At 54.1% G+C, this 141,247-nt stretch overlaps 1 protein-coding gene across 2 annotated transcripts; it reads left to right on the top strand.

Moving 5' to 3' along the window:
* RUNX3 (runt related transcription factor 3) lies at positions 62,870–126,711 on the top strand. Of its 2 annotated transcripts, XM_021095591.1 has the most exons (7): positions 62,870–63,054; positions 63,343–63,431; positions 97,373–97,656; positions 99,542–99,698; positions 107,621–107,725; positions 118,857–119,015; positions 123,642–126,711. In XM_021095591.1, exons 1-7 carry the CDS (start codon positions 62,978–62,980, stop codon positions 124,190–124,192), a joined length of 1,422 nt encoding a protein of 473 aa, XP_020951250.1. In that variant the 5' UTR covers positions 62,870–62,977; the 3' UTR covers positions 124,193–126,711. The 2 variants fall into 2 exon arrangements, with proteins under 2 accessions (XP_020951250.1, XP_020951251.1); XM_021095592.1 differs by having other exon boundaries at positions 62,870–63,431.

Here is a 141,247-nt window from a genome sequence, read left to right as displayed (position 1 = left end):
CCCATGCTCACTGGGAAGTGAGGTTTGCAAGACGCAGCTGGGAGGGTAGAGGGATGAGTCGTCCTGTCTTTACCTCCTCCCCTCCCGGAACCTCAGATTCCTCACCTTGGCAAGAGGGTTAGACCCTATTCCCCTCTAGCTGGCTCCTAACTGGGTGCCAGAGCTTTGCCCAAAGGCCACTGGGGCCTGGAAGAAAAGACCAATGACCAAGAGCTGCCAGTGTCTGAGCACCTATGCTCCAGGGACTGGCAGATCGTCTGTACACAGGTCTGATTTAGTCCTCATGGCACCCCCAGAGCCCCGTTTTGCAGGTGAAGAAGTTGAGGCTCACAGAGGCTGTGACTTGCCCCAGGGGGTACCCTGAACTAAAGGGGGATCTGGGCCCCCTCCTTGCCCACCAAAACTACTATGTCTCCCCCACCTACCTGCACCCAAAGATGCTCACACTTGGCAGGCCAGCCGCTGGTCCTTGTGTGTTCAGCCAAATGGCTACTTCCCCAGGGAGCCTGCTGGCCATTTGTGGCCATCCTAGACCAGCCCTCCCCGAGGCCCAGGTCTGTTGGACAGCAGGCGTCCGGTTTCCCTTTCGATGTTTTTCTTATCTTTCAACTTCTTTTTTTTTCTTTTTTTTTCTTTTTGCCTTTTCTAGGGCTGATCCCATGGCATATGGAGATTCTCAGGCGAGGGGTCTAATCGGAGCCGTAGCCACCAGCCTACACCAGAGCCACAGCAACGTGGGATCCGAGCGGCGTCTTCAGCCGACACCACAGCTCACGGCAATGCCGGATCCTTAACCCACTGAGCAAGGCCAGGGATTGAACCACAACCTCATGGTTTCTAGTCGGGTTCGTTAACCACTGAGCCACGATGGGAACTCCATCTTTCAAGTTCTTGAAGCAGATTTGGAGAATAGACACACATGCAGAAAAGAAAAAGGAAATTCATTCTTTATCCTCTTCACTAGAATATTAACATTCGGGAGCATTTTATTCCAGTATCTGTTCTATGCACATGCGCCCACAGTTTTGTTTTTATGAAAACAGGATCGTTGGTCAATAGACATTTCTTGAGTCCTCATTGAGGGTGGGGGCTGTGTGGTCTTCCTGGCCCGCGGGCTCCTCTTCTTGGCTCACCCCCAGGTCCTGCCAGGCCCTGCTATGCTCCCGAGTCATTGCAGGTGTGGGAGAAAGTGGGCACCAGGAACACGGGACTCCGCGGCCCAGTGGTTCAGAGTTTGGGCTTTGGAGGGGGCAGATCTGGGTAACTGGCTGTGTGGCTCTTGCTGGGTCACTTGCCATCCCCGAGCCTTGGCTTCGACATCTATAAAGTAATACTCAGAGCATCTGCCACGGGACAGGTTTGAGAACCAAATGGGCAAGTGCTGGGCACACAGTCGGTGCTTGACGAATATTCTATTGAGTTCTCTGCAGGTGGCGGGGCCTCTGTGCTGGGGGTGTTTCTCTTCCTGATGTTCTTAGGTTGCAAAGCTGGATCCAGGTCATGGGAGACAGCTTATGACAGTTCAGTGATTAAAATCTTGCCTATTCGGCTTGAGGTCAGGGCCTGGAAAAGCTTTCACCACCCTGTGGTGTTTCCAGAAAACACAGAATCTGGCCCCAATCATCTTCCTTCCCACAGGTTGTGAATGTGGGTGTGATTCTCAACCGAAAAACCAAAGCCGACTTCACAGCTGAAGACCACCAGCCAGCCTCCCTCCTGGTGACAACCGCGACCCCTCTGAGTTTCGCCCCAGCTCCCCCCACCCCCAGGGCTCAGGTGGGACGAGCTCAGATGGGTGACAGGCTGGGGGCTCACAGGTGCACATGGCAGCTGGCAGGTGCTCAATAAGTAAGCAAACCAGCCAGCCGAGGGGGTGGGTAGTGGGAAGACGGGGGGGGGAAACAAATCTTCATCTTTTCTGCCCACATTTAACCCCCCAGCGCTCAGCCCAGAGCCTAGGGGTGCCTGAAGGACCCAGCAGGCTGGTGAGGGGCAAACCACCTTGTCTGTCCTCAGACCCACCCCCTGCCCCGTGACCCCTCTCCAGGCTCAGATCGCTTCATTCCCCACGGGGCACTCATTTGCTCTCAAGCGTCCCAGTCTCTCCCTTTCCTGGGGGAATTTACCAGGGCACCCCTGGATGTGCTTTGACCCCAGAGGCTGGCTGGCTGGTGATGGACTTGCAGGCACTGAGGGAAGATAGTCTAGAGAAATCTCTTGCAGGTAACCCACAGATAAGCCCACCTCTGAGAAATGCCAAAGCTGCTGGTCTGTTCAGCTGACCCTGGTGCCCCAGTGTCCCAAGGTAGCTGACATGGGAAACGCAGTAATAAAGGGGTTTGGGGGTTCGGCGTGCTGAGAGCTGCTGTGTGGTCCTGGGCAGACCCTCCCAGGGCCACTGATGGGGACACAGCCATGAGGGCTGGGGGACAGAGAGGCCAGAGGGAGCTTCCCAGGTCAAGGGCAGGTGGGCACTCCACAGGGAAGCAGTTGGAGGTCACGCGAACCAGGAAGTGGCATCGGCATTAACCAGGGAAGGGGGAGCAAGATGAACAACAGTAATAATAACATGATGATAATTTCCATGAGTTAAGGATAACAAGCGAGGAATTTTGCTCAGATGGTCTCATCTAACCTTCCCCGTGACCCTCTTGTATGGCAGACATTAAAAACCATGGCATCTGGGGTCAGATCATTGGGGTTCAGAACCTGACCCACCAAGCCTTGATCCCTCATCGCCCACAAGACGTAACCAGAGCCCCTTTCCCCAGGGGGTGGGTGGGCAGTGAATGTGAACGATCACTAGGCACAGTGGTAGAGAAGCAAGGCTCAAATCATGTGATTATCAGTATTATGGATGCAGAGATGGAGGCTCAGAGAGACCAAGTCACCTGCCCAAGGCCACACAGTGAGTACGTGGCGGAGTCAGAATGTGATCTCAGATCTCTGGGACTCCAACCCCACTCCTTCCCAACAGCCCCTGCCTCTCTGATGTCTCTTCTGTGCCTTCAGGAAAGTACAGTATCCAAAACCACAGGCACCTTAAAACGACATTCATCTTAGAGGCCCAGAGAGGAGAGGAATTTTCTGGAAGTCACGCAGGGAGTCTGCTGCCTGGCCAGGACTAGACCATCAGGTGGGGGAACTCTCACACCAGCCCTCTCACCCATTCTCTGCAGGACCTGGGGATGGGTCCCCCCCTTTCTGGACCCCTGCCCCGCCGTGCCCTCATCTCCCTTGGGGCACAGGAAATGATGGCTACGATCCATTCCAAACCACAGGGGAAATTTTTTGTCTGGGCTGGACTAGAATCCGGCCAGAGCCCCAAGTTAGAGGTTCCCAGTCATATGCTAAATGCGAAGGGCAGGGGCTGTGTGAGCAGGGTTGGGGAGGGGGGGCACATTTCATTCCCACAGCCATCTGGCCTCGGGGTTTCCCTCGCCTGATGCGGGTAGCTCTGAACCAGGCGAGCTTCCGAGCTGGGGACAGAGGATCACGGACTCACCTGCGCAGGCCATCCTGGGGTCAGGCACGAGGCGGGCCTCGGGTCAGCTTAGCTCCAGCCTCGGATCGGAGCCAGTGCTGGGTTGGGCACAGCAGATGGACCTCCCCTGACCCCAAACTGGAGGAGTCTCTTGTCCCTACAGACCCCCAGCTCCCCACTGTCTCAAAATCTTTCCTAAATGTCCCTTCAGGGATTCACAGGGAACTTTCCTACAAGGATTTCTGCCTCTAAAAGACCCCAGCCTCCAGAATCCAGCACCAAAGAGAAGAGCCGAGGTTAACTGACTTTTTTTTAGGGCCACACCCGTAGCATATGGAAGTTCCCAGGCTAGTGGGTGAATCAGATCTGCAGCTGCCGGCCTACACCACAGCCACAGCAACACAGGATCCCAGCCGTGTCTGCAACCTACACTGCAGCTCACGGCAACGCTGGGTCCTTTAACCCATTGAGAGAGGCTGGGGATCGAACCCGCGTTCTCATAGATGCTAGTTGGATTTGTTACCGCTGAGCCACAATGGGAACTCGAAATTGTGACTTTTTAGCTGAGGAGATGCCTCTGGCTTCTCATCTGTTCACTCTGTGGGTTGGCGTGAGGCGATGAGCTCTCAGAGGAGAAATTCTGGCTCTACAAACTGTAAAGGGCAGGGAAAGAACTACAGTTTCTCCTTAGATTGATCCAGACGGCAGCTCCTGGCCCTGCCAAGGCCTAACACAGCCCTGGTGCTCAGCTCTGGCCTGGCCTCTCCAGGGCTTTCCTGGAGGCTGCCAGGGTGGTAGTGGGCAGCGCCCGGAGCCCCCAGGACTGGCAAGGTTGAACCCTAAGGTGAGGGTGGGGTTGAAGCAGGAATCAAATCTGGCCGAGCACAGACCTGAGCCCCAGACAGACCAGAGCTAATTTCTGGGGCCCTCGAGAAAGGCCTTTGTTCCGGTAGCAATTGGGGGACACCAGGGCAGGGAACCACAAGTTAGGACACATGGATTCTGGTCCCTGCTCTGGCATGGCCTCTGGGGGAAGCAGATGGACAAGTCCTTTGTCCTTGCTGGGCCTCAGCCTTCTTCTCTGCACAATGAGGATGCACCTATCATTCTGAAGCCAGGCCAGGGAATTGGGTATGGTCCAAGCAGAGGCTGGAGTTTTCAGTGAATCTGTGTTTTTCTGCAGGAGGTAGGCGGCTGTGGCCTCTGTGAAAATGGCTCTTCCGGTGTCCGAGCACTTCAGCAAGACAGGCTGAGGGTAGAGGGACTCAATTGTCTAGTCTTCTGTCCGTCTCCATGGTGCCTGGGGCTCTAGCACTTGACCTCCAATCAAGTCAAGTTCCCCTCTACTCACCCTCCTGAGTTGCTGGGTGACCTTGGCTCAGTCACTCCACCTCTCTGGCCTCCACTTGGGGTAATGGAGCTGCAAAGGCCTCAACGAGGAGCAGCTTGCGCTGGCCACCCACTCCCCCCTTTTGGCCATATGCCACTCCTCCTGTGAGAGCCACCAACTAGGAGAGCCCTGGGGGATGGTGGAAGCCAAGTGCCTGGTTTCAGATGCAGGAAACTCAGACCCCGAGAGGGAGAAGTCGGCCACCCCCATTCCTCATGCCCTGTCTTGCTCCCCATACGCCCTTCCTCCCTCGCCCTCTAAAAGCATCTGCGTGATGGGGTAGATTTCACCCAAGTGAAGAGGTCCGCAATGGGGGCTCAGGTCCCAGCACCCCAGCTTTCAAGTTCCCAGACTCCCATGAGGCCCCATGTTCTCAGCTGTGCTCTGGGCAGGGGAAGGGCTGGAGGGGGAGGGCTGACACCCACGTTCCCCAAGGCCGGCCTGCCAGGCAGCCTGAAGAGCCCTGGGAAGGAGGTGGCTGAGGCGGCCAGTGGGCACTCAAGCCCAAGCGTCCGCAGGGGTACCGAGAGCTTTTGATGACAAAGGGAACATGAGCGTCTGTGGTCAGTTGCATCGTTCTTGCTGGTGCGGCCCCTCCTGTCTGCTCAACGATTCCTACTTTGTGGGTGGCTGGCTTGGCCTCGTCCATGGTCATCTGTTCTTTCTTCCCCTGCTCCTTTCTGGTCACTGGTGTGGCTGTGGTGGCGATGGCTCCTTCCATGAGCAGAAGGAGGGCCCCTGTGCTGGCCCAGCTACTCCCACGGTCCATAAGCGGCCCCTCACCTCTGCTGGCATGGCTGCTGGATCCAGATCTGAGGCCACAATGTCCTGAGTTCCTGGCAGTTCTCATGGCAGCCCCCTTCAGCCAGGGCCCGTCCAGCCTCCATCACCCAGGGGGGCCCAGCCCCCCACCCACTCCCTGGAGACTCGAGACTGTGCGCTCACGTCTTCCTTGGAACCTCTCTCTGACCCCCACGCCACCTGTGATGAGCCTCACCCACCTTGGCCCTGGCGACCTCTGGACCCCCAAGGACAGAGTGGCGTGCTCCTACCTCACGGGACCTCAGCCACTGCCAGAGGGACAGGGAGTGGGGACACAGGACACACTCCCCCACCAGCTCCCTCCCATGATATTCCAGGACCATAAGCAAATAGCTAGGGGGTCCCGCATCCGTGAAAGGGTGGCAAACCTGCCGTCCTGGGAAAGTGGTCCTCTCCATGGCCTCTCTGGGACCCTTCTGTCACTCCCAACTGAGCAGCAGGTCCCAGGGCCTGCCTTTCCCAGAGGTTACCGAAGGGGAGAAGAGAAGTTCCCGGAAACCTGTCCCAGGTAACTACTGCTCCACGCTTCTCCCAGTCTCCGGCTGCCTTGGTGGTATGAATTCAGTCCACAGCCTTGGGAACCTACTGTGTGCCAGGTACTGCACGCCCCCTGGGGATGCAGCAAGGAGGGGCCAGATCCATCCCTCATCTGGGGATGCTCACAGTCTGGGTGGGGACCCAGGCAGAAAACTGCGCAAATCATGATTTAAGTGCGATTATAAGGAGCATGCAGAGAGGGGCTGTGGGCTGTGAGGGCCCATACCACAGCCAGTCCTGGAAGGTTCCAGGAGGAAGTGACCTTCAGGCTGAGGTCTCAGGCTCGAGGAGGATATGGTCAGGCAATCGGGGGAGAAGCTGATGCTCAGGCAGAGGAAATACCATGTACAAAGGCTCTAAAGCTCTTTAAAGCTCCTGGAGTCCAAGTCGTTATCTGCCACCATTTGCCAGGCTCCTGGGACATGAGATAATGAGGAAGTAATTTGACTCCCTCTGCCTTAGTTTCCTCATCTGTAAAGTGGGGGTAATACTAGTCAGCACTTCCTGGAGGTGTCGGCAAAATTAAATGGGATCATTCATGTAAAATGCTTAGCCTAAAATAAACACTCAGTAAATATTAGCAACTCATTAATCATAAACCCCATCTGTGGAGCACCTGCTGTGTGTCAGACACCCCGCTACACATTCTGCAGATAATCTTCACACAGATCTGCCAGCTTGGACTTGCTGGCCCATTTCAGAGATGAGAACACTGAGGGCAGAGGACCGAGTCACTAAGGTGGAGATTGACTGAGGTTTTGGAGGACTCACCCGTGGCTTCTTGGAGGAGGTGGTGGCTGGGACGGGTTTTGAAGATGGGCAGCCTGGCCGCCCCAACCCCCTCCAGAACGTTGCAGCCCTAGGGGCTTCCTGGGTCTGGTGACGGGACAAAGGGGTACTCCGGCACTTCCAAGGCCTTCCTGGAGTCCCAGCAAGGGAAGGTCCCATCGGGCCAGGCTCTCAGACCACAGAGCCTCCAGCGAGCGCCAAACAACAAAAAGGCTTTTCTCACTCTGGATGAGTCACCAGACCGAGAGAGCAGACCCAGTGCCTGTGCTGAAGAAGCTGAAACCACACATCTGAAGAAGTTTCCCACGGCCACCACTTGCTTTAAATAGCTGCAGAGAAGTGGGGGCGGGATGGAGTGGGGGTCGGGGGCAGGGTTCTCTCCCGCAATCCCTGGCTGGGGTCTCCTCCCCAGCCCCTGCACGACCTTGACCTGAAGCCCCCTGGAGGCTGGTCCTTGCCGGGAACTCAGACTTCACGGGCACCAGGGGAACAAGCCAAGGTCCGGAGCCCTTGGTGGGATGAGGGGACAGTGGACAGACAGCTGGAGAGACATCCCGCCAGCCTGTGGGCCCGGGGAGGGGGGGGGTACAAGCCCCGGGGAAGGGGGAAGTTGACCTCACCCTGCACCCCGGTGCAGCCTCCCGGCCCCCAGCCAAGCTTCCTCGCAGGTCACCTGACTCCCCCTCGGCGCTCTGGCTGCCTGCCCCCCCCCTGCCTGCCCGGGTTCGTGACTGAGCCCTGGGCGGCGTTTCCGGAGGCAGGCCGGGAGCCGGGGCTGCTGACGCACTTGCCGCCCCCCCAGCAGGGCCGGGTGAGAAGAGCGAGCCCCCCATCCCCCCTTCCCGTAAATGAGCTCACCCACCCGGGCCTCGCAGGGATTCTAAGAAGTGGAAGCCTCTGCACCTGTTCCTCGCCCACCACCTCGCGCGTCCTCGCGATGGGGGGAGGGGCTGGGGTCCTCACTTCCCCCCAGCTCAACCCGAGGCCAGGCTGGAGTTTGGGGGGGCTGGCAAAGTTTTCTCCCCTGAGGTGCACAAGAACCCTGAGATCAGAGCAGCTCTGGGTGTCCCCAAGGCTTGGACCCGTTTTTCGGAGGGTAAGCGGGGGAAATCCAGAGATGCCTAGGAGATGAGTCTGGCTCCCTCCCAGTCCGGGAGTAACATCTCCTGCCCCTGGGGTTCAGGCAGCCCTTGGGGTCCAGCAGTGGCTCACAAAGTACCAGCCCTTGGAGAACATTGGAACTAAGGCCCAGAGAGGGCAGTGTCTTGCCCAAGGTCACACAGGACAGTGGAGCTCCAGCTGCACCCTTTGCGGGCCCAAACTCTGGCCAGCCCACAGGTATCACCACCACACATTTATCGAGCATCCTTTGGAGGGACCCAGGAGGAAATAAGACGGCATTGGTTACAGTCTGAAACAACTAGCTGTCAGTCACCAGGGCCCAAGGCCAGGGTTCTCAGCCCTGGCTTCTCTATCAGAGCCCCAAGCTTTGCAAAATAGCAATGCTAGGACTCCAGCCCCGAGACTGAGTTTCGGCAGATTGGGAGCGGGCCCAGGAATCTGCATTTTATAAGATTCCTCCAGTTGCTCAGATGACTGAAGGGCTTCAGGACAGGCAGTGAGTGGCTCCTGGGCAGGAGCTGCCCCCTTGAGAGGGTGATTTCCAAGGGCTTCTCATGGGAGGCTCCTGGTGCAGCCGTCCTCTCCACACCAACCTTTGCCTGCACTCAGGGCCCAGTTCAAAGGGGCCCCAGACATGCTGTCTCACTGAATGACAGTGGCGCCCACAGGCCCCTGCCGCAGGGAAAGGTGGGGGCTGGGGCCTGAGCCCCAAGGGTCTGTGCGTTCTTGCCCAGGTACTCAAGGGGCTTGGTTTTCTCAGGCCTGGTTGTGCTTCATGGCATCTCTCTAGGTGATATGGGAAATGACAAGAAGCTCACGAGCTGGGCTGCCTGATGGTTAGGGGCAGGCCAGCACCCTGGAGCAGGCCGAGGTCTGCACTCTTCCACCCGTGCACCCAGCACTATGTCCAGCCAGGGTCGGGGGGACTCCTTGACCTACCGGGTGGTCTGGGGCGCCTGAGCCCTAGGGTGAACAGGAAGTGCTCCCATCTGTCTCTGGTCCTGTGGCCAAGAGGGCCTTGTCCTGCCCACAGTGCCCAGCTTGGCCACCTCCTAAGGCCCCCTGTCCTCTCAGAGACTCTGTGTCCTCTTCTGCAAAATGGGCAGAAGAGTTTCTTGTAGCAGGTGCTACCGGAGGGGGAAGAGAGTGGCAGGTGCAGCGCCTCAGTGGGGCTGCCAGCAGCTGCCAGGCCCCTCTGCCAGCCCAGAGGGCCCTCCAGGCGGGGTGTGTCCTCAGAGCCTCTCTGAGCAGGTCTGTGTGGAGGTCACTGCAAGGAAGCAGAGGCCCTGCCCCTACCTTCCTCGTGAGGCTGCTGCTCGCCAGCTCTGGGACCTCAGACAGGTCCCGCCCTCCAGCTCCCCCCCCCCCCCCCGTTTCCTCATTTGTCAGGCAGATACCCCAACTCCAGGAGGTCCCTGTGAAGATTCAATGAACAGAGTCATGTGACTGTGTGAAGAACAGCCATTCCTACCACCAGCACGCTTGGTTTTTTTTCTCCCTAACCTATGAGGTCCAGGAGTGGGGACTGTGTCTTTGTGTCCAGGGAGCCTGTGCTGCTGAGGGCCTCCTCAGCTCTTGTTCAGCACAAGTGTGTCTGCACACGCATGTGAACGCATGTGTGTGTGTGCATGCCTGCACACTCCTGTACGTGGCGTGAGCCGGCGTGGAAATGTGTGTCTGGGCCCGGGGCCTGTCCGCGTCTGCGTTTTGCATATGGGTCTAGCGTGTGTGTATTTGCATGTGCGTCTTAGTCTGTGTGCCTGGACGCATGGGCCTGCTCGACCCGCAGGTGTCCAGGCCTTATGTGGTTAAGGCTTGGTGTGTAGGGGAGGGGTGGGAGGGTGCCCCTTGTTCTCTGACCTCGCCCTTCCCCAGGGACTCCAAGTGATGGGCCCACCTGGGAGAGCCAGACTATGCAAAACGGAGGCCAGACCTGGGGAAGCCCCTGGAGAGTGGCCTCTGGGGATAGGCTGGGCCTCCTCGCTTCTCCCAGCATCCTCCCCCCAGGCCCCTCCCTACCCCCCTGCACTCACAAGAGAGCAGCCTGCCCCTCCAGTGTCCTATGACCCCTCCACTCCAGGGCCTCCACACCGTCAGAGCCAGGTGCCTAGATTTCCCTGCCTCCCTGGCCCTGCCCCTCCTGCTCTCTGCCTCCTCCCCTGAGATGCCTTCGCCCCTCCCTCCTTCCTCTCTGAGGCTCCCTTTCACTTCTGCACAGTCCTGAGCTGCTTCTGCGAGCTGCATCGTGCAGCAGGTACTTGGCACTTTACCAAGAGAGGGGTCTGGCCCGAGCCCCATTTTACCCATGAGGAAACCAAAGCTCAGAGGAGTTAAGGAACTTGTCCAGGGTCACACAGCAAGTGACGAAGGGTCAGACACGGACCAGACACCACCTCCAGATATCTTACCCACCAGGCCACACTGCTGTCATGCTTCAAGTCCCTCAAATGACCAAGCCTTGCTGGGCTGACCTCATGAACCTCCCCGCCTCCAAAATGGGCCTCAGAGGCCCGGGCATCATCCCATAGGCCCACAGTTGGGAGAAGGAGACCCCAGACTCAGGAAAGGATGCTTGCCCTCTCAATGGCGGACCTCTGGCCCATCCCCGGCTCTTGGTCTGAGCCATGTTTGGGCCTAGAAACGTCCGAGCCCACCCCAGTCAGGCCAACTCGCAGCCCCCCAAGTCTTCCCATTGCCTGGTGGTCCCCACGGAGAGATCAGAATCCCCTTCAACAGGGTCGTTATTGTTTCCCCAGAACACGCTCCCATTTGGCAAAGGGGTGGGTGTCGGGGGAACCATGTGGCTTTGATTTAAATTTCACCCTGGAAAAACCATGGTTTGGATTAAGGGAAGAAACAGTTGGTGAAAAGTCATGAAAAGGAAGGAGGGGAGAAGGGGGGGAGGCTTGTAGCAAAAATGAGCCCCAAACTTTCAAACCCACATTCCAGAGGTTTCTCAAGGCCTGCCATCCAGCCGTAACCCCCCACCCCGGCACGCTTCTGTCCGCTTCAGTAGCTGGGCGGGCGAAGCAGTGGGAGCTGGAGGGGGAGTCCCACTGCTTCCCCACCCCTCCTCTTACAGGGGAGGAAACTGAGGCTCAGACCAGGTGATGATGGATTCTGGAGCCTTCCCTGAGTACAGAAGAAAAGCAGGAGGGAGCCCATGAGGCTCTGCTGCCTCCACTCTCTTGGCAAGGGGCTTGTCCCCTCCAGGCCTCTGTTTCCCCTGAGAAAGGGCAGAAGATGGTGTTACAGCATCTTATCACCCCTGGAGCTGAGTCAAGCCCAGGCAGCCCAGGCAAGGCTGGTCTGTTTGGCCTTGACCTATTACCCTCTCCTCAGGCCAGGCTCTGCACCTGAAGCTTCCTTCACATCCTCCGCACAAGTCTTTCCAACACTCGAAATCCCTATTGCACAGATGAGCAGACTGAGGCTCTGAGAAGCCCAGACCTTGGCTGAGGTTCCCCCGGCTAGGATGTGGTGATTGGGTCTTGAGGCCAAGTCTGCGGGGTCCCCAGGGCTGTTTGTAACCACTGTGCTGTGAGACGGAGGCCGGGAGGGCAGAGTGGAGGGGATTCAGACTAGGGAAGTGAGAGCGGGGAAGAGTCTGGAAATGTGCCCGCGATAGCCCTTCGTGTCTCCCGAATCACCGACTCTCAGAGTTGGGGAGCCCTTGCAAGGTTATCATTCCTCCCTCGTCGGGCAGAAGGGAAACTGAGGCCAAGGAGGGCCGGATGGGTTCTGGCTCACATAGGGGTCGTGACGGTGCCAGGCCCAGTCACAGCCACATCTCCGAGGGCCAGCTGGGGACTTTGTGGTAGGTGGCCGAGTTGTCCGGAGTCGTGTGAATGGCCTTCACCTTCAGATGACACCCCTGGCCCAGAAGGCCGGCCTCAGGGAGTCAGCAGGCTGAGCTCTTCCAGAACCCACATCTCTGCCTCTGACATGGCTCCTTGGGGTTAGGATGCTGCGGCTGTGGTTATGGGTCCCTCTGAGACCAGGGTCAGGGCTTGGTCTGTGGCTGGGGTCAAGGCCGAGGCGGTCAAGGCAATGAATTGACTGCAGATGGACAAATGGACTCCAAGCCCCAAAGACCAGGGTTGCTGATGGCAGAGTCACAGGGGCTGTGATGGGTTGGCACGGAGGCGGGAAGCTGGCTTCTGCAGTCTCTGGGGGCAGCCGATGGGGGCTCTCGTCCCCTTCACTCCCACCTCTGCCTGGCCTCGGGTGTGTGTGGATGGCGGTGAGAACACATCCCTGCCCCCCCTGGGAGGATGGGGGCTACCCCACCCCCATCTCCTAGGAAAACCCCCACCCCTTTGCTCTGGGGAGAAGCAGCAGGCAGTCAGGCCCTTCCCCTCCCCTGACTTGCCTCCTGTTTGACCAGAAGAGCCAATGCCCCTCAGTTCTGGGGTCACCTGCCCTCAGGGCCCAATCTCACCCCACATGCTGGGAGAAGAACCATCTGTAGGCCAGAAGGGCAGTTCCTCAGGGTTGGGCGTGGGGATGCTGAGCAATAGACTCTCGAGGGCATCATTCAGGGCATTCGTTCCTCTGATCCCTAAACCCACTCCTGTCGCTGAACTATGCCCATTCCTGGGCACTTGCCACCCAGCCAAGCCACGTGAAGTTGAGGCAGATACCCCCATTTTATGGGAGGGGAAATGGACGCTCAGACACGTGCCTTCCCTCAGTCAAGGTCACCAGCCAGCTGGGATGGGGCCGAGTTCCCCAGGCCTGCCAGCTCAGGGACGGGGCCACACCCCCTCCTCACACAGCCTCCTCTGGCTCCTGGGCCCATCCTGGGCCCTGGGGGAGTGGCCACGGGCTGAACGGTCAGCGCAAGGCCAGAGCACCCAGCCATGGAGATGCCAGACCTGCCTTCTTGGAATCGCAGGAGAAACAGTTGCCCCTGGCAGAGGGGGCAAAGCTGGGCTGCCGTAGGATCTGCTCATCTACCCGCCTGGGGTTTCTGCCCAGTGTCCTCGCCTAATGCGATGATGATGATAACAGCGAGCACGTCTGAAGTGCTCCGTAAGTACCAGGTACTGTTCAGAGTCATTTGCATTCACTCATTTTATCCTTCCAACTACCCCATGGGGTAGGAACTATTATTAATCCTATTTTAAAAAATAAGCTTTAGTTTTTAGAACAGTTTCAGATTTACAGAAAAATTGAGAAGCTAGTGCAGAGTTCCCATGTGCCCCGCAGCCCTACCCCCTTCCCTGTTATTAACGTCTGACCTTAGTCTAGTGCCTTTGTTACAACTAATGAATGAAATTATTAACTAATGTCCATACTTTATGCAGATTCCCACCATTTTTACCCGATGTCCTCTTCTGTTGCAGGACCCCACCTGGGACACCATGCTATATTTAGTGGTCACGTCTCTTTAGGCTCCTTTTGGTTCTGACAGATTCTCAGACCTTCCTTCCTTCCTTTCCTTCTTTCTTTCTTTTTTCTTTGATGATCTTGACAGTTTCAGGAAGTGCTGGTCAGGTATTTTGCAGGATGCCCTTCTATGGGAATTTCTCTGACTTGTTTTCTCTTGATTAGACAGGAGTTACGGGGTTTGGGAGAAGGCCATCACATCTCATCAAGGGCTCATACCTTTATATGACCTATCACTGTTGCTGTTGACCTTGACCACGAGCTGAGCTAGTGTTTTTCAGGTTTCTCTGCCATGAAGCGACTCTTCATCACTCTCAAACCTCTCCTGTTCTCCTTGGAAGGGAGTCATTAGCCCATTTTACAGGTGCAAAAACTGAGGCCCAGCAAGGTGAAGTAACTGGCCCCAGGGCACACAGCAAAGGGTAGAGCCAGGATTTGAACCCTGGCAGGTCTGAGCCCATGGTTCCAACCAATTGCCATAAACTTCCAGGAGCCTAGTGAGGCACTTGTAAAAAGTAGCATTCAGACTGTTTTGGCAAAGTAGAGCAGTGTGGGGCAAAGTGCAGGCACTCAGGGCCATGTGAGTGTCAGGCTTGATCCTGTCATTGAGACTTTAAGTCACCTCATATCACGGGGCCCGACACATGGTAGGTGCTCAGCAAACGGGAGCCTCAGACCCTCAGCACGAGGCTCCAGGCCAGGGAGATACGGCATGGCTGGGGCAGTAGAAGCCAGCCTGAGCCTCCAAGCTGTGTCCCCAGGGAAATGCCTCCTCCGGCCTGTCCTGCATGGGGACAGTCGGCAGCTCCTGCCTTGGCTTCCCCGAAAGGATCAGGGTCAGATTCCAGGAGCTGGTCTTGCCCTTGCCTGCTCGTGACTACCCCGCTGTCTGAAGATGGTGATAAAATAATCCCCAGGAACTGGCTAGGATGGGACTCTAGAAATCACTGTCTTCCCATTTTATAGACAGAAAATTGAGGGTTCGGGTCAGGAAGGGACTTGGCCAGGGTCACACATGCCTGGCCCGGAGAGGTGCCTGGTGATAACAACAGGGGCTGTGCTTGCCTGCAGGAGGCCCCCTGAAACCATACGACCACTACCACTGGTGACCACTGGCCCCCTCTTCTTGGGAGGTGTCCACAGGGGAGGGCAGTTTAAGGCTACCTTCACTCGACTAGCAAATAAGAGAGGTGAGATCTGAGCCTGCCTGCTAGGCATCAAGCTGTGTGTCCCCACTATGCCACCAGCGTCGCTCCCAGCAGCCCAGGCCAGGGGGCCCCAAGGGTGTGGCAGCCTCGTGCCTAGCCCCCCTCGCCCCAGCATCTTTGCACAAGTGGGGCCCCTCTTTGTTCCCCAAGGAACACTGGTCTCTTTATTACCCTCCAGCCTGTCTCGCAAGAGGTAAGAGAAAGACAAACCCACACACACAGGCGAAGCAACATCACACCTGCCACCGTTTCCCCTGGTGGATTTCTTTCTCTTCCTCTGAATTCAGAGGAGATCCTGATCTGAAGAAGAAATTAGGCTGGGGGCAAGGCAGTTGTGGTCATGGGGGGTGGGGAGATAACGGTGGGCAGCCCCTTGACCAACCAAATGTGATTAGTTCATTTGGCATCCACTTTGATGTGTCACCATCCTGCTGGGTTGGGCGACACCAAGACCCGTTTCTAGCGCCATTGATTTGCTGTGTGATCTTGGACAAGTGGCTTGGCCTCTCTGAGCCTTTGTTGCACCACCAATAAAATGAGGGACTTCATCAGCGATGTTCAACCCTGGCTGCCCTGGTATCTTTTCAAAACACACTTAATTAAGGTTCTGGGGTGGGCACCATTTAAGCCTACCCCCCACCCCAAGTAATTCAACTGAACAGCCAGGGTGGAGGGCCCCTGGCCAGATCATGTGTGAAGGGTCCCTGGCTCTGACATTTCACCTGAGCAGAGGGGTTGGTGTCCAGCTCTGCCGCTCACTTCTGGGTGTGCTTGGGCGTGCCTCGTTGCTGCTCTGTGCCTCGGTTTCCCCACCAGGGGCTCTTCAGAGCCTTCTCTGCACATAGTTGTTGGAGGATTGGATAACCTGCGTATATAAAGTTCTGCCACATCCAGAGAGAGGACTGGAGAAGCCAGTGTGGGAACAGTAGGATGGCAGTTCTGGGAAGTGGGTCTCAGCTGGTCGCATATTCCTGGGTCCAAGGGGAGGATTTCCTGGAACGGATGCATTTCCAGCAGCCTGCCTGAGCCCCTGCAGCCATGCTTGTGTGAGATCCCAGGAGCCGGTGCTGCTCTGAGGTGCAGTGGGGACCTCGGGAGGCAGCAGGCTCCCTGTTAGTGTGTGTACAAGGGGGGGCTGGAGGCCCCTGGGGCTGACAGGGTGCAGGCTGGTTCAGGTCTTTTCAAAGAGAGTTGGACAGAGATAGGTGCCTGACCACCTCAAGAATGTCTGCTGCTCAGAGTTCCCGTTGGGGCTCAGCAGGTTAAGAACCTGACTAGTATCCATGAGGATGCAAGTTCAATCCCTGGCCTCGTTCAGTGGGCTAAGGATATGGTGTTGCCATGAGCTGTGATGTAGGTTGCAGATGTGGCTTGGATCTCATGTTGCTGTGGCTGTGGTGTCGGCCAGCAGCTACAGCTCCGATTGGCCCCTTAGCCTGGGAACTTCCATATGCCACAGGTGTGGCCCTAAAAATAAATAAATAAATAAAAAGAATGCTTCTCTGGTTCTAAGATCTAGGGAGTCGAGAACCCCTTTGGCCCGATGTGGCCTCTCCCTCTTGCAGCTACAGCCTCCAGTTCCCCCTCCCCTCCCCACTGCCCCCAGTGTCACCGTGGGCTGGGGTGTGACAGCCGAGGCAGGAGATGCCTGAGATCAGGGGAGGATGGAGGCTGGAGGTGGGGCCTGTCCCGGGTGTGGGGGAGGCTGTGGGCTTCTGTGGGGCTGGGGGCGGCCACCTCAGAGCCATGAGGCCTGGGTTCCTGCTGGAGCTCATCGCATGCCAGAAATACGGCTTTGGAAAAATCACTGCATTCGGTAAGCCTCAGTTTCCTCACCTGTAAACTGTGGCTGATAAGTCCTCACTTGTGAAGCTGTGGCGAGGAGAATATGAGCCTGTGCTCACAGCTGACGGCTCGTAGAGCACAAGGCAGGCGTGGGGCCCAGCTTGGGGAGCGTCATCTCTGTTCATCCTCAGCCCCGTCCGCAGATGAGAAGCGAGACCTGTTTCTTTCACTGCGGGCCTGCTCTAGACGTGCCCCCACCCTCAAGGTTCAGGATGGTGACGCCTGGATTTGAGCTCAGAACCATCAGCCCCCGCCCTGCTCTGAACCAGTGGATTGAAATGGGCAGAAAGGCCCTAGCGAGGCTCCTGGCTGAGGTGGGAGCCACGCACTGGCTGCTGTCATAGTGCCACGTGGTACCACCTGCTAGAATCTAGAAAGACTGGGCCCAGGCCTGGGCTGCCAGGACAGAGAAGGAGATGGGTCGTCGCTGTCTGTGCTGGACCAAGGTTTGTTGCAGGAGAGCCGGAAGTGTGTGACCCTGTGGCCAGAGAGCATCTCAGGCCTGGTGTGGGTGACCGGGTGACATGGCCCGAGCACCTACTGCATGCCAAGCTCTCTCCAAGCACTTCCTTCCCACTCACTCACAACCATCTGAAAAGTAGAGCAACCATGGCCCATATTTTACAGAGAAGCAGTTGAGGCACAGAGAGGTTAAGCTGCCCAAGGTCGCAGAGGTAGGAAGGAATAAAGTCGAGGTTCAGGTTCAGACTCTCTACATGAACAGCTGTGCCTTAAGACCTCAGTGCAGACACCTATATAAAATCCAGAGGTCTCTGAATCAAGCACCCAGACCCCAGCCTGGCATCAAATCCCAGCTCTGCCACTTACTGGCTGTGTGACCTTGAACAACTTACTCAACCTCTCTGTGTGTTTCAGTTTCCCCATCAAGGAAATGAGACTGGAAACCAAGAACCCACCATGCGGGGCTCTTGTGGCACTTACTAGACAAAGTAGCCTGGCGCAGAGTCAGCCCCAGGGAAGTGTCAGCTGTGACCATTGTGAGGACTTTACCCGCGTCGACGGCAGGCCCTTAGCTGTCAGCAGTGGTTACTTCTGGGAGTGGAGCTGCAGGAGGATTTCCACTTTGTACTCACCACACTTCAGTAATGTTTTACTTTTTTTTTCAATGAGCATTTAACCTCCATTGTGATATGCATAGTTTTTAAAATAAAGAAAACCTCGGGCTGAGCTGAGGTGTGAGTAGGCGTCAAGAGGTCTCTTGTGGCTGGTAAGCTGCTCTCTTTAGAGAAAAAAAAAAAAAAAAGGAGCATTTAATTGTACTTCATAGAACCTGAGTCATGGCTCGTGGGTGTGCGGGAGGCCAAGGCATTTCCACTAGGTTTAACAAGAAACAATTTCACCCCCACGGTACACTCGGGGCTGCGGGAGGAGCACTGGACGGCGAGTCCAGGGACTTAGCGTTCACCTCCCCTTCTGCCACCTCTTGTGATGAAACCTTTACTTACTTGCTCGGCAAATTCTCCCTGATGCCTCCTCGGTGCCAGGCACTGGGCTCCATGGGCTCTGAGGGTGCACTGTTCATTTGTCCCGGCATGAGTGCGGGGGGACAAATGGTTGGCATTTCTGGCTTAGGGTCTCTCCCGAGGTGGCAGTCCTTTGTCAGTCTGGGCTGCGTTGACCTGAAGGCTTGATCGGAGCTGGAGGACCCCCTCCCACGGAGACTCGCTCACATGACTGGCAAGTTGGTGTGAGCTGTTGTGGGGTCTTTCCACCATTGCTTGGGTATCCTCACAATGGGGTGGCCAGCTTCTCTGAGTTCTCCCAGAGAGTAAGGCAGAAGCAGCAAGGTCCTTCATGACCTAGGCTGCTGGATATACAAGTCAGCCTTGCCCGGCATGGGCAGGGACTTCACCCGGGGGTGAATACCAGAAGGGAAGGATTATTGGGGCCACCTGGGAAACTGGCTCCACAACTGGACACCTCTAGGCTCCTTTCAGCCAGAGGTTGTGGTGGGGGCAGGTGGCAAGCAGAAGTTGCCTTCGGCTGTCCCACTGCCCAGGACTGTTCCTACTCAGCTCCTTAAAGCTGCTACCCAGCAATGTCTGTCATGGGGCAATGGCTCTGCATCAAAGTCTGTTCCTGTAACACCTGATTTTGTCTTCAGAGCAGAAGCCGCTCTTCCCACCCCAGAATCTCAGCCCAGAACCAAGCCTCTCTCAGGGAGAGCTAGGCTGGTTGGTCAGACACACTTGAGTATGAATTAGTAGAAATAGAAAAGGAATAAAATTGGGGGTAGGGGCTGGTGAGAAGCAGAGTCAAGGCTATAGGGAAGATGGGCCAAGCAGAGCTCTTGGAGGAACTCCCCAGTGGGGAGAAGCCTTTCTGCAGAGGACCCGGGGGGACGGCCCTGAGGGGAGAATTAAAAGGGGAACATCTCAGGCAACACATGGGTGGGGCCCTCGAAGGGGGGGCAGTGGGGGGAGGTCCTGGGGGAAAGACTTGGGATGGAGCTAGTGTCCACGGCTCAGGGTCATCAGAGGATCACTAAGTGCCCAAGTGAGGGCATCAGGAGAGGGCAAAGGGCATGCAAGGAGCAAGGGCACAGTAAAGAGAAACTTCTGGCCCTGGTCTTTGGACCCTGGCTGGCAGTTAGGGTGTGGTTGGCTGGTTGCCTGCCAGCGTATCTAAGGTCCACAGCTCACCAGTGACCAGCAGACAGGCACTGTAGCTGGGCCACCCCAAGCCCCTCAGAAAGCTCCCTTGGGGAAGTGGAGCTGGAAGGAGAGTCCATACTTTGCCCAATGGGCTGGTAATCCAGAGTGGAGGGTGACCAACCAAGAGGCTGCATTCCCAGGAGGCCTTGTAGGCATCAGGCCCAACAGTAGAGGCCCACCCAAAGCTTGCAGGGGAGACGGCTGGGACGAGGAGTCTGGGTCCCAGGATCCAGTCTTGGCTCTGCCCTCTGCTGCATCCTGCTGGGACCTAAGGCAGACTCCTTCCGCTCTCTGGTACTCAGTTCCCTTCTGAGGGAACAGCCATGGCACCACGATGGTGGAGCCAGCTGGGGCGGTTGGCCTCTGCCTCGCCCAGGCCTGGGGGACAGCCAGACCCCCTCCTCCTTCCTCTCCTCCCAGGCCAGTCCTCACTGGCCTCACAGATGAGGTGGGCAACCAGGAGGGTGGGCAGCGCCCCCCGTGGGCCCCACGCCCAGCTGGTGCCCAGGGTCTGATCTGGGGTGGGCCGCTTCTGGGGGAGGTGAGGGGCGAATCCGGCTGTGATTTGAGGTCTCCGAAACCGTCCTAGAGGCGTTTATTCATGGAAGAGGGGGGAAGCAGTCTGCCAGTTGAGGGGGTAATTATTTTGCAAAACTTTACGAAGTTTCGGAAAATCTTGTTTCCCCCTTCATTGAAACCATTGTTTTTCAAGGGAAATTGAATTAGAAGGTGGTGGCTGCTGCAGGGGGCTGGAGAGGGAAGAGTAAAGCCACATGTTTTTCTAACTAACTGGGCGTCTGTCCTGTGCCAGCAATTCCGGAAGCTCCTCGCACTCTTGTCTAGGACCACCGGGGCTGCGGCCAGGGCTGGGGACAGTGGCAGGGCTGGAGGTGTCCCCTAAATCAGCCTCCTTCATCTGGGCTGGCAGGGACCGTGAGATTTAACTAAGATATGGGGTCAAGCCCTTCCTGCTGGGCTGTAAGCCTGGGAGAAGCGGCGCAGAAAGCTGAGGGGCCTTGTACCAGCCTCCCTGTCTCTCTGCTGCCACTGATAGTGACCAGAAGGTGTGATGGGACAAAAGGTCTTCCGTAAGGCAAAAAGTGCTGCTGTCCTCATTGCAATTAGCATCACCATCGTCACCTTGTCGAGACATGGGCCACCAGCACCAGCCTTTCGGCCAATTCCATGTGATCACAGCTCAGCTGAAACTAAGCTCAACAAGAGAACGTGCAGGGATCGACTAGAGATGCCTGTTCCAGATGCAAATGGGGGAGTCCTGAGAGGTGGGTCAGGTATTTGCCGTCTCTCATCCAGTCCAGCTCCCTCCACCTCCTGATGAAGATGCTGAGCTCTGAGAAGTAAAGGGGCATTTCAAAGGGTGACTCTTCCTGCTGCACGGGCTTAGGCCCACGTCCTCACCCAAAAACCTTCAATGGCTCCTGCCGCCTAAAGTCCCAGATCTCTAGCTGGTCATTCAAGACCCACTCTGCCCTGCTTCCAAGCACACTTGCCAAATGTCATTTCCCTCCCTAGGACCATGTTCCAGCTGAGCCAGACCACGCACGACCTTCCCACGTCTCACCTGATCGGCTTTCCCTCCCAGCCCGACCTCCACAGCCCTTCCTCTCTATTTTCCCTCTTGGTCCTGGTCAACCTTTATATTTTAACAACACTCCCATAGGTTCTCTTCTCTGCTGAGTTGTGAGCTGTTGGAACTGAGCAGGTCGGCTCAGTTTCTGCCCCCCCCCTCCCCTTTCCCAGCACAGGGCCAGGCACACGGATCCTCAGCAAATACTCGCCGAGTAAATGAAATGAATGTCTAAGCTTTATGGCAGGAGACAGTGGCCTCCTCACCTTGGACCTGGGGCCTGATGCCTTGGCTGGTGCTCCTCGGAGCCTCGAATGTCCCTCTGAAAGTCTGACTCTCCTGCATCAACTCTCTCTCGTGGCTTCCCCAGGCCAGATAAGCACCCTCTTTCTCCCGGCTCCTGTCCACCCATCCCCCTCAGGGGCATCAGGGGGACCTCATTCAAGGCTGACCCGATCTGGGCCATTGTCTGGTGGTATGACCCCCCCCCCCATCCCTGCCAAATGAAGAAAGCCTGGAGGCCCAGCCTGAAACCCCACCAGGACCTCCCCAGCCCCTGGGCTGAGCCCACGTCTCTCTCCTCACATGTAGTCCTTCTGGTGGGATAGAGCTCCATGGGGACCCTCGGAGCTCTGATGATCCTTTATCCCTAAGCATGAATGAGCCCAGGGCAGAGAGAGCCCTGGATAGGAGGGTCGAATTCATACTTCCAGTGGCGTGAACTTGCACAAGTCCCTTACCCTCCCCGGGCCTCACCTGCACTGGAAATCAAAGGCCCTTCCAGCAGAGCGGGGAACTTGGGACTGGGGGCCTGGAGAAAGAACCCCAAGATGCCCTGTCCTGAGAGCCTGGCCTCCAGGCCCCAGGGCTTGAGCCCCTCCTCTTGGGCCGTGTCTTGGGCTGCCAGGGAGGCTGTGGACCACAAGCCCGACCGTCACAGAGGCCTTCCTGGGCCAAAGTGATCATGAGCTAGAAAGGAGAAGACAGCTCCCGCTTCTGTATGCATTTGGCAAACTGAAATACCCCCCTTGGCAGGGTGGGCGTAGCATTGATTAAAGACATTTACTGTTTTTTTTACAGTTTTTATATATATAGTACTCATTTACATTGAAAAAATACATTTCTGCAAGAAAGGAAGGCTCCAGGGGAGAGAGAGAGGGAGAAAGGGAAAGAGGGGCGGAGAGAGAGAGAGAAAGGGGAGTGGGGGAGGGGAGAGAAGCACCAGACTGGACATTGGGCAGCTCCATAAACATCACAGCCGCATGCAGGCTCCTGAGCGGGCATTCAGGCCCTGCTCCACTTCCCGCTCCTCCTCTTCCCCTTCCCCAGGCTCCAGGAAGCAGATTCCAGCCTCCAAAGCTTTGCTCCCACAGTTTCCCCCTCCTGGAGCGTCCTCTCTGTTGGCTCAGCCTGCTCTTTCTTGGGAAGGCAGGACCCAGGGGGGGGGGGGGGGGGGGGGGCTTTGGGCTTTGGGCTTGGAAAAGCCTGGGTTCCAGCCCTTCCTCTGTCACCTTCCTGCAAGGTACCTCATCTCCTTGCGCCTCAGTTCCTGATTCGAAAAGAGAGGGGACAGTAATAGCATCCGCTGACTTTGAGAGGCAAGTGCTCTCAAATATTTCAAATGGTGTCTGGTATCTATTAATTGCTTAAGTGTAAGTCGTTAGCTATTAGATAATGTAAGGTCCGTATATGCTCCCCGACAGCCCGCCTTTGCAGCAGGTACTCAGCAAAGGTCCATCCTGGCAAGGCTGTGGCTGGAGAGGGCGGTGGAGAGGCTGTGCCGCATCTCATCAAAGCCCAGCCTCTGGGAAGGCCTCAGCCACAGCTGATCCCAGACAATCTTGTACTTTTTGATTTTCGAACCACATGAATGTGTCACTAATTATTCCCATTGCTACCGCTGCATAACAGATTACTCTAAAACTCAACAGCTTGAAATAATTTTCTTTTGCTCATGATGCTGTGGTCAGGAAGTCCTGGGCAGGGCATCTCTTACTTGAGGTCGCTGATGCAGCTGTAGTCAGATGCTGTCTGGGGCTGCATTCATCTGAGAGCTTGACTGGGATGGGCGTCTAAGCGGGCTCCCTCCCACTACTGGCCACCGATGCTGGCTGTCCAACTGAAAGCTCAGCTGTACTGGTGACTGGAGCACCTAGGCACGGCCTCCTCAGCATGGTGGCCTCAGGGCAGTCAGACGTCTTCCACCAAAGCTGGCTTGTCAAGCACCAGGGTCCAAGAGAACCAGACAGAAGCTGCATGGCCTTTTATGACCTAATACTAAAATCATATCTCGTCATTTTCACCATATTCTGTTGCTGGAAGCAGACAGAGGCCCACCCAGATTCAAGGGGAGGGGACATAAAGCCCCCTCTTGATGATGTGAGTGGTAAAGCATTTGAGCTACTTTTTAATCTGCCACGCTGATTTTTTAAATGGAATTAATTGAATTTTTAAAAAATTTCAGAAAAACAGATCGCCACAGTAAATAGAAAATCAAGGAGTTTCCATTGCGGCTCAGCAGTAATGAACCCGACTAGTATCCATAAGGCTGGGTTCGATCCCCGGCCTCGCTTAGGGGATTAAGGATTGCTACGATCTGTGGTGTAGGTTGCAGACAAGGCTCAAACCCCATGTGGCTGTGGCTGTGGTGTAGGCCAGCAGCTGCAGCTCCGAGTCAACCACTAGCCTGGGAACTTTCACATGCTGCAGATGTGGCCCTAAAAAAAGAAAATCAACATTTCTAGTGACTAGAAATAAAAAAAGAGAGACAATAAGAAAAGCCAAAACACCGTATTAATTTCCTATTGCTCTTTAACAAATGTATCATCAGCTTAATTCAACTGAAATGTATTATCTCACAGTTCCCATAGGTCAGGAGTCCAGGGCACAGGCTGCCGAGGTCCTCTACTCGAGGTGCCAGGATCCCAGTGGGGCCCAAACACACCGGTGCTGTAGCAGCGGACTGTCTGCTTTCTTGCTAGCTCTCAGTCAGGGACAGCCCTTTGCTCCTAGAGGCTGCCCGCAGTTCCTTGCCACGTGGACTCCCACGTGCATTTCAAAAGTGGCTATCTGCTGCCTCCCAAGCCAGCAGGAGTCACCTCTTGGCCCTTCACCTTCTTTGAAGGGTTCTTCCGATTAGGTCAGGCCCACCCAAGATAAACGTCCTTTGATTAACACACATTCACAGGTTCTGCTCACACTCAAGGGGACAGGATGATACAGGGCATGTATGGAAATCTTGGGAGCATCTTAAAACACTGCCCGCTCAAAGCCTCTGAAACTCCAGCTAGATACTAGGGTCTACTGAAGCCTCTGACTCTGTGACTCTGTCCACATGGAAGGCGAGCATGAACTTGAGAGGCATAAACAAGCATAGAAAAGGGTACTCCAGGCTCACTCTGGAATCAGTGCCCCATTGATGGTCACCAGCCAACATTCAGAGATCAGCCTCTGCAAAACATGAGACGAGACAGCCCTTGGGCCTTTCCAGAGATAACATTCTGTAACTTGGACCTGTCATTTCAGTCCTGTCCTTTCTGATCACGTGGCTTTAGGCTACCTATGGTGAGCCTAAGATTTGCAAATGGGCTCTGCAAACTGTAAAGTGCTGTTTTAACATATGAGTTCATCAGCATTATTCATCCTGCTTCCTGAGCTAAGCCAAGCTGGACTTTGTAACTCCTCTTTTCACCCAGCGACTGGGCAGATTGGAGTTTGGCTCCCAATCAATCCTCAGGACATTAACTTGCTTTCAGTGTTCTTGTCGCTGGGGGTGGCTCAGAAAGGGCTGGGCAGCTGTGTCATCTCAGGGATCTGACAAGAGATGGGCTTGGGGATCCTCCTTAGGGGTAACCATCCCAATTGCTCTCTGAGGACTGCACCAACCGGTATCTGCTATTTTCATGGTTATTTCATATATTTTGGGGCGGAAAGTCTCTCGTGAATCAAACCCATGATGCCACAGATCAGATTTCTTAGGCTGAGGCTAAATGTATTTAAGTAAAAGCAATGAACACATTTTAAAAAAAAATATATATGAAGTAAGGAATATGACGTGCGATTTGAATTTAGAGTAAGAACTGGCTTAAAGTTTTACCAGAATGACTGAAATTTGGAAGAAAAAGCATGTTTAGGGGGATAGCTCACCACAGAGCAGGGTGGGGCTGTTTCTTCCTGAGTCATCATACCTAAAGTCAGGGAGTGTAAGTCAGGTCCCTGCCACCAAGCCAAGCTCAGGATGCTCTTCTGTAACAATGGGCAGAAGCAGAGAAGCAGAAAGCAGCTCTTTGTAGATCTAGTTGCCTGGCTGGACCTGGCAGGTCGTGGCTCTGCTGTGTTCCATAAAGCTGACCAATGCGTAGTCTATGGCTGTCCTAACTGGGACCAGAAGGTGACCTGGGCCCTGCCAGCTGCCCGTGGGTGCTAACTTCCTGCTAAGGAAGAAGCTGAGGGCCCTGGAGCTCCTGAGTGTGATTTCCGGTGGTCAAGGAGGGGACATGGAGGGAGAGCTTGTGGCTGGGGTGGAGGGGGTCCAGGGTGGGGCGGCGGGAAGACATGCCAACCCAGCGCGGGACAGGGACAACCCGGGCAGGAAACATGGTCAACCAGCAGGGCTGCACCTCAGGGACAGAGAAGCCAACATCGGTCGGCAAAGAGTAAATAAACCCCCCCTGCCCACTCTGAGCCCGCGCTGAGAGACCTGCCTTGTCTCCTACCAGGCATGGCAGGCAGTGGTGTGGGGTGTGTGGAGGGGGGACCAGGGCGGATGCTACAGAGGCCCTGGGTGGCCTTTTCAAGGTGCTGAAGGGCAAGCCCACAGCCCCATCCTGATCCAGGGACCACGAGGGCTCTGAGCTGGGTCTCTCAACAGGAGCCACTCTCTGCTGCTGTGGAGTACCCCGGGGTGACGGCAGGGAGGGGGTTCATTCCCCCAGTGTCCTCAGAGTTGTAATAACAGAGTGGTGACACCCCCAGGCCACTGGCTGCCTGTGGGCCTTTACAACATTAGCTCATCGGAGCCTCCTATCTCCCCAGGGAGGGAGGCACTCTCACGACCCATTTCACAGATGTGGCAACTGAGGCCCAGAGACGTTAAGACACTTCCCCAAGTTTACACAGCAGAGGAGTGGCTAGGCCCTGCCAATGCCGTCTCTGCCCTCAAGAGCCAGAGTGCCCTTTGACGTTGAGGAAACACGTCCTTGATATGAATGTAATTCACCCAGACGGGTCCGCACCCACGGAGCGTTCTGAAATCAGCCTTTGTGCTCCAGGTACCGAGAACCTCTTGCCACATTAGCACCTCAATCCTGACATTTCTCAAGGCTGAGAAAACCCAGGTCTGGCTTGGGCCACTGCTGCGTCCTAGCCCCGTGCCGGGCATGACGGGGAGGGAGGTGACAGGTGGAGAACATAAGTCTCCAGAATTTACAGACTGTGGAGTCTGGCCCCTGGTGGCATGTCTCCAGGGAACACTTGCTGTTGTCCCCTCTGTGCCAGGCCCTGAGCTGGACGTGGGGGGCACACACCGATCTCGGCCTGGCAGTGGGGGAACTGCTAGCCTCGTTGGGGCCTAAGAAGGTTATCGGTTGATTCCAGGGCAATGAGTTGTTGAAGTACCTGGAAAGAAGAAAGACCTTAACCCTCGGAACATCTGCCAACTCCCCGGAACCCTGGCTGGGCAGTGCTCTGCTGGGCAGGACAGACAGGCTGGTGGCAGGAAGCCTCAGGAGAGAGAGTTCTCTGTGGATGGACCCGCCAGGGCAGCTTCTTGGAGGAGCTGGGTCCAGGAAGCTCAGGTGGATGGGCCAGGCCCAGAGCACGGAAGGGCTGGAGCAAAGACCCGCAGGAGTAAGGGGACAGGTAAGCTAAGGTTCCTAGGCCACAGCTCTGTTCTCTGGGACGGCTGGTCTCCGGAGAATAGAGCTGCTCAGTGTCAGCATAACTGACATGTGGGAGCAGCCCTTTCTTGTTGTGAGGGCTGTCCTGTGCCCTGGAAGACTTTAATTGGCATCCCTGGCCTCTGGCCCCCAGTCGTGATCCTCCCCCCACGCCCAGCTGTGACAACCAAATATATTTCTAGACATTCCCAAGTGTTCCTCTGAGGGGCCAAGTCCCCCAGAGCTGAGAACTGGCACCCTAAAGGAATCGGAGGCTGAGAGAATAAGATTCTCATTAAGGAAGTTCCTGTCGTGGTGCAGCCAAACGAATCTGACAAGGAATCATGAGGTTGCGGGTTCGACCCCTAGCCTCGCTCCTGGGTTAAGGATCCTGTGTTGCCATGAGCTGTGGTGTCGGTCACAGACACGGCTTGGATCTGGCATGGCTGTGGCTGTGGGCAGGCAGGCAGCTGTAGCTCCGATTTAACCCCTAGCCTGGGAACCTCCATATGCCAAGGGTGTGGCCCTAAAAAGACCAAAAAAAAAAATAAAGAAGGACTCTCCTTAGTGTCTCATCCAAGGCTGGACAGTGATAAATAGCAAATCCAGGGCCGTCTGAATCACAGAAGACATGGACCTGCTTTCCACTGAACCACGGGGCTGCTCCTGGCGTGTGGAGTCAGGATATCCGGACAGGGGCCCTCGCTCTGCCTCTGATGTGCTGTGTGTCCCAGGCAAGGTACTCCCCAGCTCTGGGCCCCAATTTCCCCAGCTCTGGATCTGACAACCTCTGAGGCCCCTTGGCTGTAGATGCTCTGTCTTCCCAAGGACCAGGGGAGAGTCAGCTTGGCTGGCCTGGGTGAGAAGGTGGGGTGCAGTGTGAGGCCAGGGGCAGGGGAGCTGGTGGGGGAGTGGTCACTGGGCAGTGAGTGCCAGGCCCTGCCTGCTCTCGGGGCTTGGCCACTGTCGCGTGTCTGTCTACCCACAGGCATATCTCGTCCTGGCTCTGAGCTGCTCACAGTGTGTGCCTTCAAAGGGGAACAGAGGGGGCTGAGCGGAGCGGGGTGAGAAAACAGGGGTCAGCAGAGTCACCCAGCCTTCAGGAAGCCCGGGTCTGTCTTTGCAGCAATCACCATCCTTTGTAGTCCTTCCATTGAGTCCTACCTGCCAGGTCTTTGCATGTAGTGAGTGCTCAAGACATAGTTTTTCTTTTCTTTTTTTTTCTCTCTTTTTTTTTTAGGGTCCAAACTATGGCATATGGAGGTTCCCAGGCTAGGGGTTGAATGGGAGCTAGAGCTGCCAGCCTACATCACAGCCACAGCAATGGCAGATCCCAGCCATGTCTGTGACCTACACCACAGGCAACGCTGGATCCTTAACTCACTGAGCGAGGCCAGGGATTGAACCCTAATCCTCATGGATTCTAGTAGGGTACTTAACCTGCTAAGCCAGGAGGGAACTCCAAAAAATAGTTTTTCAAATGAATGAGTGAATCCAGCCCAAATCCCAGCAGAGCCATGCAGGAACCAAAGTCTCTGTGCGCTGAGCTCTCACAGGCCTGCAGTTTAACCATCACCCCACCTTAGCTCCTGCCTCCCTGCGGTCCTTCTTGGCCTTACCCTCCGCTGCCAGGCCTGGCATACCGCTATGCACATCCCCTGCGGGGAGGGGACAGTCCCCACCAAGGGGTCAATCTCTTTCTGCCTGGCAGGGAGCCCCTGATGTTTAAGCTGGGGGATGCCTGGCAAGGAGAGGCTCGGAGCCCCCCACCTCTCCCGCCCCCCACACTGCGGTTTGCTCACAGAGGAAGCAGCAGCTGGGCCTGAACACGAGGCCTAGAGGCGTGCTTGTTGGGGCCGTGTGGAAAGTTACAGCCGCCACTGAGGTCTTTGAAGACCAAACTGTTTGTGTTCCCCACAGCTATTTGTGGCCAAGGGGCCCACCCGCCTCCCCCCTCCCCCCCGACCCGTGCTGGCTCAGAGCTGGAGACTGAGCAGAACTCAGAGCACTGTGGCTATACCCCAGCCAGCGGGAACCCAGGCCAGACCAGGCCAGCCTGTAACCAGCCCACCAAGCCAGCCTACCCAACGCCAGACAGGCCAACCAACTCAACCAAAGTCAGCCCTGTTCTAGAAACCCAAGTGACCAATCCCTTCCCAAGAGCTCTACCCAAATAACCTTGCCCACACCAACCCAAACCAATCACCCCACTGACTAACCCAACCCAAGTGATGAGCTTAACCCATGCAACCAGCCCTAGTTCTGTCAACCAGACCAACTCAAGTTTACTCAACTAGTTAGCCCAACTCAGCTGACCCATCCCAAGTCAACCAACCCAACTTGCTCTGGACTGAATATTTGTGGTCCCCTCCCACCATATGTTGATGCCTAAATCCCCAACTGGTATTTGGAGGAGGTAGGGCCTTCCGGGGATAATTAGGTCATGAAGGTGGAGCCTTGGTGATGGATCAGTGCCCTTGGAAGGGGATGAAGAGAACAGAGCAGCTCTCTCTACCTTGAGAGGATGTAAAGAGAAAACGGCCCTCTGTAAGCCAGGAAGAGGACCTTCACCAAGAACCCAACCATGCTGGCACCTTGACTTTGGGCTTCCAGCCCCAGACCTGTGAGAAATAAATGTCTGTTGTTTAAGCCACCCAGTCTATGGCATTCTGTTATAGCAGCCCTGACTGACTAAGATTCAACTTGGCAGCCTAGTACAACCAACCCAGCTGAATCCAACTAACCAGCCCCAACCAACCCAGTTCACCCAACCCAAACAAAGCTGCCCCAAAAGTCCAGCTCAGCTATCCCAAACCAATGCGGTTTACCCACACCAAGCCACGCCTGCTCTCCCAACCCAAGCAATCTAACGCAAATCAACTAAACAGGCCGTTTCCCCAAACCAGTCCAGTCCAGCTAAAATATTCCTACTCTACAAACAGGCCCAAACCAATAAAATCAGTTTAATCCAACTGAGTCCAGATAACTCAGCTGAACCCAGCCTAGGTAGCCCATCTGACTCAACTTAAATCCACCTGATTTAGGATCAACCCTCCTAGGCCACCTCATTCCTGTTTAACCAGCCCAGGTCCACACAGACTACCCATGCCCTCCCTCCAAAGGGCGCCCAGCCCAGTTCCAAGCAGCATGTTCTTATCAAGCAGTTACTTTTCTTCCATATTAAACAAGCCCCCAGGGACAGGGATGAGAAGACTGCAGGCCTGTCCCTCGGACCCTCGTGGTCTCCCAGAATTTGGGAGGAGACGGCAGACTTCATGACACGGAGGCATCTCTCTGTTGCGGGGGCCACCTCATGTCTAATCCAGGCCGGCAGGTGGGAGCAACTGTAGCCAGGGCTGCGGGAGCTCTAAGCACTGGGAGCCAAGGCTGATGTGACTGTGTGCAGGAAGAGCAGGTAACATCTGACCGAAAGAAAGGGAGGCAGGCGCAAGAGCAAAGGCCAAGAGGTGACGGAGCCCTGGTGCTCCCTGACAAACAGGAGCAGAGTGTTCTGGCTGGAGAGCTGGGGGCACAGCACGGAGGGCTGGGGGGAACAGAGAACGGGGCTGGAAGGAGGGCCCCGAGGAACTTGAATGTTGCCTGCGAGGACTGGACTTCTACATCTTGGGCTACAAGGAACCAAGGAGGTTTTATATATATATAATATATTACTGTATTTTATATATCATATAAATTATTATATGTATTTTTATATATTTGTCTTTTTAGGGCTGCAGCCACAGCATATGGAGGTTTCCAGGCTAGGGGTCAAGTCAGAGCTGCAGCTGCTGGCCTGCGCCACAGCCATAGCAATACCAGATCCAAGCCGTGTCTGCGACCTACGCCACAGCTCACTGGCAACACCAGACCCTTAACCCGCTGAACTGCTGAGGCCAGGGATCGAACCTGTGGCCTCATGGATACTAGTCAGATTTGTTTCTGCTGAGCCACGACAGGTACTCTGCCAGGGAGGTTGTTGAGCAGGATAGGATCTGGTCAGACATGCTTTTGAAGGCTCACCTTAAAGGATAGAGTGGAACAGGGGAGAGAAGGGCTATTCTGGGTCAGGAGGCCATGAGGATGCTGCAGGTGGGATGCAGGAGAAGCGGAGTGGCAGCCAGGAGGGCAGAAAGGAGAGAAGGGAGGAGAGTCAAGAAAGCATGGAGAGAACAGAGAGAGGACACGTGTGAGATCAGGCTGGAGGTCCTCAAAGCTGCCCCCGCTCAGTGTGCCCCTTTTGCAGATGTGAGCACTGAGAGCCAGAAACCAGGATGTGTCCAGGGCTAAGACCATCAGCCCAGTGTTCCTTGTCCAGACCAGCTCTGGAAGTCATCATAAGGACCCTGTCTGCAGGTCTAGCTCCTGAGGTCCCCTTCCTGGGGGCCAGCCTCACCCCCGTAGAGAACCGAAGCTCCAGGGCCCAGTCCCTGACCCCAAGGAGAGCCACAGCCTCCTGGGACAGGGTCCAGGGATGGAGGTGGGCGTATCAGGAGGCCTTTTGGAGGGAACGTGCCTGAAGTGGGTAGGAGTGTGTAGAAAGGAGCAGTAACTGACACTCTGGCATGGCAGGGGCCATGGTGTGAAATAGGCCAATTATACCCTCAAGGCCCTGGCCACTTCGTGAGCCCTCCCTAGGGAGGGTAACAGGCTCAGATGGGAGGGACTACTGTCACCACCATCAGTGAGGGCAGAGCTGAACTGTGTTTACTGATCGTTGGTCTGATCTCCTCCTTTGCCCGCTGGGAAACTGAGGCCCAGAGAAAGATAGGCACTTGTCTGAGGCTACACAGCAAGAGCTAGAACCAGACTGATGACCATAGTTTGCAGCCATCAAACACGCACCAGCTGGCTACCTGCCAGGTTCAAAATCCAGGGCTAGAAGGGAACAGCAATGAATGGAAGCACCAAAAAGGATCGAAGTTAGCCATGAGCCTGGAAGGTGCCCCTTGGCCCAGGCTTCTTCCTCCCCACAGGCTGGAGCTTCCCAGCGTGCTCTGTAGTCTTCATGCCTGCAGACCCTCCAAACAAAGTGTTTCTGAACCTCAAGAACTATTTCCTGGCTCCAAACCTTCTGCCCCCATCTGCTAAGCTGAGTCCCATTGATTTCAGATTTGGAAGAAAACAGCTGCTTTCCCTGTGCTGACAGCCGCGATCAATAGAAACAGCCTTGTCTTTGCCAGGCCAGACCCGCTTGCATGGCTAGTGAACAGTGAATCCCACCTGCCCCAGCTCTCTGTCTCCCCTCATTAGGGGAAGGAGACTAGGAGATATACAGCCCACTGCTTCTAAAAGTCAGTTCCCAGAGGAGGGGCCAGGCTTTGGCCAAGAGAGGACTGGACCGCGTGGGGCGGGGGCGTGGGGACGGGGGGCACAGGGGTGCTAAGAGCCCTCCTGGCCAGGCCCAGAAGGTGGAAAGGGTGTGGAATGTCTTATTTGAGAACACAACTCATGGTAGAGAAAAACGAGGCTCAGAGAGGACCAAGACCCTAGGGTCGCAGCTGAGCTATGTCACATCTGGGATTCCCAGATCTGGAACACAACCCATTCTGCCTCCTGGAAACCAGAATCAACCAGAAACTGGAGAGAGGATCCAAGAGCCATCAGCCTTGCTCCACGAAGACCAGGACAAACTCCCCCCACCCACAATCCAGTTTAGCAGAAGTGGCACAGTTAGCAGTTTAAGGACATGGACCATGAACCAGACACCTGGGCTCAAATCACAGCTCCACCACATATGTGGGAACTTGTGGCGCCTCAGTTTTCCTATCTGTAAAATGGGACTAATAGCATTTCTCTCAGCTGTAAAGCACTGAGGACCGCACTGGGCACATAGCTGAGGGCTCAATAAATGTTAGCAGTTTTATTCTTCCCCACACTTGGCACTTAATCGTTGAGTGAAAAAGAGGACCTCGGAAAGACCACAGACTGAGTCAGTGGCAGAATCAGGACCGAACATCAAGTATTTGGACGCCTGTTTCCAGCTGTAAAATGAGCATAAAAGTGCTGAGAAGAGTCAACGAAAGCATGCACAAACTTGCTTGGAACAATTGCTTTGCACACAACAGGTGTCGCCGTGCTTGCTGGGATTCCTTTGCCTGGACTGAGGGTTGGGCTCTCATTGGCCCATCTTGGGTCACATGACCAACTACAAACCAATCAGGGAAGCTCTGGGGGCCAGGTCTGAGTTAGGTGCTGGCCAGGAGATGGGGGTGTGGCCACCAGAACACAAGGAACCGGACCACCCGGTGGTGATGCGGTGCAGGGAGGCAACGCCCTCACGTCCAGATCGCGTGACTTCTGAGCCACTGGGAAGGGTAAGAAAAATACCGCACTGCCCACCGGGTGCACACCCCCACCATATTAGGTAGGGACTGTTATTACACCACCTGATCTCCTTACCAGCAGGTGAGGATGCTGGGGCAGCACGGAGAATTTAAGAGCCTATGAATGATGCTGCTGGGAGGAAACTGTAAGGAGAGGGCTCCTTAAATTTAACCAAGAAATGTCACAATGTTCTTGTGTTAGGGATGTGTAAATCAACAATAATAATAACAGCTGGCATAATTATGCACTTACTGTATATGAGGCATTGCTTTAAGCGCTTGTCACGTATTTACTCCTTTAATCCTGGTACTACTCCTATGTGCTAGGTTCTATCATGAACTCCACTTTACAGGTTAGAAAACTAGGCACAACTAGGTTCAGTAACCTGCCAAAGGCCCCATAACCAATAGCTGAGAGTTTCAAGAGAATTTCAGTTAACCAGGGTTTTTGCCATAGAACAGGGCAGAGACTTCAGTTAGCATCTGCATAGGACACCTCCCTTCCGCTTCCTCCCCACTGGACAGATAACCGACGTCACCTCAGCACCACCTACCTGCCAGGCGTTCTGCTGGGTGTATTATCTGCATTGAAGTCCCTCACTGGCAAGACCCCAAAGGTGGCCTCATCATTCCCATTTTACAGATGAGGTCACTGAGGTTTGGAGCAGCAGAGTGATGTGCCCCGGGTCACACTCACACCAGGAAGAGCTGGAGCAGGGTCTGGATGGGCAGGGCCCCCTTCTTGCCATGTGGTGAGGGCCTGGATAGATGGGGTGCATCGGTGGGGTGGGATGGAACATTCTGTGCCTGTCCCAGCTCTCTGCCGGCACACGTCCAGAAACTCTGTCTCCAGAGAGAGAGGGAGTGGCCTGGGTACCCCACAGGCAGCCCCGTCTGAGGTTTGATTCCAGGTGACCTTGGCATCAGCTCCTCCAGGACCACAGCCTGACCCTTGTTTTGCTCAGAAACCCCACACATCATTTCACACAGGAAATTCAACCTGGCCTTCTCACGTCCTGTTCTCGAGAAGAGGGGAAAAAAACCTGTAAAGTGAGTCGACTGGGTTGTTTTTTAAGTCGACTTTGAAAAGTTTCCTGAGAGGGAGGGAGAGTCAAGAAAAGGAGCGTAAGAGAAACTCACAGGTAGAAATGGGAGGGAAAATGTGTCAGAAGGACAAAGAATCAGAAAGGATCAGAGATGGAGCAGAGAGGGCTTCTGGGAGGGAGCCCCAGGGTGGGAACGCAGCAGAGGTGGCCAGCACATGATGGAGGGAGGCAGGGAGGGCCAGGGGAACCAGTGAGGCCCAGCGAAGCACGGGGGAGATTTGAGGCTGGGAAGGGTCCCTACTCCCACCTCCAGGACCTCATCTCAGCTCCACTAGCCTGTCCTCCCCCACCACCCATCCAGGGCAGGGGAAGGGGGACCCACTTGGGGGTCGGACGGACCCTGAATGGTGTGCTAGAGGCTGGTGCCGGGGGCTGTGAGCTTGCAGGAGGCAATTGGGAAACAGTTGGGAATTTTGTAGGCCCACTGTTGGTAAGTGGAAACCATCCTTGGTGAAGTATTTACACCCTAGGCATGGGCTAACACTACATGGCCCTTTTTCCCCCTAGAGTCCAGTCTCAGCCATGTCTCTTAACAGCTATGTGACTGTGGTCTTGTCACTTTCTTTCTTTCTTTCTGTTTTTTTTTTTTTTTTTTTTTTAGGGCCACACATGCAGCATATGGAGGTTCCCAGGCTAAGGCTCGAATCAGAGCTACAGCTGCCAGCCTACGCCACAGCCACAGCAACACAGGGTCTGAGCCGCATCTGCGACTCACACCACAGCTCAAGGCATCCCTGGATCCTTAACCCACTGAGCGAGGCCAGGGATCAAACCCTCATCCTCATGGATACTAGTTGGGCTCATTACTGCTGAGCCACAACGGAAACTCCGGTCTTGTCAACTTTCTGACTCTGTTTCTCTTCCTGCGTAGTTAGAAGACTAATATCCACCTCGCAGGGTGTTGGGGAAATAACTTCACAGCCGGTGTGATGCACCTACACACAGCAGGCCCCCGGCCTGGACCCCTTCTTCCCTTGGAAAACTTGGAACCCTGTTTTCCTTCGCCCTTTTCACTTCCCCTTTAGGTCTGAGGCTCCCCTGCTAGGGAAAGAGGGATTTAAGCCTTACTCTCTTCCAGTAGAAGAATGCTCATCGTCCTGGCAGGGGAGGGCCCTGGTATGCTCCTCAGGCCTTTACTTATTTTAATTCAGTAGTTATTAAGCCTTTTGTAGGTACCGCATGTCAGGAAGGGCGTGGGAAGGGGATGGAGAGGCAAGAGGAAAAGACGGAAATTAAGACATATTTCCTGGAATCACAGGAAGGAGCGATGAGGTGGCACATCCTTAAATGACTGGTGCTAAGAAATAAGTGACATGTGGCTTTGAGACATGGAAATCAGGGGAGGCTCCCAAGGAAAGTCACATTTGAAGGAGGCTGTGCTCCGTCCTCCCCTCCTCCCTCCATCCTCCGCCCCTCCCTTTCACCATCCGTTCGCATTTATTTGTTCATCATTCGTTAATCAGCCAGTGTTTCCTGCCCACCTGCCCGGCCACAGGGATGAGGATGCTTCTCACCCTCCGGGAGCTTGCAGGTGAGTCGAGGAGACAGGCCCACAAGCAGTCTTTCGATGACGCACGGTCCCCTTTGGATGGCTCGTAGGATTGCCACTCGAGGAGGTGGCAGGGGGGACATCCCAGGAAGAGGAAGTGACCTGAGCACAGGCCCGGAGGCTGGCCTGGGTGGCGCATGGCCCAAAGCAGTGAGGAGCCCCGGTGGCTGGAGAGGCAGCAGGAAAGCTGGAAAGATGCCACGCCCTGCATGCCTGCGACAGGACCGCAGCATCCAGAAAGGGCTGTTTCCAAGGACTGGCAGCAGAATGAGGGAAGGCAGGTGGAGGCGGGCCCCGGAGATCATGCTCCTTTACGCCAGCGCTGCCTTCCCAACGGCTCCGGACCCCCGGCCCACCCTCCGTGGCAGAGCTGGGCAGCTGTATCGGGCACCTGGTTTGAGTCACCCCCAGCATCTGTCCTCTCTTCCTCTGAAAACGACCCTGGGGTCCTCCAGGCTCCCTCCTTGTGGTTCTGCGTCAGCTGGTCACAAGTCAGACCAGGCCTCTGCTCGAAATCCTCCAGGGGCCCCCACCACTGGGAAAGAGAAGACAAAATTGTCCCAATGGGCTTCAGGCCCCACCCGTCTGGTCGGCGTTACTTTGCGACTCCTCCTGTCCCACCCTCCCCCTCATTTGCCTGCTCCCGTCACGTTGGTCTCTTTGCTGATCCTGGAGCCGCCTAGCCTGCCCTCCTTTGCACCTGCTGTTCCTCTGCCTGGCATGCTCTTCCTCCTGAGAACAGTGCAGCTCATGCACTCATTTCATTCGGGCTTCTCCTCAAAGCCCGACACCCATGTCACCCTTGCCTGACACCCATGTCACTTTTGGTCCTCTTATCCCGCATGTTGTTTCCTCCTTAATGCTCTTGGCTGACTGACATACTCCATTTAGTTTGTGCTCCGTGGTTTAGTGTCTCTTTCTCCGACGCCCCTACTAGAATGTTGTCTGTAAGAGCAGGGATTTTTTTTTTATGGCTTCTCCCACAGTATGTGGAAGTTTCCAGGCCAGGGACTGAATCCAAGCTGCAGCTGTGAGCTATACCGCAGTTGCGGTTAACCCTGGATCCTTCACCTGCTGCACTGGGCCTGGGATGGAACCCATGCCCTGCCCTGCAGCTACCTGAGCTGCTTCCATTGGATTCTTTTTTTCTTTTTTTTTTTTTTTTTTTGCTTTTTAGGGCTGTACTCACAGCATTTGGAAGTTCTCATGCAGGCTAGGGGTCGAATTGGAGCTACAGCTGCTGGCCTACACCACAGCCATAGCAATGTGGGATCCGAGCCGTGTCAGCATCCTACACCACAGCTCATGGCAATGCCTGATCCCCAACCCACTGAGTGAGGCCAGGGATTGAACCAACATCCTCATGGTTCCTAGTCGGATTCGTTTCCACTGCACCACAGTGGGAACTCCGAGATCAGGGCTCCTTGTCCATTCTGTTTGGCTGTATTCCCAGTGCCCAGAACAGTGCCTGATGTAGTTAGTCATCAGGTCAGAGCTGGGGCGAGAGGGCTCTGCTGGAGGAGGCAGTGCTGGGGAACCGTGAAGAACCCAAAATCAATCGTGGCTGCACATCCCAGTTCAGCCACTCACTAGCGTAATGACTTTGGGGCATGTCACTTAATTTCCCTAAGCCTCAGTTTTCTCATCAGTTAAACGGGATATAACAGCACCCACGCTGCAGAGTTGCTATAAAGACTAAAGGAAGTGAGATGACACGTGTAAAACCCTTAGTGTGATGCTTGGCACATAATAAATGCTCAGTATGAGTTTGCCATGATTATTGCTGGAAGCTGTTTGGGATAGGGCTTCAGCTTTGTCCCTCCGTATGCATTTAAATCATTGCTCTGGGTGCTCTGGCTGTGTGCCCTTGGGTAAGTTGCATGACCCTTCTGAGCCCCTGTGCTCTGCATCTGACAAAGTAATACCACTTCATGAGGCTCTTGAAGGGAGAAGATTAAATAAAATGATGGGTGTGGAGTGAGGGGCCTGTGCTCAGCATGTGGAAGTTGCTGAGATTCAATTGTGTGATCCAACAGGGAGGGACCAGGTTTATAGACACCGAAGTGGCCAGATTGGGGGCTGGTTGAGATTTCTCAGCTGGCTGGAGCCATAGGCTGATCTCATTCATTCATCCAACAAACATTCACTGAATGTCTGTCTGGGCCAAGCTCTGTTCTAGGTGCTGGGAAGACAACAGTGAAGAAGACAGGTGAAAACCTCTGCCTCTGTGCAGCTTTCATTTGAGTGTCACAAGACAGAATGTCAGAGGGATCCATGAAAAGGGCCAGACTTGGATCCAAAATACAGCAGGAACAGCTTGGCCTGAGCTATGATGTGGGAAGCAGGAACTTGGCACCTGGAGATGCACTGACTAGTTGATGTGGCTGCTAAAATTGATGCTGGGATTCTTGGTTGCATTACTAAAGGTAGGGCACCTGGAGGAAGGAGGTGAGAGTCACCTTCTTGCCCATAAGGCTCACATCTCCTCTGCAAGTCCCCAGCAATAGGAAAGGATTGGTTCATAAGTGGATATCTGTGTGTGTGCCTGCTGCCCTCCTCTCTCACTTCTCTATATAGCACCTTTATTCTCCTTTCAGGAACTCCCCTCACTGCCTCCCCACCTCCAAACACACACATAATTTCATTCTATGTAGTTTGGGTGGAAATGATACCATTCCCCAGATCCAGATATGAGCGTGTGACCCAAGCTTGGCCAGTCAGATCACTGAATCCTGCATCTAGCCCTTGGTTTAAGGGAGAGCACGTGATCCAAACCAGGCCAATAAGAACCAATCCTGGGATTTTGCCTAGAACTATGGAAAAGGGCGCTCTTTCCCCGGGATTGCTAAACTGATAAAATGTAAAATTTTGGTTACTGAAGGCCACAAAGGGGAAAAGCCTGCCTGAAAATCAGGCCAAGACAGAGGGTAGCATTATGGAGAGGTGCAGAAGGATGGTAAGAGAGTCTGAGTCCTGATGATGTTACTTGAGCTTCTGGATCCAGCCATGCCTGAAGCTATACACCCTTGGAATTTTCAGTTGTAAGAGCCAACAACTAAACCGGTTTGAGAGAGAATTCCATAATATGGAACTACAAGAGTTTTACCAATACTGTTCAGTCCTGGCCACCCCACTTTGAGAAGCTTTGATGTATTGGACCATGATTGGAAAGCTTCGAGGATGGCAGGGGCTCCTCAAAACCATATCATTTGAGGAACAATTGGAGGCAGCTGAGCCTGGTGGCAAAGAACATGAATTTTAGAGTCAGATCATTTTTCCCACTCTTCCCTGTGTTCGTTGGGTGACCTTTAAGAAACCCCTTCCAGTCTCAAGGCTCATAACAAGAGTACCCACCTTAGAGACAATGGCATGAGATAGCATGAGAAATGTGTGCAGCTGAGCATCGGAGAAGAGCTGACAGGAGAGCTGACTTAGAGGCCTGGAGGCGGTGGTATGGATGAGGTCTTAGCATAGGGCTGGGCTGGGGTGGGAGAGGGCAGAACTGGGACTGATGGGTAGAGGTACAGAGGCAGACTCCAGCTTGACATAAAGGAGAAATCAGAGCAGCTAAAAATGGCATGCGCTGCCTAGTAGGTAATGAGCTCCCTGTCACTGGAGGCATACAACCACTTGCAAATGCTATAGAACTGGTTCAAGCATAGGCAGAGGCAGAGACTAAAGACTCATGAGCTCCACGGAGTATAAGAAGGAATTAGAGCCACTTCCCTAGAGATTCCAGTTTTAGCCAATCTGCTCCCAAGGGAATGTTTCAAGCTTGGCACCACCCTTGAAGCTGTTCAAACGAATCCCTGGGCTCCATCACAGCAGCGGGTTTTTCTTCAAATCTGCAGCTCCCAGTCCAAGGTGACTCCATTCCCTAGATGTGCCTCAAGGCAGGAAGCAAGCAAATATGTACGAATCATTGTCAGACCACCAAAAAGAGGGTTACCTGGCCTTCTGGCCAGAGTCTCAGCAGTTGGCTCGGGAATAGTCAAACAGCTTAAGCAGGCCAAGCAGTGCCAACCCCAGAACTTCTGCTGGAATTGTTTAAAAAGCAGCCCTCCCTTTCTGTGGTTTGCTAAGCTTAGGCAATAAGTTAGAACTTTGGGCAGCTTTCCTTGTACCCCACGAGGAGGGTCTGCTCAAGAATGAAGCCAGTACAGAGGAAAGCAGGACAGAGAGAGATTTTAAGGAATGGGCTCCCTGTTGTACAGACTAGCAGGTCCACAGTCTGCAGCTGGAGACCTGTGGACGAGTTGATGTGACAGCTCCAATTTGAAAGTCCGACTGCTGGCAGAAACGCCTCTTCCTCTGGGGAGGTCGGGCTTTTTCTCTTAAGGCCCTCAACTGATGGAATGAGGCCCATCTGCCTTAGAGAGAGCATTCTGCTTTACTCAAAGATTGCTGATTTGAATGTTAATTTCGTCAAAAAAAATACCTCTCCAAAGACCTCTAGACTGGTGTTTGACCAAATATCTGGGTACTACCACCTAGCCAAGCCGACACACAATATTAACCATCACAATTGGGTTTCTGTCACTTGTAATAACCAAGAGTCATGACCAGAGGCCGGGAATGGACCAGGTGATTTTTGTCTTTTTCTGGCTCTGGGACTCCACCTGGAACAGAGACAGTGGAGTGTCTTGGAAAGAGCACTGGATTTAAGAGTCAGACCTGGGAGTTCCCATTGTGGTACAGTGGTTAATGGATCTGACTGGGAACCATGAGTTGTGGGTTCGATCCCTGGCTTGCTCAGTGGGTTAAGGATCTGGCATTGCCATGAGCTGTGATGTGGGTCACAGACGCGGCTCAGATCTCTGGCTTAGACCGGTGGCTACAGCTCTGATTGTACCCCTCGCCTAGGAATCTCCATATGCTGTGGGAAGCGGCCCTAGAAAAAGCAAAAAGACAATAAAAAAAGAGAGAGAGAGTCAGGTCTGAACACAAATATCTTGCATTATTAAAAAAAAAAAAAAAACGATAAATAAGAAAGAGTAGGTTGAAATCGAAATCAATGTGAAGACAGCAGATCGCTCCTGTTTCCTCCCAAACCCTGTTGGATGGAAGGTATTCCAGGTGGAAGGACAAAGTTTGGAGTGCGAACACCTGGATTGTGAACCTAGTGCATCCCCAACTCTGATACTTCCTGGCTGTGTGACTATGGGCTGTTCCTTAGCCCCTCTGAGCCTATTTCCTGACATGGGAATGGAGGCAGTGGTACCAACATCACCACCACATCATGCAAATTTAAGGAGGCCGAGTTTGTGAACTTTAAGGCCTGTATGTAGTAGGTGCTTAATACATGTGAGCTAAACCTGAACAGGGTAGACATCCAATGAATGCAGTCTCTGATGCCCAGGCCACATAGCGCACTGTGCCAGGCACTAAGGGAGCAATGAGAAGCAGAAGCTGACCTCTTAGCTACAAAAAGCACAGAAGAATAGAAGCATAAGGTTGGCAGCCGGGAGCTTCTTAGAGGAGGGGCACTGAAGCCGGGTCATGAAGGAGGAGCAGGATTTAGACGGTGGCAGAAGGAAGGGATGGACTTCCAGGAGGAAAAATCCCTGTGAACAACAATCTGGATTTTTGTGTGTTTTGGAAAAGTGCAAAGCGTGTCCTATCCTGGCCAGTGCAAGATGCATGATTACAAGCAGCAAGAAGGTCTCCTGGAAGGCCTCAGACTCCAGGCTGAGGAGCTTGGAGATGCTGCTGCAGATCCTGGGAGGCTCAGGAGGTTGCAGACCAGGAGAGGGCCGGGCATTTTGCATCCCCTGGGGCTATAATGGGGCTGAGGCTTCTACCCCAGCCCAGGCTCCAGCAGTGACTGGCCTTTGCCCACACCTCCCCAGGCTTCCCGGAGGCCTGGCTGAGCAGTTCGAACCACTGAGGGAAGCAGAGAGCAACCGGCCTGTCTGACACCTCGACCACATACAAGAGCTTATCTGATGTGCCTTAATGTGCAGAATTGACACAGCACGTGAGGGAAGTGTCTTGATTTTTTTCTTGCTTCTGGTGGCTCTGCCTTGGAAATATCACTGTAGCTTCAGTGGGGGCTGAGGGGAAAGGGGAGTGTGATGAGTCCTGAGCTGTCATTGATGGGCCGCCAGGAGGAAGGCCAGGCCCCTCGTGTAGTAGTTGGCTCTGTGGCTGGGAAGATCTTTCTCTCTCCTCTGTACCCCATTGCCTGAAATCCCACCATCTCAGCTGCCTCCCCATTGGTCAAATGTCTGCTTTGTCCCCAGAATGGGAGGGGGAGGGGGTTGTGAGGCTGGGGGCGTTCTGTGGTGCAGGCTTCAGAGGTTAGGCCTTTGGATTGTTTTCTGAGATCGGTTTTAATGGGAGTGAGGATGGAAAGCATAGGGATTCTAGAGGTTGGGAGGCAGGAAGGACCAGGCAGGGGAAGGGACAGATGGGAACCCCAGGACTATGAAGCCAAGCTCTGCCTTCCTTGGCCCAGAGCTTCCATGCTGGTCACTTGTGCTTCTGGGGCCCCTGCGCCCGTTCCCCACACACCAAACCTTGCCACAGGACCCCCCCTCCCCAGACCATGGTTCACTTCAGGGAGTTTCTTTTCACCTCCCATCTGCCCGGAAGCTGGCTCTTCCCAGAGCTCACCACCTCCCCACAGCCCTCCAGGGGAGGCCGCCCCTCCATCCTCTCCCCACTGTCAAGGCTACTTCCAGATGCTGCCCCAGACAGCTCCCCCTGGGTCTCCCATTAAACCCTCTGCTCCCCTGGGCCGTCTCTGTCTCTGTCCACGTTCCAGGCCACACCCCTTCGACCCTTCCAGCCCTTACCCCCTGGAAGGCCATTTTCCTCTTTGCCCTCTTTAACCCAAGCCTGAAACCATGAACGCGCTGATGAACGAAGAGTGAATCGATGAATGCAGTCTGGCTTCCGCTGCTCTTTCCTGCCCCTCCACCCCGCCCCCACTCACCTGCGTCATCACCAACACCCTGGTCACCAAATCCAATGGTCACGTCTCAGGTTCCCTCTGCAGTCTTCACTCCCATAGATGACACCTTCCTCCCAAACCCTCGCCTGGACTCCCTCTACCTTCCCAGTCGGCTTTCTGAGCTCCCCTCCCCTTCCCCATCCCTCGGGCTGGTGCCTCCCAGGTTCCTGCCCTCCACCTGGACCTCTTCGCACCCATCATTGCATGGCCGCGTGTGGACTGGTGATGGCCAAATGCCTTTGGGGCTCCAGAGCCGCCCCTCTGTCCGCCTGCGGGACACCTCCAGGAGACCTGCTCCAACATCGCAGGACCAACCTGGACCCCACGCGGCTCTGAACCTCACAGGCTGCAACTCGTGTTCCTAAAGCACCCCCTGCCCCCTACCGCCCCCCACGCCCCCAGACCAGGCTCCAAGGGTCTTGCTCCTCACCATCCCCCTAGCCTCCAGGCCACAAACCCAGAGTCATTCTTGGCTCATTCTAGCCAGCTTCCTAAATGCCCCTGGAATCCGTCTCACCAACTTCTTGTCACTTCCGGCCACTGTCCTGTTGCAGACCTTGGCACCTGCTCCCGAACATCACCGAAGCCTGGACACCTCCCTGCCTCCAGGTCCCCCTCACCCCTCCCACCCAAACCCCCTTTCCTGCCCCAAAGAACTCTTCCCAAGTGCAAATCCGCCTTCCCGCTCCTGCTCGGTACCCTGCGTGGCACACAGCTGTCCCTTTCAAATCACCCTTGCTGCTCTGAGGCCCATCCTCAAAGCAGCCATGGTCCAGGTCCAGATAGGATACCAGGTCAAATACGAAACTCCAAGTTTTTTTTTTTTTTTTTTTTGCTTTTTAGGGCCGCACCAAGGCATATGGAAGTGCCCAGGCTAGGGGTCGAATCGGAGTTACAGCTGCCAGCCTATGTCACAGCCATAGCAATGCAGGATCTGAGTCACATCCTTAAGCCACTGAGCCAGGCCAGGGATCAAACCCAGATCCGCATGGATACTAGCTGGGTTTGTTACCGCTGAGCCACCGTGGGAACTTTCCCCAGTTAAATTTGAATTTCAGATAAACAAAGAATCATTTTTTTAGTATGCAATATTTTGCCTCTTGTATTTGTGCCAAATCTGGCAACCCCAGGTCCAGCGCCATCTCAAGCTCTGTCCCCTAACAACCAGTGGCCCCAACTGAAGGCTGGCTAGTTGAGCCTGGGGAACACCTGAGCTGACCTTCTGCCCTGGGAAGGTGGGGAGCTGGGGTGCCTCCTTCCCACACAGCCTCATTTTTATAGCTTGTGCAGCCTGGAGTACGCATCCCAGTACCCAATGCTGTGACTCACCCCCTCGTTTCCTGTGGGGTCTCTGCTCACCTGTCATCGGCTAAAGGTCTCCCCGACCTCCTCCTAAGCCAGCCCCTCCCTCCCTCTCTGCCCCTGTTCCTGCTCCATTTCCCTGTAGCACAGACCCCCACCTGGCACGGCGCCTACTTACCCATTTGCTGTTTTCAACCGTCTCTCTCCTCACTGAGGGCCCAGCTCCAGGAGGAAGGAGACCTTACTTGGTTCCCGAGCCCAAATGACTCTTCAGACTGAGATCTATGCCTGGCCCACAGGAGAGGCTAAATAAACACCTGTGAGTGGAAGGTAGCCATCCAGCTTCCTTCCATTTTGGCTCACTGCCCTGGGGGGCCACACACTCGAGGTGGCTGGACACAACTCCCGGGCTCCCAGAAACCAGGGGGCACTATTCCAACATTTTGAGCACAGGAGGGTGGCGCTGGAGGCCCTTTAGAGGGTCGTTCCGGGGAGAGAGTGGCAGTGGCTACAGGCCTGGGAATCTGTAATGTCACAAACACCCCATGCGTGTGGGTCTCAGGCCTCTCCCCACGAACACCCGTGTAACCGAGCCCCTTCCTGCAGAGACCCCTCTGGCACCTCAGAGCCCACAGTGAAGGGCGGTCCTCCCCACGCTGAGCCCGAATGACTCGCCTTTGCCGGTCACGGCTCCTGTCTGTGCGGGTGGAGGAGACGGCTCTTAATCTTTAGCTGGGCCTCGGGCTCCTTTGGGTGCTTCATGAACATTAGGGACCCTCTTGATGGAAACGACATATTTTGTGTGTGGTTTTCCGGGGTTCCCCCACCCCCACCCACCAAAACTTGTATATTCAGGAGTAGAATAGCATCTACCCAGGTGGGGAAAGATTCATGAAAACTCAGGTATGGTGAGGATATTTCAGGAGGAGGAGGACAAAAGGAGAGAGAAAAAGACAGATGCTGACTCAAGAGACGCACGTCCACCAAAATATCAACTGTGTTTAATTCTAAAAAAAGGCATTGGTGGGGTGCCCGTTGTGGCGCAGGGGAAATTAATCCCACTAGGAACCATGAGGTTGTGGGTTCAATCCCTGGTCTCACTCAGTGGGTTAAGGATCCAGCATTGCCGTGAGCTGTGGTATAGGTTGCAGACGTGGCTCGGACCTTGTGTTGCTGTGGCTCTGGCGTAGGCTGGCAGCTACAACTCCAATTAGACCCCTAGCCTGGAAACCTCCATATGCCGCGGGTGTGGCCTAAAAAGCAAAAAAAAAAAAAGTAAAATAAAATAAATAAAAAATCAAAGGTATGGGGTAATTATTAAACTGTTTCTGTCGTCTTTTCAAGTGTTCAGCACTGAATGCGTGTTGCTTTTGTAGTTAGGGCGGGAGATGTGTGTAACTACAGGGAAGGCAGAAAAACGGGAGAAGGCAGAGAGGCAGGCAGGCCTGGAGGCCGGCAGAGGGGCCAAGCCAGTGATCTGCCTGGCCTGAGCCATGGATTTCCACCCATTAAATGAGGACAAAGGGTGACTGGGTGGGCAGGCGAGGGCGAGGAGGAGGGGTAGTGAGCCAAGGCGATGCGTAGGCCACACAGAAGAGAGCTGAACCCCCAGTTGGCTCTCCCCACCCCCCGCCCCCACCCTGAGGCAACTTCAGGCTCTTTGATCTGTTTCCTCGAAAGGGGGAACTTAAACATTCATGCATGAGGGGTGGGAGCTGGGAACTGGGCGGGCAACTTCCCCTCAGCCTCTCAAGAAAACTGAAGGGTACCTTCCACCCCAGGGACAGGGCCATTTTGAGGGTCCTTGGCTCTGTGAGGGGCCACAGGCCGAGGGAGGGGCCTCCCAGGGTGGACTGATGGACAAATCGGAGCCTGTGGGGCTGACCCCCGGGGCCAAGGGGACCAGCCAAACCGCTGCCAGTTAGTTGCCCCAGTCCAATTCCCTGATGCCTTCCTGATCCTCAGTTGGTGGTAAAAGTTCAGAGAGGTCGAGGTGCTGGCCCAAGGTGCACAGCTAGCCCAGGGCAGAGCCTCGGGTCTGACCCAGGCCCTTCCCACTCACTGCCTTGTCTGAATCCACGCTGCTCTGTGAGACGAGTCCTGCCATCGCCCTCATAGACAGATGCCATAGTTGTGTCTCGTGCCATGAAGCAGCTGGCAGAAGGAGACTTGAACCCAGCTTGGCCTGCTGGGCAAGTCCATGCCCCGCCACGTGCACATTCACTTGAGTTGGGTTGAGGACCGTGTGCTGAACCCGACACAACAGGGGGCAAGCCCTAGCTGGGCATTCTGGAAGCACAGGCCCCGTCACGCCTCACACCGGAGGTCTGTGCTCTTGCACCCTTGGACAGAGCAGCAGGCAGCCCGCAAGGGGGTCTCAGCTGTGTGTTAGTTTTCTAGGTCGGCCGAAGCAAAAGATCATGAACTGGGCAGCTTGAAACAACAGAAACATGTTCTTGGACTTGTTCTGAGGGCCACGCGTCCCAAAGCAGGGTGTGGACATGGCCACAGTCTCTCTGGAGGCTCCAGAAGACCATGCCGCCTTGGCCTCCTCCAGCTTCCAGGGAGGCCGGCCTTTGCATCGGTCCAGTCCCTGCATCCTCTTTTCCAGGTGGCCTCTCTTTGCCTCTTTCTTATTTTTTAAAATTTATTGTATCGAAATATAGTTTATTTACAGGGTTGTGTTCATTTCTTTTTTCTGTTTTTTTTTTTTTTTTTTTTTTTTTGTCTTTTTGCCTTTTCTAGGGCCGCTCCCGCAGCATATGGAAGTTCCCAGGCTAGGGATCAAATCCGAGCTGTAGCCCCTGGTCTACACTACAGCCACAGCAACTCAGGATCCGAGCCGCATCTGCAACCTACACTACAGCTCACGACAACGCCAGATGCTTAACCCACTGAGCAAGGCCAGGGATCAAACCCGCAACCTTGTAGTTCCTAGTCGGATTAGTAAACCACTGCGCCACGACGGGAACTCCAACAGGGTTGTGTTCATTTCTGCTGGACAGCAAAGAGATTCCGTTCTGGATATGTATGTTCTTGTCATATTCTTTTCCCTTAGGAAAAGAATGGTTTAGGACATGATACTGGATATACAGTCAGTCCATCCTAGGTAGAATAGTTTGTCCCTGCAAATCACAAACTCCCAGTCGTTCCCTCCTCTCCATCCCTTTGGCAACTGTAAGTCTGTTTTCTAGGTCTGTGAGTCTGTTGCTTTTTTGTAAATAAACTCATTCGTGTCATATTTTAGATTTCACATATGAGTAACATCACACGGTATTTGTCTTTCTCTGCCTGACTTACTTCACTTAGAATCTCTAGATCCATTCATGTTGTTGCAAAGGGCATTGTTTCATTCTTTTTGTGGCTGAGTAATATTCCATCGTGTATATGTACCACACCTTCTTAATCCATTCATCTGTTGAGGTTGTTTCCATGTCTTGGCTATTGTGAATAGTGCTGCAATGAACACAGGGGTGAATATATCTTTTTGAATTATAGTTTTTTCCGGATAGATGCCTAGAAGTGTGATTGCTGGATCACACGCCTTTGCCTCTTTCTTATAAGACGCATGAGACAGCAGTTAGGGCCCACCTGGATAACACTAGCTAATCTCCCCATTTCAAAATCCTTAACTTGGTCACACTTCTTACCATATAAGCTAATAGTCACTCTTTTGCCGTATAAACCTGTAATAGTCACTGGTTCCAGAGATTAAGATGTGGACATAGTCTTTTGGGGGGTTCACCACTCAACCCATGACCTCCAGGCAGGCCGAGGGTGAGGTATTGGGAGCGGCTGGCCTTTTCTCCAAAAGTGTGGGGCTGCTGGGGAGGCCCTCGTGAAGTGTATGGGGGTGTCAGAGGAGACAGGCTTATCTCAGGGAGGTAGGACAGGGGTCAGGGCTGACTTTATCAGGAAGCCACCACAGAGGGTATAGGGAAGGGAGAGGGGTGGGGGTTACCCTGTGTTTCCATCCACAGTGACAGGAGCTGCAGAGTGTTTGTGTGTGCATGTGGACACCCCTGACCACAGCGCTCGGTCCCCCTTCAACTTGTTCTCTAGAGAAAACGCAAAACACGCAAATCCGATCATGTTAGCGGCCTCCCCAAGACTCACCAACACTCTCCTCTCCTCTTGTTGCCTTGAGCATCCTCCCTGCTCCCCAGAGCCCTCAGCTGTCCTCTGCAGGCCGGCCTCCTGCCCTCCTCCGGTCCTTGGCCCATGCCATGCCCTCCCCCGAGCCCACTCATTACAGACTTCACCCCCACCCATAGGTCACCACGGCTTCTGACTCTGCAAAATGTCACCTGATCCATGACTAAAGTAAGTAATTATTTGTGAAGTTGTTGAATATCAATTTCTCTCATCAGAGGCCCCAGGAGAGGAGAAATCACACCTGCTGCATTAAGTGCTGCTGCGTCCTTAGCACCAAGCATAGGATGTGACACACAGTAAAAGCAGAGTGCACAGCTGTCATGTCAGTGGCATGAATGTCAAGCCCAACTGCCCAAGCTCCCTCTTCTCAGTATTTCAGAAAAGCAGGTGCACCCTTATTTTGTCATTCGATCATGGATTCATTCCACAAATATTCGTGAGTGCTTGTTCTGAGATCTGGAGACACACTGCCTGCGTTTGAAAACGCCCAGATGGGGAAGGGGGCCAGATGTAGCAATGAAAGCAGTGAGAAGCTCGGAGAAGGCAGGGGGAGAGTAGTTTCATGGAGGAGTGAGTTCTCCATGGACAGGAAGTGGGGACAAGGAGCAGGCAGGCCTCTCAGGAGAGATGGCAGCAGGGGGCAAAGTCACCACACCTGGATGGAAGGCTGGACCTGGGAGGAACGGGTGGAGGGAGAGACCAGGTTTTTCCTCTTGAGAATGGGTCACTGTTGAGAGCACAGGCAGGTGCTGTCTGATGCTCCACCGACCTGGCTGGCAGGTGGAGGACCTGGCTGGCCTCCCACTAGACGGGAGGCAGCCTGGGGATTATTTTGAAGGTAAATTCATCAATAAATGCAGAGAGGAGTGTGATCCAGGAGCCAGCCTAGTGACAGGATGGATGACAGTGCCATTCACAGAAAAAGGAGAAGGGGCTTCTGATGAAGCCCCTTGGAGAGCCGTGGCATTGGCCTTGTCTGTGGGCCTTTGAGTGGAGGCTCTAGTAGATGGTTGGCCATTTCCATATATTTTGTTATTCTCTCCATTCAGATCTGCTTGTCACCTTTCGCTACCTGGCTCTGTGCCCCCAGAGGCTGACATCTATGACCTGCCTTGCCTGGTCTCCGTGCCCTCTGACCTCCCAGCTGGGCGCAGCCAGAAGGAGGCAGTGCTCCTTCCCACCTGGCCAGCCGGGGTGTGGGCAGTGTCTGCACTCCTTCTAAGGATCTCTTTCTCTCCCAGAGCTGTTGAGTTCCTGAACCACCTCCCCTCCCTCGTGCCTTCAGGCCGGGGTGATGGTTTCCCATTGCTGCTAGAATCTGGGAGCGTGGGCATCTCTTGTTGGCTTCCTTTGCCCTGGCCACTCGCCATAAAGAGCTGCTGTCTTGAATGCTCCCCAGTCAAATCTTTGAGGGTATGTTTCCTGCAGGATCCTGAATATAGAGCGTCAGTTTCTGGGCTCTTTATTCTGTTTCATTGGCCAATCATGCTGTCCTGTGCCACTTCTGACTTCATGACTACAACCCAGGCTAGATCCTGACGTTGGGTGGGGTGGCATTTCTTGCTCCCCTCTCACAGAACTGGCTTGGATTTTCTTGGCCATTTGTTCTCCCACCTGAGCTGTAGAAATAATTTGTCAAGTTTTAGTGAAAAATTCTATTGGTGACATGGAGAATAGACTTGTGGTTGCCAAGAGGGAGTGGGGTGAATAGGATCGACTGGGAGTTTGGGGTTAGTGGATGCAAACTATTCCATTTAGAACGGAGATGCAATGAGGTCCTACTGTGTAGCACAGGGAACCATCTCCAGTCTCTTGGGATAGAACATGATGGAAGATAATATAAGAAAGAGAATATATGACTGGGTCACTTTGCTGTACAGCAGAAATTGTGACAACGTAGTAAATCGACTATAACTAAAAAGAAGTACATTTTAAAATTCTGTTGGAGGTTTTATTGGAATTGCTAATTCGATTTATAAATTGATTTGGGGGAGAATTCACATCTTTTAAGGTTAAGGCTTCCCAAACACAAGCAAGATAAAGCCAGAATCCTTATTTCAAATAAAATCTTCCCTACAATCTAGAAAAGAGAAAGGCGTGGAAGGAAGGCGTGCATTGACAGCTGCTTCCTATCTGTATGTAGAGGTTGCTGGCCAGGTAGGCAGTCGGGGCTGGCATGATTTTTGGTTTGGGGGTTTATTTTAGGTGATTTGATGACAAGGTCAAACAGGAGAAGAAATAGCAGCAGGAAAGAGTAGGAGCCTGGAAAGCACCTGTGGGAGAAGCCTCTGACTTGGCCAAACCAAATGACCTGAATCCCCACAGACACCCGTAGGAAAGCAGGAAGCAGCACCGCTTCTTACACGGAGACACAGCCAGAGATGCAGGAAGAGACGGAGAACAGGAGGAAGGTTTGAACATCTATCAGAAGCAGTTAGACCTTCAGAGCCCCTCTCCCGCCTCATTAGGATATTTGCATTTTATTTTTTGGAGGGGAAAAAAAGCAGAGGGTCTCTGGGTAGAAAGGGGCCAACCACATGGAAACCAGAGGTCACTGCAAGAAAAGTGAAGGATCAAGCGAATGGTACGTACTCGAATTCACAACCCTCTCGGCCAGAGCACGGGCAGCCGGTCCAATACCCTCTAAGAACATGAGGAGAGTCCACCCCAGGGACTCGGAGAGACCAAGGGGAAAGATCTAAAGATATTCACGAGGAAATGACCTGGCCTCACCCCTCTATGGAATCGAGTCAGGCCGTCCCATGCAATTACACAGAGCTTCCAATCAGAGCTTAGTACCCCGCTATTACACAGGGCAGACAGCCAGGATCATCAGCCGTATGGAGAAAGCCTCCACCAGGAAAGACAAGACAAAATAAAATAGACACAATAAAGTAACTCAAAGAAACACACGAAGCAGGGAGATGAAATCTTTTCTTAAAAAGTCTATCATTTGGAGTTCCCGTCGTGGCTCAGCGGAAACAAATCCGACTAGGAATCATGAGGTTGCGGGTTTGATCCCTGGCCTCACTCAGTGGGTTAAGGATCTGGTGTTGCCGTGAGCTGTGGTGTAGGTCACAGATGCGGCTTGGATTGGTGTTGCTGTGGCTGTGGCGTAAGCCGGTAGCAACAGCTCCAATTAGACCCCTAGCCTGGGAACCTCCATATGCCTTGGTGCTGGCCCTAGAAAAAGAAAAAAAAGAAAAGAAAAAAGAAAATTAAAAAGTACAAATTCAAGTGATTATAACAAAAATGAGAAATTTAATAAAGACATGGAAAGATAACGGTGATGCTGTTGCCCCCCAAAAAAACAATAAAAGCACAAGACAAAGAAACAGAAAATAAGAGAGGAAAAAATTTTAGAATTTATTCGAATCGTAAATTATTTAGAACTTTAGGAGTTCCTGTTGTGGTGCAGCAGAAACGAATCCGACTAGGAACCACGAGGTTGTGGGTTTGATCCCTGGCCTGCTCAGTGGGTTAAGGATCTGGTGTTGCCGTGAGCTGTGGTGTAGGTCACAGATCAGATCTGGCATGGCTGTGGCTGTGGTGTAGGCCGGCAGCTACAGCTCCTATTCGACCCCTAGCCTGGAAACCTCCATATGCCGTGGGTGCATACCTAAAATGCAAAAAAAAAAAAAAAAAAAAAAAAAAGCGCTTTAGAAGGCTCAACAGAAAGAACAGTGAAAGAGGAAGGGGAAATAATAAATAACTCATAGTTCCCTTGTGGCTCAGCAGGTTAAGGATCTGGTGTTGTTACTGATTCGGCTTCAGTTGCTGCTGTGGCATGGGTTTGATTCCTGGCCCGGGAACTCCTGCATGCTATAAGCACAGCCATAAGAGAAGGAGAGAAAGAGAAAAATAGAAATAATTAATGAAAACAGTAAGCATGTCAGGATGGCCGAGTGGTCTAAGGTGCCAGACTCAATTGTGATGGAGCATGAAGGAGAAGAATGTGAGAAAAAGAATGTATATATGTATACATTTGTGTGACTGGGTCACCTTGCTATATAGTAGAAAATTGACCAAACATGGTAAACCAACTATAATAGAAAAATAAAAATCATTAGAAAAAAAGAAATAATTCATGAAAACTACCCAGAATTGATCACCATAAATGTCCAAGTCATAGGATTAATGGAATGTGCAGAACAATAGGTGAAAATAGAACCACACGAAGGCATATTGTTGTCGAATTCTAGGACAATTGAGACAAAGAATATCTTCCAACCTTTCAGAGAAAAAAAAATAGACTATTTTCAGAGATTATTAAGAATCAGAGTGGTTAAGTTGTGAGCCACTTTTGATGGAGCATGATAATGTGAGAAAAAAGAATGTATACATGTATGTGTAACTGGGTCACCTTGCTGTACAGTAGGAAAAAAAATAATGTATTGGAGAAATTAAAAAAAAAAAGAGTCAGAGTGTCTTCAGACTTATCAGTAACAGCACAAGAAGCAAGAAAACAATGGAGAAATAATTTTGAAGGGGGAAAATTACTTTAACCATGGTTTCTCTGCCCAGCCACACTATCCATGAAGCATAACTACAGACACCATCAAATGCTCACAGATAAATCTACCTCCCATGCACCCTTCCTTGGGAAGCTACTGGAAGAGGTGCTCCATCCAAACAAGGAAGTAAACTAAGAAAGAGAAAGCAGCGAGGAAACAGGGTCTCCAGGATAAGAGGGGCAAAGAGAACTCCAGGGTAACAGTGAAGAAATAACCCAGGTTGATAGCTGCTAAATTGCAGACGTAGAGAGCAACCCGTCCAGACCAGAGCAGGTCAGGGGATTTCAGGAGAGGGGACTCCAAAAAGATAAATGAACTGATGCTACTGAATTTTCTAATAGGAGATCTGTTCAATCAATAGAGAGTTTGGGGATACATTTATAATAAGCACACAGAAAATTACAAAAATGAAAAGCTAAGCAAATTACAACTTCAGGGAAAACAAAAAGCTATACAAGCAAGGGAATGTCATGTTATATTATTACATGACCGAGCTGTAAAAGCATTTGTCCAGTTGAAAAAAGGGAAAGTATTTCTAACCTGCTTTCCTGGGAGGATAGAAGGGACACATGGTAAGGAGAAGGCGAGGTCAAAGGAGCCAGATTCTCTTTCATAGTGGAAAGTCAATAGATAATGCCTAAAACTGAAAATCAGAGTGGGCTTGATAAGCTTGTTATTTCAAGACATAGAGTAAATACTAAAAATGAAATTTGGAGTTGACGGTGGTTTTCTCGGGGCGGGGGGGGGGGGGAGCGTTGAAAGGAGGGCCTTACAGAGATATTTGACTATCAATACACCATGAGCATGCCTAACTTTGAGGGGAAAAAAAGCTAAAATAAAAATAAAAAGACAAAGCAGACATCTTTGGCCAAGTGATGGAAGCCAGTCCTGCTCTCCCCATTCAGCCTAAGCCCTGGCACCTCCCTCTTCAAGGGCACCCTGGGGCACTGACTCCCAGAGGGTTCAACAGACACTCTTTAAAAACTGATGTCCAGGCATTCCCGTTGTGGCTCAGTGGGCGAAGAACCCAGCATAGCATCTGTGAGGATGTAGTTTCCATCCCTGGCCTCCCTCAGCGGGTTCAGGATCCGGCGTTGCTGTGGCTGTGGCATAGGCTGCAGCTGCAGCCCCTATTTGACCCCTGACCTGGGAACCTCCGTATGCTGCAGGTGCAGCTGTAAAAAATAAATAAATAAATAAATAAATAAATAATAACAATGCCCAACATGCCGAAGCATGAATAGGGGAAGCTCGGGCTCTAGGACAGAAAGTCAGGGAGTGATTTTGTACCCCATCTACTGTGCCAACACATCACTTCCCTCATGTCACAGCAGCTCGGAAGGGTCGAGAGAGGTTACTAACGAAGATGAAGATGCGGGTGAAACAATAAATCCTTGTCGATCAGGGCCGAGAGACGCCTAGAAGTCATACCCCTCCCCAAATAGACAGTTTCCCTAAAGGACAGGTTGGCCCAAGGCTATTTTCTGAGTGAGCTTTGCCCCGGGGGAAGAGCAAAAATTGCTGGAGAGTCATTATCCCTAGAAGAGGCCTCAACTAATGAGAGACGGGGGTTGGCGGATCCACACCTCAGCTCCCTGGCCCCAGTCGGGAGCCCCTCTGTTCTGGTTGCACCTGGTTCCTCAGAGGGTTCCCAGGGCTGGAGCTACAGGTGCTGAGGCTCCAGCACCCACTATGGGCTGCCCGACCCACCCTGGGCCCCTCCCACCTTCCTCATCCCTGCTTCCTGGCATCGCCTCCCAAATAACCTGCTTATTCCTCAGGATCAAGGTCTGTCTCTGGGAGGAACCCAAACGAAGACAATGATCTCACCCCCTCCTTTTGCACATACGGAACAATGACCCAGAGAAGGAAAAAGAACTTGTCTGACCTCACACAGCAAAATCTTTGCAGAACCTGGCCTCACGGAAAGAGCGCCAGGCCCAGTAGGGTCATGTAGCCCTTGGTCTTAGCTGTGTGGCCTAGGGCACGTTCCTACCCCTCTCTGAGCCCGGTTCCTGCAAGTGTCAGCCTTGCCTATAGCCTCGCTGGCCAGGACTTTCTCCTTACCCCCGGCAGCCCCTCTTCCTACAGCGCTGCCTCTTACATGCCGATGCTCAAAGCATCCTATTTAAAGGCAAGAAAATGCACACACGCAGTGAGGAGGAAGCCACAGCCCGGGATGGTAGCTAATTCTTTAATTTCCTTGAGGGCTGCAGAAATTCCTGGGATGCTAGATCGGTGGCATATGAGATGCCCCACCATTTCCCAACCGCATAATGACACCCCCCCCTTTCCTTTTGCCTGGGTCAGCAAATTTGCTGGCCGGCACACCCCTGCAAATGGGGTCATTATGATGGAAAGAAAGAGAAAGGGAGGAAGATGGGGGGGTGGACATTAAAACCAAATCACTTTTTAAAAATTATGACTTTAGCCAGGCCCCTCCTGGGGCCCAGCCCCCACAAAGAAAGCAGCAGGATTCAGGGTGGGGATGGGGCTTGAGAGAGCAGATTCTAGCACAGGCTTCAGGAAGTCCAGCAGATGCGGTTCGGATCCCAGCTCCACCACTTCCTAGCTCGGCAACAAACTCAGGCGGGTCCCTTTTCTTCTCAGAGCCTCAGTTTCCTCCTCAGGAAAATGGGAGGTGAGGAGAATAGTAGTACACACACACACACACCATTTGTTGGAAGAATTAACCAAGGCCATAGGTGCCACTCCCTGGAAGCCCAGAATTCGGGGTGAGTGTTTAAGCCAGAGGCCCTGGGTCTGCAGCCGTGTCATGAATCCTGGCCTCCCCGTTTCTTTTCACCCAGCTGATTTTGAGTGCCTTCATCTATTTCTCTGAGCCTCTGTTTTCGCAGCTATAACACGAGACTAACTAACGATAAAATAGACGGCCTGGGTTCAAATCCTGGCTCCATCCCTTCTGAGCTGCACTTGGGTAGGTCAGTCAACGTCTCTGAGACTCAGTCTCCTTATCTGTTACATGACCGGATTATTGTGAGAATTGGGTTGATGTAGGCTCGTGGAAGAGTGCCTGGAACATGGGACGTGCTATGGAAGTGCCAGTTTACCATGACTGTTCTGATTAATTATTTTTAGGTTTGTGGGGAGAAAGCCCTGAGAAAATGGGGGCAGGGGAGGGGGAGCAAGCCTGGCCCCACACAAGTCCTCCGTGAACTGAAAAGGAAGAACCTCTGGGCCAGCATCTGGTCTGGAGCATGTGGCACTGGAGGGTGGCGGGGGCGGGGGGGGGAATGGGGACATTTTCTTGCTGCCCCCCTGCCCCACCCCCACCCCCTGAGGAGTGCCTACCTCCGGCAGGGTTTGTGGTCACACAAAGCTGGTCCCTCAGCAGGTCTAAGCCCCTGGCAGAGCTCTTTGATGCTAAAAATAGATGATTCCATCGAAAAACCCAGAGAAAGATCGTTTTATGAGCCAAAAGGGGCTGCAGCTTGGGGTTTTCTCGCTTCCTCTGAGGGGCCTGGGACTCTGAGGGAGGAAGCATGTTATGGGCAAGTTTTTCCAAGTCTCCAAGGAATACAAGACAGGCCTCTGAGCTGACCAGCGGCTCAGGAAGGGCGCACTCTGGCTGCGGTGACCTCCCCAGCGCCCAGTCCTGCAGCCCGGGACCCCCCGTCGGGTGGCCCAGGATGGAGGACGGCCTCCAGGACCCAAGAGAGTCAGGGCTGCCGGAAGCAGGGCCTTGGTGGAACTGGGTGGGAGGGCAGGAACCTGCTGCGGGCACCAAGGACACCAGGGAGGTTGTGGGACACACGCCCCTCCCACCACCCAGCTCTGCCCTCCCCTCCTCTGCACACAATGCCCGCACTCAGGCTGTCAGCCGCAAAACAGCCACAGAAGAAGACTGGCCCCGGCCAGGCGCCCACCTGTGTTCTTCCCAGGGTCCCTCCTCCCCCACACACCCTGAGAGAAGAGGGGGGGCTTTTGATTGTTCCCCATTTTACAGATCAGGTTTGGAGAGGACCAGCTGGCATCACACGGCCAGGAAGTGCCAAAGCTGGGACCTGAACCCACTCTCCTGACTCCAAGGCCACAGCACCTTAGCCTCCCTGGAGGAGACTTGCGGGAGAAAAGGGAGGTCGAGGGGTGCTCTGGGGGTGGCTGGATGTGGCGACCGCAGCTGCAGTTGAATCCCCCTCATCATACCTGAGACTGCCTGGGAGCCTCAGCTTCCCTGGCTGTAAAATGGGAGAACCCTCTCTGCTCTGGCTGCCTGGGGTGTCTGTGTGCAGGGGATAATGGGCCAGGGACCAGGAGAGCAAGTGGGTCACATTTGAAGCAGCCGGGAAACTGACCAGAGAGAGAGGCAGCCAGCCCCTGGGGGCGGGGAGCTGACGAGAACCCAGCCTGTGCTCTTCCTCCATCAGGAGCCTCCTCTACCCACTTCTGTCTGCCTTTTGGACCAAAGAGTTATGGCTGAGATGCATCCAAACCCAAATGTGCAACAATGGTAGAATTTCAGGCAGGAGGAAAGGTCGTGAGTAGAGCCACTGGGGTCCCTGGTGAAGCAGATGCTGACAGCAAGGTTGGTTACAAGATTGTCCTCAGTGCCACTCAGCCTATGGTGGCTCCACAGGGATGGCAGTGAGGGGTCCAGCCGAGGGAGGGCCTGGAGAAGGGGGCTGAGGCAGGAAGGTGGAGGAGAGGGAGGGTTTTGATTCTGAAGGGGGCACCATAAGAAGTTTTTCGAAACAAACAACAGGAAAGAGAGAGGCTGGGGCGGGGAGGAGAGAAGCCCGGAAAGCAGGTGGAGGGCAGGCTGGGTTTGATCCTGCTTCCCCCATCTGCAAACTGGGTGGCCTCGGGCAAGTCTCCTCACCTGTCTGACTGTCCCCTAGAAATGGCAGAAAGACCACTTAGCACGGTCAGCTGTCCTGAGAGCCCAGCCGAGGAGGCCTTGTGCATGAAGCTCTCAGTTCGTGCATCCCTCTGGGTAGGTACTTAGCTATTGATCCTCGGCTTGGCTTGGGTCACTTGGCCTCTGGGTGGGCTGTGTGCTTGCAGGTCACACCTGCCCTGAGCTCCCATAGAGCAAGGCATGGACTTGGTTGAGATGGGGGAGGGGTAAATGGGGAAGGGAGCATCTTATCTTTTTTTTCCCCCTTTTTTTAGGGCTGTGCCTGTGGCATATGGAAGTTTCCAGGCAAGGGGCTGAATTGGAGCTATAGCTGCCGGCCTACGCCACAACCACAGCAACTCGGCATCTAAGTTGTGTCTGCGATCTACACCACAGCTCACAGCAACAGCAGGTCCTTAACCCACTGAGCAAGGCCAGGGAGCAAACCCTCATCCTCATGGATACTAGTTGGGTTCGTTACCACTGAGGCACAACCGGAACTCCTGGGCGCATCTAATCTTAATGTCTCTGCTGAGCTCTGAAGGTGGAGCCCCCTGAGCAACCCACAGCAGATATCAAATATCACTCCAGCTCTTTCCTTGGGCCCAGCACTGTGATTGGCTGGTGGAAACCTGGAATTTGAACTCTAAGACCAGTGCCCACCTCAAATCTGCTACCTGTTTGGTCCAAGCTGGCTGGGCTGACTCCTAGAAGCTAGAAGGATTAATTTTCTTCTCATCAGAAAAATGAAGAGAGCTACACCTATCCCCAAAGTGCATTCAGGAGCGTGCCGTCTTTGTAAACTGTGAAGTTCATAGGTGAGGCTGGTAGCCAACGCTTATAATTCCCCTTCATCGTCTCCTAAGGTGGTAGTGAAAATATCAGCTCGGCACACAGGTTAAGAAAATAGATTTCATCACCCTTCACAGTAGGCATTTTCTTAACTGATCTCCATGTAAACTGCCCATGAGATTCACTGGTACTTCTGGTATGAGATGCCAGTCAGTGCCCTTGGCCAGCAGGTCCCTTGCTGGGATCTGCATCTTCTGGTCCCACCGGTCAACTTGTCAACTATCTATTGAGTTTGTTCCTGAACTTGTTTATTCCAGTTGGGTTTCCATGGTGACAGAACTCCTTTGGATACCACTCCAGTCCGGAGCGGTTTTGTCCTCAGATCCATTGATCCCTCCCCCGTTTCAGCTCTATAATGTAGAGGTCTGATTCCACTAGGTCAACCATTCGACCAATGGGAGGCGCTGGAGAGGAGATGGAAGGGTGGAAGAAAGAGAGAAATTCCTTTATTCTTTGTCTCAGGGGCCTCTCCATAGCAACGGAGTCTCCTCCGTGGCTCCAGCCAATGCTGGACCAGCCCACAATGCTCCTGCTTCCACTGGGGCCCCTGGTTACACCAGCCCTCCTCGTGTCCATCTTGCCCAAGGGTGGCAGTGGCTTCTTGCTGTGGCTAGTCTTGGGTGCCTCACCACCTCTCTTTGGCTTCTCAGCTCTTCCATCACCTGGATTGTCAATAACCCTTGAACTAACTTGCTTCCCTCAGTTTCCAGCACTCAGAGTGGCTTCTGTGCTCCTGATTAGACCCTCTCTAGGGGTGATGCGATATTATTGATGGTCTGATGCAAAACAAGGGTGTCTGGAGTTCCTGTCATGGCGCAGTGGTTAACAAATCTGACTAGGAACCATGAGGTTGCAGGTTCAATCCCTGGCTTGCTCAGCGGGTTAAGGATCCCGCATTGCCGTGAACTGTGGTGTAGGTCAAAGATTCGGCTCGCATCCTGCATTGCTGTGGCTCTGGCATAGGCTGGTGGCTACAGCTCCGATTAGACCCCTAGCCTGGGAACCTCCATATGCCGTGGGAGTGGCCCTAGAAAAGGCAAACAAACAAACAAACAAAAGGGTGTCTGTTTCTACAAAAACTAGGTTGAATACCTTGGAAAGACTCGGTGAAGCCCTTTGCCCATGATCTCCCAGCTCACACGTTGCTAAAAAAAAAATCAATTGAATTAGGTATGAGTGGTCAATTGTAAAAGATTGGGCAAATGAGTCAGTTCTAGATGCTATTGAGTGCTTATTGCTTCATAGGCATCTATGTATTTGCATTCCACTTTTTTTGCTTTTGAGGCAGCACCTGTGGCATACAGAGGTTCCCAGGCTAAGGATCAAATCAGAGCTATAGCTGCCAGCCCACGCCACAGCCACAGCAACGTGGGATCCAAGCCTCATCTGCAACCTACACCACAGCTCACGGCAACACCAGACCCTTAACCTACGGAGCGAGGCCAGGGATCAAACCAGCATCCTCATTGTTCCTCATCTGATTCGTTTCCGCTGCACCGCCATGGGAACTCTTGGATTCCACTTTAAAGATGACAAACCTGGAAATTGTAAGAGACACCCTTGGGGTCGATTTAAGACAGATGAAAACAGAAAGTCATTTAGTGGACAGTTCTCAGTGTTAAAGGTAAAATAAAGCATTGAAGGAACATTACTACTTTTTTTTTAAAATGATTCCCTTCTTCAACCAAATTTTTGGATGAGCCTGATCTAAATGGTCAGACGCTTCTATGGGCTCGAATTTTTTTCCCATGGGGAACAAGAGGACCCCTGACTGCCTACTGCCTGCTGAGAGAGTGCACTGTCAGGAAAGGGCCACTCGGGAACTGGGGACCTGCCATGTGCCAAGCACACTCACAATAGCTTTTTTCATTTAATCCTCTTTGCAGTTTACAGAAGTGGGTACTACTGTTGGCCTCACATCACAGGCTAGGGAGCAGGCTCAGAAGAAAAAACCCTTTGCCCATGATCTCCCAGCTCATAAGGACCAAAATCAGACTCTAGGAAGATTCTGTCTGCTTCCCGGGCAGCCTCCAGGGATTCATTCAAAGTCTGGCACATGCTTCTGAAGGGGCACATGGAGATTATAAGCCTCTCGAGGGAAGGACCAAACTTGTCATCCAGTAAAGAGCATTTGACACATGGTCCCAGGAAGGCATTAAACCACCTGGTGCACAGATGTGCCCCCGGGCCCAACACAGCCTCCTGGGCCCCCTTCTTGGGCCTGAACTCAGCTTCCCAGGGAGGGGGAGTCCCTCAGAGTGACCAAGTTCTAGGTGTTATGGGGGGCCCGCTCTGACATGTGGAAAAAAAAAACAAAAAAAAAAACAGCGAAGTGCGTAGGGTGGTATGTTAGAAACTGGAGGTGACGTCGGCAGAGTGGAAACAACTCCTGGGCTGGGAAGCAGGGGCCCCGGGTTCCACTGACTCATGGGTGAGTGAGCCTCTGCTCCTCTAGGGGCCTCAGTTTCCACTTCTATTAAAAGGGGTCTTTCAGTTGTGTCCATCTCTGATCTATTTCACAGCACAGCAGACTCCAAAACGTTCCACGTGGAGCCAGGAGCCCAAATCCTTTGGCGGGCTCCACCTGTGCATTGACCGTGCCCCCCCCCCAACCCCCCTCCCCCAAGCCCTGCCCAGGCCAAGCCAGCTGATGAGTTTACGACAGGGGCAGTCTCTCCTCCTCTGTGCCTGCGATGGCTCTTTCCGGACCCTTACACCTAACAGAGCCCAAAGTGCATCGCTGAGACTCAGGCAGGAAAACCGGTGCCTTCACCCAACTGCCTGTCCCTCCAAGAAATGTGTTTATCCCCATTTTACAGGGAAGAAAACTGAGGTCCAGAGAAGGGAAGTGACTTGGCTCACGGTCTTGCTGCTGGGATTCAGCAGAGCTGGACTGGGACTCACTTTAAAGAGCCCCGAGGCTTTCACTGCAGACCTACTTCCTCCCTTGGACAAGTCAGAACCCCCACCTCACCCCCACCCCTACCCAGCTGCCATCCAGGAACAGAAGACTGAGCCCTCAGGAGGATCCAGATGAGGCAGAGACCAAATGACCAAGGTATCCTGTTCCCAAGTGACCCCGCGAGGCCATGGGCAGAAACAAGTCTCAGTGGGACACTGGACAAGCCCCTCTTCCCCCGGCTGTGCTGGATTAACATACAGAGATGACTATGAGTCTGAGGCTGACCTGGCCCTGAGCTAGGGCTCCATGGGAGGGGCCAGGTGGCTCTTGAAAGCCTCAGGATTTGGCTTCAAGGCCATGGCAGGGCACTGTGGTGTCATGGCTGAGGCCCAGGCTGGTGAGCCAGTGGCTGCTGTTCTAATTCTGCTCAGAATACTCTGCGGTCTTGCACAAGCTGGTTTCAGTATCGTGGGCCTCAGTGGTCTGGCCCATGAAATGGGAGAGTAGAACTTGCATGGAAAATGGTAAAGCCCCCACCCTTCCCCCAATGCCTCGCCTGGCTTCTGAGAACACGGAAGTGTAGGGTTGAATCATCTTCCATGCCTTTTCTGCTTCTGAGCCCCTCTGGGAATTGGTTCAAAAAAGGGTGACAGAGGGTACTGGGAACCAAGGTGGGGGGCTGGGGTGTGGGCCACAGGACAGCAAGAGCAAAGGCCCAGAGGCAGGACAGCGCAGGCACGTTGGGCTGGAACAGAGAAGCCCACAGAGATGCCCAGCTGGGCGAAATGAGCAAAGGGCCTTGGATGACTAGCGCAGGTCCTGGAACCTGAGCTCTGCAGAGGGCCCTGTGGCAAGGCCGTGCCACCAGCTTTCCCCAGGAAGGCCTTTCTCAAGGCAAACAGGCCTCGGCGTGAGCTCTGGTGATGCCCTTCATGTGTTTCTCTTTGTACTTAATCCCAACTCCCATAAAATCTCCCTGAACTGCCACCCAGCCACCCACAGGTACTCCTCTCCCTGGCTGCCGTGGTGGACAATGGCAGAGGGTCAGCTGCCCGCAGCCCGGGGCAGGGGGGCCTGGAGGGGATCTGGGCACTGAGCGTCCAGCGCAAGCCCTGCTGGGCTCCCAGCTGCCCAGGGCCAGCACTGGCCTTCATTAAAAAGGAGTCTCCCACAGGATCCAAACCACCGCCCCGGCCACTCCCTCTCCACCCGCTTTCAGTTCTGCTTCTGGGCCGCGTGCTGAGGCCAGCCCCACAAATAAAAGCCATCCTTTTTTTTTTTTTTTCCTCTCTCTCTCTCTTTCTCTTTCTTTCTTTCCTTTTTTTCTTTTTCCTTTCTTTCTTTTTTTTTTTCTAAAAAGAGAGGCAGCCACAAAAATCTTCTAAGGGGCTGTGACATCACAACCCAGGTGACCGCCACCCAGCCAATGGGCCAAGGCCGCGAGCTGGCTTCTTGCATCCTGTGAGCTGAGGTTGGGTTGACACTGTGAAGGCCTGGTCCCTCAACCACAGAACCACAAGGCCAGGCCCTCGGCCGCCTTCGGGGGCCCTGCGCTGGAGCTGGTTGGCTCCCGGTCCTCCCACCCCCTGGGCCGCCCTCGCACCCACTGAGCTGGGCTCTGCCGGGGGCGAGCCTCATTCATTCATTCCCGTGGCCGCTTGACGCTGTGCTGGCTTTGCTCTCACTGCCCTGCGACTCCTGCCCTGGCTGCCGAAGGCCCCTTCCCGCCATCTAATGATACACTCTGCATACGCTTCTGTTGAAAATTTGTGGCGAGACATTCCTGTGGGACCAGGAATCCAAATTCTTGGGTACAAACAGAAACTTACTTTCCTTGGGGATTTTTTTTTTTCTCTCTCGCTCACATACACACACACACACACACACACGCACGCACACACTCGCGCACACACACACTCTCGCGTTCTTTCCTTTTTTCTTTTTCATAGCAGTAGGGGGGAAAAAGAGACAAAACAAAACAAAACAAAAAACAAACAAAAAGCAACACTCCCCCCACCCCCACCCCTTTATTTTCAAAAGTAGCTAGGAAAAAATAAAACAACAGCTAACCAAGTCGATCCCAACCCAACCCCCTGAAGGGCTGGAACCTCGCCTTCCTCTGAGCGGGGCATGGCATCCAACAGCATCTTCGATTCGTTCCCGACCTACTCGCCAACCTTCATCCGCGGTGAGTAACGAGCGCCCTTTCGGGTGGGGAGCTGTGGCCGGGGGCCCGGATTGCGTCCCTACACGGTCCACGCTGGCTGCCTTCAAGGGCCCGGGCTGCCTACCTACATCCGCTGGCTTCTGAAGGTCTGGGGTGGGAAGAGGGTCTGGTGGCCTCCGTGGTGTCCTGCAGGGGAACATCTTTGTGGACTTTTATCCTCAGCTGGTGGGGACTGTCCACGGTGGGAGCCACAAGCCCTCAAAGGACTTCGGAGGGTTGTGGGGTGGAGAGGACACATGGGGGGGTCCCTGTGACCCGAGGCTTCCTGCCCCATCCTCAGGGCCCCTGGCCCCCCCACCCTGCAGCGCTCGGACCCTCCACCTGAGCACATACTCAGATATCTGCTCCCCCAGAGACTGGCCAGCTTCTGGAGCAGGCAGGGGGCAAGGCTACACCTGAGGATCGGGAGACCTTCCCGAGAAACTTCTGCACTGCATTTTCCGAGTCATTCCTGGGTGAGAGAAGCAGAGGGAAGAGAAGGCTACAGGCTTTTGGGGGGAACCTATGCAGCTCTGGGTTGCTCAGAAGGTGGTTTGGAATCGGGGAGAGCAGGCCTCCAGAGGGTTTGTGGATGTGGTCAGGCTTCTGCCTCTATTCATGGCCTAGAGGGACCCAGGGTTCTGGGTTGTGTCCCTCAAAAAGGATAGGGTTCCGAGAGCCTCCACTTGGAAGTTCTGATTGAGGCTGGGATTTGGGGAGACTTTTCCTGCCTCTGTCTGGCCCTTAAGGCTGATGGGACCTGGCCTCAGACACCCCCCCACCATGTGGCTTTCTTCCCTGCGACCAGGAGCCCACGTGGGGCTTGTGGCACCTGAGACTGGGGATCAAGAAGCCCTGAATCTGAGTCCCAGCTCAGTGGCCACCTCTAAGGCTGAGTGGCCTTAGACAAGTTACTTAACCTCTCTGTGCCCCCAAAGGGAGGCCTCTCCAGCTGTGACATCCTGATTGCCTGAGGCTGGAAATGGACCGTGTATGAGGACCATGCCTCTGGGTCGTTTGCAAAGAGTTCTCTTCCAGATTAGAGGAATCGAGTGGCCTCTAGAACACCAGGTTTTGGGCTCCTGGTGCCACTTCTTCTCGGCGGAGGTGGTCAGCTGAGACACACAAGTCAGTCTGACTGTCCATCCGCCCGTCCTGCTGCCGGCTAGCAGGGGGACTCAGAGCCACTCTTGGGCAGCTGGCTCTGGGCAGGGACCGAGGCACATTTGGGGGGTTATTGTCCAAAGGTTTCTGCAGGGGCTTGTCTGAGGGCTGGACCCGTTCCTCTTCCCTGGAGAGAAGCTGAGGAAGGCTGTGCGGCTGCAGAGGGGGGCCAACTGGGGGCAGGCGGCGGTCTGCCGTCTGGGCGGCGGGGCGCTCCCATCAAACGCGCTCACAGCTGCAACGGGCGGCAGCCCCAGGTCTCGGAGCCGAGAGCCCTGAGCTCCTTCCTTCAAGCGGCTCCTATTATAACGCCGTTCCCTTTGTAGTGCTTGGAGCTAATTAAAGGCAGTTCTGTGGCAAGAAAATAAGAGTTTATAAAAACCATTTGCTGAGTCTTTGTAATCTGTATTTCTTCTTCCGTGAGCAAGATGGAGAAATGTGGAGTTTAAGACAAAGGAACCTTGGGAGACAGGATTCAAGGGCCACCCACCTAGGATGGGCTCCTGGTGCCAGGGTGCCCAATAGTGGACAGTGACACAGAGGGAGAAGGAGAGGCAAACTGGTGGCTTTGGGCTGAATGTGGGCACACAGACAGGAGGCTGCTGGGCAGAGCGGGCCGATCCCTAGTGAACAAGGACTCAGATGTGTCTTGTAAGCTAGGGTATGGGGGAGGCCTTAGGGCCTGGGGTCTGAGGCTTCCCTGCAGTTCCATGTTCTGTCTGTTTCTGGCCCCCTCTCTCCTGCCCAGTTCTAGTCGCCACGTTCTATTCCCTTCCAGGGCTCTGTCTCCCAAAATTCTGTCTCTAGAGGCTCACAGGGGATGCAGCTGCCAATTCTGTCCCCAAAGAGATCCAGGCTCTGGGTCCTGCCGAGCTCAGCTACCTGTGGCCCCGTGCAGGGTCCTTAACCTGTGCTGAGCCACAGAACTTTCTGGAGTCTCAGGAAGCCTATGGACTCTTCAGAGTCACCATCTATATCAAACTATGAAAAAGCACATTTGTGACACCATGACCAGCTGCCTCTGTAGTAACACACAGGGTGCAAAGCCGTCCCTGTGGAGAGAGGACTTGCCTGGATGTAGTGGGGATAGGCAGACAGCCCCCAGGAGACTGGAGAATACTTGTGATTCCCCCTGGGGACAAAGTCGCTGTAGAAAAAGATGCTAAGTTTTAGTTAGAGGTCAGCGAAAGGGAAGATGGTGTGTGTTTCTCCCCCGAGTTCAGGGACCCCCTGAATTCAGGCCAACAGCACCAGTTCCTCAGCAGGAGGCCAGGGGTGGGGGTGGGGGGCCTCAGGACATCACCTGCCCAGGAGAGCTTGAAAGTTGGGTTCCCGACTCTGGAACTTCTCTCAGTTCCCTGCAACAAAGAGGTTTGGGAAGAGGGTGGAGAAGCATTTGATTCCTACCTGACGGAGAGGGTGAGGGGGAGACGAGAAGAGGGCAATGCTCGCTGTGCAGCAGAAATTGGCACAACATTGTAAATTAACTATAATAAGAAAAAAAATTTTTAAATTAAAAGAGGGTGATGCTGGAGTTCCTGTTGTGGCTCCAAGGGTTAAGGACCCAATATAGTCTCCATGAGGATCCAGGTTGGATCCCTTGCCCTGATCAGTGAGTTAAGGATCTGGCATTGCCACAAGTGGCAACAGACAGGTCACAGATGCAGCTCGGATCCAGCATTGCTGTGGCTGTGGTGTAGGCCAGCAGCTGCAGCTTTGATTCTACCTCCAGCCTTGAAACTTCCATACACTGCAGGTGCAACCCTAAAAAGAAAAAAAAAAAAATAAGAGAGAGAGTGATGATTAACCTAAAGAGCTGGCAGAATGTGCCAGAATTCCAGGCACTGAAATGGAGGCATGAGAGGTCGTAGGGGGCTTCTGGGGTGCCCAGTGCCCTGAGCAACTCACACCTTTGCCCATCTCTGCTCCTGGGACTCTTCCAGACAGGAGAAGGGTTAAGAGTCCTCTGTCTGACAAATGGGGAAGCTCAGGCCTAATGACACATTGCGTGACTATAGGCAAGTCCCTTCCTCTCCCTGGGCCTTGGTTTCCCCACCTGCCAACTGCAGGTAATGGCCTTGAGGATGCCTAAGGGGCCATCCTCAACTCTACCAAGGGCTAGCACTTTAATCCAGAACCACACCTGTCCCGTGAGGCCCTTCTCTGCACCCCTTAGGGGATCCCCCTTGCAGCAGGTCCCCCTCACAGCACCCCTAAACTGCACCCCCAAAGGCAAAAGCATTCTTGCCAGGACACTGAGGGTGGGCACCTCAGCCGGGAGGAAACCCAAGGAAATGGGCCTAAACGGCCACAGGCAGGAACCAGGAGGCTCAGGGAGATGAAAGTTTTCATTCATTCAGTAATTGCACAAAAGCTGCTCCAGGAGTGGAGTACCAGCTTCCAGGTGGGCTCTGGAATCAGACTCCCCGGTCTCCATCCTGAGCTGGCCCTAACTGTGTAGCCCAGGACAAGCTGCTCCCCTCTCTGTGCCTCTGTTTCCCTGTCTGTAAAAGCAGCATAATGATTATACCAACCTCCTGGAGCTCTAGAGAGAATTAAATGAGCGAGGCGTCTGGCACAGAGTAAATGTTCAATAAATAACTTCCTTTTTAAAATTAACGTGAGCCTGGCCTTGTGCTAGAATTTCAGGTCCAAGGGTGACGAGGTCAGTCTCTCCACCCTTGAAAAGGTCACGGTCTGCTGTGGAAAGAGATGGGCAAATGCAAAATTGCACTGGGGTGTGGTCAGTGCGATAAGGGACGAGAACAGGGGGCTGGGAGATTAGAGAGGGGTCACGGGCGGCCTGGGGGAAGAGAGGAAAATTCCCCTGGACACGTGACCCTGGAGCTGGGTCTTACAAGGCGAGGAGGTGAGAATGCAGAAAAGATGTCTTGAGCAGAGGGAATGGCCTGGGCAAAGGCGTAGAGGCAGGACAGGAGGAGAGGATCCTGGGCGTCTGCTGGGATAGCTGGAGGGGGACGAGGGTAGGCTTCTCTGGCCAGAGTTCCCCTCGTGGTGGTGGGACAGCTGGCCGGTAGCTCCCCGCCTGAAGACACTTGGGAGAGATGAGATGCAGCCTCTCAGGCGTGAGCAGGCCTGTGCAGTGGCAGAGGGTGAGCAGAATGGCAGGTCTCTCTGGAATGGTCTGGCTCAGAAGTCACCGGACAAGGGGGGAGCTGCCTGGACCAGAGAGGTCACTCGCGGTGTCCTTTGCTCAGCTCTGGGCGATGGTCAACAACAGGGGACTCGCCAGAATCCCAGGCAGCCCGGGATGGCCGGTCACCTAGAGCAGGGCGCCCTTGGCGGCATCCCCTCCCCCACAACCCTGGGAGATGAAGGGACTGACCGCCAGCCACCCACACCCACCCTGGCGCTTGCCTGGCGCCACCTCTGCCGGGCCCCTTGGAGGGCGGATCCTGAGGCCGCCCTGCACACACCCGTCTCCCCAGACCACCCTGCCTGTCCAAAGTGCCCCCCAGGCTGGAAGGGCATTCCTGGGAGTCCCCCACTGGCCACAGGGTCTGGGCGGGCATGAGCCGGCCCCACACAGTGGGACTGTGTGTCTAGGCCTCACCCGCGCCCACTACGGCGGCCGGCGGCCCCCAGCGGCCCCACCGGTCACATAGAGAGCCCATTGACACCTCGGCCTTGAGGTGGCTGCATCAAAGCTGAGGCTTGCTCAGCTACCTGAGAGGGTGGGGGCATTCAAGGAGGGGAGGGGGCCCTGAGGTCAGATGCCCCCTGAGCCCTTCCAGAAGGCTCTGGGACCAAGGAGGCAGCATCACCCTCTGACCCCTGCCTCGTCTCTGAGCCAGTCCAGACTCCCCCGTAGGTGGGCTCAGCGAGGCAGCCTTGACACCAGCTCTTACCCCTGTCCCCTGGGCTTGCCTCCTCTGCAGACCCTCCCTCAAATCCACCATGGGCCGTGCCCCTCCGGCAGCTGGGGAGTCTTGCCCGGTCTTCAGGACCGAGCTCAGACACCCCCTCTGCCAGGAGTCTTCCTGGGACCCCCTGTGGCCACTGGGGAGCCCTGGCCTCCGGGGAGCTTCTGGGCCCAGGCCAGCCTTGGCACTCAGTCACTCATGCCCACCTTGGTGCCCAGGAGCCTGCCTTACTCCATGCTGGGAGTAAAGGGGACAGAGGGAGGTAGGAAGGATGGGCTTTACAGCCCAGTGGATTTGGAACCCAGGCCATCCATCACCACCTTGAAACAGCGCCTCCTGCAGGGACACAGAGGAGGTGGAATTGCGGCCCCCGGGGCCAGAGCGGGACTTGGTCCTACCTGGAGATGCCACAGGAAGCAGGAACAGTGAGCGAATTCAGGAGAAGGTCGGAGCTGGCAGGCCAAGAGTGCCTCTGCCTGGTTTTATAGGTGGGGAAACTGAGGTCCGCAGAAGTGCGTGGGCTCGTGTGAGGTGGGATTCCACGGCAGGAACGCTGACTTTTCTCAGCTCCTTGGGAACCAGCCATCGGCCTCGCACATAGTTTAGGGGTCAAGGCAGGTTTAAGCTGTTTAGTGGCTGGGTGACCCAACATCTTAATTTGCCTTTTGGAGTCTGTTTCCTCCTCCCTAAGATGGGGCTAGAGTGTTTGCAAGAGAGAATGTGACCCTGCCCTGAAGCCCTGTGCGCAGCCTCTGATCTATAGTGAGCACTCACTCAGCACAGCCACCTCCTCAGGACCCTCCACCTGCCCTGCTTTCCCCCCCCCCGACCCCCGTTGGCTCACTTGCCACCTAGCAGATGTTCCCACGTCTCACCCCACTGCTCCATCTCCACCATGGACCCCTGGTGTTCTCAATGCTGGATGGAGGAAAGCACCGAGGAGACTGTAGAAGGACTGTCAGGCCCCTTGTCAATGGCTCCCAGGGACAGGGATGGAGAAGAGGGTGCTCTCCGGGAAAGAGGCAACATGAGATGCAGTTAGTTACAAGCCCAAGCTGCAACCAGGCCCCGCCACTTCCTCAGTGTGTGGTCTCGGACGAAGCGCCTCAACTCTCGGAACTCAGTTTTCTCATCCGTACAATGGAGAGAACAAACTGTAGCCACCTCGGACGTGCTGGGTGGGTGAATGAGATCCTGTACCTTGTGTGCTTGGTGCAGAGGCAAGACCTCCATCGTTATGGAAATTATGACTATTGAATATTCCTGCTCCTCCTGGCCAAGAGTCAAACTCGGAATGGGATGGGGAAGGGAGAAACATGTCTCTCTCCTCCCAAGGCCAGCCTAATGGCCACCCCCTCTGGGGGGCCTTCCAGGTTACCCCCCTTCTCTCCCACCCAGACCTCAGGAGTGCCCTGCCCCCATCCTCACTCACCCCTCTCCCCGACACCTGTCGGGAGGGGTGCTCCTGGGAGCAGGTCTGCCTGAGCACTTCTTGCTAAGTGGTGGGAGGAGAAGGCGGATGAAAAGACCAGTGGAAGGACCACACTGACCCCGGGAGGGTTCCAGCTGTTCCCTTCACTTCCCCTTCGGCGTCTGGCTTGTTCTTTGAAATGCTAGCTGGTGGGAGCCCGAGCGTTCATGTCCAATCGGCGCAGCCGTGTGAAGGTTTAGGTTCCTCTTTGGGGTTTTCTTTTGCGTCTGGGAAAAGCGTTTTTGGCAAAAGGTTCAGACTTATGTGTGGGTGGAAAGGGCGGATGCCCATACCTTGCGATTTGCAGGGGTGACCTAAGTCAGTGCCCCCAGAACATCCTTCAGTGTGTGTGACACGGAGACTGAAATTCACCATGACACTCATTCCCTTTGGGGTGAAGAGTTGCCAGCAGGGCTTTTTTAGAACGCGGGGTCCAGCGTCAGTGAGTCTACTGATCTGCCCACCTTCGTTAAGAGAACAGAGGCTGGGTGTGGAGCAAGCAGATGTGTTAAGGGAAGGAAAACTTGGGGCCCTCAAATGAAAGGGGGTAACAAGAAAGGGGATGGGTGGAGAGGACAGGTCCATTTTGGTCATGCCCCTGACTCAGACTCAACTTGTCTGGGTGCCCAGTGGCTGAAGACCAACACCCCACCCCAAGAAGTGGCCCTACCTTGAGAACCTCTCTGCTGTCCTCCCTCAGTGAACTTGAGTTCTGCCCACCTTGCCCCCCAGGGAGGAAGCCCTGCTGAGACCCCACCCGCCAATCTGGGCTCCCTCACACTGTAGGAAGGCTGCACCAGGGCCAGGGTGGTTGGAGTGAGGAGCCCATGTGAGGCAGGCGGAGGCTCATGGCAGTGAGCCAGATTCTGCCTCTAGAGCAGCCGTATCTCTTCCTGGGGGGAGTGGACACCACCTCTGGGAAAAGGCTGGAAGGAAAACAGGAAAATGTAGTTAATGCTACGTGATGCTGTGATGGCGAGGAGACTTTATTTCTTCTTCTTTTTTGCTTTTTAATGGCTGCGCATGTGGCATATGGAAGTTCCCAGGCTAGGGGTCAAATCTGAGCTACAGCTGTCCGTCTAAGCCACAGCCACGCGGGATCCGAGCCTCGTCTGCGACCTACACCACAGCTCACAGCAATACCAGATCCTTAACCCACTGAGCGAGGCTGGGGATCAAACCTGCATCCTCATGGATACTAGTCAGGTTCATGACCTGCTGAGCCACACTGGGAACTCCAAGGGAGCATTTATTTATAATTCTTTTGATGACTGTAGTTTTTCCAAACTTTTAAACACTGCATATGTATTACTTGTAAATTTAGGGGGAAAGCTCTTTTTTTTTTTTCCAAACAAGAAAGAGGAAGAGGCTCCCCCCCCCCCCGCCCCGCTCCCAGGAGCAGGTGAGCCAGGGCTGCAGCGTGGGGTCAGCCTGCTCCTGCCCTGCTGGCCGCCCCGCATCTCTCTTCCTCTTCCCAACTGCCTCGTCTGCCCTCTTCCTCCCCTGCCCTCCCTGTCGGGTTGTGGAGCCAGGGTCTGCCCTGGGCTGGGCAGAGCTGTGCATGGGCTTGTGACCTGCGTCGTGGTCCCAATCTGAGGACAATTTCCCCAGAAAGGGCTGCTTTCCCTGGATTCTCCCATCCCAGTGCCCAGGACTTAGGATGGGATGTGGGCCGATTTGGTATTGCTGGTCATTCAGAGGACATTTATTGAGCATTAGCTGCATGCCCAGCACTGTCCTGGGCACTGAGGATTCAACAGTAGACCAAAGGTACCTGTCTCCCCTTCTGGTACTGACATCCCAGTGACATGTGGAAAGAGTTTGCCCCAGGAAAAAGCCGCAGTGAGAAAGGCCAGCACCTCGTTGGCTAATTCCCTTATCATCAATGGAGAATCTCAGGCTTCCGAGATGTCTGTCAATGTTCCCTTGACCTGCCCTGAACCCTCATCACAGCTCTGTGCTCTGGGCATCACAACCTCCACTGCAAAGATGAATAAACACAGACACAGAGGGATGGGTGACGTGCTGACACCAATATTTCACAGGAGGCAGACACTGAAGAAGGGAGAAGGGAACCACCTTTGCTGGTGACTTGCTGTGTGCCAGGCACTGCGGTGGTGCTCATTCCAGTTAACCAGTTCATCTCTAATCCATGTAGTCGATGTGATCGATAAATATCCCCATTTTCCAAATGAGGAAACTGAGGCTCAGCAAAGAGACGTAACTCACCCAAGGTCACGTAGCCAGGAAGCTGAGACGCCCAAATTCATGCCAGAATCTCTCTGATAGCAAAGCCAGCCCTACGCAGCGCTCCTTTCTACCTGACAGACATCTCCTCCTTATAGGCCCAGGCTCACCACCTCCCCTGAGCCCTCCCTGATTGCTCCAGGCAAGGTGATACATGTTCTCTGCTCTGCAGCCAGAGTACCTTTAGGCCCTTCTCACATACTTCCAGAAGGCTCCCCAGAAAGGGTAGACTCTGCAATAGGTAGACCTGGGAAGGAAGGAGCAGCGCTGCATGGGCAAAGGTACGGAAGAGAGACCACAAAGAGAGGGTTTCTTAGAGACAGGAGGGCTTGTGGCTCCTGTGGTGAGGTTGAGGGAGAAGACGCTGGAAGGAAGGCAGGCCAGGCCTTGAAGTTGGGGTCCAGGCAGGATCCGAGAGGCGGTGATGTGGGGCAGAACATCCTGTGATGGGCCGGGCTGCTCTCTGAAATAGGCCAGTGTAGACGTGCGCCTTGAGTGCACGTAAGTGTGTGAACAGAGACCACAGGGGCCCTCCCGCACCGGCTCGAGAACCCTATTTTTATCGCCCTCTTAGACACACGTCTTAGACACACGTCTGAGCAACCAAAGCAGACTTGTTCTCCAGCACGTAGAGTGCGCCGTGAATGGGCACGTCTGTGGTCTGACGAGGCCACGTCGATGGTTCAGAGCAGCCCAAGAAGAATCCCAGGTCCCATGCTGGTGACACAATTTGCAGGGCCCCGATGCAAAAGGAGACTCCCAGGCCCGGTGCTGGTGACACAATCTGCAGGGCGCAGTGCAAAAGGAGGATGTTCAAAAATCATTAAGAATTTCAGATGGACAACCTTAGGACATGAAACCAGGCATGGGGCTCCTCTAAGCTACAGAGTCTATGTGACTGCTTGGCCTAAGTGCCCTTGAAGCCGGCTCGAGGCTGGGGGGCCCTGGCGTGAATGTAAACCTCTGTCTGCTTCTTCTTTTTTGAGCTTCATTCCTTTGATATATGTGGTCCTCCATTCTTCGTGAGTCCTCGACTTCAAAAATAATAAAAGTTCCTGCTGTGGCAGTCGGTGAAGGATAAAATAATAAGAGGAGTTCCTGCACTGCTGTCGCTGTGGTTGTGTAGGCTGCAACTCCAGCTCGGATGCAATCCCCGGCCCAGGAACTTCCATATGCTGCACATGCAGCCAAAAAATACAAATTTAGGAGTTCCCATCGTGGCTCAGTGGTGAGCGAATCCAACTAGGAATAATGAGGTTGCAGGTTCGATCCTTGGCCTCACTCTGTGGGTTAAGGATCAGGCGTTGCCGTGAGCTGTGGTGTAGGTTGCGGATGCAGCGCGGATCTGGTGCTGCTGTGGCTCTGGTATAGGCCAGCAGCTACAGCTCCGATTGGACCCCAGCCTGGGAACCTCCATATGCCGCAGGTGCGGCCCTAGAAAAGCCAAAAAAAAAAAAATTTAAATTTAAAAATAACAATAATAAATTAAACCTTGGGCAAGATTGTCCCTTGAAGCTTTTAGAACCAGCAAAGGACATTAGGGAAAACATGAATCCACCCAGCATCCCCCACCCACCTGAATTTTAAGTTGTTGATCACCTGAAGGACCTAGGAAATTGAAAAGTAAACTCTGTAATCTCAACACCCTGAGAAAACTGCTATCATTCAGTGTATTTCCTTCTGGATTATTTTGCCCTGTGTCTGGTTTTTGCCTCTAGAGAGTCTCTTCCCTTTATGGGCCATACAGAGACATGTGACACATCCAGGAAGCTCATTATGAATATTAATAACCATTATGCATACATGTCGGGATATGTCTTGGGAGAGTCTAGAGCAATGCTGTCCAATGAAACTGTCTGTGATGTTTAGAATGTTCTGTCTGGGAGTTCCTTCCGTGGCAGAGCAGGATCAGCAGTGTCTCTGCAGCACCAGAATGCAAGTTTGACCCCCAGCTGCCCAGCACAGTGGGTTAAAGCATCTGGCATTGCTGCAACGTAGGTCACAACTGCAGCTGGGATCTGATCCCTGGCCAGGGAACTCCATATGCCATGGGGTGGCCAAAAAAGAAAAAAAAAAAAGTTCTGTCTGTACCGCCTGATACTGTATCCACTCACCACGTGTGAACATTGAGCCCTTGAAATGTACCTGCCATGGTCCACCACTAGTGTGAGTGAGGAGCTGATTTTCTAGTATTATTTTATTTTAATTATTTTAACTGAAATAGACATATGGCCAATAGCTACCTGGTTGGGCTGTCCAGATCCAGAAGAATATATGCCCAGCCACTAACCAAGGTTATCTTTTGAGGTGAGGTTACAGTGTTTTTTGTTTTTCAACTCAAAATGTTTGAAAAGTCATACTCAATCACAGATTGCTTTTGCAAGGAGAAGAAAGCTACTGAAGATTTAGACATGTAATATATTCAATGCTACAGGGGGGAAAAAACTGGATTTTTTAAAAGCATATCACCAGGGAAGATTGATCCTGGCAGAATGAGATCTATTTTTATCTTGCCTGTCACAGTACACGAGAAAGAATGTGGGGTTTAGACTCAGAAGCTGTGGCTTTGCCTCCTGTATCTGCCACGTACTGGCTGTGTGACCACTGAACCTCTGTGAACCTCCATTTCCTCACCTGTAAGATAGGGATATTGACTCTACTGACGTCCCCAGGATGCTGTGGGAACGGAATCAGACCATAACGATGAGAACATGCGTGTAATGGAAGCAAGTTCCTGGAGATGATTTCTGTAGGGGTGGAAACTTGTCTGTGTGAGGGGCGCTACGCACAGCTCTCATTCCCATCTGCCACCTCCCAGAAACCAGGAAATGAGGGGGACAGCTCCCAACGTGTGTTCAGCAGATGTCCTCAGGTGTTGAGCAGAAATAAAGGGGGCTCTGTGACCATATAAGATGCAGAGTTGACAGTATCAATGCTCAACAGAGGGTTTTGTGCAGGACTTTTCAGGACCTTTGTTATGCTAATGAACCCTGGCCTCTGGAAGGGGCTGGGTTGCTGAGGGCCCACTTTGGGGAAAGCTTCTCTAGGGGGAGCTATTAAATCCACCAGAGCTGTAGGAGCAGAGAGCTACCTACCTTTTTAAGGACCTAGGAAACAGTATGAAACTTGAAAGGGAAATTTGTTGGCTCTTAAATACAAAAAGTTGGAAATAATAAATAAATGCTTATTTGTCTAAAAACTATGAATTGTCGGAGTTCCTGTTGTGGTGCAGTGGTTAACGAATCCGACTAGGAACCATGAGGTTGCAGGTTCAGTCCCTGCCCTTGCTCAGTGGGTTAACGATCCGGCGTTGCCGTGAGCTGTGGTGTAGGTTGCAAGACGAGGCTCGGATCCTGTGTTGCTGTGGCTCTGGCGTAGGCCAGGGGCTACAGCTCTGATTCGACCCTTAGCCTGGGAACCTCCATATGCCGTGGGAGCGGCCCAAAGAAATAGCAGAAAGACAAAAAAAAAAAAAAAAAAAAAGGCTATGAATTGTGACAACTCAACTCTTACATAGTCGTATTAGCAGTAAATACTTACATGGCTCTTACTATACACCAGGCACGAAGCACGTTATAGAGCTTTGCTCATTTAATCCTCACGACGCTACAAAATAAATGCTGTTATTAAGCCCGTTTTATCCATGAGAAAACTGAAGCCCAGAGAGGTTAAACCACCTGCCCAAGATCACCCAGCCAAGATTCAAACCTGCATCCGGAGCCTGTGCACCTCACCATGGCACATTAGTTCTGAGCTCCTTAAGGTGTTCCCAGATAAAGGAACATCCCTTGGCTTCCACTGGCCTCCTTCCTAGGAAGGGCTAATGGCACTTCCAGGAGCCTGGCCAATCACAACAGCTCTGCCATTTTTTTTTTTTCCTTTTTCAGGCCGTACCCATGGCATATGGAAGTTCCCAGGCTAGGGGTTGAATGGGAGCTACAGCCACCGGCCTACACCACAGCCACAGCAACATAGGATCTGAGCCACGTTTGCAACCTACACCACAGCTCACAGCAACTCTGGATCCTTAACCCACTGGGCAAGGCCAGGGATCCGACCTGCATCTTCATGGATAATACTCAGGTTTGTTACCACTGAGCCATGCTGGGAGCTCCTTCTGCCACTTTCTTGCTGGGAGAGTGGTTGCCTTTTGTGGGCTTCAGTTTCCTCATCTGAGAAATGGGCCAATAATCATGCGAAGACCAAGAGGGGGAGGTTTGTAAAACAGTGCGGGATCTACTTAGAAGGCCCTTGGTGTATGGTGGTCCTCTCTGTCACCAGTACATTGTTGGAGAAACTGAGAGACAGGGCTGGGGTAGTTGGTGGGGGGGGAGTTGGGAGTTGGGCCAAAGTTGAGCTCTGAGAACATTCCAGCAAGCCAGGCCAAAATCCCACAGCTGGCCCAGGGACCATGGGCTTGGCGCAATCAGAGGGCTCGTTTCTCATTGGGCAGGAGCCCCTGCTATCCCTCTCATGACAGCACTTTGGTGGGGGGTCCCTCTGGGCTCCCCTCCCTAAGCCCCCCAGCTCTCCAGGGTCCCTTCCACCTAGCGCAGGTTCTGTGTGATCCAGCACCACGCCCTAAGCCTACTGCCTGGGCATCCTTCAGAAGTCCTCTGGAATTCCCCTCCTGCCCCCGCCACATGGGGCAAGGGGCACACATAGACATGCCTCTGCCTCTGTTCATGGACGCCTGCTTGCCCAGGGGTACCTTCCTCTGTCCTGAGTCACCTTGTCATTGACTGCATGCCAGCACTGGGCTCAGCACTTTATAGACACCCCTGCTAACTCTCACAACCCCATGAGATCATATTGTTGTCCCCATTTTGCAGAGAAGGGAAGTGAAGTCACTTACCTAAGGTCACACAGTTTATAGGTAGGTGGTGGAGCTGGGATAGGAACCCAGGCTCTGCCACTAGGGCCCCCAAGAGCACAGCCCACTGCCCTGAGTACACCCAAGGCAGCTCCTAAGTATACGTGCTGGACATACCCCCCACCCTCCTTCGGCACCCCGGCATGTCAGGGGCTTTGTTGCTGGGGTGGAAGTTGGGTGACGCACCCTCGCATCTGAGCCAGGTCCCTCCCGCAGACAGGGCTAGCTTCACAGGCTCTAACCCACAGAGTGGGGCAAGCCTCCAAGGAAGAGGAAGGTCCCCGAAATTGTGTTTAACACTCTGCAGGTGCTTCTTGCAACTCTTAATAACTTTGTCTTTGGATAAAAGGGGCTGCTGGGGGTGCGCACCGGCTCAGACTCCTGGGTGGCTTCCTGCTGAGTGGAGGCTTGCCCTTTCGCCAAGGCAAGAGCGGAGCTGGGCTTCTCTGCTCCCCTGCTCAGGCAGGCCCCGGGCCAAAAGCCAGCCCTTGCACCAGGGAGGCTTGGCCCATTGTGGTGGGCCTGAGGGGGCAGGTGGGCTCCTGATGGCCTCCCTGCTCAAGCAGACCGTGGATGGCTGGGCCGGCACCTGGCCTTGGCTCTTGGAGACATCACTGCTGATGAAGGGTTCACAGAGGCCGCTGCTGGGGGAGGAGGGAGCACAGCTCAGTCCGTGACAACTCGGGCGGGGATCAGGGTACAGGCAGGGTTGGCCTCAGATTGTGGCTATTTGGGGGGCTCCAGTTAGGGGCTCTCTGTCTTGTTCATGGCCAAGTCCGCAATGCTGAGCTAGATCTGTCTCCCAGGCTGTTCCGTAAGTACCACTGGAGGAGTGAATCAGTGAATACAGCTTTCCCAGGGCAGCTAAGCCCTGAACCCTGGGAGGAGCTGCACTTTCAAATTAGCCAGGCCTGGAGTTCCTGTCGTGGCACAGTGGAAACGAATCCGACTAGGAACCATGAGGTTGCGGGTTTGATCCCTGGCCTCTTTCAGTGGGTTAAGGATCCAGCATTGCCATGAGCTATGGTGTAAGTCGCAGACGTGGCTCAGATCCTGGGTTGCTGTGGCTGTGGTGTAGGCTGGCAGCTGTAGCTCTGATTGGACCTCTAGCCTGGGAACCTCCATATATATGTGGCTGTGGCCCTAAAAAAAAAAAAGGAAAATTAGCCAGGCCTGGGTTCGCATCTTAGCACTGCCACTTACTCCCCGAGGGAGCAATTTTACCTCCCTTTCACTCGGTTTCCTTGTCTGTTCATGCGGGAGAATAACAGTGAAGAAAATTAACTAAGTGCTCGGCTCCAGCAGCCCCTGTAAAGTGCTCAGGATGTGAGAATTAAGATTATTATTTTAAGAAGCTCCGCAGACCCCTTCCTTTTCAAAGATGCTCGTGGTATTCACTCTGGTTCTAAGATTTCAGACTGCAATGTGTTTTATTTATTTATTTATTTGTTTGTTTGTTTGCTTTTTAGGGCCACACCCGCGGCATGTGGAGGTTCCCAGGCTAGGGGTCCAATCGGAGCTACAGCTGCCGGCCTACACCACAGCCACAGCAACTCGGGATCCCAAATCCGCTGAGGGGAGGCCAGGGATCATACCCGCAACCTCATGGTTCCTAGTCGGATTCAGGCTGCAACATGTTTTAGGAGTTTTTCTGTATTTTTCCTAGTTTTTTCATTGGGCTCATCCACTTGCATCACAGGGGCAGGGGTGTTATGTGAGGGGCTCCATTAATGTTATTTATTAAGAGTATTGTTTTAAACAGACAATAAAAAGGAGGCAAGTCAGAGGCAGCTCTGCTCAAGCATGCCTTGGGGTCCCAGCTCCTGGACGCTCTGACAGCATCTGTGCCCTCCCCCGCCTGCATCCCTCCCCCACATGCACCCCTCCCCCACAGATGCCCCTCCCCCACATGTACCTCCTCTCTCCCATGCACCCCTCCCCACATGCGCTGCCTTGCATGCACCCTTTCCCATGCACATCCCAGCAGACCAGCCCAGCCAGGGGGTTCTGGGTAGGATCTGTGGGTGTGATGCGGCTTCTGTTACAAGTTGCCCTGGCTCAGCAACCAGTCTGGGCCCCTCCACCTGAGGCCCCCAGGCCTGTGTGCCCACTCCCCCCCCCACACTGCCCCCACCCCCACCACATGCATGTGAACAAACACACACTCACAGAGGCAGACACACAACAGAGGCCGCACCCACCATGACAGACACCCGACTTTTCAGGAACCCCTGCCTGTGGGGACCAAGGGCCACCTGGCGGTGCGGTCTGAGGGAGGCCACAGGGGAAGTGGCTTTGCCCCTGCTGGGGCTGGTGCCCACTCCTCGGGCCAGGAAGTTCCTCCTCTTCCTGGGGGTCCCCAGACGCCTCCCAACCACCGGCACCCCTGCACAGGGCTGATGCTTCTAGAGGCACAAGGCCTCACGGGGAGGCGCAGGACTGATGGGACAGAGTGGAGGCCCCGGACCAGAGGGAGGTTTTCCAGCTGGGAGATGTTCTGGAGATGCTGGGAGGGGACCTAGCATCAGACAAGTGGGGAGATTGAGGCCAGAAACAGGGAGAAAAGTGCCCTGGGGACCCCGGGAGGGTGGGGGCTGAGGAGACGGAAGCACAGAGCAGAGAGGACGGCGAGGAAGGCCTGGGCCAGGTTCAGCCTCCCTGAGCTTTGCCTTTCCTGCCCATCACACGTGGGGACTGCTCGGGGGACCTCCCAGCTCCAACAGTCTGATCTGCCAGGAGCTGTGGAAGGCTCCAGGGGGCTCCGGGTGAAGTCCACTCAGCAACCTGGCTGGTGGGGGAAAGAGGATGCAAATAGGAGGGGTCCCCAGGGACCTGGGTTAACCCCCTGAACTCATTTCTGGCCTCTTCTTCCTGTGGGGCTGGTTAAAAAATAGCCTCCCATCTGCCGAGGCTGGGGGGCAGGCTCCATCTGCAGCTGTCAGGTCTCCCTCTACCCAGCCTGGGGCCAAGACATGCCCACTCTAACCCACGAAGACCAGGTTTGGCTGCCTGTGATGACATGGCCTGTCTGACAGGGTTCTCTCTCCCTTTGACTCAGCGCTGACTCTCAGCACTGCTGTGCTCAGAGCTGTGAGCCCGGGAGGCTGTTATCTGAGTCTTGCTCTCCCATTTTACAGACGGAGAGGCCGAGGACACACATCGGGTCAGGACAGCAGGCAGGTTCTGGCCCACCCAGCTATTAGGCCAAAGCTCCCCCCCACCCCCGGCTTCCTGGTGATGCTGGACTGTGCCCGCATCGGGTACAGGCAGCAGGGGTAGTGGGGCCAGGTCCTTGCATTCACAGCTTACAAGGCTCACAGCTCCCCAGGGCAGAATCCGTGGTCCACTCGGGTGCAGCCCCTGGAGGGCCAAAGAGTCAGCTTGACACTGAGTCAGGCCCACCTGGGTTGACCCCGGACGCCCTGTTTTCCTGCTCTGTGACCTCGGTCACGCCACTGGGTTCTCAGACCCTCTCATCTGTGTTCTCATCTGTAAGATGGGAGACAGCCACCCCTCTCTCCAAGGGCGATTGCGGGGAAATGCTGAGAGGCACAGGGCCTGGGACGTGGTGAGCTCAGGCAATGAATTATTAACCAGCACAATGTCTACCCAGGCCTGAGGTCAAGGGCACCCTCAGGTGATGGTCATCTCGGAGGCTGTTTTGGTTGGAGCCCAGTATCTGTGATGGAAACCTTGAGCCTTAGACCCTAATGTGGACAAGTGGTGGAATGAATGGGTATTTGGCCTGGATGGAACCAGTGAGGCCTTGTATGTAGATGGGCCTTCTCTTCCAAGGAGGTCGTACAACCCCCCCACCCCAGCTTTCCTGCCAAGCCCAGAAAGCCAAAGCCAGTGGCAGGAATGGAACCCAAAAGCAGCGGGCAGGTGGTGTTGAGAGCCCAGCAGTGTCTACATCCAGCTCTCAGGCTGAGAACTAAGTGGGGAGCCAGGGACGAGGCTTAGACGTCCACCCTGGGGTGTTCCCGGCAGTGTTGTCTTAACCGAAATCCAGAAACAGCCCAGAGGGCTGACCATGAAGGAGCACCACGGTGGTCCAGCTGGAGGTCGGGGTGGGGGTGGGTCTGCACACTCTTACCCCCCCTCGCCCACGCCCTATCAGCACTGCCACGTCACCTGCCATCAGGGAGAGGAGTAATAACGTGGAGGACGTGCACATGGCATGTCGGTGAGTTTCGAAAGCATCCTCAAAACATGGACACTGTGTTCCTACTGTTAGAAAAGAAAAGAAGGAAGGACAGAGGGAGGGGGGGACGGAGAGAAGAAATTAAATCTATACATACACTGGAAGGCTAAAAACCAAAATATCAACAATTGTTCTGGGTGGCAGGATTATGGGTGGTTTTAATTTTCTTCTTCTTAGTTTTATTATTTTCCAATTTTTCTTTAATGAATGTGCATTATTCTCATAATCAGAAAAAAATGGGTTTTGTTTCAAGAGATGAGGGGGTAGAGGTTAGGGATTGTTCTTCCCTTTTGTAGACTTTAAAACTGAGGCCCAGAGTGAGGAGGGTATTCATTCACTCACCCATTCAGTCACTCATTCATTCATTCATTTATTCATTCACTCAGTGGTCCTCAAATGCTTCTGGACCCCCAGCCCCCTGGAGCCAATCTAGTCCTAAGTTGCATGCCCAAAGAGGAATTTGACTCAGTTCTCTCCTCAGGGAGGTCACAGTCTGGGGATGTAAAGGACACAACATGTCCTTAAAACACATTCAGACAAGGGGCCGTGGGAGCAGTGAAGAGTGAAGGGCCAGGTCCTCCTGGGAGCGTCAGAGACAGTCTCACAATGAAAGGGAAGTAGGACAGGGCTCAAGAGTCCAAGCAGGAGTTCTGCCGTCAGAGAAAAGGGGGAAACCACCCTTCACAAAGGCACCGTGGTCTATTACAGAGAAAGAATCTGCTGTGGGGGAGGGAGTGTATCAAGAGATAATGCTAGAAAGTTCTGTGAGCCAGGTTCTTCAAAGGCCCTGAACTGCCTGACTCTGTCATTTGATGGCTGTGAGACTGAGCATGTCACTAAAGCTCCTGGGCCTCAGTTTCCTTATCTGGAAAATGGGCTAATGACCTCACTGAGTTACTGCAAGAACTGAGCAAGTTAATAAATGCAATGCACTTGGAACAGTATCTGACATATAGGAAAGGCTATGCAACGATTTGCTTTCATTATTTGCTATCATTTACCCTGCAGGCATTCTGGAAGCCAAAAGGATTTTTAAACTAGAATTTAATGTTTATTTATTTATTTATTTTACTCATTCCATAGGTATATACTGAGATCCTAGTATGATCCAAGCGCTTTTTTAGGCACTGGGAGTTGCCAGACAAAATACAGGGCACCCAAATTAGTTGAATTTCAGATAAACAATGAATAATTGCAATCGTGGGGACAACTTTATACTTAAAAAAAAAGTGCTTATTGTCTATCTTTCAATTTAACTGAGTATTCTGTATTTGTATTTGCTAAATCTGGCAACTCTAATTGGGAATGCAAAAGAGAATTTTAAAAAACTAACAACAAGACACAAATACCCTGCCCTCCTGGAGTTGGCATTCTGGGGGGAAAAGAGACAATTCATAAGTGAAAGTATAATTTTCCAGCAACGATAAATGTGCTCAAGACGCATGAATCAGGGAAGAAGGATGTATTAGTTTCCTATTGCTGCTGTAACAAATGACCACAAATGCATTAGCTTAAAACAGCACACATATTAACATACAGATCTGGGGAATCGGGCGGCCTTTGTGAGTCTCACTAAAAGCAAGGTGTTGGCAGGGCTGTTTCTTTCTGGAGGCTGTGGGAGAATCCATTTCCTTGTCTGTCCGGCCTCTAAAGGTCGTCTGCCTTCCTTGGTTAGGGGCCTTTTCCCCTGTCTTCACAGCCAGCAACATTGGGCCGAGTCCTTCTCATGCCACCATCTCTCTGGTTCTCCAATCAGTTTTTTTCCATATCACATCTCCCTCTGACTGTCCTCTTCTGCCTCCCTCTTCTACTTATAAGGACCCTTATGATGTATGGAGCCCACCCAAATAATCCAGACTAATCTCCCCATCTCAAAGTCCTTAACTTTACCATATCTGCAAAGTCCCTCTGGCGAAGTGAGGTGACATATTCAGCTCCAAGGGTATCCTTGGGGAATGTGGGTATCCTTGGGGGCCATTATTCTGCCTACCCCTGGGACTCAGGGACCTGACTGAGGTGAGGAGTGGAGCCATGCAGACTGAACGGAAAGGCCGACCAGGGGGACAGCATGTGCAAAGGCACTGTGGTGGGGGTATGATTGTGTGTTTGAGGACCAGCAAGGAGGCCAGTGAAGCTGGCGTGGGATGAGGGAAGGAGAGAGTGGAAAGAGATGAGGTCAGGGCGCTGGAAGAGTAGGCTTTGGCCAATGCCCCTTCCCACTCTTGGCCCTCAACCCCTGCCTCCGATACCATCCTGTTCTGCTGAGCCCACACCTACTCACGTCCAAGACCAAACGCCCCTCAGAAATATTGCAAGATGAGAAGGAAAAGGGATTCAAGGCAGTTGGACTCAAGGATCTTCCAGGTCTTACCAATGTCAACGAGCTGTGCTTCCCACACTCTAAGACCCTCTGATTCTAGGGACCTTATAGTCTAGGACAAAAGCCTCCTAACTGTGCGACCTTAGGCAGGTTACTTAGCCCTGCTGAGCCTTGGTCTCCCAGCTGGAAATGGGGTGATGACGGAACCCAGACTCGGGAGTGGAGAGAAGCTGCAGGGAGTAAACGCATATAAAGGGTTCAGCACTGTGCCTGGCACACAGTGAGCGCTCGACCCCTGGGGGCTCCGATGACAAAGATGCCGACATCCTCAGAGTCTCGGACCCTGGAGGCCATGACGCGGTCTCCGGGGGCCTGACACTGGCCGGCTGTGGGATTCCATGTCCCCTGGCCCAACCCCCCACCCCCAGCCCCACACAGTGGGGGTGCCAGTGTGCCCCCGACGCCCTGGCCTCCCCCACGTGCTGGGTGGCATGCCTACCCCACCACCACATGAAAGGCCATTCCCCCAGGGTGTCCCCACACCTGGGAAAACCGGCAGCCTGCCCGGCGCTGGCCCCGCCCGGTGGCTGGAACACCGGGCAAGATCAATGAAGCCCGACTGGGCTCCCGGTGCCGCCACCTTGTTCCAATCAGGGCTGGGCGCCTTCCGCCCAGGACCCTGGCCCAGCCCCCAGCGCTGCCCCTCCCGGGCCCTGCCCAGCAGCCCACGTTTGAAGCCCCGTGACCCCTGAGGAGCGGTGCCCGTGGCCTGCGTCCACTCTGGCGGCCGCCTGCTGGACAGTGGGGCTGGCCAAGGAGCATCAGGCCGGGGCTGGGGACCTGGTGTGTTCTGGCATTGCAGCACAAGGAATGCTGGGCAGCCCTGCCGTCCTGGCCTCAGTTTCCTCAGCTGGAGGTCAGGCCACTTAAATTCTCCCCATCTGGTTCTCGGGGCTATTGCGGGAGAAGCAAAATGGGAGGAAAAAGTTTTAGAAATCATGGACATGCAGTGCTGAGAAGAGGGCAGAAAGCAGGTGGGAGAAGCCAGTTCCTGGCAGACAGGGAAGGGGCGGGAGTGGGGGGCTCCTACCAGCTCCCTTCTCCCTTCCTCCATCAGAGTCCTTCTTAACCTTCAGGTCTCAGCTCACATGTCACCTCTTCCGAGAAACCTTCACCGACCCCCGTCTAACGAATTAGTGACCACCCCTCCATTGACGTGTTTCTTTACTTGCCTCCTTGCTTATCATCTGCCTCCCCTGCCAGAATCAAAGCTGTCGTGTCCATGGCTGCATCCCCAGCACCCAAAATAACCCCCGGCACATAGTGGCTGCTCAAACCATATTTGTTGACTGAATGATTCGTGTTTGTTTCTCCTTTTCCTTTCCATCCCAGCTCTTCCCCCAGCAAGTGCAGGGCTCCCCAAGGATAAGACTGTGTCCTGGGGTGGGGGCCCGGGCTCCGAGCTAAGGACTTTTAGACCTTCCAGCCCATCCTTGATTTGACCGAGGTTCAGAGAGGCGGCAATAGGAGGCTGCAGCCCCCACCCAGGGTCTGAGCATGTTCTATGACCCCCTTCCAGAAGCCCACTCAGGAGCACCCAGAGATGCACAGGTGATGAAAGTCACATTCTTGCCAGTGACAAACTCATGTCAACGGCAAATTACAAAGAGCGCCCGGTGTCCGAACCTTGGCCCAGACAGGCCAGGAGAGGATTTACGATCTTGCTCTAGCTTCTATTCAGCTCTGCCCACATCCTCAGCACCTCCCTAAGGGCCACAGGCTTGGTAGGCGACAGGGAGGCGGGGGTACATGGCTCACTGCACAGGGCTGGCGTCACTCTGGGAGCAGATCTCCCTGGCTGCCTCCCCCAAGCCCAGCCATCTTCCCCTTCTCGCCTCAGGTCCCTGAGGCTCATCTGTGGACCCCAGACCACAGTTCTGTCTTGCATCCACAGTGTCTGTGCTCCCCATGGGCCAGGCAGGGCAGCAAGGGCTGCCTGGGTTCAAAGATCGGTTCTGACACTCACCCTCAGTGTGAACTGGGGCAAGTAACTAAACCTTCTGTGCCTCAGTTTTCCTGGTGTTATAATGGAAGTGCTGAGAAGGGTACCTAACACATAGGGCGGCTGTAAGGATAAAAGACATAATGCATGTGAAGTGTAGAGAGCATTTGTTATTATAACTGAGGGGCCTGCCCCCCAGGGTGCAATTTCAGCATCAATAGATCTTGGTTCAAACCCCAGCTCCGCCCCTTCCTAGCAGGGTCCAGGAGACTTACTCAATGAACTTTAATCCCTTGCCTGTAAAGTAGGCCCATGACATGTACGTGGAAGGATGCTGGTAAGATGTAGGGAGCTTGATAGGGAGCGTGTCCGGGAGGGGCTGGGTACCCAGAAATGCTCCACTTGGGGGTGGGGGGGGGGATTGCCATGATGAGGATGGCTTCAATGGCCACTCAGTGATTTGGTTGTGGGTGGGCTGGCGGACAGGACAACCTGGTTGAAACATTGACTTGGCCAAGAAGAAACACTCCCCAACTTGGAGGTACCATGGGCAGTTTCACAACTCTATGCAAATGTAAGCATTTTTGTCCTTTTTTTTTTCTTCAGAAGCTCAGGGGAGGGAGGGCTTTTTCTATTTTTTTCCCTTGTGCTTTTCCTTTAAAATGTTTTATTATAAAGTAAACAGGGAGTATATATAAATGTTGTTTAAATAGTAATAATAAAACAGACATCCCTAATAAACCTGTCACCCAGCTTTTTAAAAACCCCTGTAGGTGGACCTTGGGGCCCCCACTAGCATCCCCTCCCGAGCAGCATCCCTCCTTCTTCCTCCCCCACCTTGGCGGGGGTGGCGGGGCAGGGAGGGGTGGGGGGGACCACTCTCCTGGTCCTATTGACCTTCATCTGGCTTGTCGGTCTGCTTTTGCTTCCCCGTGTCATTTTCCATTTATATGGGCAGGCATTTTGGAATAAACTGAAAAGCAGCAATAAAGAATATGAGCTATTGAACTACCAAAGGTTACATGGGGGGAAGGCCATGGAAGATGGTCAGTTCTCCCCATTTTCAGATGATGAGACTGAGGCCTGAGGAGGCCCAAGGTCACGCACTCGCAGCTAAAGATGCCAGGGTGAGAACTCAGAGCTGGCAGGTCCTGCATCATAGACAGTCAGGTCACGAGTGGAGCTTTGGTTTCACTCTCTTTCGTTCAGGGAATGTTAATGACAAGCCAAAACTAGGCCGGAAACCGGTGTCTGGTCCAGCCTTCAGCCCCATCCAACACTTGAATTCCCTCTACAGTATTCTGGCCCCAGCTTGATTATCTCCCATGACAGGGAGCTCTCTACCTCCAAAGGAATGTCTCATTCTGTCACTTCTTTTCCTCACATGGAGCCCAATACTCACTGGCCTAGTTCCATCCCCAGCATCCATGTGCTCCTCTGCCACTCAGGAGCTCTTCATAGTTCTAAAAGCAGAGCTCTCAGTCCCCAGGCCTGCTCTTCTCCAGGACAAAGTCCTCAGTTGCTCTAACAGGTCATCGAGTGAACCCGCTTCAATCCTCTTCCCCATGCTGAGGTCCCTGGGGGTGTCACACAGGCCCTAACAGAGGGGGCTCAGGCTGACTGGCCTTCCAGGGGTGGTCGGGCTGTGGCAGCTGCTGTTTCTCAGCCCCCGTGTGTGCCAGAAGCCCCTTCACAAACCCCTTTGAGCAGCAGTAATTGCCCCCATTGCACAGGTGCGGCGGCTGAAGCTCAGGGCAGAGATGTGTCATGCCCAGGGCCTCTCAGCCTGAACCCGACCGCGGGGCTTTGGGTCCCCAGCTCATGCTCCACCCTCCAGCCTGGGCTGCCTTGGGAACCCTCCCTTCCTATTAACTGCCACTTTTTTCTGGACCAAGAAGGCAGGCTCTCTCTCCTCCCCTCCATGGAACTAGGGGAGGGAAGGAGGCTAACAGTCAGATACTGGGGAAGAGTCTGAAAGGCCTGGCTGGGCTCACAACCCACTGAGAGAGTCAATGCCCCTGAACTAAGCAGAAGTAGAAACTTCATGGCCAGAGTTCAACTCCTCCCAGAGCTGAGCTAGAGAACACATGGGAGCTCTGAGCCCTGACTCCACGCCTGCCTCAGTGCTTATGTGTAGGATGTTCTGTGTCTTCACACACTCAGCATGTGCCTCTGGAGGCCTGCCTGTGTCTACACTGATGGGTCTGTGCACTTTGACAGGCAGATGTGTCTCCTTATGAGCATCTTTGCCCACATACCTACTTACCTGGTGACAGGTGTGGCTGCATCCTAGCGCTGTTGGCTTCCATGAGGGCCTGGCCACATAGATGTGTGTGTGAGTTCCCAGTGAGTGTGTGCCCATGAGCATGTGTGCTGTGTGTGTGCACACACGTGCCCTGTGTGCCTGGGATCTAGTAAGGTCTTTCTTATCCTGGCTTCCCAGCACTCTATCTGTTACCTACCCCTCAGGTCCTAGAGTCTGACCCTTCCTCCGCATTGTCTAGCCAAGATATAATACCTGAAAAAGAGGTCTTTATTATGGAAATAATGACACAGCCTAAATATGAGTAGAAAAGATACTACCATCACCAGGCACATTTTTTCCTAAACAGGGCCTTTAGTGCCTACCAAAAACCCTTAGCTGTGGCTTCCAGACCTGGGCACTTAGGGAGAAAGAGGGCGAGACCAAGGTTGGGCCCTCCAAAGGTTAAGGCAGAGAAAAGCTAGGCTATCAGGCAAGGGCCTCGGAGTTGGGTCCAAATGCCAGTGAGCGCCTTGTGTAAACTTGAGCAAGTCCTCGACTTTGCCTGGGCCTCAGCTTCTGCATTCATGGATTGACATGGAATTCTAGAACACTGAAGATGGACAGTCCTCCTGGGGATCAAGTGTGGTCCAATGCATTTCTCTCCTGGATGGGGTATCAGAGGCCCTGAGAGGGAAAGGACTTGTCTGGGGTCACCTGGCAAGGAATCATGGGATGGCACCCTTGGGGCCAGGAGCCAGGTCCTAGGTCATGACCATCTTTAGGCTCCATTTAGCCCCAACTTTCTAGGGTTCATGGAGGATTAGAGCTCCTTTGAGTTTATCAAGGTACAAGGCACAGTCGCTTTCCCAATCAATGAGGGCAGCAGAGGAAAACTGGAACATGAAAGAGCGGAGGAGGTTGCAAAGAAGGACTTCCAGATGTTTAGAATGGAGAGCTGTGGGGGTGGGGGGACAGGACTCCCACCATATCGCAGGCCAGACTCAAGGCAATGACCCACATAGAAGAGCTAATAAATTTACATGTGGAACAAACAAGAGCTCCTGTCGTGGCGCAGCAGCAACAAATCCGACTAGGAACCATGAGGTTGAGGGTTCGATCCCTGGCCTCGCTCAGTGGGTTAAGGATCTGGCATTACCATGAGCTGTGGAGTAGGTCACAGAGGCTGCTCAGATCTGGCATTGCTGTGGCTGTGGTGTAGGCCAGCAGCTATAGCTCCAATTGGACCCCTAGCCTGGGAATCGCCATATGCCACGGGTACGGCCCTAAAAAGCAAAAAATAAAAAAATAATAAAAACAAGTGGAATGAACAACTGTAAAACTGGGACACCCCCACCCCAGGCCTGTGGGTCTAGGCCAGGGTCCCCTGTTGCAGAGCCAGGGTCTGAGTGCCCCACCCCACACTGTCTGGGTATAACCATGAGCACCTTCACTTGTTTGGCCTCAGTTATCCTTTCTGTTACTTGGGAATAAAAACCTGACTGTGTGCACGGCCCACTGGGCATGGTGAGGATGAAACACTGCAGAATGGGGAGGGCTAAGGACCTGACGCGTCCAAATCGAAGCTTTCTTGCCCCATGGGAGACGCTCAAAGCCTCAGTTTCCACAACTGCTCAATTGACAAGGTTGTCGTGAAGTTCATCTCAGACAATTTAAGCAAAGCAGGTGCTCAAAAAATACTCTTCCCAGTCCCGGGTGTATGGAAGGGGCCAGAAGACATGCTGGCAATTGGCTGATGGGGTGACCGGTGGGCAGGACCTGTGACAACACTTGAGGGGCCCAGTGCAAAATGAAAACGCAGGCTCCTTGTTCCAAAAATATTAAGACTGTCAAGGCAGGGATGGCAGAACGTTAAACCGAGTGTCAGGCCCTTCTGAGAGAAAGGCCCTGGGGGACGGCAGGGGTCAGGGTCCCAGGAAGCCAGCCCCGCCCGTGGGATGGGTGGGGCTGCTCAAACTCAGTTCAGGTTGAGGGGCTTCCACCACCACGCCCAGGGCCACCCCCTCTCCCGGGGGCTGCTGCTGGGATCATGACCTCTGGTCCCTGCCCCTCAAGGTGGCCATCGGAGGCCGCATAAAAGACCAACTGTTCTCCACCTCGTTCTGCCCCGTTTTTATCTCATGCCATGCATACAGCACATAGTTGATTTCTTTCCGCAAAGGGCTGCGCTTTTTTTCTTTTCCAAGGGCAACGCTGGAAAGCCATGTGGCTTTTATTGCTGGCAGGAATGTCTGAGGCGTTCCTTCACCACCACATGAAATGGAGCCGTAATCTTCATCTGCGTAAGGCCAAAGGCCCCGGACTCCTCCGAGCCATCGGCCTCTGAGATTAATTAAGGCTTCACAAGGACTGACAGTCATTAGAACCTTTTTGGGGAGGTGGAAAATCCCTAATGGGACTGGCTGGGCCCCGGAGCCACTGGGTGGGCGGGGAGGAGGGGAGAGGGGGGAGAGGAGGGCCTGGGATGGAGAGGAAGGCACCCTGGACCAGAATGAGTGGGAGGTAGAGAGAGGGGCTTCCAGACCCCGCTCCTGGCCTAGGCTGTGACCTTGAGTGAGACCCTTCCATCGCCGAGACCTTGGCTCCGCCATGTGTTGATTGGGAGATTTGGATATATCTCAGAGCCCTGCAGAGTCTGACATTATAAAATTCTGAATCCTGCCCACAAGTCTCATGCCAGGATTCTAATTCTATTCCATGACTGTAACTTCAAGCATCTGATTCTGGTCCATGAGAACGGAGGGTGGTGGTCAGGAACGCGGGCTCTGGGGCCCGGCTGCCTGGTTGGGCTCTTAGTGCCCCTGTTTCCCAGCTGTGTATCCTTGGGCAAGTTACTTAACCTCTCTGTCTTCAGTTTTCTCACCTGTAAAATAGGGGTGCTAACTCCACCTCCCCCATAAAAGTATTGTGAGGCCAAATGAACTTAACTGGTGTCAGGCGTGATTAACAGAGGGCAGAATTCGAATCCCACGGTTCCAATCCTATTCCAGAGATTGGTTTTAGGATACCAATTTCTCAGACTCCTACTCTCGCCACCTGATTAAGGTTAGGAGACATTTTGAACCTGGAAACCCTCCTGTCTTTCCTCCACTGTAGGGGATGCAAGAGGCAACAGCCACTCAGAAGAGCCCTTTCTCTCCTTGACTGGCAGAGCTGAAGGCCCTTTGGCTCCAAGCCACCCAGGTCCCCCTCACCACTCTCCCTGCTCTCCCTGCCCCCACTCCCCTGGCTACTGATGGGGCCTCCTCCTCCTCTCCCCTGGCCAGGCTTGGGCTGAGACCACTCCTCTGCCCAGTTTCCTCCCTTTCCCAGTCCCAAAGCTGAGCGCTTTCATGTGGGGGTGGGGGTGGGGAGAGACCTAGAGACCTACAAAAGAGGGTAGGTGGCCCTGAGGCTGCAGGGACAAGAGAGAGCCAGTGCCTCCTGATGCTCAGACTTCACAGCAAACATCATTGGGGTACCACAGGATCCAGCCGACACCTAGAGGGCCGGTGGCAGGGAGGCTGGCAGGGAGAAGTGGCATTTCCCCCAGAGCATGTGTCACACCAGGCAGGGAGGGGGCACCTGGAGTGCTATCTTTGGTCCCGGCTCTGGGCTCCCCCTGCAGCTTGCAGCAGGATGGACAGAGGTAAGGTCGCCCTTCACTTGGGTCCAAGCCAGAGCTCCCTCCAAATCTCAATTCTTCCTCAGGGAGTCAGGTCGCTCTTTCCCTGTTCTCAACCTCAGTGTTTCCATCTGTAAACTGGGGGATACAGCTGAGTCAGCCTTCTCAGAGGTGGGATCATTCCCAGGAAGGAGAGTTGACTGCGGGTGGATCTCAGTGAACAAGCCCTGAACCCTTTTCCAGGAGTCTGAAGGGTCTGCTGACTTCCAAGTCCATGGCTGTTTAACAGATTTTATTGCCTCTGGCTCCACTGCCATCAAAGCAACTAACCCTCCTGAGTACTTTCAATATTGTCACTAGGCTTTTCCCATTTCTTCCTTTAACCAGTTTGGAGGGGCTGTGCTCAACCATTTTTGGGGTGCCTCCTCCCCAAATTTTGAGTCAGATAGAGCTTTTAACTTGGCCCTGATCCTCTTTAGTCCAGAAAACTTCAGGCAAGGCTCCTTTTCATTGAAGTAGGCCTAGCACCACAAACACAGGAGGTTTGAAAGATGCACTTAAAGCCCAAAGACAGCGCCTGGATGTGATAACAAATCAGCCAACGTGGCTGTTACTGTTCTTTTTGTTTTACTGTCCAGGGGACCAAGGTTCAGAGATGTGTAGATCATGGGCAAAAGTTACAGCCAATCAATGGCAGAGCCTGAAACTGTGACCTCCCCAGCTCCCTCTCCCTCCCCTCAGAGTCTAGCCCTTCCAAAAAAAAAAAAAACCTCTGTAATTTGAGAAGCCACTTGTCCTCCCCCTCCGGCCCAATGGGCAGAGACCTTCCGGAGAGGCTGCCTAGAGGGATAGCCTCAGAGCTGTATTCTCTGGGGTAAAAGCCCCCAGACCCTGAAGACAGAAACCCCTTCACCGTATTACTATTTATCATGACCCTCTCTTACTAATGACATATGTATACTTTGATATAATATGTATTACATGTACCATATGTAATAAAATGTATATATGTATAGGAGTTCCCGTCGTGGCACAGTGGTTAACGAATCCGACTAGGAACCATGAGATTGCGGCTTCGATCCCTGGCCTTGCTCAGTGGGTTAAGGACCTGGCGTTGCCGTGAACTGTGGTGTAGGTCGCAGACGCGGCTCGGATCCCGCGTTGCTGTGGCTCTGGCGTAGGCTGGTAGCTACAGCTCTGATTAGACCCCTAGCCTGGGAACCTCCATATGCTGAGGGAGCGGCTCAGAAAAGGCAAAAAGACAAAAAAATAAAATAAAATAAAAATAAATGTATATATGTATAAATAGATATATCTGAAATCAAGACGCAGGCTAGTCCTAGTTAAATTAGTAGCATGTTTTTTCTTTTTCTTTCACATGGAATAGCTGATGGTAGTTTCTGATACGGAGAAACACAATGCCCCTGCCCTCCTGGGTGGAGCCTTTAATCCTCAGATTGTGAAATGGAGCAATTAGAATGACCTCTGTTCAAAGAAGAGGAAACTGAGGCTCAGTGAGGGACAGCCATGTCCCTTGGCTTCCAGGGCACTAGGCAAGAGAGAGGTCTCAACGTGGGCTCCTCTGGAGTAGGGGTGAGGAGGCCAGACTGGGGGAAATGATTAGCTCCTGGATTCTCATCCTCTGTGCTATTCACTGGTCCGGGGCTCCCCGTGAGACTCAGGATAAAGAGAACAGACACCTCCTGGGGCAGGAGGAGGTGGCTGCCAGTGTTGGTGGAGGCTAGTTTCTACTGAGGAAAGAACTTGCTTGTGGGGAGATTTGGGGTGGGGCCCGCGAGTTTCCAGAGTGAGGGTCTCAGAACCTAGGGGAAGATGAGTCCTCAAGATCCAGGCCCTGTGACAGTCGCTGGAAAATGCTCCTGCAAGCGGCCTCTGCTTGGAGGCAGGTCACATTCAGTCCTTCGCTCCTCCAGGCAGCCCCTAGATGAACCAAGGCGAATAAGATGGCCATGGACTAGGTCCCATGTCCAGGCAAGCTTGGCATATGAGAACTGGACGTTTCACCAATGGAATACACGAGGCCCAGAGAGGAAAAGGGACTTGCCAAAGGCCCTAGACAGGGGGTGATAAGGACTTATTTTTTTCAGTGTAACAACTGTCCCAGCTCACATGGATGGAGCACCTCCTATGTGCCAGGAATCTGCTAAACACTTTACATATGATTCTACGACGAGGCCACTAATATTACCCCACTTTACAGATGAAACAAATGAGGCTCTGAGGTTTTAAGCAATAGGTGGTAGAAGAATCCAAGCAGTGGAATCACAAACCCAAGCTCCTTCCACAACCAATAGAGCCCTTGGGCTTTTTTTCCAGAGCACATACATCCATTATTGGGCACAGTTAGGGGATTCTCACCCCTCCCCTGGCACCGGGACTCCCTTGGAGTCAGACCTGCCCTCAAAAGCTCTCTGGTGGGAGAGGAGTCACGTCAGGCACCTCATTACAACACACTAGGAGTGCCCTCCTGGGCACCCTCCAGCAGCAGCAGGAGGGCACCCGAACCAAGGTTATTCTGACCCCATGGATCCCCTTCTGGGGGGAGGACACTGGTGGGAGGAGTGTCCCCCAGAACCCAGGCTCTGCAGGCTCCAGGTTGTGTCTCTGTTAACCCCACGCTGGGCCAAGGTAGGTCCAGACCTCCTGGCTTCCTCTCCCTGCTGCGGACAACTTGGCGTGCCCTCAGGTGGAAGCCGCTTGAGAGAAAGCATGCTGTTTGTCCACCGGTCCTCGAAAGAAGGAGAGGAGATGGCTGACCACAAAAGATGGGGAAAGGAGAGGGTATCTGCGAGTCCCAGGTGGGAGAGTGGAGACTTTCCAAAGGTAACTGTCTTTGGAAATTGGAAAGAGAGGGCATCAAAGAGAGACAGAGAGTGGTGACTCTAGGTCTGTCCGTCTGAGACGGGGACAAAGTAGGTTGGCCCTAGGCTGAAATTGGAAATGGGCTGGTCTGTTCTTCCGTGGGTTCCCCTCGTCCCCGGCGCCCAGGAACAGGACAGGAAAGGACTGTTCATTTCCGTCAGGGAGAACGTTCTGCGGGTTAGAGAGCGCAGGAATCCTCTGGTGTCGGAGATGCTAAGAGAAGTGAGCGTCCGTGTCCATCCGGGGAGGGGAGGGCAGCCTTCGGTCTACCGCAGAGCCTGGGGTTTGTCCGAGACGTGGCCGCACAGATGGTGAGGAATCGGAGGGGATGTCTGTCCAGAAGGCAGCTTGTAGGAGGCGGTCGGCGCCTGAACAGGGAACTGCAGCTGGCGCACATCTGTGCGCAGAGCCTAGCGGGGCACCTCCGCTGCGGGAAGAGTGCAGGCGTCAACTAGCGGTGGATTCCGGAACTGCTCCTGCACCCGCGGGCCCGGAGACCTCTGGCTGGGGACCCAAATGTCAACAACTCATATCCCCTGGTTCCAGCGCTCACCACTAGCAAGCGCCTTCCCTAGGGCTAGAGTCTTGCCGGTTCGTATGCCAGGTGCCAAGACCCACAGGAACCCCCTTTCTCAGGAAACCCGTTTGTAAACCCGCCATAGGACGAGAGGGAGAAATCAGGCGGAGAGACAGGTAAAGGCACGGGTACAAACCGAAACCACTCGACAAATCGAATTTACAAACCCCAGATGCAGCGGGTCCTGGCCCCAAAGCCAATCCAGGGCAGCACTGCGTCACCCGCCCTCCCCGGCTCCCGGCCCTATCTGGCCATGAAGAGGTGGGCTTTTCAGCGGGAAGGTCCCAAAGGTTGGACGCGCCAAGGCCCCAGTTCCTCACTTTCTAGTTCTGCGTCTAGCGATAGCGCTCCCGAGAGCGCGCGGGCCTGGGTCCCAGCGAACTGAAATTCCCAGGTGCAGGCTCCATTGAAAGGTCCAGTTAGGGACCCTTGCTGGGTCCCTAACTGGGCTCTCTACATGACTTGAGGGACTGAAGTGACACTCCAACAGGGGTAGGGACCAGCTCTCCAGGTGGTCGAGGTTGGGCCAGAGCCAGTCCGCCCTGGAGCGCACTCGAGGCTTGATTTCGTTTGGCGATGATGAAATGGCATGCGGGGCTGGGGTCTGATCCAGGGCGGGATCTTGCGGACGACACCTTCAGAGTCTCTTCTTCCATGCTCCCGAGGCTTGGAATCCGTCGTTTGGCACCTGCCCAGAGCCAGGAACAACGAATATCCAACCTGATCTCCAAAACGGCAGGGAGTTTCTCAGCACGCGTTCGTTGCCCAGACTCCAGGGAGTGCGTCTGGAGGGACAATCCAGAGTGAAGGCGGGCTTGAGCTTTCTAGTTCCCCTCTCCGATGTAACCCGTCCCTAGGCCGGCTTGCCTGGCCTGAGAAGAGGGAGAGGAAGGGATGTTTGCCTGTTTGCCGCCGGGCGTGGTTGGGCCCCGGGGGCCTGTGGTAGGAGCGAGGACCCAGGGCCCGCGAGGAGACAGTGCCTCGGTGGAGCTGTCTGTGTCCCTGCCGCCTGGCTCCAGCGCAGCCCCCCGGGCGTGGACCCACGGGGGCCAGTTTGTATCCACGTTGTGGGTGTTAATTCCCTTCTTTGGGAGCCAGAGCCCTTAGCTTTGCGGCCATTCCCGCACTCTCTGCATAGTTTTCTCCTCGCCCCGGACTCGGGTCCTTTCTTTCACGATGCAGGACCGTGGTTACATGAGCACGAGGGTGGGGAGAAATCGCGTTTTTCAGGTCCCATCGTGTTGTTCAAAGACCCACAGGCCGCCACAACGAAGAACGACGCAGCGAGGCCTGCGGAATCCTGAAAATTGTTTTGAGGAGAGAGCGGAGAGGAATGGGGTTACTCTACTCCAAGCCGAGGCAGGCGCGTGAGGGACACCCTTCCCTCCGTCCCCAAGTTGGCACTGCGGCCCCAGGCCGGGACGCAAGTCGCACAGGGCTGGGAGCTGCAGAGGCCGTTGTTTCTCCGTGTGCAGTGGAGGAGGGTCTTGGGTCAAAATAATTTGAGGGCAGGTAGAGGAGGTGAGCAGCCTCTTTGGGGGCAGATCTTCGCTCGATGTCACCAGCCTTGAGGCCCCAGCGACCCCTAGTTTAGGCTTCACAGGCCGAAAACAACTGGAGCTGGAAAGGCCTGGCTGCGGGCGACGGGGAAGGGCGACAGAAGGGGAGCTGCAGCCCCCGCGTTAAGGGGCAGCAGCAAAAGAGCCTTCTGGAGGGCCTGGACGTTTTAAACAAATTCTTAGCCTCGGCTCCATCTCCCCAGAACTCCCGAGGAGCCCGGGCTGTAGCGCGGCCGGCCCCCGACCCCAGGAGTCCTCGGCGGGGCGGAGCCTTCTGCCCCTCCCCACAGGGCGGCCTTCGGCGGTCCCCGTTCCTCCCCCTCGAGCACTGCCGAGGTGCCAGCGATGGGGGTTCCGATTGGCTGCGCGACGCGTCGCTCGGGCCGGCCCCGCCCTCGCGGGCCCCGGGGTACTAACCCCGCGCGGGCGGCTGCGGCGCCGCCACTTGATTCTCGAGGATTTGTTCTGGGGCTGCGGCCGCAGAGTCGGTGGGGCGGCCGCTAGCGGGCTGCGGGGGCGGGAGGCGGCGGCAGCAGCCGCAGCACAGCCCGCGCGCGGGCTCTGCGGTGACCGAGGCAGCCGGGACCGCCGCGAGGAGCGGCCGCACGCGGGCTGCGCGCCCAAGATGCGGGAGTAGCGGGCCGGCTGCGCGCGGCCGTCGGGGCAGCGAGGCCTCGCGGCGGGCGGGCCCCGGCGGGGCGTCCCCGGGCGCCGCCCCCTGCGCCCTGAGGCCCCAGCCCGACTGCTTCTGCTTTCCCGCTTCTCGCGGCAGCGGAGGCGGCGGAGGCGCCCGCGCCGGCTGCCCCTGGGGGAGCCGCGCCGCCGCCGCCCGCCCGGCGCCCTGACGGCCGCTGTTATGCGTATTCCTGTAGACCCGAGCACCAGCCGCCGCTTCACACCTCCCTCCACGGCCTTCCCCTGCGGCGGCGGCGGCGGCGGCGGCGGCGGCGGAGGCAAGATGGGCGAGAACAGCGGCGCGCTGAGCGCGCAGGCGGCCGTGGGGCCCGGCGGGCGCGCCCGGCCCGAGGTGCGCTCGATGGTGGACGTGTTGGCGGACCACGCGGGCGAGCTGGTGCGCACCGACAGCCCCAACTTCCTCTGCTCCGTTCTGCCCTCGCATTGGCGCTGCAACAAGACGCTGCCCGTCGCTTTCAAGGTGAGTGCGGGGCCCGGGGCGGGAGGGCACCGCACCGGCCCTGCGCCGCCGGTCGTCTCAGCTGCAGGAGGCAGGGCCCCGGGAGCCAGGGCCCCGGGAACGAAGGCGATGTGCCCGCGACCCTGCTGCGAGAGCCCAGCAGCCGGGCCAAGGGCGCTTTCGGTCTCGTTGCACACTCCGCCCGGGCACTTAGGCGTTCCTTCTCGGATGCACCGACACGGATGGCTTTTAGGAGGTTTGCCCTCTCCACCTTTGGGGAGCCCTGCAGAGAGTCGTTGATGCGGAAACGGGCGTATGGGGCTTCGCTCTTCCCCAACCCGGATCCCTCAAACACAGCCCTGCGAGCCCCGGGGCAGAGGAGCCCCGGGACCAGGGCGAGGCCACCGGAGGTGGGGTGCGGAGGGTGGAGAGGGCCTACCCTCCACTGCCAGCACCCCTCCTCCTGCACCGCTTCAGAAACACTTCCTGCTCACACCGTCAACCCCTGGCTTCTGAAATTTTACACCAGGCAACTCTAGGCCGGGATCGAGGGCACTGAACCCTAAACGATTGCGGCCAGAATCCCGTAGGTCAGGCAGAGAGTGGGGGCTCTGCCACCCCTGGCAGCCCCCAGTCATTCAGAGGAGCTTTTGCTCTTTACTGGGGAGTAGGCGACTGTTTCATTTTCATTTTTTTTAAGGGGGCAGCGAGATGAAACGAAAACGCCTTGGTTTTCCCCTAAACCTCTCACAGCTGCCGTGAGAAAGGGCAAGGCAGGAAGGGCCAGAGCCTGGGGGTGGCGGTGCCCCGAGGTGGCTGGAAACAGCGGCTCCTGGCAGCTGAGGCCGTCCTTGGTCCCATTAAGAGGACTCCAAATTGGAAAAAAGGATGAGTGGCTCTTTGAGGTCTCCCGGGTGACATCTTAAAATACCAGTGGGGAAAATCTCCCGAGGAGGAGGGGGAGGGGGAGGCCCGTGTGACTTTAATCCTCAGATCGGAGGTTTTACTGTCACTTGGAGCTTAAAAGGAATCTTTGAAATTAAAAGAAGACAGGATGTTGACAGGAAATCTGGCCTTTTTAATCAGACCCCAAACATTTTCTCCTTGAAATTTTTACCATCTGGATCCCTAGTCCCTGCACGCGGTGGCCACGTTTAAATGGCTGTGACTGCGTTTGCAGTCTGATTCCTTTTCAAAAGGCATCTGCCTCCCCACACTCCTCCGGGTGGGGGGTGGGGGAGACGGTATGGGGGGGCGCCCCACCCCCATGCTGCAATTCCCAGCAGGTGCATGCTCCTGCTATCAAAAGCCCCTCTCTCACTTTAAAGGGGTTTTCTATACCACCACCGCAAAACACCAGTTTGTTTTGTATTTTACATTTTCCCTGCATAACGAATTCGGGCTCTGCAGAGGCAGATAAACCGGACCTGGACCGTATTTCAGGGCTAAATCTCATACCCTAAAGGGCTCTCGCAGGAGAGCTGAATGTGGGGAGCAGTCCCACTATTATTGTTGTTGATCTTATTTTTACTTAGGGACTTGGTTGCTAGGAGCATGTTGATTCCTCTTTTGCCCAAGCCGAAGGGAAGAGAGGAACTGCGCCCCCGACAGAGCGCCTGTGCCCATTCACTGCTTTCACCTCGATTTAATTTCATTGAACGGATCCGTTTTTCAGAACGTGGCTTAACCAGTTGTTCTAGGATTTAGGGGTGGAAGGTAGAGATTTTTGCCTTCTGGGTTTTGTCGTATCTGGGGGCAAGTCTCTATTGTTTTGAAGCCTCTGCTCCGCCCGCATTTGAAAAATCCGCAGTGCGCCTGGGACCTTGGGGAGCTGCCCGCCCAGCCCCTCCCCTTCTTTCCCTGGCCACTACCTTCCTAAGCTGTCCCCCTGCCCCCATGCCCTCAGGTGGTGGCGCTGGGGGATGTGCCCGATGGAACGGTGGTGACAGTGATGGCAGGCAACGATGAGAACTACTCCGCTGAGCTGCGCAATGCCTCGGCTGTCATGAAGAACCAGGTGGCCAGGTTCAACGACCTTCGCTTCGTGGGCCGCAGTGGGCGAGGTGAGCGGGAGGGAAAAACGCGCCAGCCCCACTTTGGCAATGGCACAGGAGGCTGGGGGAGGTGAGAGGGAGGCCTCGGGGTCCCAGTGGCAGCCCCAGAAACAGGTCTCCAGGCCCAGCTCTCTCTAAACAGCAGTTTGGAACCCCTTAGGGTATTGCAGGCCCTTTTGAGGATGTCAGAAAAGTTAAGGTCTTTTGCCAGAAAAGACACAACTTTCTCCCCGCTTCTGGGGTCTACTAACGCGTGAAGCCTTTCCCGCCTCCTCTCTTTCCCGATTAAGCGCCCTGGTCTCACAAAAGATACGGGGAGAAGACCGTGGATTAACAAGCTCAAAATGGGGCCTCATGGATCTTTCTCGGCAAGGTGCTTAGAGGCGGGTTTAGACAACTCTTTGGTCTTTGGGGCCAAGCACCCTAGCCGCTCTCCCCACTCGGGTGGAGTCTTCCCCGCACTTTGAGGCTGCCTCTCCCCAGCTGTGGTCTCCCAGAGCCACAGCTGGCCACAGTTTGGGCAGTCCTTAGAGCCTCAAGGTGGTTGAGAAAAGAAACGAATGCATGCAGGATGCTGAAGGTTGGAGAGTGTGCTTTGAAGCCCTGTAGAATCAGTGTCGGCGTGCCACCCTGCCTCTCTGATCTTCCTCGGACCCTATGGAGGAAGGCAGAACCAGCCGCCACGGTGGCTGCTGTCAGGGGCTGTTGAGTGGGAGGCAGCTGGGACCTGAAACCGATCATCACTTCTGGGTGGAAAAGTCCGAGAACCCCTGCCCGGGCGAACATGGAGACTCACTGGCCCTTTAAGACCAGCCTGCGGAAAAGTGGGGAGTGCCCTTCCCAGGCACCAGCCTGCCCCTCCAGCTCCTTAAGAAAGTAATCGAGGCTCCCTCTGCTTCCAGTCTCCATAGAGGCTGAGGCAGAATTGTACTTTTCATCACCAATAAACAGGACCTTCTTAAGGTTTTAGTTCCCTCTGAGCCGCCTCGGAAACGGGCATCTGGGCACCATTTTTTCTTCTCCAGCCGTTCAGTGTATACATACAAATGTCAAACATATTTTGACTTTTCAGCATTAATTAAAACCAGGGCATTATTTGCATGTAATAACTGTTTACTTGTTACTTTTTATGAAACTGAAATAGTTTACATTCTTTCAAACATTTCCTGTTCCTGTTGGCTCCCTTCCCCACGCACAGATTTCTTTCAAACGTTGCCCTTAACTGGTTGCAGGTTGATGGATGGAAAATGTTTGCTTTTATGAATTAAGCTTTCATTGCTGCTCCTAATTAGTCTCCAAGCCCCTTTTGTCATCCCCAATCTCTCAAGCCTTTTGCAACTAAATCCCAGCCCCAGCTCTGAGTGGAGAGTTACTTGCCACTGGTCGCTTGGGTGCAGCGGGGACGGAGGTGTGGTGGCCGGGTTCCCCAGCCCAGGTGGCGGTGGCGAGGGAAGCCCCCTCTAGCTGCAGCCAAAGGGGAGTCCGTCCTGGGAGCCCACCCAAGCATCAGGAGTAGGGTATCCTACGGCTCCTTCTGGAAGGTGAACTAGAGAAAGAGAAGAGATGGCGCTTCTCTGCACTACCGAGACCTTGTCTGGCCATTGCACCGCTGAAAGTGATTTCTTTGTGGTATTTCTGCCCGCAGACCTGCATCCACCCCGCCAGGCCCACAGGGAGGGAGATGGCTTCCCAGAGCATTGTTTAGCAGCGTGCTCTTGGCGCAGGCACAGCCTGGGATCAGGACTCTGGGATATGCGTGAAGGAGGCTGAACCCATAAACCATCCTCACAGCCATTCTCTCGCAGTCTCAGTGGTCCTGGGAGGGAGGAGACCTGAGTGGGTATTCCGACGCCTGTGGAATTGGCAAGACTTTCAGATCTCAGAGCCTTAGGGTACTAAACAGCCTGAGCCCTCTATACCCAACTGACCCGAATTTCAGTCCCCGCTCTGCCGGTGACTTGCTGGATGACGCCGGGCAAATGGCTTAACCTCTCTGTACCTCGGTTTCCTCATCTGTAAACTGGGGATAATAATGGTACCCACCTCATGGGATTTTGTGAGGATTAAGGAAACTGGTACCAGTGTATCGGTTGGCACATGCTGAGAGCTGGATGCGTGTTAGAGATTTTGTTACTTCAAATGCCTGGGACTGGAGGAGATCTTTGAAGTCCCTTTGAGTGGTGACAGTCACTGATTCTCTGATTATGGTGCGGTTTGGGCGGGGGTGGGGGAAACCCAGAAGGTGTGAATTGTTGAGTGGGAGAAGTGGAGGCGGCTGGCAGCAAGGAAGGAGGGCTGGGGGTCCTGTGGCGTGTATGCAGCTACACATCTGCTGGGCCCCGCCTGCCCATTGGGAAATTCCCTCTAAGGAACAAATCGGTGGCTGACAGGCAGTTTGGGCCACTTTAGGAGTCAGGACAGGCTGGGCTTTGGGACTCAGTGCCTTTCCCTGGCTCTCTGGCTTCTGCCGGGACTAAGAAGCCAGATGAAAACATCTGCTTGTTTCCTGGCTTTTTTAGTCCTCGATCCTGTCTTCATTCCACGAAGATAACTTTCTGTGTGCGAGACCCTATGTGCCGTGCCACCACCGAGCTTTCACGATAAGCCCCAAGGTGTAAACCAAGAGAAGAAAGGAAAGGAAACCAAGTCATTCTCCCGCAGTGACTAGGGCTGAGGTCCCTGCCCTGCCCGGCACCGTAGCCCCTTCTTACAGCAGGTTCTTTTTGCCAGGCACCCTCTACCATCCTGTCATTGAAATGTGCAGATAATCTATCCACGTACCTGCCTCCTCAAAATCAATGTCATTCCATAGCGATCATGGAGAGAAGGAAATATAGCATAATGGAAAGAAAAAGGAAAAGTAACTTATAGTAGTATATCTGTTTGAATATGTAAATGCTGGGGCCGGACAGCAGACGCTGCGAGGTACATGGATGTTTGCACGGGACCCCCCACGGCTGGCCCGTCGGGCCAGGTGCACGTGACTCAAAGTCAGAACACGGTGCTGACGTCAGCGACATCAATGACGTGATTCTCTGAGTTGTGAGCAATTCTTGGCGAAATTCTGAGCTACATTCAAAAACAGCTCTCTTTCTTCCTGGAAAATTCAATAGATATTAAAAAGTATGCAAAACCTTTTGCCTTGTTTTATGTAAGATTGATTTCAGCTCATGGCTCAGAGACTCTTTATAAGCAAGTTTGTCACACGCAGGAAGAATGAACAGTCCCTGGGTCTGTGCAGTGCTAGGCCCTTGCATCCCACCGCCCCCTCCATCCCACCTCTCGAGGACCCCACGCCGCAAATCCCCCAAACACCCTCTCGGAGAGGGCCACTGGCCTAGGTGATGATGGAAAGAGCATGACTTCCTGAACTGTTTGTAACGGGTTAAAAAGAAACCATGGTATCTGGAGAGAGATTTGGGATGAGATGTGTGGATGCAGGTTTGGGGGACCTCCAGTGGAGGAGTACATGGCTTCTTGGCGGATATTGAAAAACCCAGAGTTCCCAGAGATGTCTGCTCCTGCCCGTCCATGAAGCCCCGGCGGTTGGGGCTTGTCACACTGGAACCCAGGCTGGGAGGGACAGAGACTGGCCCAAGGCCACACCGCCAGACCCTCCAAGCATGCTCTGTCCAGAGACCTGGGGCCTACAGGGATGCCCCAAGGAGCAGCTGTTTCAGCCTAGGGCTTCTCCCCCACGCCCACCAGGGCCAGCCCTGGGAGCCCCTTGGATTGCAGGCCCCCGACTCCTGGCTGATTGCGCGTTTACTGGGGCTTCCCCCACAAAGCTTTCCATCTCCTTTGTCCTCTCATCTTCCTGCTCTGAGAGGGGAGAGACAGATGGGTGGGTTTGCCACAGGGCAGAGAGGTGACAGGTGACGAGCACTCCGGAAGCCAGCTTTGCCCCACCCCTGTTTTCTGGGGCACCTACCACCTGCCCCTCCCTCCTGCTCCAGGGCCCAGGTCCCAGCCCTCCCTCCCTCCCTCCCTCCTCCTCCTCTCTGTGGTCACCTGGGAGAGGTGGTGTCGGGGCCTGGAAATGGGGAGGAAGCCATTGAAGTGGGCTGGGGACCTCAGGCCTGTGGTTTGCTGCCTGGTGGGATGGGGGCTTCTCACCCCCCAGGAGTAGGTGCCTAGGGTCTGTGTGGAGGGGGAGGCTCCAGTACATCCTAACCTCATTGCCCCTCTCTGAGCCTCACGTTTCTCATCTGCAAAATGGGAGCAGTAATCTCAGCCTTTACTTCGTTTAACAGTTATTGGGCACCTCCTATGTGCCGGATGCTGTCCCAGGGGCCGGGGAAACAGCAGTGAACATGATAAAAAATCTAGCCCCCTGCGAGCTTATAATCTAGTAGAGGGAGGCAAAATAAAATAAATAAGTCAGTGGGTATTATATGTCATAAGTGTCATGAGGACATTCGAGCAGATCGAATGGGAGTGGGAAGGTCTGTAAGGCTTCAGAGTGAGCCTCGTAACCTTTCATCAGCCCAGGGATCCCTTTGACAGTCTCAGAATAGTGTCTTTTGAGGAATGAAATAAGGGAGTTCTCGTCATGGCGCAGAGGAAACGAATCCGACTAGGAACCACGGGGTCGTGGGCTCGATCCCTGGCCTCGCTCAGTGGGTTCAGGGTTAAGACGTTGCCGTGAGCTGTGGTGTAGGACACAGACGTGGCTTGGATCCTGCATGGCTGTGGCTGTGGCATAGGCTGGCAGCTGTAGCTCTGATGAGACCCCTAGCCTGGGAATTTCCATGTGCTGTGGATGCGGCCCTAAAAATTTTAAAGACAAAAAAAAAAAAAGAATACAAAGGATAACAATGAAAAGCAAGTATATTAAAAACATAGAAAAATGTTTTTAAAAATTGTGATCAGTGTGCTGCCTTGTTAGCATGACAAGGTCTAGCAGAGGGTTTGATGACGACTGTGATTTTATTTTGAAACTGTGACGAGCATAAAAGGTATTTAAAGAAAGCTGCAGTGTCTCTAATGTGCTAGGTCCATCTCTGTGACGTCTGTGGGTGACAAGGTCGCAGGGACTGCTGTAATGCCTGTGGTTTGTTGCCTGCATTGATACTTGAGTGAGGCGCTAAATTCCAGCCAGAAGCTAGGACCGTACAGTTGTCATTTTTTTTCCTATCCCGGTTTTCCAGCCTGCTCAGGTCTAAGAGGGTGGCCCAGTTAAAAATGCCTCCTTTAGGTAAAGTGACAAGGGAGGACCTCACTGCGAAGGTGCCTTTTTGGGGGATCCCTGGAGGCAGTGAGGTGAGGGGAAGAGAGCCTCAGTGAGCTGGTGCTGTGGGCCTCGGGGCCCTGCCTACCAACGAGGGGGTGGAAGGGTTGGAGGCCCAGGGACCCTGCAGAGCCCCGGACTGGTTGGGAAAGGGTCCAGGAGGGAAACCACCGCAGACTGAGGAGAAGCAGCAGGAGGGGAGGAGGGTCCCCAGGGCTCCCAAGACCTTCTGCGCTCTCTGTTTCTAGAAACCATGGAAAGTGGCCCTGGGGTCTGAGAGCGAGGGACCAGTTTGGTCTCTCTGGCCCAGAGCGCCAGGTCAGGTGCGGGTTGTATTTTTATCCCTGCCTCCAGCCAGCAGGTCTGGAAAATTCCTCCAAGAGAAGCCCTACTCTCTCCCCGTTCAAGACACCCCTCCATGTAAACCCCCAACTCCCGGCTACCCTCTACCTTCCCGGAGTCTCGGAAGCCCTTGGATCCCTTGGTGTGGCCTCAGCAGCCTGGCTGTTTCTGTTTTGTCCTGTGGTCTCCTGTTTCTGGGGCTGGAGCATTCTTGTTGGTCTGGTGATGGAGTGAATGCTCCAGCCCCAGAAACAGGAGACCACAGGACAAAACAGAAGCAGTGCCAAAACAGTACCAGCCGTGCAAAGGGCATTGTAAGCTCTGAGTTCCCCTCCCCCAGCTTTCTTCTCCCACCTGTGACTCGGGACTGTGGAGAGGGGCCCTGCAGAGGCATTGGAACAGCAGCAGGAGCCGCTCGCTCGGGCATCCTCCCTTGATACCCACCCTGGGCCAGCCCTGGGGGACACAGGTGCTCGGGGCATTGGCCCCTGCCCTCGGGGAGTTCCCAGACCTCTAACTGGGGTCCAGAGACGGGGTGCTCAGAGGCAGAGCAGGAGGAGGCCAAGTTTGACTTGGGGATCACACCTCACCAATCTCACGTGTGGAGGCTTTTTTTTGTGGCCACACTCGAGGCATGTGGAAGTTCCCCGGCCAGGGATCAAACCAGACCCACAGCACTGACAACGCCATGTCTTTAACCCACTGTGCTGCACGGGAACTCCCAAGGCTTTGATGGTGATGGAGGACATGCCAGGAGGTGGTGGCGGGGTCCTGCTTCAGCAGAGAGGCTGGAAAACTGGGCTACCCTTTGAGGCAAAACCCCTTACCTTAAACCATACCGACCCGTAACCCCCAGAAGAAGCGAAGTAGTCCATCAAAGCAGGTTCAGAGGATGGCGTTGATCGAAAGTAACCTTTATCTGCTCGTTACACGGGACGCCTCCCTAAACATAAAACGGCAGGAGAAATCACGAGCGCGAGGTAGAAGTGAAAATGCAAATCAGCTCAGTGTCAGAAAGTGAAATGTAAAGGCCAGTGAACTGGGAAACCGATCGCCACAAACAGGATCAGGGGCCTGTGAACACGCTTGATGCAGAGTGATTTTCTTCGAGGCACGAAAACCTGCATAGCGACGTAGCAAAGACCACGAAGCAGTAACTTGTGATGGGTTATGACAGAGGATAAAGATGTCAAGCGTTTCAGTCTCACTGTGTAACAGAAGAAGGGCCATGAAGTCAAGGGCGTTTAAGACATCTTCCACCTTGAGAGATGGGGTCACGGGGATGCCGACAGCACCGCGGAGACTCGGGCCAACCCCGCCAGTCCCAACGATGCTCTCCTCTCCCTGGGGAGGTCTGTGCCCCTAAGTCCTTTCCAACCCTCTGATGCCGTGAAATCACTCACCGCTTCTTGGAATCGATTCTAAGGAAATAAGCAGAGAGGTAGACAAGGATTTTTATAAACAGAAGGTCATTTTTGTTTCATTTTAAGTGGTAAGAACACAAATTATGATTTTTAAACGGTTTTTGTTCCCCACTCAGGAATTTTGAATGGAGACTTTGGAGCCAAATGTCTCGCTAAAAATAGAACAGAGTTCTGGAAATAACAGTTGTGTCTACAAATGAAATGTCTGCAGCTCCCAAATCAGCCCTTGTTCAGCCCCCGCTGCACACACGCCACTAGGAAATGAGCAGCAGCGTAAATACCCGAGAGTAAGGAGACGGATAAATAAAAGATGAGGCGTCCATGAGCTGAAATATTTTGCAGCCATTAAAAGTAAAGTTTATGGAGAATTTGTAATGACATAAGTGCTTATGAGGTGATGTTAAGTGAACAAAAAAGAGGGTCCGGAAATATTTATTTTAGGGTCGTTGCCACTGTGTAAAACCACACACTCGCCCCAAAAGGGTTGCAGGAGAGAACACCCAAATGTGAATAATGTTTCTCTTTGGCTGGAACTGTGGGCGATTTTTTTTTCTTCTACTTTCTTATATTTTCTGAGTTCTCAAAACTTCCTATAAAGAAATTCCTTTCAGGGAAAAGATAGGTACCCATCCCAGCTCGCCACCCCAAAATCATGAAAGCCCTGGGTAGAAGGAATAGCACACAAAAAAGGCAAGAAGCAGGGAGGAAAGAAGCCAGGGTGGCCAGAGCATGGGTTGGGGGAAGGTGATAAAGTTGATGCCAGACCCCTGGGGCCTTGAAGGCCAACCCCAGCAGCTTGAACTTCACCCAGGCCCTATCTTGTGCCCAGGTTCAAAGGAGAGAGACCTGCCCCTTCTGGAAGGTTGGGGGCTTTGGGGTGCTGTGCATAGCTCGAGAGGCCAACCTTCTTCCTTTATCCCCACCCCCACCCCCAGGAAAGAGTTTCACGCTGACCATCACCGTGTTCACCAACCCTACCCAAGTGGCCACCTACCACCGAGCCATCAAGGTGACCGTGGACGGACCCCGGGAGCCTAGACGTAAGTGCCAGAGCCATTGAGGCCCCCTGGGGAAGGGCAGCAGCCGAGGTCAGACAGATGGCACAGGGTCCCAGGAGCACTCCTGGAGCAGGGGCGTGAGGAGGTGGCCAGCAAAGCGCTGTGCTCTCTATGCTTAGCCCCAGGCTGTAGGAAGCCAGCAGGCAGGCTGAGGAGGGGAGATGACAGAATCAACCTGGCCCCCTCCCCTCTCACCCCCAAGGGACGGCTGCCCAGTGTGGGCTGGCTGGAGAGTACGGATTTGCATCTTTTAAGGAAGGGAGAAGGATGGAAAAGACTGCAGAGAGAGAGAGAGAGAGAGAGAGAGAGAGAGAGAGAGAGAGAGAGAGGTGTGTGTGTGTGTGTGTGTGTTTGGGGGTGGGCGTTAGCCCAGGTTTGCTCTACTGCATCCCAGCTCCCTTTGCTGGTGGTGGAGGGAGCGAGCCAGACATCAGAAGCCAGAGCTGCTCCAGCTATGGGGCCAGATCCCCTCCCTGGAAACCCTTTCTTTGAATCTCAGTGTGTGACTCACTCAGGTCGCTCAGAGCCCAGACACTCTGACCCAAGGACCCACATCTTGAGATCAGGAATGCAGATTTGATTCAGCACGTATTTATTGAGCCCATATTCTGTGCAGGGAGTGCTGATCCGTCCATTTGGGCATCAGAGGGAGTTTCTGTTTCCCCATGTCTGCCTGCTGCATGAGGCAGCATTTGCTGATTCAGACGGGGACCCTGGAGGGGCAGCTGCCACAGCAGGCCTGAGGCCTGAGTTCCCCGAATGAGCAAGTGAATGAATGAATGAATGAATCAAAGAGGCAGCTGGTCATGGCCAGACTGGCTGCTTCCTCAGCTATGCCTGTAGCTCTCGTCTGGACAGCGCCCCTTCATGGCACGCTCAGCTTGGCAGGTCGAGAGCCACCCTGTCCTTCTCTCTGTAATTGTGGTCCTTTCACAGGTTAGAAAACCCTCTCACATTTTGTCTCATGGGTTCCTAGAATAAAGGGTCATCAGGTTCCAGGGAGGAAAGGTGCCCTGGGGATGCTGAGAACCCGGCCAGGACCTCGCTCTGTCTTAGGTGCAGAGAGAGGCGCCCAGTCTCCGGGAGACGGGCTTCAATTCCAATTCCAGGGCTGAGTGGGCCCGAGGCAGGGGCCCAAGCGCCAGGTCTGTCCTCAGTGCCCAGGAGGCTGAGAACTGGGATGTGGCTGTGCCAGGGCATCACCAGTGAGGGCCACCCAGGCCTGGCTCTGGGCTGCCCTCCCTTTTCAGGAATCAGGCAGGCCTGGCTCCCCATCTGTCTAATTCCTGGGCCCACTCCAGCAGCCGGCCACTGGGAGAGGCTCAGAGCCAAACTCCTACTGATTGCTTCCTGCTGGGATTGGATACGTGTGGGTCCATGCCCCTGGCCTTGGACTTCATGAATCTGGACAAGTCTTATCTCCTTTTTGACCTCAGTTTTGTCATCTAGGAACCCAGTCAGGAACCCCAAGAGCCTCAAGGTGGTGATGACTGGGAAGCCCTTGTAAGCCAGAGGCCCTGGGAGCAGAGAACAGATTCTGAGCCACCTTGCCTGGCTGGGGGGACCTTGGGCAAGTCCCTGACCTTTCTAGGCCTCAGCTGCCTCCTCCAGGAGGTAGGATGATACCACCCAGCCTGCAGGCCTGGACACCAGTGATGGCATGTGGATAACATCTGGCTGGAGCAGAGGGAGGGTCCTTGTGAGTCATTGGATCCGTGGTGTTCTGCTATCCCTGGTACCCAACCACCCCCCTGCACTCCTGCCACCACCACCATTAGTCAATAATGAACCTCTCTTGGTCAGCAGCAGGGTGGCTGCTAAGAAACCCTGGCCATAGTAATAGAGGTATCAAGTCTCAATCGAAGGAGGTGATAATCTACTCTAAGTCCCCAGGGGCAGAATCAGGATGAATGGGAGCCACATTGGGCTCAGCATGATGGTGAGCACTTAGGAGTCACTCCACAAAGCAGGGAGCACCTCAAATGGGGAGGCATGTAAGCGAGAGGGCTTGGACCTTGGTGGGAGGGCTCGCAGGGGCCAGGTGATGCCTCCATGTTCATCCCTGCCCACCCTCCCTGACAGAGGCCGCTGGAGCCCCCAGGCAAGTCCTTTCCTGCTCTTCTCTCCTGAGCTCCGCAGACCTGAGATAGCCCCTTCTTTGGCTGAGCTCTCAGGGGAAAGGAGGGCATAGGTGGAGGCAGAAAGAGGAAGGGAGAGAAGCTGGGTCCAGAGAGAAGCTGGAGTCAGAGGCAAGGCTTGCTGTGTGACCCGAAGCAGATGGCATATTCCTCTCTGGGCCTTGGTACAGGCCAGATCAGTGGTGTTAAAGGGACTTATTGAAACAAAATCTGAGCAGAAGCTCATTTATAACAAAGACCAGAGGAGTTCCCGTCATGGCTCTGTGGTTAACGAATCCGACTAGGAACCATGAGGTTGCGGGTTCAGTCCCTGGTCTTACTCAGTGGGTTAAGGATCTGGTGTTGCCGTGAGCTGTGGTGTAGGTCACAGATGTGGTTCTGATCCCATGTTGCTATGGCTGTGGTGTAGGCTGGCGGCTGCAGCTCCGATTCAGCCCCTAGCCTGGGAATCTCCATATGCTGCAGGTGTGGCCCTAGAAAAGGCAAAAAAAAAAAAAAAAAAAAAAAAGAGCAGGTGCAGGAGGGGCACTTCTCCTGATCTCTGGTCCTGAGCACCTGTTTGCTCCTGCCCTGCCCCTTCTGGCCCTGGCCCCAAGGTCAGGTCTTCCCAGCACACTGGGTTCCAACTTGGCCTTCACTCTGTGACCTTGGACACATCCTCCTCCTTTCCTGACTTCTGTTTCCCCACCTGTAAGTGGTCGAGGCCAGCTCAGCTGTCGCTGGTCACTGAGTCCCCCCTGTGTGCCAGGCTCTGTGCGTAGCCTCTTAATTGATCCCAAAAGAAGACAGGCCAGGAGGCAAAGCCACTTGCACCAAGGGTGAGCTTCGGTGCACCCCAGGGGCTCCACCTTGGAGCTCAGGGAAGCAAGGGTCTCTTGAAAGGGCCTTGCCACCTCAGTGTGCTCATCTGCAAGATGGCATGATGTTCGCTTTTGCGCTGGGCAGTTGCAAGCATTACATGAGCTGACTGCTTCCCGGCCCTCAGGAAGAACCCAACAACCCTCACGGATTGTCACGGGCTTTCCCTTCAGGGCTTTTCTCCTGCTTGTGACCCCCAACCCCATGTGAGGGCTGAGGCTTCTGGGGGGAGGGGTGGGAGTAGAGGCTGGTCCCCGGAGCCAAGGAGCAGGCGCCTGCAGATCCCCGAGGCCCGGCTGTGGGTTCTGTGGCCGGGTCGTTCCCCTCCGCTGCCCCGCAGAGCATGCCCGGTCTGCAGCCAGGTGGCCGGCTGGGTTTGAAGGCTGGCTTGGTGGCTTCCTGCCTGTGTGGCCTTGGTTTCTGAGGTTCCCAGGGCTGGTGTCCCTCACAGTCACTGGGGGCTGGTTCAGAAGCAGGTGGAGCAGGATCCAGAATACGGGTGGGAGGCGGTGTAGTGCCTGGCAAGCCTGGTGTAGACCACAGGCTGGGAACCGCTTGCCCATCTTCCAGGCCCAGCAGGTGCTGTACCTGAAAGGGTAGGACGCAGGCTCTCCGCGCTGCCCAAGGCAGAGGGAGGCGGCTCTGGCATCTCACCTGGGGGCCCTTTCTTCCCTAAAATGCACATGGGAGGATTTCAACAGATATTTTCCTGGGTACCGACCATGTATCAGGCATTGTTCTAGAAGCTGGGACGCTGCAGTGGGCCTAACAGATGGGCCCTGGCCCTGATGGGTCTCACACCCTAGGGGTGGAGAGAGAGGAGCCGCGCTGTCGTCACCATGGCACCTGCTCTGTGAGCGTCACCCCTCTGCCCTCCTCCCCTACACCCTCCTCCTCACTTACCCCACTCTGGCCCCCTGAACAGACTTTGAACTGGGCAGCCATGCTCCTGCCTCAGGGCCTTTGCACTGCTCTTCCCTCTACCCGCGACACTGCTCCACAGACACCGCCAGCTGCGTGGCTCGCTCCTTTCCACCGGGCAGCCTTTACTCCCACTTCTCCGGAGTCCTTCCCTGACCAGGCCATTTCACGTACAGGCACCCCCACGCCCCCTCATGCTTCCCAGCTTTAATTTTATGTATCACCTTCTAAGGTGTTAATGCAGTTCACACATTCATTTCAGCTATTTTTCGTCCTCTCTGACTATGGTACATGCTCCAAGGAGCAGGGGTTCTTTGCTTTGCCAGGCACTGGTGCAGACCCTGGAACATGGCCTGAGGCCTTAGTAGGTGCTCAGTCAATGCTTGTCAAATGAGAGTTCCCTTTGTGGCTCAGCGGAAACGAATCTGACTAGCATCCGTAAGGACACAGGTTCAATCCCTGGTCTCACTCCGTGGGTTAAGGATCTGGAGTCACAGGGAGCTGTGTAGGTCACAGACACAGCTCAGATCCCGCATTGCTGTGGCTGTGGTGTAGGCCGGCAGCTGTAGCTCCAATTGGACCCCTAGCCTGGAAACCTCCATATGCCACAGGTGCAGCCCTAAAAAGACAAAAAAGACCAAAAAAAAAAAAATTTTTGTTGACTGAATAATCTCAGTACACGAATGATTAGCTAGTTTATTTTCAGAGAGTGAGAGGTCCTGGGAGGAAAACCAAAGCTGGGGGAGGGGCGGAAAGTGCAGGGAGGGGACCCACAGGGGGACAGGGGACAGGAGAGGCCTCCTGATGGAGGTGACATTTGCACAGAGGCCTGAAGGAGGTGCGCAGACAGCCACTGCGGCCGCCGGGGCAGGAAGCGTGCCCCCCGAGCCCACAGCCAGGCTGTGGCCCTCCTAAGTCGCCACAGTTGGGTCCTCAGCTCCAGGTGTGGGGGTTGGAAGGACGCCGGGTTGCAAGGAAGTGACTGCTCCTGGCCCCTGGCTCCCGGGACCCCACGCCCTGCCCTGGGGTCGGGGGGAGTGCATGCAGTGGGAGGGAAGGGGTTAACCTCAGACCTCCCGGGTTCCCCCTAATCAACCCCAGGCCGCTGGAAGCCCCAGTCGTGGCCCTGGGAGGGAGCTGCTCGCCTCCCTGCCCGCTGGCCCCCCGCCAGCCTGGTTCCCTACCCAGCCACCGACTGGCTTTCATCTGCTCACAGGGGGCCGATTCAGAGCAGACCACCCGGCCTAGCACCCGCCGCAACTCCACGCGGCTGTTAAGAGTCGGGTGTGAGTCTCCTGACAGGCCGCAGAGCGGGCCTTGGGCCCGGGGCTCCACCCCACGGCTGGGTGCACAGTGGCTGCTATGTCTGGGTTGTGGCTGCACCAGGGCCAAGCCGGGCCACCGAGGAGGTGGCTGAGTGGCTTCAGATGGGTGAAGGGCCCCATGGTGGGGGCCCGCATTGTCGCCTGAAGACCAGGCTGCTCCCGGGGCCCCACCCAGCTCTGCTGCTCCCCGCTCCCCGCTCCCATTGGCCTCCTGCCCCCTCTGACCTGGAGGCAGCAGGACACCAAGCTGGCCTCTTGCCAGTCGGCCCTCAGGGCCGAGGAACCTGGCTCTCCTGCCTTGGAGGCTTTGGGAAGCCAGGACCTTAGCAGCTGAGCTCTGTCCAACATACTGACCATTCCAGGTTTGACCTTGACCATATGCCTCCACTTTCTCATCCGTAAAATGGGTGTGATGGTAGTAGCTTCTCAGGGGATCAAGGCCCTTGGAGACAGTATGTGTGGCCTGCCTGGCACAGTACTTGGCACATGGTAGACGCTGCTCAGGCAGTTGTCATTCTGATCACAGGGGTCTGTGTTGGGTCAGTATGAAGGCAGGGGGATGGCCCTGATGGCCCCAAAGTACCAGGTACCTGGCAGGTGTGGGGACCTGGTGATGGCCCGGGGGTGAGCCACGCCCTGGGAATAGTGGTAAAGGAGCCCCACCCAGAATCCAGCCCTTGTCCTCAGACTCCTGCCGGTGTGACCCTCCAGTGAATCACCCACCTGGCTGCACCCCACTGTTCCTTTCCCCGACTCTGATCCTTCTCACACACCTGTGACGCTGGGCACGCACTGTCTAGATGCATCGAGCAGGAGCTGTGAACACAGACACCTTCTTTGAGGGCCAAGGCCAGGCGGGCTGTTTAATTCTCCCAGCCTGTCTGCACCCTCAGGAGTTGGAGTGCAATATCCATTTCACAGATGACACGACTGAGGCCCACAGGGAGAGAGTGACCTGCCAGATCGCCAGTGGGTGAGAGCTGTCTGGGCCAGGACTGAGCCACTGGCCCTGGAGAGTCATAGGTGACGGTCAGAGCGCTAGTCAAGGTGACGTGGAGGGGCCGTCAGGGAGCGGAGTCCAGCGGCTAGAGGCTGAGGACAGCCCCAGCCAGGTCCAGGGGGCCAGGCTGGGGCCTTCCCCAGGCACTTCCCCCCTCCCCACAAAGTGTCCTGCTTTGAGACACTGGGGGCTTGTCCTCCAGCTCATCCTCAGCTCTGGGGTCAGACAATATGATAACTACGGGCGTGGAAACTGAGGCCCCGAGGAGGAGAGGGACTTCATGTGTTAGGGCAGGGTGTGGTGAGAGGGTGGGGGTCTCAGAGCTGAGCTTCAGGGCAGGGCAGCGCTCCTGGTGGTGTCCAGAGGCCCTCTCATCTTCCTCTTCCCAGCCATCTTCCTGTACCGACAGCTGCTCTGGACCCTGCACCCAGGCAGGGCCTTAACCTTCTTGTTTAGAGCCCCTGACTTTTGAAACCCAGGCTTCTTTCCTGCAGAATGGGCTCCAGGAAGACAAGGTCCCCCTGTGTGACCTCAAGCATGTTCTCACCTGGGACCCAGGGACAGTGGTAGACACCCCTGTGATAACGGGAATAATGCAGGTGAAACCAGGCAGAGCATTCCAGCTGCTTAGATGCTGGAGCGGAGGAAGCGCTCAGGAAGCATCAGCTCTGTCTGGATTTCTGTTGCTGCTCCATGCTGCTCTTAGCCTGCAGAGGTGCGGCGGCGGTGGGGTCTCGGCCCTGGGGGGAGGGGACTTCCTGGAGGAGGGGCTGTTGGGCTGAGCCCCAAAGGACAGGAAAGCATTCCTGGCAGGGGCTGTGCCCCAGCTGCAGTGCTGAAGTGTGAGAGGCAGAGAAAACTTGAGAAACCGTGGGAACAGCAGCCACAGGAGGTGATGGGAGGGCCTGGGCGCGAGGGACCATGCCTGCCTTTGTTCTGGGGACCGCAGTCTGGACAGTGGCTGATGCTTGCAAGCTTAAGTCTTTCAAAGCTCCAGGGGCCTCAGCCGGCAGTCTGTGCAGAGGGGAAACTGAGGCACAGCGTGAAAGGGCTAGGCCCCAGGTGACCAAGTGAGTGGGTGGCCGGGGCTCCCCACCCAGATCGCACTGTGGGGAGCCCGATGAAAGTGGTCTATTCTGAAGGCCCATCTTCTTTCCTTGGGCACAGGAAGTTCCGTCCTGCTCCCTGGGTGAAGGCCTGGGCCCCATGGCTCTGAGACTCTCTGGCGCCCTAGCCACGCGGCACCGCCTCAGGCTCCACAGCAACAAGGAAAGATTCCCAAAGTGCTGTTAAAACCCCCCTCCTCCAGGAAGTCTGCCCTACGTGAAGGCAGAACGGCAAGTGGTAGGAGCGGGTGCTTTGGATCACCCTACCTGATTTATATCCCAGACCAACTATTTAATGTCAGTGGAGGCCTCAGTGGTCCCGTCTGGACAATGGGACCAAAAGGGGAGTGTCAGGAGAAAGAGCATTGGACTTGGGGTCGGGGATCTGGATGCCAAGCCAGTTCTCTTTTCCTGGCTTTGTGTCCCCAGACAGGACCTACCATCCTGGCCTCAGCATCCTGGTCTCCCCATGGGGGTGATAATCCCGCCTCCCTTGGCATGAGCTGGAGTCGAAAGGTCTGTGCAGGTGGCTGTGACCTGTGTGGGTAGAGAGTGTTCAGGGACCTTGCTTGGCGGCCCCACCACCTGTGAGGCCACCATGATGTGGACACTGTGGCTTGGGGTGGGGGCGAGGGGTGTGACTCAAGTGAGGCTGCAAGTGGCAGGGCCCATCCTCGAACCCAGGCCGGCTGTGAACCCCACCCGCCTTCCGCGGGAGTATCTGTAAACACTCTGTACACAGTGTGACTCAGAAATGGGACTTTATTTGCCAGTGACGATAATAACAAGGCCTGAGGTTTTGCACCAGCTTTTGTGTCGCCCCATTGGCTCCCTTCAAGCTTGTGGTTGACTAAGACACCCAGATCCTTTGCACTCGAGCTGCTGTCAGGTCAGTTTGCGGTCTCCAGGTCTATCCAGCCAGCTTCCTGCCTATTGAGATTGTTCTGAATTCATTCGTGGCCCAGCTCATCCCCATCACACTGCCATTTTCAGTGGCCTCAGCAGCAAAAGCAATGCCATTTCCTCCAAAGCCTGCAGGACTGAGGCTGAGCCCCGTGGCACTGCCCTAGAGCCCACCTCCTGAAGGGGATCCGGGAGCCAGTCCTCGGCGGCTAAGGTTAAACAACCAACCAGAAAATGCAGTCGCAAACTTGGACCTTGCAAAAACACATCCCTCTGGGTGGGATGTGTCCTACAAAGCAGTTGGGTTATTTTGTTGTTGTTGTTGTTGCTGCTGTTTTCAGTATTTGAGTTAATTGCCAACATATAAAATATGGGAGATTTCACATGAAGGCAGGTTTATGGTTTCTGGTAAATTAGAAGGACTGGCAACATTGGGCTCACCCCTTTCATGGCACCAGTCGGCTGGCCTGAATGGCAACCACCCCTTCTCCAAGGCACACTCCGGTCCGCCCCAGTCCCTACCCATCCCATGTGCCTTGTCTAAACGACTTGCCCAGCCCCAGGCAGCTGAGTTTGCGGCTCCAGCCAAACCCTCCCCAGTCCACATCTTCCCTGTGCCAAGGATCCTGGGAGCCACGTGGTCTCATTTTGGCTGCTAAGTGTCCCATGGGCTCGGACCTAGAGGAGAAAGTGGGTTCCCTGATTCTTGGTGACTTGCCGAGCCCACCGTGGCTCCCAGGACAACCTGATCCATTTTTAAGGACTCTCCGATGCCTGTTTGGGCTTGTGGCAGGGGAGCGTCGCAGGCCTGGGGGTCTTTGGGTACCAGAATCCATTGCATCCACATCTGGAAAATCAGAAATCAGGCCCATTCTGAAGCCTCCAACTCCGTCCTTTCTTGCCACCGGCAGTGAAGAATTGTGTCACACTTTTCCAAGCCCCCGGGTTGCCCTTTCCAAGCCTCAGGAAGCCTGGGGATGGGTTTTATTTTACCTCCCTCCTACCTCTCTCTCCTACTTTCTCTGTCAATCTAGAAAATTCCTCATGTCACGGCAGACCCCAGGACCCAGGCAGTCCTTCCCCTCTCCCTTAGCGCCTCCTTAGGCTTCTTTTCCAAGGATTCCAGGCCTAGGAAATCTTTCTGCCTTCTTCGCTGTGTGACCTTGGGCCAGCCTCTTTACCTCTCTGAGCTGCAGTTCTCTTGTCTGCAAAAAGAGGCCCGACTGGGCCACCCTGCCTGCCTGGCCTCCCTCCTTGGGGGTCAGGTGAAGCGGAATGTGCCAGCAGAACCCAGGAATGTTCAGCCCTCTCAGGGAGCAGTTTATCAGAGTGTCTGCCCTGGACAAATCCCCTCACATAGGGAGGTGTGTGAACAGAGAGATTCCCGGGGGTCCTGCATGGGAGGGAATAACGGAGGGAATTTAGAAACAAGCCAAGTGTCCATCTGAGGAATGGCTTAGTGGACTGCGGCCTCCGGTGGATGTGACAAGCAGGAAGAGGGACACCCACAGGCTTAGTGGTGCTGCCCTCCCCCCAACCTGCCCCAAGGTGGGCTTCCAAGGTTTTGTGGGAGCTGTCATTTCTGGGCGGCTGGGCTACTCTCCCCATTTTACAGACAAGGAAACTGAATGTGTGTTGTGGTCCTCCCCCCCCCCCCCCCCCCCGCTATGCAACTGAAAGAGCAAGTTACAGAAAGATACCGCCAGGCTGAGACTGTTCAGGAAAGTTCCATGAGAAACTTGCTCTGTGTTTTCTGTGCATGTGAAACTAAAAAAAAAAGGCTGGAAAGAAAGACCTCCGAATTAATCACAGGGGGATTTCTGGGCAGGGGTTTAGGGTGGGTCAGAGGAGCCATTAGCCTTACCTGTAATGCTTTTATTTTTGTGGGTATTCACATGTTGCTTGTGAAATGTAAAATGAGTAATTGAAAAAGTAGCGTGTGTGTGGTGTGTGTGTGTGTGTGTGTGTGAGAGAGAGAGAGAGAGAGAGTGAGTATAGGGTGGGGGGCAGTAAGGGGAATGGGGGGGGGGTCCCTGCAAGCCTGATGTCATTCAAGAAGCCTTGAGGGTGGCCTCGACTGGCTGCTTGAAGGAGGCAGGGACATGGCCACCTTGACCCTGCCAGCACCTCCGAGGTCTCTGGGGTCCTTCCTGAGTGGGCCATGGCAGAGGGATAATGAGAAATGCTGGCTGTTTCTCCCCACGGGCTGCCCCAAGCCAGGTGCCCCAGTCCCCTGGCCCCAGCTTCTGGACAGAGATGGGAGTCCAGCCCCTTGCACAGTGCCCCGCGCCCCTTCTCAGCATCCTGGTGACTCTCCCTCCTGTCCGAGGCCCAGAAGGGAGAAGGGGGCCCCCATGCTGGGGAGGCTCGGGGGCTCCGGGCTGGAGGGGCCGGCATTCCCACTCCAGGCCTTCTCCCATGAGATGGGAATGGTGGGGTAGTGCTGGGGGGCAGAGAGTGGGTTCTTTCCCCGCCAAGCACAGGAGTCCGCCTGAACCCCTTGCCCAGGCCTCTTGCTTCAGATCCCCCTTCTGCCAAAAAGTGTATTGTAGAGGCTTAGGTCACACGCTTTGATACGAACCCCACGTTCAAATCTTGACTTCACGGCATACTGGCTCCGTGGCCTGGATCCCCTCTCTGACCCTTACCTGTGGTATAAGAAGGTCGGGATGAGGTCATGGCAGCCCAGGGTGACACATCCTGACCACTTTCTGCTCAGAAGAGAGGTTCCTAGTGACCTACGGGTTCTCCCTGCAGAAGCCTAAGGTTAGACCTCGGGCAGAACTTCCCAGCGGATTGAGGCATTTCTTTCCCCCTGAAACTCTCGGGAACCGGCTGCTCACAGGCCCCCATGCTCTGCAGGACATCGGCAGAAGCTGGAGGACCAGACCAAGGCGTTCCCCGACCGCTTCGGGGACCTGGAGCGTCTGCGCATGCGGGTGACGCCGAGCACGCCCAGCCCCCGCGGTTCACTCAGCACCGCGGGCCACTTCAGCAGCCAGGCCCAGACCCCCATCCAAGGTAGGGCACAGCAGGGGCCGCAGGGGGGAGGTGGACGGGACCCCGGCGCGGTCCTTCTGCTCCAGACCAAAAGCTCACCCAAGGGTCGCTCCCTGCGCCGCCCAGCGTTACAGGGGAGGCAGTGTGCCCATGGGCTCCGGACATGCCTTCTGCTCTCAGGGTCGATCCTGGGCTCTGCCCTTCCTTCATTGCCCCTGGCGACCGTTTATCACCACCCGCCCCGTGCCATCACTGTGCCAGTCCCCAGGGATCAGCATGAATGGACAGACACAGCCCCTGCCCTCAGGGGGGCTCCCCGTCCCCCATGGAAAATGGGCATCGATCCCACAGGGAGCCCATTAAAGTTGGGCAGGACTTGCCCAAGGAGCCTGAGACAGACCCGTGGGTGCTGAGGACCCCGTGCCCTCCCTCCCCCTCGGCTCATCTTCATCTTCTGAAAGTGAGGTGGTAGTGGATGCCTCTGTCTGGGCCTGGGGTGGTGTTCAAAGTGACGTCACTGCACTCAGACTTTGTAAACTGTAAAGTGAGGTTGCAGCCCTGCGGAGACACATAGCATCGCCTGAGAAAGTCCCCCTCAGCCCAGAGACTCTCCTCACACAGGAGCGGGAGGGAGGCCTCTGGGTAGAGGCCCAAGGTAGAGTCTCTGCCCCCGCCAGGCCAACGGACACGGCAGGCACAAGTGGCCTCCAGGTGTACAGGGCCTGGCCCACAGCAGTGCCCAGTAGGTGGCCATGATGAACAGTTACTGTTGTCTGTGTCATCTTAGCCAGTGGATTGGAGCGCAGGAGGCTGAGTGCACAGCTGACCTTCAGGCCAGGTGGCACGGGGAGAGAGCGCTTGTCACCAGTGCTGAGTGGGGGCAGGAGGGCTGGCTGCTGTCATGTCCCATGGGTGTCTAGCCTTTCTCTGCCCTCCAGGCCCTGGTTAGACCCCTTTTGGCACACAAACTGAGACCTAAGAGGTTACGAGCCACCCTTGGGTCACACAGCGCATCAATGACCAGGTTCAAAGTGTCCACAGCGCCTGCCCTCGGGAAGTTCCTGTACTTCTGAGGCCACAGGCAAGGGGCTCCCTACTAGGTCTCTCTGTCCCTGCCCCAACCCACCTTGCCCTGTGTGCCTGGCACAATGCCACAGTGGGGGGGGGTTGGATGCAGCCCCCTGGTGTAAAGAGAAGGTACCTCCCTTCCGGCCGGGGAAGCTGGGCCTTGGCCCTGTGCATTCCCCCGTGGGGGGAGAACCCAGGTCCAGCCGCTCATGGGCCGTCGAGTTAGGAACACTCAGCATCTCTTGAGCCCAGGAGGCTGCAGGGTAGGGGGTCTAACCTCAGGAGGCAGTGAGAAGTATTCTGGGTTCATGCCCATCGTGCCCACCCTGCCCAGTGCCATCGGTGCTCCTGCTCCCACAGGCCGTCTTTTATCCGGTACAGTATTTAACACTCCAGGCCCTTCCCTGCCATGGGCAGAGCTGGGCCCAGCCAGGGAGCCCCGGAACCCAGCAGGTGGGGGCAGACAGTGGCGTCCTGTCCAGCAGCCCCCTCTTTCCAGTTGTGTGGACACGGCTTGGGAATGAGCACCTGATGGGCCTGAGGCAGGTCTGCCTGCCCTCTGTGCAGCCCCACAGGCCAGGCCTGGCTGGGCAGCAGGCAGCACCCCTGCCTCCCCGGGGCTGGGAGGAGAGGAGGCCGGACCTGTGTGCGACAGTGGCTGACCCAGCCCTTCCCCTTCTGCTGTACCTGAGGCAGGGGGCCTCTACCCCCGGCATCACTGGCCTTCGGGCCTCCTCCCTGACCCTCCACACCAGCCAGGCCTCCCCCCACCCTCAGGCTCGTCCTCTTTGAAGTGAGAGCGAGGGCTTGACAACCACAACCCAGGAGGAGCAGGCACTTTGCCATCAGGGAGACCTTAGGAATTCAGGCTCTGCCAGGCACTGGCTGTGTGATCGTAGGCCAGTCACTTCACCTCTCTGAGCCTCAGTTTTCTCATCTGTAAAGTGGAAAGAAGGTGGTGTCTGTCACAGAGGAGTGTTGGCAGGGCCAGGATTGGGGAGTCACGCTCACTGGCCCTCGCCTCCTGGTAGGACAAGCCCCTGCCTTCAGACTCCGTCCTGGGGGTTCCCCTCAGGACACCCCACCACCTCCTCTCTTCGTTGCTGTTAACAGCCTTGATCCCCCCAGCTTTGGTCACTAGTGAGCAGTGTTGAGGCCCCAACCCCTCCGAACCCCAGCCCCCAGTCCCCTGGCCACAGCCGCCCACAATGGGGGCTTCTCACAGCTCAAAGGCCTCATTCAGCCACCACGCAGCAGCTGGGGCAATTTGGAGAAGAAAATAAACATTGCCTTCCAGTGTTGGGATTGGCTGCTCGACAGCGGCCTGGCCAGCTCGGGTTTCCTGGGGCTACTGGGCTGGGGCTGGGTCAAGGGGGGCAGGAGCTGAGGGGGTGCAGAGGACAGATCTCCCCCCACCCTGGAAGACAAGCACAAGGGGATGGTGGCAGGTCCAGCCAGGCCTGCCCCCAGCCCATTTGACCCCCCCCCCAAGGGCCACAGGCACCTGGGCCTACCTGGCATGGCCTTGTTTCCCAGGCTGTAGCCCTGCCATCACATCCCGGGGTATTCAGGTTGCCTTTGTTTTGAAAATGGGGTTCCTGTCAAGAGAGCACTCTCACTTCCCTGGGCTTAGAGCAAAGTGTTAGCCTCAGGCTCGACTGTGCTTGGGTGCCAGGCACTGCAAATAAGGCTTCTCCCCTGGGGTTCAGAGATGAGGCTGGGGTCCAGGCTCCTTGGACCCCCTAGGCTTTGGGGCAGCACCGCCAAGCCGAGGGATCTGTTTGGGGTTGGTGGGGTGGTACCAGATGTGCAGAAGCCCCCGTCTCCTGCCCTTGCCCCCACATCTCCCCATCTTGAGCCCAAGAGCATGGTTCCATTTGGATCCACATCCAGGACCAGAACCTGCTGCTGAGGAAACACCCCTGAGCTGAGTCGGGTAGACACCAAAGCCCAGAGAAGTTACAAGTTTCATCTGAGGTCACACAGCATCTCAGGCAGATTTGGGGAACGAGGCCTGTGGGCGCCCGCAGTGCTCACCCCAGGCACGGCAGGCAGTGCGCACCTGGAGCTGCCTGGGGACGGGGCGCGGTGCCTCCTGAGTCCTCTCCAGCCCTTAGTCTTTGCTGGACAGTGGGCTCGGGCACAGACTTCATCTTGGCACCACGGCTGGAAGCGCATCCTTCTCCCCACTGCCGCCCAGAGTCACCCATTTGGCCAGGAAACAAGGAAGACCCAGTGTCAGGGGCTCCTCTCTGCAGGGCCCTGTGTGTCACCACCCCAGCAGCAGCACAGATTCTTATCAGGCCCCCGTTCTGTGCCCGGGTTAAGCACTTTACACGTATTAACTAACTGAATCCCAGGGAGGTGTTCTTGTCTCCATTTTTCATGTGGGACATCCGAGACACAGAGAGGTTCAGTGACTTGCTCATGGACACACAGGAAGTGTGTAGCTCAAAGATGGGGAGCTACCTCTCGGGCATGTGTCAGGGCACAGGACCAAGAGCCCCAGGATTCTGTGCCAGGTCCAGTGTGCTGGGAGACCCTTAGGCAAGCGTCTCACCTTCTCTCAGTCTCAGTTTTCCTACCAAGGGGTTTAGATTCAATCCTGAAGCCCCTTTGAATGTTGGGGTTTCGGGGGTCCGTGATTACAGCAGTACAGGGCAGAAGCTGGGACACCCTTGTCTTGGAGCCAAGGAACCAGGGCAGGGCCTGGGCGAGACACTGGGGTCTCTCTGTGTTGAGAGCAGGGTCCAGGCCACCAAGCCCCTCTGGCTGCATCTCAGTATGCTGCAGAGGCGGGTGAGGGTACAGCTGATCCTCATCTGGCCACCAGTCAGCTCCAGTCTGCAAGCCGCCCTGGAACCCAGGCCCAGGGTGAGGCAGGAGTGGGGGCGGGCAGAGCTGCTGAGGACCCAGCCCCCACAACACAGGCAGAAGCTCCCGGAACCTAAGCGAGCCCCACCCAGGCCAGAGAGGTGCCAGGCGCACACACGTGCACACCTGAGCAGACCAGGAAGCAGAAGCCTCATGACACATTCTCGTCCTTTCTGCAACATCAAGAGAATTGATCGTTCTCTCTCTTCCTCTGTTTCCTTCTCTGCAAAAGCAGGGCCTAACTCCCAATCTCACAGGACCATTGGAGGCCCTCTCAGCATCCACGGTCTTGCCAGCTCTTAACTGGGAGGGAAGCTGCCGGGCCAGGCTGCAGGGTGGCCTGTGTGGGCCCTGTCCTCAACGCCCCACACACCAACAGCCCAGCTAGGGGACCCCCTCCACCCCCTCGACGGGCCTAGGCTGTGAAGGGGATTCTAGGAGGAGAAAGAAAAGCCGTCCCCCTCCTCTACCTGCCCCGGCCACCCCCATGGCCACCTGCGGCCCAGACCCCAACTCTCACCTGCTTCCCATGCGGAGCCAGCAGACTCCAGCCCCCGAGCAGCCCACGGCACCTGGAGCAGAGCCAGGTCCAGAGCCGGGGCTCCCCCCCGCCCCGCCCCAAAATGGGCCTGTGCACGCGAGTCTGAGGTCATCTTAAAGAAGGGTCCGCGGCTGCCACTGACCATCCCCCTTGCTGTCCTCCAGGCACCTCGGACCTGAACCCTTTCTCCGATCCCCGCCAGTTCGACCGCTCCTTCCCAGCGCTGCCGCCCCTCACGGAGAGCCGCTTCCCGGACCCCAGGATGCATTACCCCGGGGCCATGTCGGCCGCCTTCCCCTACAGCGCCACGCCCTCGGGCACAAGCATCAGCAGCCTCAGCGTGGCCAGCATGCCGGCCACCAGCCGCTTCCACCACACCTACCTCCCGCCGCCCTACCCGGGGGCCCCGCAGAACCAGAGCGGGCCCTTCCAGGCCAACCCGTCCCCCTACCACCTGTACTACGGCACGTCCTCCAGCTCCTACCAGTTCTCCATGGTGGCCGGCAGCAGCAGCAGCAGCGGGGGCGACCGCTCCCCCACCCGCATGCTGGCCTCCTGCACCAGCAGCGCCGCCTCTGTCGCCGCTGGCAACCTCATGAACCCCAGCCTGGGTGGCCAGAGTGATGGTGTGGAGGCCGACGGCAGCCACAGCAACTCGCCCACTGCCCTGAGCACACCCGGCCGCATGGACGAGGCCGTGTGGCGGCCCTACTGACCACCCGGGCCAAAGTGGACTGCTCCCGCGGGTGGCAGGGACCCCCAAGAACCTTCTGGACACGCAGCAGGCCCAGCTCCGGGGCTCAGGGCAGGAGTGGGACTTATGCTCCAGAGCAGTCCTGGGCCCAGGGTTCATGGTCCTGGGACCCAGGGCGTGTGGCTAACTCTGGGAGCGTCTGGTCCAGCCGTGTCTTTGTACAGAGGGGTAGGGGCCTCCCCCAGGACCCTGCCCCCAGCCCAGACCCTACTCATCTCATCTCACATCCCTGGGGGAGAAGTAGCCTCCTCCTGCCAGCACCCCTGGAATGACCTGGCTGTCCCCAGCTATGTCACTGCTGTCACAGGGCCCAGGCCTCCTGGAACAGAGAGCATCTCTGTTCCAGAGAGAAGTGGCCTTTGCCCACATAAGAGGTTTGGCCTCTTACCTATGGGCCCCTAGAAAGACCTCCCACCCCCCACCTTCCTCAGAGACCCCGAACCCCTGGGCCCAGCCCTCCCTCCGCATTTACACAAATTGAGTCACAACTGGCAGGTCCCCCAGCCCTGAGAGGGGCTGCCTCGCGGTATGGATGGGGAAGGGACCCATCCAGAGGCCCCAGGGAATTGCCAGCAGAGGTGGGACAAGAACACCCCCAAGTCCACATCCCCCTGCCCCCAGCTCTGCTTCCCCACAACTCCTAGCAGCTAGGAGGCCCCAACCCCATCCCAGCTGTCCGTGGGTCCCAGGCCCCAGAGCAGACTATCCTGTGGCAGCAGGTCCCTAAAACCAGGGCAGGTACCTGCAGACGGGTCCTCCATGCACTTTACCAGCCTGAGGCTTTCACCCTCTGTTCTCTCGGGGGAGCCAGGAAGGGTCCCTTTCCCCCTAGATTGGTCCCAAAATTGTCCCTTTGGGGGAGAGAGCACAGGGACCAGACAGGTCCTAGCAGAAAGCCTTGGGGTGAGGGGTCATGAGGTCAGCTGTCAGCTTCCCTGTCCCTCTTAAGTCCCAGCCAAGCTGTGCACCCCCTCTATCCCCCCAGCCTCGTGAGAAGGCCCAGACACACCTCCCAGCCTCAGACACACAGCTCTCCAACTTTAACCGGTCTACTCCCAAAGCAGCCTCAAACAAGAACCAGTTTTTAAAGCTGATTTTAGAAAAAGAATCTGGTCACACATTTTCAGACACACAGTCTCTTACGGGGAAAGGCCCCACCAGCCTCTCCTCCTCCCCGAGAGTGTGGAATTGTCAGGATCCCAGTGTCTCGTCCAGAGGTCCCATTCATTCAGCAGCAGCCCACCAGCTTCCACCGAAGGCCGGCCCTGGTCCCGAACAGGGGCAACACCGGAGAGAGACGCTGCGGTCTCACGCCTAAGGCCCTCGGACATTGGTCCGAGACAAGGTGAACCCCCGCATCCCGTGGAGGTGGGAGGGCTGAGAGCTGGAGCGCGGCGGCTGCGTGATGGAGCACGAGAGCTGTGAAGGCCTTGCCAGCCTCGGCCCAGCCCCCGCTGAGCTCAGAGGTCACGTATTGTCCCTTCAGTTCCCAGGTAGGCACACAGGCCCTGCCCAAGGGCTCAGGCTGCGTAGATTCCCGTTTCTGAGTGTCTCAGTTCTAGAAAGGCGTACACGGAAAAGGATAAGAAGGCTCTCCTGAGCACTGGACAGCCCATGTGGTTTTGAGTCATTGCTTCAGCCACATCCCCAGAGGATGTGGAAATTTCCCCACAGAAGGCTAGTGGTTGTCCCTGTAAGAGCCCTTGGCTGGCCGCGCCCTCCCAGCCAGATAAGCACCCTTTGTACACACTGAGACACGTTGGAAGTCCTTCTGGTGATCTTACTCAAACCCTTCCTGCTGCCGTGGCTCTTAGCCCGCCCTCCCTGGACCAAGAAGTTTCCATCTCTTCCAAACGGCTGCCGCGGGTGCCCTGCAGACTCCTTTCAGCCAGCAGGGCTCTCCACCCTTTCTCAGGAAGCAGCTACGCATCCCTTGCCGCCTGTGACTTCTCCCCTGTTCTCTGTGGTTCTAGACGGGCCCCAGGCCCGTGGGGGAGGCACCCTGGGGTTCCCAGTGCCCAGCACTTTGTCGCCCCTCCCCAGATGACTACCCCTTCCTGCTGGGGGCAGGGACACCCCCCCCACCACCACACACACACTCCATGACTAAAAGTGATGGCAGCCTTGCTGAGTCTGTTTTTTTAAGTCGTACGAGGCGAGCACACTGATGTAGAAGCACAAGGAAACGGGGTTTTGAGACCACATTACCGTAAGCCTTTGGTGTGGGTATAGGTCCTTTGTGACATATTGTCATACTGCATTGTCCATACCTGCTACACTCGGAACTTCTGTAAAACCGCCAAAGAGCTGAGAAGAGGGTGGAAGGGGTAGAAACTGCTTTGCACTATAATTTGCTTGGTGTGTTTGTTTTTAATGCACAACTCGCTTGTACAGTAAACTGTCTGTCTTCCGTACTATTTAACTGTAAAATGGAATTTTGACTGATTTATTACAATAATATAACGCTGAGATGTGTTGAAGGATCCCCATGCCAGACTTCTGGGGCTGTGTGCGTGGGGGGTGGGAGAGGATGGGGCCCTCCCGTGGTGGCCAGGGAAGGATGGGGCGGGGCCTGGGGGCAGGGACAGGACTGGCCCCCCGGCTTTGGAGGACCCCCAGTGCCTTGGCTTCCCTGCCCCCAGCTCCAGCAGGAATGGCCACAGAGACCACGCCCCCCGGGCAAGTGCAGCCAGTGAGGCCTCCTCCTGGCGTGGCCGGAACCCCAGAGAAGCATCAGACGGGCCTTCAAGGTGCCCCCCTCCCTCGTCCCCTCACAAGTGGCCTGTGACTTTTCACAAGGAAGTGGAACAGGCAGAGCACGTCTCCCTGCTCATCCCCAGGCTCTGAGCTGGGGAGGGGGCAGGCCGGTGGAACATAATGCAGCCTTGATAAGAGCCCCTTTCTGGGACCTGTTTGCTGGAATAAACAATCAGCAATCAGAACTGCAAAGCAAGCAGCTGCGACAGCACCCTGCCACCTCAGTCTTGCAGATGAGGTGACTAAGGTGCAAAGAGGGGGTGTCTTCTGGCTCCCCATCTCCCCAGAATTGTTTGCGGCTGGTGATGGGGGCGGGGGGTGTGATGGTGGGGGCCCTGGCTTGGCAGCTCTACTCCCCACCCTGCCAGCGACGAGGTCTGGCCCAGCATGCCTGTCCATTGGCGAGTTGTGGAGAGAAATTTTCATAAAACACCTTATTTTTGAGTGAAAAATACTTCAAAAGCTAATCCCAAGACTTTGCCCTATTCAGTTAGGTTGGTCTGCCCGAAACCCAACACCCAACAGGAAGTTCCCCTTTTCCCCCGCTTAAACCCCAATCAGCCCCCCTCTGCCCCGCAGCACCCCGTCTGCCCCAGGGCTGACAGCGTCTTATCCCAGCCAGAGCCGCAGAATTTCACTCTGGGTCTTGTGCTCTTGAGAGGCGTCTGCCTGGGACGAGGCAGGCACTCTTGCTTCTGTACATGTGTTTATTTGGGGGCATTTTGTAGGGGACGATGGAGGTGATGAAAGAGCCACAGCTCCTCCCCACCAGCCACACTTGGGTGCCACAGCTGATAGAAGAGCTGTGGCCTCCAGAGCCCCTGAGTCAAAGCTCCATCACCTTCACCCCAGCGGGCACAGACCAGCACACCCGGCTTCCCAAAGGAAAACCCGAGGCCAGCTAGGTCCAGGTCTTGCCCGAGCTCCTGCAGATTTGGAGGGCTGGTGGGGGCAGTGCTGCAGTAACCACATCAGCCTGCAGGTGGCAGCAGGTGGGGAGAGAGGACCTTCTCAGCCAGAAAAGAGGGAGAAGGGGCTTGAGTCTACCGTGGCCAGAATTCAGGTTAGGTATTGGACAGAACCTCCGAACCTCAGGACGTTCATCTCGGAAGGGGCTGGAAAATATCTTAATGTGGAAGAAGGGTTTGCTTCCCTTCTTTAGCTGTGTGGCTGGGGGAGGTCCCTGTCCCTCTCTGAGCCTCCCTTTTCATCCAGCTATTATGTGAGCACCTACTGTGAGCCAGGTATGTAGCAGAACCGCAGGCCCCATGATCCCTAAAGGCCCTATTTGGGACAGGGGTTTCCTGGGCTTGAAGGAAAGGGTTGACACCCCTAGCCCAGCACCCCCAACCTGCTGCAGCCCCGGTCCAGGGTAAGGAGGCATTTTGTTCTAAAGTCTAGGATTTGGCTCTTAGACTCTGGAATTCCATTTTGAGGCTCCAGGAGCTGGTCCAATGTGGGCAGGGCCTTCAGTTTCACCAGCCCCGCTCCAGTCCCCATAGCCTGTGTCTGGCCAGGCCAGAGGGTGAAAGGGGTGGTCCAGGCCTTGAGACTCCCGGCCGTCAGACGGCGGGTGGGGGGTCTCCTGGGTGCTGGTTTGTGCTTGGTAGCCCCAGACAGACCTGTGACTGCTGGGCTTCTGGCGGTGGGGTTGGCTTTGGCTTTTATTCTGAGAGATGGACATCCTGGCAGGGTTTTACAGGCCCCAGATAATGACGTCTATCCAAGGGGACAAGTGTGAGGGGCTGAGGAGACTGCTGTGAGGGCCCGACCTGATGTAGTGTCAGCCGTGCTGTTATGGGGAAGGGCCCCAGACCTGCCTCACTCCTCCCCGCCCCAGACTGCACCCCATAAACACAGCCAGCCGGGCCCTCCAGCGTGGCCCAGGGCACAGCACTTAGCCACACCAGACACCCGGCTTGACCACGTGAGCAGGGAACATACTTCAGTGGGTCGGTTCATTTTGGGGTCGTAAATGAAATGAGCTGTCAAATAAACGGGGCGGGGGAGCCAGAGTGAAAGAATGAACTGTTCCTTATGGAAACTCAGGGTGCCCCCCATTCCTCCCCACAAGGGCTGGTGAGCTGGGAGGGGGTGAGGGGCCACATCCCCCCACATCCGCATCCACACCTGTGTGGTCCAGCAGTTAGAGGAGCTGGGGGTTGGGGGGTTGCCGGATTCCAAGCTTCCTATTTTTAGTTGTGCAGCTAAATGCTGTTTGTTTTATACATTTATATTCGCCCACAGAATGAGCCTGCCCTGAGCCCGGCCCAGAGGAACCCCTCAAGTGGAGGGGAGGGGAGCAGTCCAGGAGCCAGATGTCTGGAGCTGCCCTTCCTTTGCGCCCAGGCCGCCTGCTGGAAACAGTTGTGGCCTCATTGGTGTCCTAATGGGTGGCAGCTATTTGGGCCGCACACCCCAGTCGGCTCCTTGGGCCTGGTGTCTGTGAGGCCTTGGCCAGAGATCATTCACTGGTTCCCCAGACAGAGTCCCCAGCCCGCCCCACCCCCAGGTGCCAGGCAGCTGTGCCCCTGGGGGCGCTCACAGGGTCAGAGGGACAGGGAGACAGGTGGGGTGACCCGTGGGATATGTGGCATGGATGAGACAAGGTGCGAAGATGATAAGTTCACCAGCAGAGAAGCAGCCAGAGGGCTCTGGGTGGAGGGACCTGCACCGGCAGAGGCCTGGGGAACAGGAGTGCATCTAAGCTGGAGAGGACAGGGAAGAAGGAGGGATAGTGAGGGGATAAGGGAACCAGCAGACCAGGGCTGAAGGGTGTGGTCCTATGGCTGCTGAGGGGTGGGGCATATTCAGACAGGTGGGTGTCGAGGGAATCACATGGCTACTGCAGGGGGGTGTAGAGTGTGGACCGCATGGGGCTGCAGAGCCCTGCTCACCAGCTACTGCAATAGTCCAGGCAAAAGAGTATGCAGCCTGTGCAAAATGGTCAGAGGAAGAACTAAGTGTTCCCTAAGACATCTCTAGTATAAAAGTCACAGGAAGGATCCAGGGCCCCAAACCTCAGGTTCAAGTGTCTCTAGGAGTTCTTGGGTTCATGGTATTTGATGGAGCCACTGGGAACAAGGTCTTGAGAATAGTTTTTGTTACTGCCAGATATGCACCACCAACAACCCCGCTCTCTGCCTGATCCCTGCCCCCACCACAGGGTTTTGTGAAGCCTTAAGCCCTGGCTCACCACCCCCAAGGCCACACACAGACTCTCAGACTAAAGGGTCCAGAGCTCAGAGTCTGGTCCTGCCACCCCACTCTCCTCTGTGGCCTGAAGATGAAATGGTTTTTAAGATCCTGAATCCAGTGTTCCCAAGTTCTATGTATTAAAATTTTATTTTACTTATTTTTGTCTTTTTAGGGCCACACCTGCAGCGAGGGGTTGAATCAGAGCTATAGCTGCCAGCCCACACTTACAGCCACAGCAACATAGGATCCGAGCCGTGTCTTCAATCTACACCACAGCAACACCAGATTCTTAACCCACTGAACGAGGCCAGGGGTTGAATCTGTGTCCTCATGGATACTAGTCGGGTTCATTACCACTGAGCCACGAGTTGAAATTCCTAAAACGTTAAGTCAAATTTTTTAATTGAAGTGTGGTTGATTTACAATATTACTTTCAGGTATACTCCATAGTAATCAGTATTTTTGCAGATGATACTCCATTGGGAGTTCTCTTGTGGCAGGAGGTTAAGCAGCAGCATTGTCACAGCTTGGGTCGCTGCTGTGGCACAGGTTCAATCCCTGGCCTGAGAACTTCCACAAGCCATGGGCAAAGCCAAAAAAAAAAAGTTACTACAAGATAATGGCTATAATTCTCTGTCCAATGCAGAATATACTTGTTATATATTTATTTTATACATAATAGTTTGTATCTGCCAATCCCACACCCCTAATTTCTTCTCTCTCTCCCTTTGTAACCACTAGTTTGTTATGTTTAGCGTAATAAGTCAGAAAGAGAAAGACAAATACTGTGCAATATCACTTATATGTGGAATGTAAAAAATAATACAAATGAATGTATATACAAAACAGAAACAGACTCACAGATATAAAATCACATTTTATTTTATTTTGTATATTTTTAGGTTAAAATTGCATTTACCAGTATAAAATTGAATTATACTAAATAGTTCCTTTCAGCAGTATTGACAATAGCCAAGACATGGAAGCAACCTAAATGACCATCAGTGGAGGACTAGATAAAGAAGATGTGGTAAAATATACAATGGAATATTATTTAGCCATGACAATGAATGAAATAATGCCATTTGCCGCAACAGGGATGAACCTGGAAATAATCATCCTTAGTCAAAGAGAGAAAGACAAATAACATGTGAGATCACTACTATGGGGAATCTAACCAAAAAAAAACATTTCAAAGGAACTTACAAAACAAAAAGAGACTCAAAGATTTTGAAACCAAATTTATGGTCGCTAAAGGGGAAATGGTGAGGCGGAAGGGATAAATTAGGGGATTAGGATTGATATATACACACCACTGTCTATAAAATAGGTGGGTAACAAGGACCTACTGTACAGCACAGGGCAATCCACTCAACACTGTGTAATAACCTATATGGGAAAAATCTGAAAAGAATGGATGCATGTATATGCATAATTGATTTATTTTGCTGTGCACCTGAAACTAACACAACTTTTGAAGTCAACTATACACCAATAATTTAAAAAAAAGAAAAAAAAAGAAAAATATCAATTTATTTGGTCGTGACCAGCAGCTGGAGAAACAAAAGGTAAGCACTGTTTAAAAAATAAAATAAATTGGAGTTCCCATCGTGGCACCGTGGAAATAAATCTGACTAGGAACCATGAGGTTTCGGGTTCAATCCCTGGCCTTGCTCAGTGGATCAAGGATCTGGTGTTGCTGTGAGCTGTGGTATAGGTGCAGATGTGGCTCGGATCTGGCGTTGCTGTGGCTGTGGTGTAGACCAGCGGCTACAGCTCTGATTAGACCCCTAGCCTGGGAACCTCCGTATGCCATGGGTGCGGCTCTAAAAAGACAGAAAGACCAAAAATAAATAAATAAATAAAATAAAATAAAAAATAAATTAGGAGTTCCTGCTGTGGCTCAGTGGGCTAGAAACCTGACTATTATCCATCAGGATGCGGGTTTGATCCCTGGCCTCATTCATTGGGTTAAAGGTCCGGCGTTGCTGCAAGCTTCGGCATAGGTCACAGATGCAGCTCCTGAGTTGCTGTGGCTGTGGCGTAGGCCAGCAGCTGCTGCTCTAATTCAACCCCTAGCCCAGAACTCCCTTATGCCAGAGGTGCAGCCCTTAAAAAAATAAATAAATAAAATAAAAAAATAAAAGAAGAAAAGAAATAGAATAACACTAAATAATACATGGTCATGAGAGGAAACGTAGATAACAGATTACCAAAAAGAGCATAAGAAAAATTACCCATAATCCCACCTCTCCAAAAATAAACATTGTTAATATGTGTGGGTGTTTCCCCTCCTCCAGATCTTTATTTTCTATGAAAATATAAATATTTTTCTAGAAATAAATATTTTTCTAGCCAGGTAACACTATAGAGTATATCAATTAATATATATATAATATCAATTAATGTCATATAATGTAATATATATAGTATATATTACAATGTAATAACATACATAATAATATGTAATATATGCAATTATATATATAATATATGTAATGTAATATATATATATATAGTATGTCAATGTCATTAAAAAATAGAAATAAATCTATGGTGAAATCACTGGAAGGATGTGGTTATAGCTGTTTTCTGTTCTCTTCTTTATATTTTTCAGTGTTTTTTCAATTTTTCTAAAGTGAGCACATTTATTAATGGTATGTATAGTTTATTAAATTTCTAAACCTTGATAAATACCCAAGCAGAGGAGGTCAAAATCAGGCTTGGACTAATTCATTTATTGTCACACCTCTTCCAGGTAGCCTTCCCTGGTAACACATACTGGATTTTCTGCCTTCTCTGTGCATTTATCTTTGGGATAATAATAACAACAGTAATAATAATATTAGCTAACACTGCATGCCAGGTACTATTATAAATATCTTGCCATTTTAACTCAGCTCCTAGAGGTCTATACTATCATTATGTCCATTTTACAGATGAGAAAACTGAGGAAGGAATTCCCTCCCAGTTTGTTCATTTATTTATTTATTTATTTATTTTTAAGGGTTGCACCTGCGACAAATGGAGGTTCCCAGGCTAGGGGTCGAATCAGAGCTGCAGCTGCCGGCGGATGCCACAGCAAAACAGGATTCGAGCCATGTCTGCAACCTACACCACAGCTCACGGCAATGCCAGATCCTTAACCCACTGAAGTAGGCCAGGGATCGAACCTGCAACCTCATGGATAGATGCCAGATTCCTTTCCACTGAGCCACAACAGGCACTCCTCTCTCCCGCTTCCAACAAGGGCAGAACAAAATCTTAAAAAGTTGAGCTTGAATTTCCCATCAGTAAAAATTACGTTGACTTAAGGAAAAAAGTGCTCCTTCTGGCACACCTGGGTTTGTGTCCCAAGACTCATCCTTACCATAAAGACTGACCATCAAGGGGAAAAGAAAAGAAAAGGCCATGAGAAAACGTCCTTTTTTAAAAAAAGAAAAGCAGAAGCAGCATGGACACAGGCGTTAAGGCTGTTTCTCTGCTTCTGAGAGCGATGCTTCTGCCTTTCTGAGTTGTGAGTCTAAGATTTCACAGAAGCTTGAAATCAAAAAACAGAAATCACTGTCTCTGGACCTTTGGGTGACCCCCCCCCAGCCTGTCCTGGGCTCTGAAGGGGACACCCTGTGAGTGAGACCTCCCTGGGGTAACCTGAGCCTCTTGGTGGCAGGACTCCCTGCACAGGCCCACAGTGGGACTATCAGCCAGGGTGGCAGCCTTCCCTACCTCAAAAAAGTGCCCTGTTTTCCCGCATGAAAATGACTCAGTTCTAAATTGCTGATGTCTGGGAGTTCCTATCGTGGTACAATGGGAAAAAAATCCGACTAGAAACCATGAGATTGAGGGTTTGATCCCTGGCCTCTCTCAGTGGGTTAAGGATCTGGCGTTGCCGTGAGCTCTGGTATAGGCTGAAGACACGGCTCGGATCTGATGTGGCTGTGGTGTAGGCTGGCAGCTGTAGCTCTGATTCGATCCCTAGCCTGGGAACCTCCATATGCCTAAAAAGCAAAAAATAAAAATAAATGAATTGTCGACATCTGAAATTAGAAAAGTACGTGGCCCTTATTATCATAAAAGAGCTCAAACACAGTAGGGCCCTCTCGGTGGCAGAAGGGGTGGCCAAGGGCCCCACAGCTGCCTCTTGCAGTTGTAGCCCCCTGAAAATACTCAGGGGGCTGAGAAATTTGGTTTTCATTAGCAGCGCATATGAGCGGTTCTGTCGCTCTGAATGGACTTTTGAGTCGGCCTGGCGGTGGGATATTTCCAGGACCGGTGAGTTTTGTTTTGTTTTGTTTCATATAATATGGGCCAGGCCCTTCTAGCTTATAGCCCCCCCAAAACTACATGGCAATTGGGCAACACCCCAACCTCTTGACTTCTAAAGTCAACAGCTGGGGCCGGCAGGAGAGGCACCCGAGACCATTTGGCTTTATTGACTCTGAGGTTTTATTAAAAATGTTATGTTTCCTTGAGGTCTGCGCCAGACCCAACAAGAAGACTGGCCAGTGAGGGGCTCGACGGGCCAAGGGGATTTTCACCACCTGGAAGACAGCCCACCTTGACCAGCTTTCTCCAACCCCTGAGACCCCAGAAACGGCCTCCACTTTAAAATCCCTGCAGAAAACGCTCTTCCCTCCCTCTGTCGATGTCAAGGGTAAAAACATGGGCCCAGTCTTTCACTCATTTGATGCATGTTGATAAAGCACCGACTGTAGTGTTGGGGGCTTGGATGCAGCTTGAATAAGTCAAAATCCTCAGCCCCTTGGAGCTTATGCCCTCTTAGAAGAGAAAGACTATAACCAAGCAAATAAATGCATTACATGACTTCAGAAAGGAATAAGGGCTATAAAAAAATAACATGCAGGGAGTTGCCTGGTGGCCTAGTGGTTAAGGATCTGGCATTGTCACTGCTGTGGCTCAGATTGCTGCTGGGATGTGGGTTCAGTCTCTGGCCAGGGAACTTCTACATGCCGTGGGCACAGCCAAAAATGAATTAATTAAAAAAGAAAAGAAAAGAAAATGGGAGAATATGATGGAGGAAGTTTGGGCATTGAAAGACAGCATTAGAAGATGTGGCTCAGTGGTTAATGAATCCGAATAGGAACCATGAGGTTGCGGTTTTGATCCCAGCCCTTGCTCAGTGGGTTAAGGATCTGGCGTTGTCATGAGCTGTGGTGTAGGTCGTGGACTCGGCTTGGATCCCGTGTTGCTGTGGCTCTGGTGTAGGCTGGCAGGGCTGTAGCTCTGATTAGACCCCTAGCCTGGGAACCTCCATATGCCACAAGAGCGGCCCAAGAAATTGAAAAAAGACAAAAAAAAAAAAAAAAAAAAAAAAAAAGAGGTGGTCAGACAAAACTATCTATGAAACAGAAACAGACTCCCAGACATAAAGAACAGACTGTGGGGAGTTCCCATTGTGGCTCATCGGGAAAAAAACCCTACTAGTATCCATGAGGATGCAGGTTCAATCTCTGGTCCTGCTCAGTGAGTTAAGGATCTGGCATTGCTGTGAGCAGTGGTGTCAGTCACAGATGCAGCTAGGATCCCTCGTTGCTGTAGCTGTGGTGTAGGCTGGAAGCTGTAGCTCTGATTCGACCCCTAGCCAGGAAACTTCCATATGCCACAGGTGTGGCACTAAAAAAGAAAAAAAAAAAAGTAGACTGTGGTTGCCAAGGACTGGGGGATAGGGGAAAGACAGACTGGGATTTGGTGTTAGTAGATGGAAACTATTATATATGATGGGTAAACAGCAAGGTCCTACTGATAGCACAGGGAACTATATCCTGAAATAAATCATAATGGAGAAGATGTTATACAGAATGCATGTATCTATATGAACCCCTGAATCACTTTGCTGTACAGCAGAAATTAGCACAACATTAAATCAACTATACTTCAATAAAAAATGAAAAAAAGAGAAGGGGGTCACGGGAGCGCCCTCTGAGGAAGTGCGTGCAGGCTGCCAGGAGCCCCGCCAGGTGCAGCTGACTCTCGCGGTATGGATGGTGTCTTCACTGGAGCAGGTCAGATGCGTCTGGAACCTGGCAGGCAGCTGCTGATCTGACAGACCCTCTTCGTGATGTCCGACAACAGAGAGGGGCTGAAGCAGTTTGCCTTCGTGTGGCAGGGGCCACAGAACCCCTTCCAGCCCTGGCCAATCCCCATCACGATCCTCCCGCCAGGGGCTGTCTTAGCTCAGGTTCGCTAGAAGTCCCAGAGGTAGGGGTCTTTGTGGGGTGGGCTTTCCGAAGTGGAGTGACAGTAGTAGGAGAGAGCAGGGGAAGAAAGCTAATCCATGAGGCCTTTGGGCTGGAGACTGGCCTCCTTCTGCTCTCCTGGGGGGTAGGGAGCTTCTGAGCCTGAACTTCACCACAAAGCTGCCCCCCAGGCAGCCGGCCTTTTGTCCTTGGGGGCAGTCAGTCTGAGTCATGTAAGTGGAACCATGTAGTTTTCATCTTTTCACCACTAACGGATTTCACGTAGCAAAATGTCCTCAAGGTTCATCCAGGTTGCAGCATATGCCAAAATTCCCTTCTTTTTTTTTTTTTTTTGTCTTTTTAGAGCTGCACACGTGGCATATGGAGGTTCCCAGGCTAGGAGTCGAATCAGAGCTGTAGCGGCCGGCCTGTGCCACAGCCACAGCAACACCAGATCCTTAACCCACTGAGCGAGGCCAGGGATAGATCCGTTGGGTTCGTTAACCACTGAGCCATGATGGGAACTCCAAAATTGCCTTCATTTTTAAGGTTGACTATTGTTGCATTGTATGGCTGTACCCCAGTTTGCTTATCTATTCATCTGTCCATGGATGCTTGTGTTGCTTCTGTGTTTCAAGCTATTATGAATAATGCTGCTATAAATATAAGTGTAAGATATGTCTTCAGAATCCCACTCTTTACTCTTTTGAGTACATACTCAGAAGTGAAATGGAATTGCTGGATCCCATAGTAATTCTTGTTTATTTGTTTTTGTTTTGTGCAAGCAAGACAGGCTTTTATTCAATGGCCAGAGAATAGCGAAGGGGAACTCATGCTCTAAAGGCACCTTCTCCAGTAATTCTATTTTTAACTCTTTGAGAAGCCCGCATACTGTGGGAGGGGTTGTAATTTTTTAGCTGATTTACAATATTATATTAGTTTCATGTGTATAACAGTGATTCAAATTTTTTATAGATTAGACTCCATTTAAAGTTATTATAAAATATTGGCTATATTCCCTCTACTGTATAATATATTCTTGTAGCTGGCATATTTCACTAATCATAATCCCTTCCAGGTCCATTCATGTGGTTGTAAATGACAAAATTTTGTACTATGTTGCTTCTATATCTTGGCTATTGTAAATAATGCTGCTATGAACACTGAAATGCACATATCTTTTTGAATTAGCGGGTTTTTTTTGTTTGTTTGTTTGTTTGTTTTGGGCCACACCCACAGTATATGGAGGTTCCCAGGCTAGGGGTCAAATCGGAGCTACAGCTGCCAGCCTACACCACAGCCACAGCAACACGGGATCTAAGCCGTGTCTGCGACCTATACCACAGCTCATGGCAACACCGGATCCTTAATCCACTGAGCGAGGCCAGGGATCGAACCCGAAATCTCATGGTTCCCAGCCAGATTCATTTCCACTGCGCCACAGCAAGAACTCCTGAATTAGTGTTTTCATTTTCTCCAGATATACCCCCAAAAATGGAATTACCAGGTAATATGGTAGTTGTATTTTTAGTTTTTTAAGGAACCGTCATACTGTGGCTACACCAATTTACATTCCCACCAACAGTGTCCAAGAGTTCCCCTTTCTCCACATCCTCACCAGCATTTGTTATTTGCGGTCTCTTTGATTGTAGCCATTCTGACAGGTGTAAGGTGATATCTCATGGTGGTTTTGATTTGCATTTCCCTGATGATTAGTGATATTGAGCATTTTTATGTTCTTGTTGGCTATTTGCATGTCTTCTTTGGAAAAATGTCTGTTCAGATCTTCTGCCCATTTTTCAATTGGGTTTGGTTTTTTGATGTTGAGTTGTATGTACTATTTATATATTTTGGATCTTAACCCCTTATCAGTCCTATCATTTGCAAGTATCTTCTTCCATTCAGTAGGCTGTATTTTCATTTTGTCAATGGTTTCCTTTACTCTCCAAATGTTTTTTGGTTTAGCTAGCTACCATTTATTTATTTTTGCTTTTGTTTCCTTTCCCTTAAGGGACAGAGCCACAAAAATATTGCTGCAATTTATGTCATAGAGTGTTCTGTATGTATTTTCTTCAAGGAGTTTTATGATTTCTAGTCTTACATTTAGGTCTTTAATCCATTTTGAGTTTATTTTTGTAGATGGTGCTAAAAGAATGTCCTAATTTCATTCTTTTTTCTATAACCATCCAGTTTTTCCAGCACCACTTATTGAAGAGCCTATTTTTCTCCATTGTTCATCCTTGCCTCCTTTATTATAGATTAGTTGACTTAAGTATGTAGGTTTATTTCTGGGTTGTCTATCCTCTTCCATTGATCTATGTGTCTGTTTCTGCACCAGTACCATACTGTTTGGATTACTGTAGCTTTGTGGTATAGTCTGAAGTCAGGGAGCCTGATGCCTCCAGCTCTGTTCTTTCTCAGATTGTTTTGGCTGCCATACTGTTTTTCACAATGGTGGTTTTTACATTCCCACCAATAATGTACAAGGATTCCAGTGTCTTCACATCTTCATCAACATTTGTTATAAAAAGCCATCACTTATGAGACAAAGAAAGAGATAACTCTGGGGAGGTTCAAGCTGCAATGTAAGCTGCCCTGTTATTTAAGCCATGTGATCAAGAATGTTCCATAGTGCTATATAAGGATACTGGGGAGAGTCTTTGGCAATCCCCAATAGAAGGGAGTTAGTGCAGACACCTAGGGTCTTCTACAGCAGAGAACTGCTTTGGTTTGGTTTGGTTTTTAATAAATTTCTGGCTTTCTACTGGATCCTAATAGAGACTGAGTGCCTGACCATGAGGCACCAAGCAACTATAGCACCTGAGCTTCCATTGTGAGCTAGGTATTATCAAATCCACCAAGGCATAGCATGAGAAAGGCACAGCAGCAATTCACAATGGAGTGGAAATGATATATTTAGAATTGGGACTGAACAGGCCCAGAGGATCCAAGCAGATTCCATGAATAGGTTGCCAAGCCCCATGTCACCCACGTCTATGGCATCTGTACCTAGCCCTCTACACACTCCCATGGTCTCATAGTCACAGTTCCCTAACGTCAACTGTCAGAGAGGTAAGCCAAGGACTCAGGCCTGGGTCATGGGTGGGCACACAGGACTACGAGTGGTAGATCTGGGTATCCCCTTCAAATGGAGGTGAAGGGCTATGTGTCAGCACTAACTCCTGGGCTGGTTGGTCAGCAGCCTGAAAAGGCAAGATCGGAAGCTCTCACATGGCGTGGTTGGGAAAACCAGCTGAAGCAGGATGTTTGGGAGATGCCTCAGTGCTGCCAAAGGGAGACTTCAGCTATGAAACAACCACTGGCCACAAATCACTGAATCATGGGACCCTGTGATGCGAGTCCCTCCGTGGCTCCCCCGGGCTGGGTTCTTGCACCAGTCCTGGCCACAGCAGGCTCAAGGTATGGATACCTGTCTCGGGTTGGGCTGCCCAGAGTAGACATTGAGAAGAGGATTCGTGTGAAAGCAGTTTCTTAAGGAAGTGCTCCCAGGGACAAACCACAGACAGAGTTGGAGGAAACTGCACATTGAAAGTGAACTAGTCGGCTTGACCTTGACATGTGGGGGGACTCTGGGGTGTCAGCTCCACCTCAGAGCTTATTACCAACTGGAGGCAAGTGAGCCGGGCTTTCATACTCCTGCATGAGGGCCAGCCAGTCATTACCACGCCACGGCCACCCAGGGGAGACAAATGCCCAGGCACTTCTGTATGTGGGAGGGCCGGGAGGCAGGGGGGCAAAGCACCTCTAGTAGCTCAAGGGGAGATCTCTGAAGAGAGCCGTGGGTGCAGGCTATTAGAAGCAAAGGTGCACAGAAGGGGCTCCCAGAAACAGAATGTCAGCTACAGCCTCTGTCGCCATGGCAGCTTCCCAGAAGCTATCGCTCCTTGTTTTGTGCTTTGGGTTGCATAGTGTCCCTTCCAGTATTCTCGTCCTTCCTGGAACCTCAGAATGAGACCTTATTTGGAAATAGGATCACTGCGGATGTCATTACTTAAGGTGATGTCGTAAGATCATCATGAGTGGGGTGGGCTTTTAGTCCAATACGACTGATGGGGGGGAAAGGGGAGTTCCCTGGTGGTGCAGTGGGTTAAGGACCCGGCATCATTGCAGCAGCTGAGGTTGCTGCCCTGGCACAGGTTTGATCCCTGGCCCAGGAAACTCTGCATGCCACGGGCACAGCCAAAAATAAAATACATAAAATAAGAGGACAAAAGACACTGCGACAGAGACACAGGGAGAAGGTCCGGCAAAGAACAAGGCAGAAATTGGAGCGACGCATCTGCAAGTCAAGGGATACTGATGAGGATAGCCAGAGGCCACCGAAGCTAGGAGAGATGCCTAGAACAGATCCTCCCCGAGAGCCTCTAGGTACCAACTCTCCCCACATCTTGATTTCAAACTTCTAGTTTTCAGATCTGTGAGAAAATACATTTCTGTTGTTTTGTTGTTTTAAGCTGCCCCGTTTGTGGCCTTTTGTTACAGCTACACCAGCAGACGAATACACCTGGACCCATGTGGGTGATGCGCAGGAGAGCCAGCACACGGAAGTACCTGGCTTGGACCAGGAGGCCAGCAAGCCTGCACTGGCATCATCTGGCCAGAGAGACTTGGATAAAGGCTTATTTCCAAAGCAAGAGGAGAAGAAGAAAAACCACACCCTTCCATCACCTTCCAGGACGTGAGGAGAGGCCGCCCACCCCACAGGAACCTGGGTCAGGGTCGTGGACAGAAGCACCATTAGTCCCGGCTGGAAAGCACTGCCAAATGCTCCTAAGATTGTTTTTGGAACCACACTTGACCAGGTGGGAGAGGTGCTTGGCCTGGCCAGTGGACCAAGGCTCAC

This window comes from Sus scrofa, chromosome 6 (genome assembly GCF_000003025.6).
Source record: "Sus scrofa isolate TJ Tabasco breed Duroc chromosome 6, Sscrofa11.1, whole genome shotgun sequence".
In the NCBI taxonomy this organism is placed as follows: domain Eukaryota; kingdom Metazoa; phylum Chordata; class Mammalia; order Artiodactyla; family Suidae; genus Sus; species Sus scrofa.
This window is presented reverse-complemented; position numbering and strand designations above follow the sequence as displayed.

Excerpts from the sequence above, each read along its gene's own strand:
- RUNX3 (XM_021095591.1), top strand. The coding sequence starts at position 62,978 with ATGATACACTCTGCATACGCTTCTGTTGAAAATTTGTGGCGAGACATT. Across the intron at positions 63,055-63,342 it reads CCAGGAATCCAAATTCTTGG|GGCTGGAACCTCGCCTTCCT; the intron begins GTACAAACAGAA and ends AACCCCCTGAAG. Across the intron at positions 119,016-123,641 it reads GGCCCAGACCCCCATCCAAG|GCACCTCGGACCTGAACCCT; the intron begins GTAGGGCACAGC and ends GCTGTCCTCCAG.